Source organism: Somniosus microcephalus, chromosome 4, assembly GCF_052327205.1.
Source record: "Somniosus microcephalus isolate GS21.2 chromosome 4, FLI_Smic_1.0, whole genome shotgun sequence".
In the NCBI taxonomy this organism is placed as follows: domain Eukaryota; kingdom Metazoa; phylum Chordata; class Chondrichthyes; order Squaliformes; family Somniosidae; genus Somniosus; species Somniosus microcephalus.
This window is the reverse complement of record NC_140990.1, coordinates 318407175-318551353: the sequence shown is the minus strand read 5'-3', so window position 1 is coordinate 318551353 and position 144179 is coordinate 318407175. Positions and strand designations below refer to the sequence as shown.

The following is a 144179-nucleotide window of genomic DNA, read 5'->3' as shown; positions in this document are numbered from 1 at the left end:
CGGGAGTGTGTCAGTATTTACAGGGGGTCCCCGTGAGTGTGTCAGTATTTACAGGGGGTCCCCGGGAGTGTGTCAGTATTTACAGGGGGTCCCCGGGAGTGTGTCAGTATTTACAGGGGGTCCCCAGGAGTGTGACAGTATTACAGGGGGTCCCCGGGAGTGTGTCAGTATTTACAGAGGGTCCCGGGAGTGTGTCAGTATTTACAGGCGGTCCCCAGGAGTGTGTCAGTATTTACAGGGGTCCCCGGGAGTGTGTCAGTATTTACAGAGCGTCCCTGGTAGTGTGTCAGTATTTACAGGCAGTCCCCGTGAGTGTGTCAGTATTTACAGGCAGTCCCCGGGAGTGTGTCAGTATTTACAGGGGGTCCCCGGGAGTGTGTCAGTATTTACAGGGGGTCCCCGGGAGTGTGTCAGTATTTACAGGGGGTCGCCGGGAGTGTGTCAGTATTTACAGTGGGTCCCCGGCAGTGTGTCATTATTTACAGGGGGTCCCCGCGAGTGTGTCAGTATGTATAGGCAGTCCCCGGGAGTGTGTCCGTATTTACAGGCAGTCCCCGGCAGTGTGTCAGTATTTACAGGCGGTCCCCGGGATTGTGTCAGTATTTACAGGCGGTCCCCGGGATTGTGTCAGTATTTACAGAGGGCCCCTGGGAGTGTGTCAGTATTTACAGGGGGTCCCCGGGAGTGTGTCAGTATTTACATGGGGTCCCCGGGAGCATGTCAGTATTTACAGGGGGTCCCCAGAACTGTGTAAGTATTTACAGGGTGTCCTCAGGAGTGTGTCAGTATTTACAGGGATCCTCGGGCGGGTGTCAGTAATTACAGAGGGGCCCCGGGAGTGTGTCAGTATTTAAAGGGGGTCCCCGGGAGTGTGTCAGTATTTACAGGGGGTTCCCAGGAGTTTGCCAGTATTTACAGGGGGTCCCCGGGAGTGTGTCAGTATTTACAGGGGGTCCCCGGGAGTGTGTCAGTATTTACAGGGGGTCCCCGGGAGTGTTTCTGTTTTTACAGGGGGTCCCGGGGAGTGTGTCTGTATTTACAGGGGGTCCCCGGGAGTGTGTCAGTATTTATAGGGGGTCCCCGGTAGTTCATCAGTATTTACAGGGGGTCCCCGGGAGTGTGTCAGTAATTACAGGGGGTCCCCGGGATTGTGTCAGTATTTACAGGGGGTCCCTGGGAGTGTGTCAGTATTTTCAGGGTGTCCCCGGGAGTGTGACAGTATTTACAGGGGGTCCCCGGGAGTGTGTCAGTATTTTCAGGGGGTCCCCGGGAGTGTGACAGTATTTACAGGGGGTCCCCGGGAGTGTGTCAGTATTTACAGGGGGTCCCCGGGAGTGTGTCAGTATTTACAGCGGGTCCCCGGGAGTGTGTCAGTATTTACAGGGAGTCCCTGGTAGTGTGTCAGTAATTACAAGGGGTCCCTGGGAGTGTGTCAGTATTTACAGCGGGTCCCCGAGAGTGTGTCAGTATTTACAGGGGGTCCCCGGGAGTGTGTCAGTATTTACAGGGGGTCCCCGGTAGTTTGTCAGTATTTACAGGGGGTCCCCGGGAGTGTGTCAGTATTTACAGGGGTTCCCCGGGAGTGTGTCAGTATTTACAGGGGGTCCCCGGGAGTGTGTCAGTATTTACAGTGGGTCCCCGGTAGTTTGTCAGTATTTACAGGGGGACCGCGGGAGTGTGTCAGTATTTAGAAGGGGTCCCCGTGAGTGTGTCAGTATTTACAGGATATTCCCGGGAGTGTGTCAGTATTTACAGGGGGTCCCTGGGCATGTGTCAGTTTTTACAAGGGGTCCCCAGGAGTGTGTGAGTATTTACAGGGGGTCGCCGGGAGTGTGTCAGTATTTGCAGTGGGTCCCCGGGAGTGTGTCATTATTTACAGGGGGTCCCCGCGAGTGTGTCAGTATTTACAGGGGGCCCCTGGGAGTGTGTCAGTATTTACAGGGTGTCCGCGGGAGTGTGTCAGTATTTACAGGGGGTCCCCGGGGGTTTGTCAGTATTTACATGGGGTCCCCGGGAGTGTGTCAGTCTTTACAGGGGGTCCCCGTGAGTGTGTCAGTATTTACAGGGGGTCCCCAGCAGTGTGTCAGTATTTACAGTGTGTCCCCGGGAGTGTGTCAGTGTTTACAGGGGGTCCCCAGGAGTGTGTCAGTATTACAGGGGGTCCCCGGGAGTGTGTCAGTATTTACAGGGGGTCCCCAGGAGTGTGTCAGTATTTACAGAGGATCCCGGGAGTGTGTCAGTATTTACAGGCGGTCCCCAGGAGTGTGTCAGTATTTACAGGGGTCCCCGGGAGTGTGTCAGTATTTACAGAGCGTTCCTGGTAGTGTGTCAGTATTTACAGGCAGTCCCCGGGAGTGTGTCAGTATTTACAGGGGGTCCCCGGGAGTGTGTCAGTATTTACATGGGGTCCCCGGGAGTGTGTCAGTATTTACAGGGGGTCCCCGGGAGTGTGTCAGTATTTTCAGGGGGTCCCCGGGAGTGTGTCAGTATTTACAGGGGATCCCCGGGAGTGTGCCAGTATTTACAGGGGGTCTCCGGGAGTGTGTCAGTATTTACAGCGGGTCCCCGGGAGTGTGTCAGTATTTACAGGGTGTCCCTGGTAGTGTGTCAGTAATTACAAGGGGTCCCCGGGAGTGTGTCAGTATTTACAGGGGGTCCCCGGGAGTGTGTCAGTATTTACAGGGGGTCCCCGGTCGTTTGTCAGTATTTACAGGGGGTCCCCGGGAGTGTGTCAGTATTTACAGGGGGTCCCCGGGAGTGTGTCAGTATTTACAGGGGGTCCCCGGGAGTGTGTCAGTATTTACAGGGGGTCCCCGGTAGTTTGTCAGTATTTACAGGGGGACCCCGGGAGTGTGTCAGTATTTACAAGGGGTCCCGCTGAGTGTGTCAGTATTTACAGGATATCCCCGGGAGTGTGTCAGTATTTACAGGGGGTCCCTGGGAGTGTGTCGGTATTTACAGGGGGTCCCCGGGAGTGTGTCAGTATTTACAGGGGGTCGTCGGGAGTGTGTCAGTATTTACAGTGGGTCCCTGGGAGTGTGTCAGTATTTACAGGGTGTCTGCGGGAGTGTGTCAGTATTTACAGGGGGCCCCCGGCAGTTTGTCAGTATTACATGGGGACCCCGGGAGTGTGTCAGTATTTACAGGGGGTCCCCGTGAGTGTGTCAGTATTTACAGGGGGTCCCCGGGAGTGTGTCAGTATTTACAGTGGGTCCCCGGGAGTGTGTCATTATTTACAGGGGGTCCCCGCGAGTGTGTCAGTATTTACAGGGGGTCCCTGGGAGTGTGTCAGTATTTACAGGGTGTCCGCGGGAGTGTGTCAGTATTTACAGGGGGTCCCCGGGGGTTTGTCAGTATTTACATGGGGTCCCCGGGAGTGTGTCAGTCTTTACAGGGGGTCCCCGTGAGTGTGTCAGTATTTACAGGGGGTCCCCAGGAGTGTGTCAGTATTTACAGTGTGTCCCCGGGAGTGTGTCAGTATTTACAGGGGGTCCCCAGGAGTGTGTCAGTATTACAGGGGGTCCCCGGGAGTGTGTCAGTATTTACAGGGGGTCCCCAGGAGTGTGTCAGTATTTACAGAGGATCCCGGGAGTGTGTCAGTATTTACAGGCGGTCCCCAGGAGTGTGTCAGTATTTACAGGGGTCCCCGGGAGTGTGTCAGTATTTACAGAGCGTTCCTGGTAGTGTGTCAGTATTTACAGGCAGTCCCCGGGAGTGTGTCAGTATTTACAGGGGGTCCCCGGGAGTGTGTCAGTATTTACAGGGGGTCCCCGGGAGTGTGTCAGTATTTACAGGGGGTCCCCGGGAGTGTGTCAGTATTTACAGGGGGTCCCCGGGAGTGTGTCAGTATTTACAGGGGGTCCCCGGTAGTTTGTCAGTATTTACAGGGGGTCCCCGGGAGTGTGTCAGTATTTACAGGGGGTCCCCGGGAGTTTGTCAGTATTTACATGGGGTCCCCGGGAGTGTGTCAGTATTTACAGGGGGTCCCCGTGAGTGTGTCAGTATTTACAGGGGGTCCCCGGGAGTGTGTCAGTATTTACAGGGGGTCCCCGGGAGTGTGTCAGTATTTACAGGGGGTCCCCAGGAGTGTGACAGTATTACAGGGGGTCCCCGGGAGTGTGTCAGTATTTACAGAGGGTCCCGGGAGTGTGTCAGTATTTACAGGCGGTCCCCAGGAGTGTGTCAGTATTTACAGGGGTCCCCGGGAGTGTGTCAGTATTTACAGAGCGTCCCTGGTAGTGTGTCAGTATTTACAGGCAGTCCCCGTGAGTGTGTCAGTATTTACAGGCAGTCCCCGGGAGTGTGTCAGTATTTACAGGGGGTCCCCGGGAGTGTGTCAGTATTTACAGGGGGTCGCCGGGAGTGTGTCAGTATTTACAGTGGGTCCCCGGCAGTGTGTCATTATTTACAGGGGGTCCCCGCGAGTGTGTCAGTATGTATAGGCAGTCCCCGGGAGTGTGTCAGTATTTACAGGCGGTCCCCGGGATTGTGTCAGTATTTACAGGCGGTCCCCGGGATTGTGTCAGTATTTACAGAGGGCCCCTGGGAGTGTGTCAGTATTTACAGGGGGTCCCCGGGAGTGTGTCAGTATTTACATGGGGTCCCCGGGAGCATGTCAGTATTTACAGGGGGTCCCCAGAACTGTGTAAGTATTTACAGGGTGTCCTCAGGAGTGTGTCAGTATTTACAGGGATCCTCGGGCGGGTGTCAGTATTTACAGAGGGGCCCCGGGAGTGTGTCAGTATTTAAAGGGGGTCCCCGGGAGTGTGTCAGTATTTACAGGGGGTTCCCAGGAGTTTGCCAGTATTTACAGGGGGTCCCCGGGAGTGTGTCAGTATTTACAGGGGGTCCCCGGGAGTGTGTCAGTATTTACAGGGGGTCCCCGGGAGTGTTTCTGTTTTTACAGGGGGTCCCGGGGAGTGTGTCTGTATTTACAGGGGGTCCCCGGGAGTGTGTCAGTATTTATAGGGGGTCCCCGGTATTTCATCAGTATTTACAGGGGGTCCCCGGGAGTGTGTCAGTAATTACAGGGGGTCCCCGGGAGTGTGTCAGTATTTACAGGGGGTCCCCGGGAGTGTGTCAGTATTTACAGCGGGTCCCCGGGAGTGTGTCAGTATTTACAGGGAGTCCCTGGTAGTGTGTCAGTAATTACAAGGGGTCCCTGGGAGTGTGTCAGTATTTACAGCGGGTCCCCGAGAGTGTGTCAGTATTTACAGGGGGTCCCCGGGAGTGTGTCAGTATTTACAGGGGGTCCCCGGTAGTTTGTCAGTATTTACAGGGGGTCCCCGGGAGTGTGTCAGTATTTACAGGGGTTCCCCGGGAGTGTGTCAGTATTTACAGGGGGTCCCCGGGAGTGTGTCAGTATTTACAGTGGGTCCCCGGTAGTTTGTCAGTATTTACAGGGGGACCGCGGGAGTGTGTCAGTATTTAGAAGGGGTCCCCGTGAGTGTGTCAGTATTTACAGGATATTCCCGGGAGTGTGTCAGTATTTACAGGGGGTCCCTGGGCATGTGTCAGTTTTTACAAGGGGTCCCCAGGAGTGTGTGAGTATTTACAGGGGGTCGCCGGGAGTGTGTCAGTATTTGCAGTGGGTCCCCGGGAGTGTGTCATTATTTACAGGGGGTCCCCGCGAGTGTGTCAGTATTTACAGGGGGTCCCTGGGAGTGTGTCAGTATTTACAGGGTGTCCGCGGGAGTGTGTCAGTATTTACAGGGGGTCCCCGGGGGTTTGTCAGTATTTACATGGGGTCCCCGGGAGTGTGTCAGTCTTTACAGGGGGTCCCCGTGAGTGTGTCAGTATTTACAGGGGGTCCCCAGGAGTGTGTCAGTATTTACAGTGTGTCCCCGGGAGTGTGTCAGTATTTACAGGGGGTCCCCAGGAGTGTGTCAGTATTACAGGGGGTCCCCGGGAGTGTGTCAGTATTTACAGGGGGTCCCCAGGAGTGTGTCAGTATTTACAGAGGATCCCGGGAGTGTGTCAGTATTTACAGGCGGTCCCCAGGAGTGTGTCAGTATTTACAGGGGTCCCCGGGAGTGTGTCAGTATTTACAGAGCGTTCCTGGTAGTGTGTCAGTATTTACAGGCAGTCCCCGGGAGTGTGTCAGTATTTACAGGGGGTCCCCGGGAGTGTGTCAGTATTTACATGGGGTCCCCGGGAGTGTGTCAGTATTTACAGGGGGTCCCCGGGAGTGTGTCAGTATTTTCAGGGGGTCCCCGGGAGTGTGTCAGTATTTACAGGGGATCCCCGGGAGTGTGCCAGTATTTACAGGGGGTCTCCGGGAGTGTGTCAGTATTTACAGCGGGTCCCCGGGAGTGTGTCAGTATTTACAGGGTGTCCCTGGTAGTGTGTCAGTAATTACAAGGGGTCCCCGGGAGTGTGTCAGTATTTACAGGGGGTCGCCGGGAGTGTGTCAGTATTTGCAGTGGGTCCCCGGGAGTGTGTCATTATTTACAGGGGGTCCCCGCGAGTGTGTCAGTATTTACAGGGGGTCCCTGGGAGTGTGTCAGTATTTACAGGGTGTCCGCGGGAGTGTGTCAGTATTTACAGGGGGTCCCCGGGGGTTTGTCAGTATTTACATGGGGTCCCCGGGAGTGTGTCAGTCTTTACAGGGGGTCCCCGTGAGTGTGTCAGTATTTACAGGGGGTCCCCAGGAGTGTGTCAGTATTTACAGTGTGTCCCCGGGAGTGTGTCAGTATTTACAGGGGGTCCCCAGGAGTGTGTCAGTATTACAGGGGGTCCCCGGGAGTGTGTCAGTATTTACAGGGGGTCCCCAGGAGTGTGTCAGTATTTACAGAGGATCCCGGGAGTGTGTCAGTATTTACAGGCGGTCCCCAGGAGTGTGTCAGTATTTACAGGGGTCCCCGGGAGTGTGTCAGTATTTACAGAGCGTTCCTGGTAGTGTGTCAGTATTTACAGGCAGTCCCCGGGAGTGTGTCAGTATTTACAGGGGGTCCCCGGGAGTGTGTCAGTATTTACATGGGGTCCCCGGGAGTGTGTCAGTATTTACAGGGGGTCCCCGGGAGTGTGTCAGTATTTTCAGGGGGTCCCCGGGAGTGTGTCAGTATTTACAGGGGATCCCCGGGAGTGTGCCAGTATTTACAGGGGGTCTCCGGGAGTGTGTCAGTATTTACAGCGGGTCCCCGGGAGTGTGTCAGTATTTACAGGGTGTCCCTGGTAGTGTGTCAGTAATTACAAGGGGTCCCCGGGAGTGTGTCAGTATTTACAGGGGGTCCCCGGGAGTGTGTCAGTATTTACAGGGGGTCCCCGGTCGTTTGTCAGTATTTACAGGGGGTCCCCGGGAGTGTGTCAGTATTTACAGGGGGTCCCCGGGAGTGTGTCAGTATTTACAGGGGGTCCCCGGGAGTGTGTCAGTATTTACAGGGGGTCCCCGGTAGTTTGTCAGTATTTACAGGGGGACCCCGGGAGTGTGTCAGTATTTACAAGGGGTCCCGCTGAGTGTGTCAGTATTTACAGGATATCCCCGGGAGTGTGTCAGTATTTACAGGGGGTCCCTGGGAGTGTGTCAGTATTTACAGGGGGTCCCCGGGAGTGTGTCAGTATTTACAGGGGGTCGTCGGGAGTGTGTCAGTATTTACAGTGGGTCCCTGGGAGTGTGTCAGTATTTACAGGGTGTCTGCGGGAGTGTGTCAGTATTTACAGGGGGCCCCCGGCAGTTTGTCAGTATTACATGGGGACCCCGGGAGTGTGTCAGTATTTACAGGGGGTCCCCGTGAGTGTGTCAGTATTTACAGGGGGTCCCCGGGAGTGTGTCAGTATTTACAGGGGGTCCCCGGGAGTCATAGAGTCTTAGGGCTAGATTTTCAGTATAGACAGTTTTGGGGCGCTAACCTTAGCGCCCGCCCGAAGTTAGCGCCCGCCCCAAAGTAGCGCCCCGTTGCCGGAAATTCAGTGGCTTCGCCCTAAGAGAGTGGTGGAGCGCTAAAAGAGGCGTTGCACTCCTACCTTTAGGCGCTAAGCCGGCGGTCCAGAGGGATAGCGCCCAGGCGGGGCGCAGCACGGGTGCGGTCATTTTTGCACTGACAGCAGACCCCGTGGTGCCGACCAGCTCTTAAAGGGGGAAGGGACGAATTGGTCTGCTGCCACGCCCTGCACACTGCAGCCTTGCAAAGAGGCCTCAACACTGCTGCTCAGCCCCAGGGAGTCATGGCAACGCCAGAGAAGGCCCGTCAGCGTGCCCTGCGCTTCTCAGAGGGTGATCTGGACATAATGGTCACAGCTCTGGAGGTGAGGCGCAAGATCTTGTTTCCAGAGAGTGGGAGGAATCCAACCCACCATGACTACACCAAAGCCTGGAAGCAGATCGCCCAGAGGGTGACGTTCACCGGCGAGGCCCCCAGGACCCACAAACAATGCCGTAAGAAATACAATGATCTGACCAGGATTGTGAAGGTGAGTAGCCTTTCCAGTCTCCTCCTCATTCTTGCATGTACACCTGACATGATGGGCAAAGGGACCTGAAAGTCCTATTGGCCAGCCCTCAGCCAGCAGCATTGGGACAGTCATGAGCATCAAATGGCCATTCGGCAGTCGACACTTTGGCCAAGCTATTCCACCATGGGAGGCAGTGCACAGTACATCAGGGCTTCACTCTGTCCAAGCTATTCCACCATGGGAGGCAGTGCACACTACATCAGGGCTTCACTCTGTCCAAGCTATTCCACCATGGGAGGCAGTGCACACTACATCAGGGCTTCACTCTGTCCAAGCTATTCCACCATGGGAGGCAGTGCACACTACATCAGGGCTTCACTCTGTCCAAGCTATTCCACCATGGGAGACAGTGCACACTACATCAGGGCTTCACTCTGTCCAAGCTATTCCACCATGGGAAGCAGTGCACACTACATCAGGGCTTCACTCTGTCCAAGCTATTCCACCATGGGAGGCAGTGCACACTACATCAGGGCTTCACTGCGCACTTACAGCCCGTCCTTTCTCTTGCAGGCTAAAGTAGCGTTTAATCGCCAGGCCCATGCCAGGGGTGGCCGCGCCAAGCTGCAGAAGCTCACTCGGCTGGAGGAGCGCGTGTGTGTGCTCATGGGAGCCCGTGTGATTGTCCCCACAGCGTGCGGTGTATCCGACCCTCCACTGGCCGGCAATGGTAAGGACCTCGCCTTTTGGCCCTCTCGCGTCGCACTGGCCCATCCGAGCTACCTCCTTTGCCACTGTCCCACCAATGCGCTGAATCCCACCAGTCCTAACTCCCTCGCTGACGCCGTCTCCTCACTCTGAAGCTACTCTTGTGCATTCCTGCTTTCAGCTGGTGACGACCAGGACCCTGAGGCTGCCAGTGACAGCACCTCCGACCAGGAGGAGGAGGAGGAGCAAGCCGGACCTTCGGGGGAACAGTCACGTCCCGCAGGAGAGGAGGAAATGCTTGACACCTCCTCACTGGACGAGTGCCTGGAGGAACTGTCGCAGGGCAATGCAGCTTCTGGGACCAGTGGCGTCCAGCCACCCAGCAGCCGTGCGCGTGGCCCGCGGCCTTCCCCCCAAAGGGGGGAAGGATCAGAGGGGAGTGCTGCTGCTCGGCACACTCGCCGTCACCAACGCGGCAAGGGTCCCCTAGTTCGGCCCCCTCCTCCCCAGCGGGAGAGTCGCGACTCCAGTCCGGACACCTTCACTTCGGAGGAGGTGCGGAAGCTGGATAAGATGGCCGACGACTCGGACCGGCGCCACACGGAGCTCATGAGCGTGGTGGGGCTCATGCCTGAGGCCATCGAGTCGCTGGCGACCAGTGTGCGCGAGTTCGGGGCAGCAACTGCCGCGACTGGCCGCATGCTGACTGATGCCGTCAAGACCCTGGCGGATGTGATGCGCGCGCACACCAGGACCACAGGGCCACTCACTGCTGCCACACGCGCTGTCTCAGGCAGGCATCACCAGGGCAGGCGCCGCGCTGGACCATCCCAGCAAGCCGCCCGTCGGCTGATTGCTGCGGATCCTGCAGTGCGGGCCCGGCCGAGTGCCACCGCGCCACAGCACCAGCCAGCGCATCCCAGACGCCAGCTGGCCCACATTGCGCCATCCGTCGCCGCCATTCCCCCTCTGGGGCGTCAACGGCAAGCGGCTGCAGCTGATGGTGGCCAGGCTCAGGTGCGCCACTCAGCAGACGGCCCCTCGAGGCCCAAACGCCGTGTAGGCCGCCCCCCAGCGGCATCTGGCGGAAGGGCATCTGAGCCTCAGGCGCCTTCCCCCAGCCTCGCAGCAGCCACTGGGCAGAGCTTGCGAAGGAGCAGCAGGCAGGGCAGGGGAGGCAAAATGCTGGCCAAGGTCTCGCCCTCGCGGGCCACTCAGTAGAGGGTGTGGGCAGCTTTCCTTTAATATGGCGGTGGCCATCTTTATTTTACCCATGGTTGTGCTTTTGGAGGGCTTATTTTTTGCGTTAGGCCGACGTTGAGGCCCGGTTTCAATAAAGGTGGAGTGGCTCCTCCCCAGTTTGTGCGAGTGAGTCGTTTGTTGGGCTTTTTGTGGGGCCCGTTTATTGTTTTTGGGGATTCATGTGGGAAGGGCTTTTCATTTTTGTGCAATAAAAAATTATCTTTATTCATGCAGTCTCCATGGTTGTTCTTCTTAGTGTTTGTTGGCTTCGCCGGCTGAGGGCTTGCGGAGCGGCTGCATTCATCTTCCCTCATGGCCCCTGGCCATTCCCTGACAGGGGGCTTAGAAGTACCGTGTAATAAGGTGGCGTCGTGCGGCCCTTGGCCCTGGTCGCTCCCTCCTGGGAACGTACTCCTGCTCCTCCTCCTCCTCCTCATGCTCCTCCTGCTCCTCCTCCTGAGGTGCAGGTCCAACGTCAGGTGGCAGTGCCTGAGTCCTGCGGTTAGCCAGGTTGTGTAGCATGCAGCAAACCACCACAAATTGGGAGACCCGGTCCGGCGAATACTGGAGAGCTCCTCCGGAGCGATCAAGGCAGCAGAACCGCTGCTTGAGGACCCCAATAGTTAGCTCGATGATGTTGCGGGTGGTTTGATGGCTCTCGTTGTAGGCCTCTTCAGCAGCGGTCCTGGGCGCGCGGAGCGGGGTCATGAGCCAGGTGCACAAAGGATAGCCTTTGTCCCCGATGAGCCATCCTCTTGGGGGAGGCTGTGCCTGGAACATGTCATGCACAGTACTCTGCCGCAGGATAAAGGCATCGTGGCTGCTGCCTGGGAAGCTGGCATTGACTGCCATGATGCGCTGCTTGTGGTCACATACCAGCTGCACATTCAGAGAATGGTAGCCCTTCCTGTTGCGATACTGCTCGCCATGCTCCAGAGGGGCCCGCAAAGCCACATGCGTACAGTCAATTGCGCCCTGCACCAAGGGGAATTCCCCGAGTCTGGCAAATCCCAATGCGCGCTGATGCTGGCTCTCGAGGGCCATGGGGAAGGAGATGAATTGGCTTCTCCTTCTGAACAGTGCTTCGGTCACGTGGCGGATGCAGCGATGCGCGCCATACTGGGAGATGTTTGCTATGTCCCCAGCAGCGTATTGGAAGGAGCCGGTGGCATAGAAGTTCAATGCCACCGTCACCTTCACTTCCACCGACAGAGACGTCCTGCACCTGAGCTTTGGCCGCAGATCTCGGCGAAGCAGGTGGCAGATCTCTGCAATCACCTCCTTTCGGAATCGGAGCCTTCTAACACATCGCGCGGCACTCATGTTTAGGTAGGAGCGCTGCTGGCGGTATAGCCTGACTGGGTAAGGCCTACGTGGCCGACGCCTGTAGCCCCCTCTGCCTCCAGCCAGGGCTGCCCCTCTCACAATGCGTCTGCGAGCCCTACGGATATGGCGCTGCAGCTGCGCGTTGGCACCCCATGCAGCCCCCATCAAATCCTGGCAAACAGTCTAATTTCCAAATGGCCACTTGCAGCGCTATTGCCTGAGTCCAAAAATACCTGCCTCTTGCTGCTTGAAACCAGTTAGCTATCCTCCTTGTTGTGTCTCCAGAAATGCGTTGCACAAGACTGTTTTCTGAAAAAAGGATGGCCTTTATACTGGAGAGGACGTTCCCTTTAATTAGCGCCCCCCGGGGCCCGCGCTGGTTGTGTTGCGTTCCTTTTTCCAAACGCTCCGGCCGCCCGCCGCACAATGGGGCGGTCCGACTGAAGTTTGGAATCGGGGCGGCCAAAGGGCGTTGCACGAGGATGTGACGTCATTTTCTGCGCGCGCATCCGGGCGGGCGCTAAACTTTGCGCCGGCGCTAACGGGCAACTTAATTTGGGGCGGAGCGCAAACTGCGCTGCGCCCGGGCGCTACACGCATAGCGCCCGGAAATCACTTCTCTTAAGGCGCTAACTGCTGGCGCAAGCTACTGAAAATCTAGCCCTTAGAGTCATAGAGTAATACAGCACGGATAGAGGCCCTTCGGCCCATCGTGTCCGCGCCGGCCATCAAGCCCTGTCTAATCTAATCCCATATTCCAGCATTTGGCCCGTAGCCTTGTATGCTATGGCATTTCAAGTGCTCATCCAAATGCTTCTTAAATGTTGTGAGGGTTTCTGCCTCCACAACGCTTTCAGGCAGTGAGTTCCAGACTCCAACCACCCTCTGGGTGAATAAGTTCTTTCTCAAATCCCCTCTAAACCTCCCGCCCTTTACCTTGAATCTATGCCCCCTCGTTATTGACCCCTCTACTAAGGGAAAAAGCTCCTCAGCATCCATCCTATCTATGCCCCTCATCATTTTGTACACCTCAATCATGTCCCCCCTCAACCTCCTCTGCTCCAAGGAAAACAAACCCAATCTGCCCAGTCTCTCTTCATAGCTGAAGCGCTCCAGCCCTGGTAACATCCTGGTGAACCTCCTCTGCACCCTCTCTAACGCGATCACATCCTTCCTGTAGTGTGGCGACCAGAACTGCACACAGTATTCCAGCTGTGGCCTAACCAGTGTTTTATACAGCTCCATCATAACCTCCTTGCTCTTATATTCAATGCCTCGGCTAATGAAGGCAAGTATCCCATATGCCTTTTTTACCACCTTATCCACCTGTTCCGCCGCCTTCAGGGATCTGTGTACTTGCACACCCAGGTCCCTCTGACCCTCCGTCTTGCCTAGGGTCTTTCCATTCATTGTGTATTCCCTTGCCTTGTTAGTCCCCCCAAAGTGCATCACCTCGCACTTTTCCGGGTTAAATTCCATTTGCCACTGTTCCGCCCATCTGACCAACCCATCTATATCGTCCTGCAGACTGAGGCTACCCTCCTCGCTATTTACCACCCTACCAATTTTTGTATCATTCGCGAACTTACTGGTCATACCCTTTACATTCATATCCAAGTCATTAATGTAGACCACAAAGAGCAAGGGACCCAGCACCGATCCCTGTGGTACCCCACTGGCCACAGGCTTTACAGAGGGTCCCGGGAGTGTGTCTGTATTTACAGGCAGTCCCCGGCAGTGTGTCAGTATTTACAGGCGGTCCCCGGGATTGTGTCAGTATTTACAGGGGGTCCCCAGGAGTGTGTCAGTATTACAGGGGGTCCCCGGGAGTGTGTCAGTATTTACAAGGGGGCCCCATGAGTGTGTCAGTATTTACAGAGGGTCCCGGGAGCGTGTCAGTATTTACAGGGGGTCCCCGGTAGTTTGTCAGTATTTACAGGGGGACCCCGGGAGTGTGTCAGTATTTACAAGGGGTCCCCGTGAGTGTGTCAGTATTTACAGGATATTCCCGGGAGTGTGTCAGTATTTACAAGGGGTCCCTGGGCATGTGTCAGTATTTGCAGGGGGTCGCCGGGATTGTGTCAGTATTTACAGGGGGTCCCCAGGAGTGTGTCAGTATTACAGGGGGTCCCCGGGAGTGTGTCAGTATTTACAAGGGGGCCCCATGAGTGTGTCAGTATTTACAGAGGGTCCCGGGAGCGTGTCAGTATTTACAGGGGGTCCCCGGTAGTTTGTCAGTATTTACAGGGGGACCCCGGGAGTGTGTCAGTATTTACAAGGGGTCCCCGTGAGTGTGTCAGTATTTACAGGATATTCCCGGGAGTGTGTCAGTATTTACAAGGGGTCCCTGGGCATGTGTCAGTATTTGCAGGGGGTCGCCGGGAGTGTGTCAGTATTTACAGTGGGTCCCCGGGAGTGTGTCATTATTTACAGGGGGTCCCCGCGAGTGTGTCAGTATTTACAAGGGGTCCCTGGGAGTGTGTCAGTATTTACAGGGTGTCCGCGGGAGTGTGTCAGTATTTACAGGAGGTCCCCGGGAGTTTGTCAGTATTTACAGGGGGTCCCCGGGAGTGTGTCAGTATTTACAGGGGGTATCCGGGAGTGTGTCAATATTTACAGGGGGTCCCCGGGCGTGTGTCAGTATTTACAGGGGGTCTCTGGGAGTGTGTCAGTATTTACAGGGGGACCCCGGGAGTGTGTCAGTATTTACAGGGGGTTGCCGGGAGTGTGTCAGTATTTGCAGGGGGTCCCCAGGAGTGTGTCAGTATTTACAGGGGGTCCCCGGGTGTGTGTCAGTATTTACAGGGGGTCCCCGGGAGTGTGTCAGTATTTACAGGGGGTCTCCGGGAGTGTGTCAGTATTTACAGGGGGTCCCCAGGAGTGTGTCAGTATTTACAGGGGGTCCCTGGGAGTGTGTCAGTATTTACAGGGTGTCCCCAGGAGTGTGTCAGTATTTACAAGGGGTCCCCGGGAGTGTGTCAGTATTGACAGGGGTCCCCGGGAGTGTGTCAGTATTTACAAGGGGTCCCCGGGAGTGTGTCAGTATTTACAGGGGTCCCCTGGAGTATGTCAGCATTTACAGGGGGTCCCCGGGAGTGTGTCAGTATTTACAGGGGGTCTCCGGGAGTGAATCAGTATTCACAGGGGGAACCCGGGATTGTGTCAGTATTTACAGGGGGTATCCGGGAGAGTGCCAGTATTTACAGGGGGCCCCCGGGAGTGCGTCAGTATTTAAAGGGTGTCCCCGGGAGTGTTTCAGTATTTACAGGGGGTCCCCGGGAGTGTGTCAGTATTTACAAGGGGACCCCGGGAGTGTGTCAGTATTTACAGGGGGTCCCCGGGAGTGTGTCAGTATTTACAGGGGGTCCCCGGGAGTGTGTCAGTATTTGCAGGGGGTCCCCGGGATTGTGTCAGTATTTACAGGGGGTCCCCGGGTGTGTGTCAGTATTTACAGGGGGTCCCCGGGATTGTGTCAGTATTTACAGGGAGTCTCCGGTAGTGTGTCAGAATTTACAGGGGGTCCCTGGGAGAGTGTCAGAATTTACCAGGGGTCACCAGGAGTGTGTCAGTATTTACAGGGGGTCCCCGGGAGTGTGTCAGTATTTACAGGGGGTCCCCGGGAGTTTTTCAGTAATTACAGGGGGATCCCGGGAGTGTGTCACTTTATACAGGGGGACCCCGGGAGTGTGTCAGTATTTTCAGGGGGTCCCCGGGAGTGTGTCAGTATTTACAGGGGGTCCCCGGGAGTGTGTCAGTATTTACAGGGGTCCCCGGGAATGTGTCAGTATTTACAGCGGGTCCCCGGGAGTGTGTCAGTATTTACAGGGGGTCCCCGATAGTTTGTCAGTATTTACAGGGGGTGCCCGGGAGTGTGTCAGTATTTACAGGGGGTCCCCGGGAGTGTGCCAGTATCTACAGGGGGTCCCCGGGAGTGTGTCAGTATTTACAGGGGGTCCCCGATAGTTTGTCAGTATTTACAGGGGGTGCCCGGGAGTGTGTCAGTATTTACAAGGGGTCCCCGGGAGCGTGTCAGTATTTACAGGGGGTCCCCGGTAGATTGTCAGTATTTACAGGGGGACCCCGGGAGTGTGTCAGAATTTACAAGGGGTCCCCGTGAGTGTGTCAGTATTTACAGGGGGTCCCCGGGAGTGTGTCAGTATTTACAGGGGGTCCCTGGGAGTGTGTCAGTATTTACAGGGGGTCTCCGGGAGTGTGTCAATAATTACAAGGGGTCCCCGGGAGTGTGTCAGTATTTACAGTGGGTCCCCGGGAGTGTGTCATTATTTACAGGGGGTCCCCGGGTGTGTGTCAGTATTTACAGGGGGTCCCTGGGAGTGTGTCAGTATTTACAGGGTGTCCGCGGGAGTGTGTCAGTATTTACATGGGGTCCCCGGGAGTGTGTCAGTATTTACATGGGGTCCCCGGGAGTGTGTCAGTATTTACAGGGGGACCCCGGGAGTGTGTCAGTATTTACAAGGGGTCCCCGTGATTGTGTCAGTATTTACAGGATATTCCCGGGAGTGTGTCAGTATTTACAGGGGGTCCCTGGGCATGTGTCAGTATTTACAGGGGGTCCCCGGGAGTGTGTAAGTATTTGCAGGGGGTCACCGGGAGTGTGTCATTATTTACAGGGGGTCCCCGCGAGTGTGTCAGTATTTACAAGGGGTCCCTGGGAGTGTGTCAGTATTTACAGGGTGTCCGCGGGAGTGTGTCAGTATTTACAGGAGGTCCCCGGGAGTTTGTCAGTATTTACAGGGGGTCCCCGGGAGTGTGTCAGTATTTACAGGGGGTATCCGGGAGTGTGTCAATATTTACAGGGGGTCCCCGGGCGTGTGTCAGTATTTACAGGGGGTCTCCGGGAGTGTGTCAGTATTTACAGGGGGACCCCGGGAGTGTGTCAGCATTTACAGGGGGTTGCCGGGAGTGTGTCAGTATTTGCAGGGGGTCCCCAGGAGTGTGTCAGTATTTACAGTGGGGCCCCGGGTGTGTGTCAGTATTTACAGGGGGTCCCCGGGAGTGTGTCAGTATTTACAGGGGGTCGCCGGGAGTGTGTCAGTATTTACAGGGGGTCCCCAGGAGTGTGTCAGTATTTACAGGGGGTCCCTGGGAGTGTGTCAGTATTTACAGGGTGTCCCCAGGAGTGTGTCAGTATTTACAGGGGGTCCCCGGGAGTGTGTCAGTATTTACAGGGGGTCCCTGGGAGTGTGTCAGTATTTACAGGGGGTCTCCGGGAGTGTGTCAATAATTACAAGGGGTCCCCGGGAGTGTGTCAGTATTTACAGTGGGTCCCCGGGAGTGTGTCATTATTTACAGGGGGTCCCCGGGTGTGTGTCAGTATTTACAGGGGGTCCCTGGGAGTGTGTCAGTATTTACAGGGTGTCCGCGGGAGTGTGTCAGTATTTACATGGGGTCCCCGGGAGTGTGTCAGTATTTACATGGGGTCCCCGGGAGTGTGTCAGTATTTACAGGGGGACCCCGGGAGTGTGTCAGTATTTACAAGGGGTCCCCGTGATTGTGTCAGTATTTACAGGATATTCCCGGGAGTGTGTCAGTATTTACAGGGGGTCCCTGGGCATGTGTCAGTATTTACAGGGGGTCCCCGGGAGTGTGTCAGTATTTGCAGGGGGTCGCCGGGAGTGTGTCATTATTTACAGGGGGTCCCCGCGAGTGTGTCAGTATTTACAAGGGGTCCCTGGGAGTGTGTCAGTATTTACAGGGTGTCCGCGGGAGTGTGTCAGTATTTACAGGAGGTCCCCGGGAGTTTGTCAGTATTTACAGGGGGTCCCCGGGAGTGTGTCAGTATTTACAGGGGGTATCCGGGAGTGTGTCAATATTTACAGGGGGTCCCCGGGCGTGTGTCAGTATTTACAGGGGGTCTCCGGGAGTGTGTCAGTATTTACAGGGGGACCCCGGGAGTGTGTCAGCATTTACAGGGGGTTGCCGGGAGTGTGTCAGTATTTGCAGGGGGTCCCCAGGAGTGTGTCAGTATTTACAGGGGGTCCCCGGGTGTGTGTCAGTATTTACAGGGGGTCCCCGGGAGTGTGTCAGTATTTACAGGGGGTCGCCGGGAGTGTGTCAGTATTTACAGGGGGTCCCCAGGAGTGTGTCAGTATTTACAGGGGGTCCCTGGGAGTGTGTCAGTATTTACAGGGTGTCCCCAGGAGTGTGTCAGTATTTACAGGGGGTCCCCGGGAGTGTGTCAGTATTGACAGGGGTCCCCGGGAGTGTGTCAGTATTTACAAGGGGTCCCCGGGAGTGTGTCAGTATTTACAGGGGTCCCCGGGAGTATGTCAGCATTTACAGGGGGTCCCCGGGAGTGTGTCAGTATTTACAGGGGGTCTCCGGGAGTGAATCAGTATTCACAGGGGGAACCCGGGATTGTGTCAGTATTTACAGGGGGTATCCGGGAGAGTGCCAGTATTTACAGGGGGCCCCCGGGAGTGCGTCAGTATTTAAAGGGTGTCCCCGGGAGTGTTTCAGTATTTACAGGGGGTCCCCGGGAGTGTGTCAGTATTTACAAGGGGACCCCGGGAGTGTGTCAGTATTTACAGGGGGTCCCCGGGAGTGTGTCAGTATTTACAGGGGGTCCCCGGGAGAGTGTCTGTATTTACAGGGGGTCCCCGGGATTGTGTCAGTATTTACAGGGAGTCTCCGGTAGTGTGTCAGAATTTACAGGGGGTCCCTGGGAGAGTGTCAGAATTTACCAGGGGTCACCAGGAGTGTGTCAGTATTTACAGGGGGTCCCCGGGAGTGTGTCAGTATTTACAGGGGGTCCCCGGGAGTTTTTCAGTAATTACAGGGGGATCCCGGGAGTGTGTCACTTTATACAGGGGGACCCCGGGAGTGTGTCAGTATTTTCAGGGGGTCCCCGGGAGTGTGTCAGTATTTACAGGGGGTCCCCGGGAGTGTGTCAGTATTTACAGGGGTCCCCGGGAATGTGTCAGTATTTACAGCGGGTCCCCGGGAGTGTGTCAGTATTTACAGGGGGTCCCCGATAGTTTGTCAGTATTTACAGGGGGTGCCCGGGAGTGTGTCAGTATTTACAGGGGGTCCCCGGGAGTGTGCCAGTATCTACAGGGGGTCCCCGGGAGTGTGTCAGTATTTACAGGGGGTCCCCGATAGTTTGTCAGTATTTACAGGGGGTGCCCGGGAGTGTGTCAGTATTTACAAGGGGTCCCCGGGAGCGTGTCAGTATTTACAGGGGGTCCCCGGGAGTGTGTCATTATTTACAGGGGGTCCCCGGTAGATTGTCAGTATTTACAGGGGGACCCCGGGAGTGTGTCAGAATTTACAAGGGGTCCCCGTGAGTGTGTCAGTATTTACAGGGGGTCCCCGGGAGTGTGTCAGTATTTACAGGGGGTCCCTGGGAGTGTGTCAGTATTTACAGGGGGTCTCCGGGAGTGTGTCAATAATTACAAGGGGTCCCCGGGAGTGTGTCAGTATTTACAGTGGGTCCCCGGGAGTGTGTCATTATTTACAGGGGGTCCCCGGGTGTGTGTCAGTATTTACAGGGGGTCCCTGGGAGTGTGTCAGTATTTACAGGGTGTCCGCGGGAGTGTGTCAGTATTTACATGGGGTCCCCGGGAGTGTGTCAGTATTTACATGGGGTCCCCGGGAGTGTGTCAGTATTTACAGGGGGACCCCGGGAGTGTGTCAGTATTTACAAGGGGTCCCCGTGATTGTGTCAGTATTTACAGGATATTCCCGGGAGTGTGTCAGTATTTACAGGGGGTCCCTGGGCATGTGTCAGTATTTACAGGGGGTCCCCGGGACTGTGTCAGTATTTGCAGGGGGTCGCCGGGAGTGTGTCATTATTTACAGGGGGTCCCCGCGAGTGTGTCAGTATTTACAAGGGGTCCCTGGGAGTGTGTCAGTATTTACAGGGTGTCCGCGGGAGTGTGTCAGTATTTACAGGAGGTCCCCGGGAGTTTGTCAGTATTTACAGGGGGTCCCCGGGAGTGTGTCAGTATTTACAGGGGGTATCCGGGAGTGTGTCAATATTTACAGGGGGTCCCCGGGCGTGTGTCAGTATTTACAGGGGGTCTCCGGGAGTGTGTCAGTATTTACAGGGGGACCCCGGGAGTGTGTCAGCATTTACAGGGGGTTGCCGGGAGTGTGTCAGTATTTGCAGGGGGTCCCCAGGAGTGTGTCAGTATTTACAGTGGGTCCCCGGGTGTGTGTCAGTATTTACAGGGGGTCCCCGGGAGTGTGTCAGTATTTACAGGGGGTCGCCGGGAGTGTGTCAGTATTTACAGGGGGTCCCCAGGAGTGTGTCAGTATTTACAGGGGGTCCCTGGGAGTGTGTCAGTATTTACAGGGTGTCCCCAGGAGTGTGTCAGTATTTACAGGGGGTCCCCGGGAGTGTGTCAGTATTTACAGGGGGTCCCTGGGAGTGTGTCAGTATTTACAGGGGGTCTCCGGGAGTGTGTCAATAATTACAAGGGGTCCCCGGGAGTGTGTCAGTATTTACAGTGGGTCCCCGGGAGTGTGTCATTATTTACAGGGGGTCCCCGGGTGTGTGTCAGTATTTACAGGGGGTCCCTGGGAGTGTGTCAGTATTTACAGGGTGTCCGCGGGAGTGTGTCAGTATTTACATGGGGTCCCCGGGAGTGTGTCAGTATGTACATGGGGTCCCCGGGAGTGTGTCAGTATTTACAGGGGGACCCCGGGAGTGTGTCAGTATTTACAAGGGGTCCCCGTGATTGTGTCAGTATTTACAGGATATTCCCGGGAGTGTGTCAGTATTTACAGGGGGTCCCTGGGCATGTGTCAGTATTTACAGGGGGTCCCCGGGAGTGTGTCAGTATTTGCAGGGGGTCGCCGGGAGTGTGTCATTATATACAGGGGGTCCCCGCGAGTGTGTCAGTATTTACAAGGGGTCCCTGGGAGTGTGTCAGTATTTACAGGGTGTCCGCGGGAGTGTATCAGTATTTACAGGAGGTCCCCGGGAGTTTGTCAGTTTTTACAGGGGGTCCCCGGGAGTGTGTCAGTATTTACAGGGGGTATCCGGGAGTGTGTCAATATTTACAGGGGGTCCCCGGGCGTGTGTCAGTATTTACAGGGGGTCTCCGGGAGTGTGTCAGTATTTACAGGGGGACCCCGGGAGTGTGTCAGCATTTACAGGGGGTTGCCGGGAGTGTGTCAGTATTTGCAGGGGGTCCCCAGGAGTGTGTCAGTATTTACAGGGGGTCCCCGGGTGTGTGTCAGTATTTACAGGGGGTCCCCGGGAGTGTGTCAGTATTTACAGGGGGTCGCCGGGAGTGTGTCAGTATTTACAGGGGGTCCCCAGGAGTGTGTCAGTATTTACAGGGGGTCCCTGGGAGTGTGTCAGTATTTACAGGGTGTCCCCAGGAGTGTGTCAGTATTTACAGGGGGTCCCCGGGAGTGTGTCAGTATTGACAGGGGTCCCCGGGAGTGTGTCAGTATTTACAAGGGGTCCCCGGGAGTGTGTCAGTATTTATAGGGGTCCCCGGGAGTATGTCAGCATTTACAGGGGGTCCCCGGGAGTGTGTCAGTATTTACAGGGGGTCTCCGGGAGTGAATCAGTATTCACAGGGGGTCTCCGGGAGTGAATCAGTATTCACAGGGGGAACCCGGGATTGTGTCAGTATTTACAGGGGGTCTCCGGGAGTGTGTCAACAATTACAAGGGGTCCCCGGGAGTGTGTCAGTATTTACAGTGGGTCCCCGGGAGTGTGTCATTATTTACAGGGGGTCCCCGGGTGTGTGTCAGTATTTACAGGGGGTCCCTGGGAGTGTGTCAGTATTTACAGGGTGTCCGCGGGAGTGTGTCAGTATTTACAGGGGGTCCCCGGGAGTTTGTCAGTATTTACATGGGGTCCCCGGGAGTGTGTCAGTATTTACAGGGGGTCCCCAGGAATGTGGCAGTATTTACAGGGGGTCCCCGGGTGTGTGTCAGTATTTACAGAGGGTCCCCGGGAGTGTGTCAGTAATTACAAGGGGTCCCCTGAAGTTGTCAGTATTGACAGGGGGTCCACAGGAGTGTGTCAGTATTTACAGGGGGTCCCCGGGAGTGTGTCAGTATTTACATGTGGTCCCCGGGAGTGAGTCAGTATTTACAGGGTGTCTCCGGGAGTGTGTCAGTATTTACAGGGGGATCCCGGGAGTGTGTCATTATTTACAGGGTGTCCCCGGGAGTGTGTCAGTATTTACAGGGGGTCCCCGGGAGTGTGTCAGTATTTACATGGGGTCCCCAGGAGTGTGTCAGTATTTACAGTGGGTCTCCAGGAGTGTGTCAGTATTTACAGGGGGACCCCAGGAGTGTGTCAGTATTTACAGGGGGTCCCCGGGAGTGTGTCAGTATTTACAGGGGGTCCCCGGGAGTGTGTCATTATTTACAGGGGGTCCCCGGTAGATTGTCAGTATTTACAGGGGGACCCCGGGAGTGTGTCAGAATTTACAAGGGGTCCCCGTGAGTGTGTCAGTATTTACAGGGGGTCCCCGGGAGTGTGTCAGTATTTACAGGGGGTCCCTGGGAGTGTGTCAGTATTTACAGGGGGTCCCTGGGAGTGTGTCAGTATTTACAGGGTGTCCCCAGGAGTGTGTCAGTATTTACAGGGTGTCCGCGGGAGTGTGTCAGTATTTACAGGGGGTCCCCGGGAGTTTGTCAGTATTTACATGGGGTCCCCGGGAGTGTGTCAGTATTTACAGGGGGTCCCCAGGAATGTGGCAGTATTTACAGGGGGTCCCCGGGTGTGTGTCAGTATTTACAGAGGGTCCCCGGGAGTGTGTCAGTAATTACAAGGGGTCCCCTGAAGTTGTCAGTATTGACAGGGGGTCCACAGGAGTGTGTCAGTATTTACAGGGGGTCCCCGGGAGTGTGTCAGTATTTACATGTGGTCCCCGGGAGTGAGTCAGTATTTACAGGGTGTCTCCGGGAGTGTGTCAGTATTTACAGGGGGATCCCGGGAGTGTGTCATTATTTACAGGGTGTCCCCGGGAGTGTGTCAGTATTTACAGGGGGTCCCCGGGAGTGTGTCAGTATTTACATGGGGTCCCCAGGAGTGTGTCAGTATTTACAGTGGGTCTCCAGGAGTGTGTCAGTATTTACAGGGGGACCCCAGGAGTGTGTCAGTATTTACAGGGGGTCCCCGGGAGTGTGTCAGTATTTACAGGGGGTCCCCGGGAGTGTGTCATTATTTACAGGGGGTCCCCGGTAGATTGTCAGTATTTACAGGGGGACCCCGGGAGTGTGTCAGAATTTACAAGGGGTCCCCGTGAGTGTGTCAGTATTTACAGGGGGTCCCCGGGAGTGTGTCAGTATTTACAGGGGGTCCCTGGGAGTGTGTCAGTATTTACAGGGGGTCTCCGGGAGTGTGTCAACAATTACAAGGGGTCCCCGGGAGTGTGTCAGTATTTACAGTGGGTCCCCGGGAGTGTGTCATTATTTACAGGGGGTCCCCGGGTGTGTGTCAGTATTTACAGGGGGTCCCTGGGAGTGTGTCAGTATTTACAGGGTGTCCGCGGGAGTGTGTCAGTTTTTACAGGGGGTCCCCGGGAGTTTGTCAGTATTTACATGGGGTCCCCGGGAGTGTGTCAGTATTTACAGGGGGTCCCCAGGAATGTGTCAGCATTTACAGGGGGTCCCCGGGTGTGTGTCAGTATTTACAGAGGGTACCCGGGAGTGTGTCAGTAATTACAAGGGGTCCCCTGAAGTTGTCAGTATTGACAGGGGGTCCACAGGAGTGTGTCAGTATTTACAGGGGGTCCCCGGGAGTGTGTCAGTATTTACATGTGGTCCCCGGGAGTGAGTCAGTATTTACAGGGTGTCTCCGGGAGTGTGTCAGTATTTACAGGGGGATCCCGGGAGTGTGTCATTATTTACAGGGTGTCCCCGGGAGTGTGTCAGTATTTACAGGGGGTCCCCAGGAGTGTGTCAGTATTTACAGGGGGTCCCCGGGAGTGTGTCAGTATTTACAGGGGGTCCCCAGGAGTGTGTCAGTATTTACAGTGGGTCTCCAGGAGTGTGTCAGTATTTACAGGGGGACCCCAGGAGTGTGTCAGTATTTACAGGGGGTCCCCGGGAGTGTGTCAATATTTACAGGGGGTCCCCGGGAGTGTGTCAGTATTGACAGGGGGACCCCAGGAGTGTGTCAGTATTTACAGGGGGTCCCCGGGAGTGTGTCAATATTTACAGGGGGTCTCCGGGAGTGTGTCAGTATTTACAGGGGGACCCCAGGAGTGTGTCAGTATTTACAGGGGGTCCCCGGGAGTGTGTTAATATTTACAGGGGGTCCCCGGGAGTGTGTCAAATTTAAAGGGGGTCCCTGGGAGTGTGTCAGTATTTACATGGGGTCCCCAGGAGTGTGTCAGTATTTACAGGGGGTCCCCGGGAGTGTCTCAGTATTTACAGGGGGACCCCGGGAGTGTGTCAGTATTTACATGGGGTCCCCAGGAGTGTGACAGTATTTACAGTGGGTCCCCGGGAGTGTGTCAGTATTTCCAGGGGGAACCCGGGAGTGTGTCAGTATTTACAGGGGGTCCCCGGGATTGTGTCAGTTTTTACAGGGAGTCTCCGGTAGTGTGTCAGTATTTACAGGGGGACCCCGGGACTGTGTCAGTATTTACAGGGGGTCCCCGGGAGAGTGTCAGTATTTACAGGGGTTCCCCAGGAGTGTGTCAGTATTTACAAGGGATCCCCGGGAGTGTGTCAGTATTTACAGGGGGTCCCCGGGAGTGTGTCATTATTTACAAGGGTTCCCCGGGAGTGTGTCAGTATTTACAGGGGGTCCCCGGGAGTGTGTCAGTATTTACAGGGGGTCCCTCGGAGTGTGTCAGTATTTACAGGGGGTCCCCGGGAGTGTGTCAGTATTTACAAGGGGTCCCCGGGAGTGTGTCAGTATTTACAGTGGGTCCCCGGGCGTGTGTCAGTATTTACAGGGGGTCATCGGGAGTGTGTCTGTTTTTACAGTGGGTCCCGGGGAGTGTGTCTGTATTTACAGGGGGTCCCCGGGAGTGTGTCTCTATTCACAGGGGTTCCCCAGGAGTGTGTCAGTATTTACAAGGGGTCCCCGGGAGTGTGTCAGTATTTACAGGGGGTCCCCGGGAGAGTGCCAGTATTTACAGGGGGCCCCCGGGAGTGTGTCAGTATTTAAAGGGGGTCCCCGGGAGTGTGTCAGTGTTTACTGGGGGTCCCCGGGAGTGTGTCATTATTTACAGGGGGTCCCCGGGAGTGTGTCAGTATTTGCAGGGGGTCTCCGGGAGTGTGTCAGTATTTACAGGGAGACCCCGAGAGTGTGTCAATATTTACAGGGGGTCCCCGGGAGAGCGTCAGTATTTACAGGGGGTCCCCAGGAGTGTGTCAGTATTTACAGGGGTTCCCCAGGAGTGTGTCAGTATTTACAGGGGGTCCCCGGGAGTGTGTCAGTATTTACAGGGGGACCCCGGGAGTGTGTCAGTATTTACAGGGGGTCCCCGGGAGGGTGTCTGTATTCACAGAGGGTCCCCAGGAGTGTGTCAGTATTTACAGGGGGTCCCCGGGAGTGTGTCATTATTTACAGGCGTTCCCCGGGAGTGTGTCAGTATTAACATGGGGTCCCATGGAGCTTGTCAGTATTTACATGGGGTCCATGGGAGTGTGTCAGTATTTACAGGGGGTCCATGGGTGTGTATCAGTATTTACAGGGGGTCCATGGGAGTGTGTCAGTATTTACAGGGTGTCCCCAGGAGTGTGTCAGTATTTACAGGTGGTCCCCGGGAGTGTGTCAGTGTTTACTGGGGGTCCCCGGGAGTGTGTCAGTATTTACAGGGGGTCCCCGAGAGTGTGTCAGTATTTACAGGGGGTCCCCGGGACTGTGTCAGTATTTACAGGGGGTCTCCGGTAGTGTGTCAGTATTCACAGGGGGAGCCCGGGAGTGTGTCAGTATTTACAGGGGGTCCCCGGGAGAGTGCCAGTATTTACAGGGGGCCCCCGGGAGTGTGTCATTATTTAAAGGGGGTCCCCGGGAATGTTTCAGTATTTACAGGGGGTCCCCGGGAGTGTGTCAGTATTTACAGGGGGACCCCGGGAGTGTGTCAGTATTTACAGAGGGTCCCCGGGAGTGTGTCAGTATTTACAGGGGGTCCCCGGGAGTGTGTCAGTATTTACAGGGGGTCCCCGGGAGTGTGTCAGTATTTACAGGGCGTCCCTGGTTGTGTGTCAGTATTTACAGGGGGTCCCCGGGAGTGTGTCAGTATTTACAGCGGGTCCCCGGTAGTTTGTCAGTATTTACAGGGGGTCCCCGGGAATGTGTCGGTGTTTACAAGGGGTCCCCGTGAGTGTGTCAGCATTTACATGGGGTCCCCGGGAGTGTGTCAGTATTTACAGGGGGTCCCCGGGAGTGTGTCAGTATTTACAGGGGGTCCCCGGGAGTGTGTCAGTATTTACAGGGGGTCCCCGGGAGTGTGTCAGTATTTACAGGTGGTCCCCGGGAGTGTGTCAGTATTTACAGGGGGTCCCCGGGAGTGTGTCAGTATTTACAGGGGGTCCCCGGGAGTGTGTCAGTATTTCCCGGGGGTCCCGAGAGTGTGTCAGTATTTACAGGGGGTCCCTGGGAGTGTGTCAGTATTTACAGGGTGTCCCCGGGAGTGTGTTAGTATTTACAGGGGGTCCCCGGGAGTGTGTCAGTATTTACATGGGGTCCATGGGAGTGTGTCAGTATTTACAGGGGGTCCCCGGGAGTGTGTCAGCATTTACAGGGTGTCCCCGGGAGTGTGTCAGTATTTACAGGGGGTCCCCGGGAGTGTGTCAGTATTTACAGGGGGTCCCCGGGAGTTTGTCAGTATTTACAGGGGGTCCCCGGGAGTGTGTCAGTATTTACCGGGGGTCCCGGGAGTGTGTCAGTATTTACAGGGGGTCCCCGGGAGTGTGTCAGTATTTACAGGGTGTCCCCGGGAGTGTGTTAGTATTTACAGGGGGTCCCCGGGAGTGCGTTAGTATTTACAGGGGGTCCCGGGAGTGTGTCAGTATTTACAGGGGGTCTCCGGGAGTGTGTCAGTATTTACAGGGTGTCCCCGGGAGTGTGTCAGTATTTACAGGGGGTCCCCGGGAGTGTGTCAGTATTTACAGGGGGTCCCGGGAGTGTGTCAGTGTTTACAGGGGGTCCCCGGGAGTGTGTCAGTATTTACAGGGGATCCCGGGAGTGTGTCAGTATTTACAGGGGGTCCCCGGGAGTGTGTAATTATTTACAGGGGGTCCCCGGGAGTGTGTCAGTATTTACAGGGGGTCCTTGGGAGTGTATCAAAATTTCCAAATAATTCCGAACAGCTAAGTTTAAAAACCCTAGCCTTACACATTGTATGGTTTCTCCTTTAAAACATTTTGCAAAACTATGAAGAGCGAACTTGGAAATTATATATATACATACATACATACATACATAATGTCTGGTCTGAATTAGCAGAATGTTTAGCAAAGAATTCTTATTCCTTAAATAGAACCTCATGTATTTAATGACAAGTTTTCCATAGAACGTATTACAGAGAGGGACTACAGGCAAGGGAATTAAAAGGAATTGATCTGGGATTAAGATGCAGTTGGAGAATTGCCACAGATGTGATACAGATTTCTGTCTGTAACTGTGATTCCACTTGGTTAAAAAAATCGCCTCAGAAATTCGGTCTTTTCAATTGAAGATGCATTCCTGATATCCTTGTTTGCCAGCAAGATATCACAGGCAATTCCTTCCAGCGACCCCACCCTTCCCCCTCCCTCCGACCCCACCCCACACACACATGCACTCACGCGCATACACACGCACTCCCATGCACACGCATGCAAACTCACATGCACACAAACACACACACGACACACGACGCACACACATGCAGCACACAACACGCACACGTTCACAGTAACACACAGCACCCACAAACACATGACGCACAAACACACACGCATGCAAACACATGACACACAAACACACACGCACGCAAACACATGACACACAAACACACACACACAAGCACACACGCACGCAAACACATGACACACAAACACACACACACACAAGCACACATGCACAAACACATGACACACAAACACACACACACAAGCACACACGCACACAAACACATGACACGCAATCTCACATGCACGCAAACACATGACGCACAAACGCACACACAAGCACACACGCACGCAAACACATGACACACAAACACGCACACACAAACACACACGCACACAAACACATGACACACACAAACACACGTGTACACACACACACAGTCACACACATGCACACACGCATGAATCCTGACAGTCTCGCACGCTCTCACACGCGCGCACACAAGAAATAAAAGCAAAACGTCTGGGGTTTTCTGTTAAATGAATGCGTTTTGCGTACCATTTGCGCTTTCTGTTTTGAGTATTAAAGACTTCCCTGCTCTTTCTGCTATCGAGATCACGGGTTAATGTTTAAGCTGCTCGCTCAGCAAGGAGAAGAGGATCGCTGGAGGTCCAGTTTCCGGGAGTCTCTTGTGTATCACGCACAGTTGGCAAAGTCACCCCCGCCCCCAGGCTTTATTTAAAACCCACACCACCCACCGCCCCCCCCCCCCACCCCCTCTGCTCACATCAGCTCAAGCATCTAAAATTGTTTATCTATAGTCGCCGGAATGTAACTGCAACAGGCTTCTCGTTCTCAGATCGATACAGTCCTTTCCTCTGGTCATATTTTCTCTGCTGCTCCCCTTGTGGTTAAGTCATAACAAGGTATGTCGTATACGTCGTATGGGTGGTCTTTTCTTCAGTCTACTCTCCTCCCCTCAATCGTGCAGGGATCTCCGCGAAACAGTTGAGCAGGCTTGGGCTAGTGGCTATTCCCTTCTCAGCAGGGGATGCCAGCCAGCGCTCCGGGATTAGCCTGGAGACTCCGGGAATGGAAGGATTAATCTCCAGGAAACCGCCACCAGCAACACCCGGGAGAGACAAAAATAAAATCAATGGGGCGTTAAAAAAAAAAAATTGCGGTTTGATTTCATTTCCATTTGAAGACTTTTGCTCATTAATTATAAAATCTCGGCGATGGGTGAGGCGGGTGCAGGGGGGTGGGGTGCGGAGAAAGAAGGCGGTTTGACTGACAGTCACCCAATCGGGTATGGAAGAGTCCGTTCGCTTTCCGGTCGGCTGGGAGAAGGCGGTGCGCCGCAAGAGCGGACGTGTCGGACGACCAATGGCAGGAGTGCGTGCGGCGGCGGGGGATCTGTTTGGAAGCGGCGGCGGTCGGGTGACGGAAAACCTCCAGGAAAATACGTTGGGAGCAGAGTTGGCAAGCCTGCTCCTCAGGCCCTCTCTCTCTCTCTCTCTCTGTCTCGCTCCCCCCGCCCCCTCGTCACAAGCACAGGCTCAGCTGGTTGCGGACGGTGCATTTCTTGCACTGCACCACGCAGCACCAGTGGAAGCGGCACAGGCAGTTCTCCTCGAAGACCAGCGTCTGGTCCTTGAAGCCCCTCCCGCAGCACAACAGGTCGCAGCCACTCACGTCCAGCGCCGTGCTGTTGCAGGCGCGGCCCCTGGTGCCCGGCGAGCCCGTCTTGCGGTTGGGCAGGCAGAAGTCGGGCGAGTTGGCGGAGTAGACCAGGTCGTGCCTGTCGGGGGGCTTGATGTTCTGGCCCACCGGGATGAGGGTCTTCCCGTCGTTGCCCCCCATCACCTTGAAGGCGCCGTTAAAGCGGTCCAGGAGGCGGTCGCCCACCTCTCGGAGGTTGGGCATTTTTTTCCAGCATGTTCTGAGCGTGCAGGAACCAGACAGCCCGTGACATTTGCATTCGGTTCTCATGTAATTCTTCACAGCCTGTAGTTTGAGAGAGAGAGAGAGGAGAGAAAAAAAACAGCAGATAGATTGTCAAGATAAAACCAGACTCACTGAAGAATTCATTCTAATAGCTACAGGCAAAGGATTGTCAGGCAGTTTGAGCAGAAAGCTCACCTCGGTTACATACCTACTGTAATGAAGCCATGATTAATGCATCAAGCTGCTCTCCGCAAGGTTTTAATGTATTTTAATTAAGATGGCTTGCCGATTAAAAGCTAAGGAAGGGGCATCTTGGGATCCCGCACGACCAAAGGGCCTGGTTCCAACAGGAACGAGTGGACTTTTGATCCCTTCCCCTAGCTCTAAATATCTAAGACTCAAATGAGGTCTCGGAGATTAGAATCAATGGGAGGGCCGCGTGGGTCAGTGACTCCAGAGATACAGTTTCCCGCCGCCCCCCCCCCCGCCCCCCATCACCACCCCACCCCACAAGGATTGCCAACTGAATTCCAGTTCAGACCTGACGTTCAGAGATCCCTGTTTGCATCGGTTACACCAAGATGCACGCTCTTATCCGGAGGCCCCTTGTGACCGTGGACTATATGGTCCATTTAGATCGGGTTCGATTCCTAACTGGGCGGCGCTAGCTGATCTCAGCTATTTGGGGGCGGGGTGAGGGGGGGAAAACTTACTCAGCACTCTCTGGGGTAAGGGCAGAGAGAGATTTTAAAAAGAGAAGCCAGAGGATCACGTCGAATTACAAAGTATTTACAGCACAGAAACAGGCCATTCGGCCCAACTGGTCCGTGCCGGTGTTGATGCTCCACACGAGCCTCCTCCCACCCTCTTCATCTCACCCTATCAACATATCCTTCTATTCCTTTCTCCCTTGTGTATTTATCTAGCTTCCTCTTAAATGCATCTCTGCTATTCGCCTCAACCACTCCCTGTGGTAGCAAGTTCCACATTCTCACCACTCTCTGGGTAAAGAAGTTTCTCCTGAATTCCCTATTGGATTTATTAGTGACTGTCTTATATTGATAGCGATTGGCATCCAGTGATCCTTGCTGGGATGTGGGCGCAATGTGGACAACGGGTGAAGACCGGGGAGGGTGGGGGGTGGGGGTTGGGTCAGGCTCAGGAGCGAAGGACCTCACAGTTGAATATCCTGCCATCACTCGCCTGTTTCGGCTGATGGATTAAGAACGGGTGAAGTGCTGCTGTCTATAGGATAATACACCACACAGAGGAAACCTCTTCAGGAGAGGGTGGAAGATAATGGGGCAAAGCTAAACAAGAAGGGTGAGAAGGCCATTCATCCCACAGAAAGCTCACCATCCACCCCTGCCGCCAATCACTGACTCTATCCAATCCACCTAATCTCCTCAGAATTAAAGTTCCTCCCCGTCCCTCAACATAAATCAAGAAAAACTGCAGAATATTTGCCTAGTTTTATATGAGATAATCTACACGTTACATCGTTAATCTCCACAGCTCCCAAAGCACAGGGGCCGTGGCTCAGTGGGCAGCAGTGTCGCCTCTGAGTCAGAAGGTTGTGGGTTCAAAGTCGCATAAGAGATTAGCGTGTAAGGTTAAAGCACAGGAAGCAAAGAGTTGGAATAAACGGGTCTTTTTCCGAGTGGCAGGCAGTGACTAGTGGGGTACCGCAGGGATCGGTCCTAGGATCCCAGCTATTCACAATATATATTAATGATCTAGACGAGGGAACTAGATGTAATATCTCCAAGTTTGCAGACGACACAAAGCTGGGTGGGCGTGTGTGCTGTGAGGAGGATGCCAAGAAACTCCAGTATGATTTGGACAGGTTGGGTGATTGGGCAGATGCATGGCAGATGCAGTATAATGTGGATAAATGCGAGGTTATCCACTTTGGTGGCAAAAACAGGAAGGCAGATTATTATCTGAACGGCAATAGATTGGGAGAAGGGGAAGTGCAACGAGACCTGGGTGTCCTTGTGCACCAGTCGCTGAAGGTAAGCATGCAGGTGCAGCAGGCGGTTAAGAAGGTAAATGGTATGTTGGCCTTTGTAGCGAGAGGGTTCGAGTACAGGAACAAGGATGTCTTGCTGCAGTTGTACAGGGCCTTGGTGAGACCACACCTTGAGTATTGTGTGCAGTTTTGGTCGCCTTATCTGAGGAAGGATGTTCTTGCCATGGAGGGAGTGCAGCGAAGATTCACCAGGCTGATACCTGGGATGGCAGGAATGACGTATGAGGAGAGATTGGGTCGATTGGGCTTATACTCGCTGGAGTTTAGAAGAATGAGAGGGGATCTCATTGAAACTTATAAAATTCTAACAGGACTAGACAGACTAGATGCAAGAAGGATGTTCCTGATGGCCGGGGAGTCCAGAACCAGGGGTCACAGTCTAAGGATAAGGGGTAAGCCATTTAGGACAGAGATGAGGAGGAATTTCTTCACCCAGAGAGTGGTGAACCTGTGGAATTCTCTACCACAGAAGGCAGTGGAGGCCAATTCATTAAATATATTCAAGAAGGAGTTAGATATATTTCTTAAGGCTAAAGGGATCAAGGGATATGGGGGGAAGGCAGGGACAGGGTACTGAGTTTGGATGATCAGCCATGGTCGCATTGAATGGCGGAGCAGGCTCGAGGGGCTGAATGGCCTACTCCTGCTCCTATCTTCTATGTTTCTATGCCCCCTCCATGAGGCTTGAGCACAAAATCCAGGCTGACACTCCAGTGCAGTGCTGAGGGAGCGCTGCACTGTCGGAGGTGCCGTCTTTCGGATGAGACGTTAAACCGAGGCCTCCGGTCTGCTCTCTCAGATGGATTGAAAAGATCCCACGGCCACTATTTTATAAGGACAGGGGAGTTCTCCTCGATGTCCTAGCCAATATTCATCACTAAAAACAGATTATCTGGTCATTATCTCATTGCCGTTTGTGGGAGCTTGCTGTGCACAAATTGGCTGCCACGTTTCCTACACGACAAGTGACTACACTGCAAAAAAGTGCTTCATTGGCTGTAAAGCACTTTGGGACGTTCTTGAGGTTGTGAAATGCGGTATATCAGTGAAAGACTTTTCTTTAAGTCCTTCTTATACAAAGCAGAAAGCTGCAGGGCCGGCACGAATGGGTGAGTCAACACAGTGAAAGACGCTAAATAAAACCCGATCTGTACTTGTATTCCTTCTCAGTCCACATCTGTCGCGATGTTTAAGGACCTCCTTGCACGCTAGGTTCTGGCCGAGCGACGGACACTGTGACAGGACATGTTGCTCGTGATCTCCTACCCCCATGTAGTGAAAAGGGCTGGGATCACTGTCATTATGTCCGTTTATTTTCCCTTCTCTCCCACCACCCCGAGTAGCAAGAAGTTCTTGGCATCTCGTGTCAAACAACAATGTCAACTTGCATTCATATAGCGCCTTTAATGTAGCAAAACATCCCGAGGCGCTTCACAGGAGCGTATAAAGAGGAAAATCTGACACTGAACCACATAAGGAAATATTAGGGCAGATGTTGGTCAAAGAGGTAGGTTTTAAGGAGCATCTTAAAGGAGGAGAGAGAGCGGGAGAGGTTTAGGGAGGGAATTCCAGAGCTTAGGGCCCAGACAGCTGAAGGCACGGCCGCCAATGGTGGAGCGATTAAAATCGGGGATGCGCAAGAGGCCAGAATTGGAGGAGTGCAGAGATCTCGGAGGGTTGTAGGGCTGGAGGAGGTTACAGAGATAGGTTGGTGGGGGGGGGGGGGGGGGGGCGAGGTCATGGAGGGATTTGAACAAAAGGATGAGAATTTTAAAATTGAGACATTGCTAGACCGGGAGCCAATGTAGGTCAGCGAGTACAGTGGGTGATGGGTGAGCGGGACTCGGTGCAAATTAAGATACGGGCAGCAGGGTTTTGGATGCCCGTCTCTTCGGCAAAAGCTTGGCACAAAGGGCACAAAATCCCTGGGGTGTGGGAGGGTGCAACTCAAGTAGATTGCCCTCAGGAGGTGTGAAGTGACAGAAATTTTGGGTAGAGCTTGCACACACTGCATTTCTACCCCATTTGCCCTCCGGCAGAAATTCCAATGGGGGTGCTTGATAAGTCTTCCTTCCACCCCTCCCCCCCCCCACCACCACCCTCCCCCAACCCCACTGCCCACTTCACACCCATGTCCTCGCATCAGTCTGGGGGCATTGCTAGGCTGCCCCTTGATTGCATGTCAAGGCTGAAAGGTGCAGTGTGCATCACACATTTACCCTGCATTACTATCTAGCTTTAGCCTTTGGCAGTTCGTTCCAGACAGCGGCTCCTGTCCTCCTATGCATGTGTGTGGGGTTTGCAGAATACAGAAGACCACCTACCTTTGAAAGGTCTCCATTCATTCATCACATAACATGAATCCTCTACACACCATTCCATTCCCTCAGGCCCCTGCAGAGTTATTGTCTTAGGGGGTGGGTCAGTGTTAAAGTGATAGGCCTAGAAATTCACTATGGCCCCGCCAGCTGGCTAGCGCCCAAAAGTTAGCGCTGGGCGGGAAGCCTATAGCGATCGTCAGATATTCATTGTTAGCGCCCCAATTCGGAACCGGGCGCTATACCAGGGTGTGCCCGCCTCCGCTTGGGGCGCTGACACTGAATATCAGCGCTCTTGGCGCCGCTGCACCAGCCGCTGCGGAGCGGCAGGCTGCGGTACTGCAGGCCTCCTCCTTCTCTTAAGGGGGAGCTGCCTGCAACGGGGAGATCGCCGCTGGATAGTGCCGGCAAATGAGCCCGGCACCACGGAGAAGTGCCGGGCTCACGGAAAGCAGCCGGCAATGCCGCGGGGGGGGGCGTGGAGGAGGCCGGGGAAGGAGGTGCAGGCAGGCGGCCGCTGAAAAAGCGGCCGGCCGCACCTTCCGCTTTAAAGCGCCCCACTAAGGCAGCAGGACGGCCCCGTTTTCTGGTCGCTGTTTGCGGCCGCTTCGGAGGAGGCGGCCGCAACTAAATATGGGGATCGGGCCGGTTTCGGGGCGGAACCGGGGCACTGCGCACACCGATGACATCATCGGTGCCGGCGCAGCGCTAACGGCTACCGCCGCCAATACCGCTGCGCTGAACATCTGCGCAAACTCATTTCTGGCGCAAAATCACTCTTTAGGCGTTAACTGGGCGCAAAGCTGGCAGCGCCTTAATGAATTTCTAGGCCATAAACTTCACGTCAGAATGAACTGGCACAAAGGCACGGGTCCTGGGGTTTGATATGGCGTGGGGAGTATCCCACTACCTGTGGGACAACCTATCGTCAACGTCATGGGGACATCTTCATAGCTTGTTAGGTTCTGAGGAAACCAGGTTCTGAGGGCATCCAATTCTCCAGAACCTATCAGGGCAGGCTGCACCCCTACAATCTGCTGCCCGTATCTTAAATTGCAGCAAGACCCGTTCACCCATCAACCCTGTGCTCGCTGACCTACAATGGCTCCCAGTCCAGCAATGGCTTAATTTTAAAATTCTCATCCTTGTTTACAAATCCCTCAATGGCCTCACCCCTCCCTATCGCTTGTAACCTCCTCCAGCCCAATAAGCCTTCAAGACCTCTGCGCTCCTCCAATTCTGGCCTCTTGCACATCCCTGATTTTAATCGCACCACCATTGGTGCCCGTGCCTTCTGTTGCCTCGGCCCTAAGCACTGGAATTCCCTCCCTAAACCTCTCCGCCTCGCCATCTCTCTTTCCTCTTTTAAGACGCTCCTTAAAACCTACCTCTTTGACCAAGCTTTTGGCCATCTGTCCTAATATCTCCTTATGTGGCTCAGTGTCAAATTTTGTTTGATTATGCTCCTGTGAAGCGCCGTGGGACGTGTTGCTACGTTAAAGGCGCTATATAAATACAAGTTCTTGTTGTTGGATGATGAAGATAATTCAAAGAATGAAGACCCGACCGAATGTCATCCCATTTCAGGCCTTTACTAACGGGCTATTCAATGGGTGGAGCCTTTTCACATTGTAACCACTTGAGTGGGCGGGAAAGGAAATTCTTCCAAGCTTTCTTAATTTTATATTCACATCCTTTAACGATGTGCTCACAATCAGAGCTAAATACATCTGAATTGTTCGCATAAAAGTCTGAATAATTCACACACAGAAAGGACATTATTCTGGAGCATTCTGAGATTTGGTGGTAATTGGCCTTTTAACAAAGGGAAAAAGCGAGGGCAGGAGGTGGGGGAGTTCCCCTGATGACTCAATTAGTAGATTCATCACCCAATCCGGACTCGTGCCGTACATGATTATCCACCCCCCCCCCCCCCCCCCCATTGCGCTGCTATCCAGTTGAGGATGCAGATATTAGCCCAGAGTGCTTCAGCGATGCAATCAACTCATTGAAACTTATAAAATTCTAACAGGACTAGACAGACTAGATGCAGGAAGGCTGTTCCCGGTGGCGGGGGAGTCCAGAACCAGGGGTCACAGTCTAAGGATAAGGGGTAAGCCATTTAGGGCTGAGATGAGGAGGAATTTCTTCACCCAGAGAGTGGTGAACCTGTGGAATTCTCTACCATAGAAGACAGTTGAGGCCAATTCATTAAATATATTCAAGAAGGAGTTAGATATATTTCTTAAGGCTAAGGGGATCAAGGGATATGGGGAGAAAGCAGGTACTGAATTTGGATGATCAGCCATGATCGCATTGAATGGCGGAGCAGGCTCGAGGGGCCAAATGGCCTACTCCTGCTCCTATCTTCTATGTTTCTATGCTTCTATGTGTGTCTGTTCATTGAGCTCCCTCATGCTATCAGGGCCAGCATCTCCTCAAAGTGCTCTCCAACAATATCTTTCCATTAAGATGCCACTCTATAAGGGAGTCTCATCATCTTTTCCCCTTTTAGTAAGGGAGCCTCACCAATAAGACCCACACTATTGAGGAAGGTTGACTATCAGGACATCTTTTAAGGAGACGGTTTTACCATCTGAACCTCTATTAATGAAGGATCGGCTCTCATTTCAAAAACAAAGTCTTAGCAGCAGGACCCTATTATTGAGGGAGTCCCACCATCAATTGCCCTTAAGGACAAGGTGCCCATTTTTTCTATTCATTTATGGGATATGGACGTCACTGTCAAGCCCAGCATTTATTGCCCATCCCTAATTGCCCTTGAGAAGGTGGTGGTGAGCCGCCTTCTTGAACCGCTGTAGTCAGTATGGTGAAGGTAACCCCATAGTATTGTTAGGGAGGGAGTTCCAGGATTTTGACCCAGCGACGATGAAGGATTGGCGATATACTTCTAAGTCAGGATGGTGTGTGACTGGGAGGGGAACGTGGAGGTGGTGGTGTTCCCATGCGCCTGCTGCCCTTGTCCTTCTAGGTGGAAGAGGTCGTGGTTTTGGGAGGTGCTGCCGAAGAAGCCTTGGCGAGTTGCTGCAGTGCATCTTGTAGATGTACACACTGCAGCCACGGTGTGCCGGTGGTGGAGGGAGTGAATGTTTAAGGTGGTGGATGGGGTGCCAATCAAGCGGGCTGCTTTGTCCTGGATGGAGTCGAGCTTCTTGAGTGTTGTTGGAGCTGCACTCATCCAGGCAAGTGGAGAGTATTCCATCACACTCCTTACTTGTGCCTTGTAGATGGTGGAAAGGCTTTATTTAAAGATGGAGCCTTACTATCAGGAACATATTTAATGAGGGAGTCTTGCCATCAATGACCTTTTAAATGAAAGAGTTTTACCATAAGAACCCCTTCCATAATTCCATGAAAAGAATTTGGACTAAGTTTAACATCCTTTCTTCTGTCAACATCTTTTTTTCGATATGTTTGTGTAAACGGTGAATGGCTCTGATATTGTTGGAGAACATGAGGAGGCAGAACATCACTACGACTCTGTAACTGGTGCTGCCCTATGTGCCACCTAGTGGGCCAGATGAGAACTGACAGAATTCACCCTGTGCAAAAAAGGGTGGCCTTGAATATTAAGCATGTTGACAGTGGCTAACTTGTCGATGGAACCGTCTCCAGTCAACTAGTCGGGAACTTGCAATTTTTTTAAAATTCATTCACGGGATGTGGGCGTCACCAGCATTTATTGCTCATCCCTAATTGCCCTCAAGAAGGTGGTGGTGAGCCACCTTCTTGAATACAACAGAGTGGGTTGCCCGGCCATTTCAGAGCGCAGTTAAGAGTCAACCACATTGCTGTGGGTCTGGAGTCACATATAGGCCAGACCGGGTAAGGACGGCAGATTTCCTTCCCTGAAGGACATTAGTGAACCAGATGGGTTTTTACAACACTCCGATAGTTTCATGGTCACCATTACTGATACTAGCTTTTTATTCCAGATTTATTTAATGAACTGAATTTAAATTCCCTGGCTGCCATGGTGGGATTTGAACTTGCGTCTCCAGAATCATTAGTCTACATTACTAACCCAGTAACATAACCGCTCTGCTACCGCACCCTGTAATTCCTGTGCCTGCTTATGTGAATAAAATCATGTGCTTTAATTCTCCAAATCCAACGATAGACTTCAGGTTAGCAGTGCTTCTCCATGCTTCCACCAATCACCTGCCAAAGTTATGGGGGGAGAGAGGGAGCCCCCCAGCAGAGTTTCAGCACCAGAGCCTCCACCAACTCATTCTGAGCAACGCCACAGGAGATCTGCTAGTACATGATAAGAATAGCAGGCCCGGTCTCTATCAGAGATTAGCAGACGCTATCAATACGTTGGAGAATGGCACATTCTGTATATAGTATATAGCGTAGAAGATCCTATGGGGGGAAAAATTCCGTATCGCCCCGTTTGGGGCGCCGTTATCGGCCGTGCGCAAAGTTTAGCGCCTGGCGCTAATTATCGCCTCCGACAGCAAACTTGGCTTTTATCGCCCCTGGAGGTGATTGGAGCGCTAAATCAGGCGCTTCACACCTGTCTTAAGGCGCAAAGGCCGAGGAGCGAGGCGCTACCTCAGAGCGCTGGCGAAGCAAGGAAGGGCAAATTAAAATAAACCTGCAAAGTGCTGCTCAGTACCCAAAACTCCTTCACACAGCGTTGAATCTCTCCAGAAGTCTCTCTCTCTCTCTCTCTCTCTCAGAATACGTGGTGCAAAAATGTCACCGACAAAAAAAGGCAGGAAGCGGTTGCCTTTAAATAGCGCTCCCCCAGTCCCTTTCTGACAGCATAACGCTCCCCTCAACCTGTCGTTGCTAGCGGCAGGCGGTAAGACAGGGGGCGCCACTCAATATCCGGTCCGGGGCGCTAACGGGGCATTGCGCACTCAACTGACGTCACAATCTGCCGGCGCAGGAGATCGTGGCAGTAGTGTTTAGTGCCGTCGTAAAATGTCTAGTTAATTTCGCGAGCGGCACAAACATCGCCACGCCCGGGCGCTAGTTGCTTTGCACCCCAATTGGCGCCCTCTTAAGGCGCTAACTGGAGGTGTAAACAACTGAATTTTTCCCCCCTATACATATAGGTATTATATATATATGTGTGTGTGTATATATATAAATAAAGGAAAGAACAAATTTGCCTTTACATAGCACTGTTCACAACCTCAACACGTCCCAAAGTGCTTTACAGACAATAAAGTGCTTTTGAAGTGCAGTCACTGTTGGAATGTGGGAAATGCGGCAGCCAATTTGCACACAGCAAGCTCCCACAAACAGCAATGAGCAATACAGAGCAATAGTTAAAGTAAACAGGACTTCAACCCACAGCCTATTGGCTCAGAGGCACCTGTTCTACCCACTGAGCCAAGGCTGACACCATGTATAAATTAAAAAGAATACCAGAGCTGGGGCACATTATAGAGATTCGCAGATTCCTGGAATATACTACAGAAGAAAACATTGATCCTGTACTTTTCACAGGGAATTAGAGAGCCTGTATACACTACAGATTACATAGGATTACATACATCGAACTTACAGCACAGAAACAGGCCATTCGGCTCAACTAGTCTGTGCTGGTGTTTATACTCCTCCACACGAGTCTCCTCCCACTCCATCTGCCTCATCCCAGCCTCTCAGCATATCTTTCTATTCCCTTTTCTCTCGTGTACTCGTCTACTTTCCTTTTGAAAGCCTCGAAGCTATTTGCCTCAACTACTTCCTGTGGTAGAATTCCACATTCTAACCACTTTCTGAGTAAAGAAATTTCTCCTTATTTCCTGAGTGGATTTATTAGTAACTATCTTGTATTTATGGGCCCTAGTTATTGGATTCTCCCACAAGTGGAAACATGCTCTCCACATCTACCCTATCTAACCCATTCATAAGTTTAAAGACCTCTATCAGGTCACCCCTAAGTCTTCTCTTTTCGAAAGAAAAACGTCGCAACATGTTCAATCTTTCTCGATAGCTGTAATCTTTTCCGATAGCTGTAATCTCCCAGTTCTGGTACCATCCTTGTAAATCTGTTTTGCGCTTTCTCCAGTGCTTCTATGTCCTTTTTATAGTATGGAGACCAGCACTGCAGATTGCAGTATAGCCTACAGCTAACAGTGTTGCAGGTGATGGTATTCTTGGTATATATTTTATTTTATAACAAAATATCATCCGTATATACAGTAGGTGATAGTACAGCCTATGTAAGAACATAGGAACAGGAGTAGGCCATTTAGCCCCTCGAGCCTGTTCCACCATTCAATGAGATCATGGCTGATCTGTGACCTAACTCCATATACCCGCCTTTGCCCCATATCCTTTAATACCTTTGGTTAACAAAAATCTATCAATCTCAGATTCAAAATTAACAATTAACTCAGTATCAATTGCCGTTTGCTGGAGAGTTCCAAAGTTCTACCGCCCTTTGCGTATCAAAGTGTTTCCTAACTTCACTCCTGAAAGGTCTGGCTCTAATTTTTAGACTACGTCGCCCTAGTCCTAGAATCCCCAACCAGCGGAAAATACTGTATATTGCCACATTATATTGTCATATTGTAGATAACTGTACAACCTGTATATACTGTAACAGGTTAGCCTGCATATAGTGTAGCTAACTGTATTGCTAATATATACCTCAGGTGATAGTTTACTTGTGGTGTCCGCCAGGGATCTGTCCTAGGCTCGTTGCTGTGCACTGTCTTTATTAATGACCTGGACAGTGGTGTTGGGAGTATGGTCAGTAAGTTTGCAGATGACACCAAAATCTGTGCAAGGGTTAAGACGGTAGAAGAGTGCAATCAAACCCAGAAAGATTCAGATGTGCTAAGGGAGTGGGCCACACATTGACAAATGGTGTTGAATTTAGATAAATGCATGTTAATAGGGCCAACACAGAATGCGCGTATCATTTGCAGGGAACAATACTGAAAGAGGCCGAGAGAGAAAAAGACCTCAGTCTTATTGTGCACAGATCACTGAAGGTTCAAGACCAATGGAGAGAAACTGTAGCTCAAGCTAGCAGGGTATTGGATTGTATTAACAGAGCCATTCCGTATAAACCAAAGGACACCATTCTGTCACAGGTCGCGTCAGACTGCATCTGGATTACTGCCCCCAAACACGGTGGGTGATATAATGGCCTTGGAAAAGGTCCAGATGAGAGCCACAAGAACGATTCCTTGTTTAAAGAAACTCAGCCACTCAGATAGTCTCAAGGATCTTGGTCGATTTACTTTACAGCAGTGTTGACTTAGAGGCGCCCTGATAGAGGTCTATAAAATAATGAAAGGATTGGATAGCGTCCCTATTGATAGGTTATTCCAGTTTGACAGATTCGGGAGGACCGGGGGACATGAGTTTAAACTGTGTAAGAGTAGGAATAGACTGGAGGTTAGGCAAATCTTCTTTCCCAGAGAGCAGTGAGCCTCTGGAATACATTGCCGGCTGGTGTGGTGGGTGCTGACTCTCTGTAGCCTTCGAGAGGGAGCTGGGCCGGTTCCTGACTGGGGCACAGATCGGGTCATTCATAGAGAAGGTCAGTGTCTTTACAGAGAACACTGGGTCCGTGTGATCTCCCGGACTGGGTAACCATCGCCTGAGGGGGGCCGGGAGAGGAATTTTCCAGAGTATTTTATTCCCCTTATTGGCCCTGGGGTTTTTTCTCTGTATTTTGCCGTTCCCAGGTGGTTACAGGTCTGTGGAGGCAGCGGGGAGGGGCAGGAGAGGGAGGAAGTGTTCAGTCACGCTGCTCCGGCCATCATGGTACGGGGCAGGCTTGATGGACCAGCTGATCTTTTCCTGCCCGTCATTTTCGTATGTTCGTATGTTTAGCCTGAATGTATTTTAAGTAACAGTATAGTTTTCATATATATCTGCTGTGAACTGTAGCAGAGCCTATATATACTGTAAGTAACAATACAGACTATGGGGAAAAAATTCAGTTGTTTGCGCCTCCCGTTAGCGCCTTAAGAGGGCACTAATGGGGCACAAAGCGACTAGCGCCCGGGCGCGGCGATGTTTGCGCCGCTCGCGAAATTAACTAGACATTTTGCGGCGGCGCTAAACACTATCGCCACGATCTCCTGCGCCGGCAGATTGTGACGTCAGTCGAGTGCGCAACGCCCCGGTAGCGCCCCGGACCAGATATTGAGTGGCGCCCCCTGCCTTACCGCCTGCCGCTAGCAACGACAGGTTGAGGGGAGCGTTATGCAGTCGGGAAGGGACTAGGGGTGCGCTATTTAAAGGCGACCGCTTCCTGCCTTTTTTGTTGGTGACATTTTTGCACCACACATTCTGAGAGAGAGAGAGAAACTTCTGGAGAGATTCAATGCTGTGTGAAGGAGTTTTGAGTACTGAGCAGCACTTTGCAGGTTAATTTTGATTTGCCCTTCCTTGTATTGATTTAGAAGAGACAATGGGAGCTGCACTCTGAGCTCTTTCCCTGGGTCTCTCCATTGTTCTTTCCAGCAGATTTGATGTACAGGTCTCTCCAGGTCAAGATTCAAGGCTGCAATGAGCAGGATGTGGATGGAGAGCAAGAACAACCCTTCCCTTTAAGATAAAAACAGAAAATGCTGGAGAAACTCAGCAGGTCAAGCAGCATCTGTGAAGAGAGAAACAGAGTTAACGTTTCAGGTCGATGACCATTCGTCAGAACTCCCCTTTAAGAACTGGCCGGCGCCAATGTGTCTGTGTTCCATTGCTGACTGACATCACATGAGCTTCGCCAGCACTCTGAGGTAGCACCTCGCTCCTTGGCCTTTGCGCCTTAAGACAGATATGAAGCGCCTGATTTAGCGCTCCAATCACCTCCAGGGGCGATAAAAGCCAAGTTTGCTGTCGGAGGTGATAATTAGCGCTAGGCACTAAACTTTGCGCACGGCCGATAATGGCGCCCCAAACGGGGCGATACCGAATTTTTCCCCCTATATATACTGTAGGTAACAATACAGCCTATATATACCGTAGGTAACAATACAGCCTATATATACTGTAAGTAACAATACAGCCTAAATATACTGTAAGTAACAGTACAGCCTATATATACCATAGGTAACAATACAGCCTATATATACTGTAAGTAACAATACAGCCTATATATACCGTAAGTAACAATACAGCCTATATATACCATAGGTAACAATACAGCCTATATATACTGTAAGTAACAATACAGCCTATATATACTGTAAGTAACAGTACAGCCTATATATACCGTAGGTAACAGTACAGCCTATATATACTGTAGGTAACAAAACAGCCTATTTATACTGTAAGTAACAATACAGCCTATATATACTGTAAGTAACAGTACAGCCTATATATACTGTAAAGTAACAATACAGCCTATATATACCGTAAGTAACAGTACAGCCTATATATACTGTAAAGTAACAATACAGCCTATATATACTGTAAGTAACAATACAGCCTATATATACTGTAAGTAAAGATACAGCCCATATATACTGTAAGTAACAATACAGCCTATATATACTGTAAGTAAAGATACAGCCTATATATACTGTAAGTAACAATACAGCCTATTCATACTGTCAGTAACAATACAGCCTATTTATACTGTAAGTAACAATACAGCCTATATATACTGTAAGTAACAGTACAGCCTATATATACTGTAAAGTAACAATACAGCCTATATATACCGTAAGTAACAGTACAGCCTATATATACTGTAAAGTAACAATACAGCCTATATATACCGTAAGTAACAGTACAGCCTATATATACTGTAAAGTAACAATACAGTCTATATATACTGTAAGTAACAATACAGACTATATATACTGTAGGTAACAATACAGCCTATATATACTGTAAGTAACAATACAGCCTATATATACTGTAAGTAAAGATACAGCCTATATATACTGTAAGTAACAATACAGCCTATATATACTGCAAGTAAAGATACAGCCTATATATACTGTAAGTAATAATACAGCCTATATACACTGTAAGTAACAATACAGCCTATATATACTGTAGGTAACAATACAGCCTATATATACTGTAAGTAACAGTACAGCCTATATATACTGTAAGTAACGATACAGCCTATATATACTGTAAGTAACGATACAGCCTATATATACTGTAAGTAATGATACAGCCTATATATACTGTAAGTAACAGTATAGCCTATATATACTGTAAGTAAAAGTACAGCCTATATATACTGTAGGTAACAATACAGCCTATATATACTATAAGTAACAGTACAGCCTATATATGCTGTAGCTAACGATACAGCCTATATATATTGTAAGTAACAATACAGGCTATATAAGCTGTAAGTAACGATACAGCCTATATATACTGTAAGTAGCAATACAGGCTATATATGCTGTAAGTAACAATACAGCCTATATATACTGTAGGTAAGAATACAGCCTATATATGCTGTAAGTAACAGTACAGCCTATATATGCCGTAGGTAATGATAAAGCCTATATATGCTGTAGGTAACAGTGCAGCCTATATATGCTGTAGGTAACGATACACCCTATATATGCTGTAGGTAACAGTGCAGCCTATATATGCCGTAGGTAACTATACAGCCTATATATAATGTAAGTAACGATACCGCCTATAGATACTGTAGGCATCGATACATCCTATATATACTGTAAGTAACGATACAGCCTATAGATACTGTAGGTAACAATACAGCCTATATATACCATAGGTAACGATACAGCCTATAGATACTGTAGGTAACGATACAGCCTATATATGCCGTAAGTAATGATACAGCCGATAGATACTGTAGGGAACGATACAGCCTATATATACCGTAGGTAACGATACAGCCTATAGATACTGTAGGTAACGATACAGCCTATATATACCGTAAGTAACGATACAGCCGATAGGTACTGTAGGGTATGATACAGCCTATATATACCGTGGGTAACGATACAGCCTATAGATATAGTAGGTAACGATACCGCCTATATATACCGTAGGTAATGATACAGCCTATAGATGCTGTAGGTAATGATACAGCCTATATATACCGTAGGTAACGATACAGCCTATATATACTGTAGGTAACGATACAGCCTATATATACCATAGGTAATGTTACAGCCTATAGATACTGTAGATAACGATACAGCCTATATATACCGTAGGTAACGACACAGCCTATAGATAATGTAGGTAACGATACAGCCTGTATATGCCGTAGGTAACGATACAGCATACAGATACTGTAGGTAATGATACAGCCTATATATGCCGTAGGTAATGATACAGCCTATAGATACTGTAGGTAACGATACAGCCTATATATGCCATAGGTAATGATACAGCCTATATATGCCATAGGTAACGATACAGCCTATCGATACTGTAGGTAACGATACAGCCTATATATACCGTAGGTAACGATACAGCCTATAGATACTGTAGGTAACGATACAGCCTATATATACAGCAGGTAATGATGCAGCCTATAGATACTGTAGGTAACAATACAGCCTCTATCTACCGTAGGTAACGGTGCAGCCTATAGATACTGTAGGTACCGATACAGCCTATATATACCGTAGGTAACGATGCAGCCTATAGATACTGTAGGTAACGGTACAGCCTATATATGCCGTAGGTAACAATGCAGCCTATAGATACTGTAAGTAACGGTACAGCCTATATATGCCGTAGGTAACAGTACAGCCTATATATGCCGTAGGTAACAGTACAGCCTATATATGTCGTAGGTAACCGCACAGCCTATATATGCCGTAGGTAACAATACAGCCTATATATGCCGTAGGTAACTGCACAGCCTATATATGCCATAGGTAACAGTACAGCCTATATATGCCCTAGGTAACAGCACAGCCTATATATGCCATGGGTAACAGTACAGCCTATATATGCCCTAACAGCACAGCCTATATATGCCGTAGGTAACAGTACAGCCTATATATGCTGTAGGTAACAGCACAGCCTATATATGCCGTAGGTAACAGTACAGCCTATATATGCCGTAGGTAACAGTACAGCCTATATATGCCGTCGGTAAGAGCACAGCCTATATATGCCGTAGGTAACAGTACAGCCTATATATGCAGTAGGTAACAGCACAGCCTATATATGCCATAAGTAACAGCACAGCCTATATATGGGGTAGGTAAGAGCACAGCCTATATGTGCCGTAGGTAAGAGCACAGCCTATATATGCCGTAGGTAAGAGCACAGCCTATATGTGCCGTAGGTAGCAGCACAGCCTATATATGCCGTAGGTAACAGCACAGCCTATATATGCCGTAGGTAAGAGCACAGCCTATATGTGCCGTAGGTAAGAGCACAGCCTATATATGCCGTAGGTAACAGCACTGCCTATATATGCCGTAGGTAGCAGCACAGCCTATATATGCCGTAGGTAGCAGTACAGTCTATATATGCCGTAGGTAGCAGTACACCCTATATATGCCGTAGGTAGCAGTACACCCTATATATGCCGTAAGTAGCAGTACAACCTATATATGCCATAGGTAACAGCACAGCCTATATATGCCGTAGGTAATCGTATAGCCTGTATATGCCGTAGGTAACTGTACAACCTTTCTATGCCGTAGGTAACTGTACAGCCTGTATAAGCCATAGGTAACCGTACAGCCTATATATGCCGTAGGTAACCGTACAGCCTGTATATGCCGTAGGTAACTGTACAGCCTATATATGCCGGAGGTAACCGTACAGCCTGTATATGCCGTAGGTAATCGTTCAGCCTGTACATGCCGTAGGTAACCGTACAGCCTGTATATGCCGTAGGTAACCGTACAGCCTATATATGCGATAGGTAGCAGTACAGCCTGTATATGCGGTAGGTAACCGTACAGCCTATATATGCGGTAGGTGGCAGTACAGCCTGTATATGCGGTAGGTAACAGTACAGCCTGTATATGCGGTAGGTAACAGTACAGCCTGTATATGCCGTAGGTAACAGTACAGCCTGTATATGCCGTAGGTAACAGTACAGCCTAGATATGCCGTAGGTAACAGTACAGCCCGTATATTCCGTAGGTAACAGTACAGCCTGCATATGCCGTAGGTAACACTACAGCCTATATATGCCGTAGGTAACAGTACAGCCTATATATGCCATAGGTAACAGTACAGCCTATATATGCCGTAGGTAACATTACAGCCTGTATATGCCGTAGGTAACAGTACAGCCTATATATGCCGTAGGTAACAGTACAGCCTATATATGCCGTAGGTAACAATACAGCCTGCATATGCCGTAGGTAACAGTACAGCCTATATATGCCGTAGGTAACAGTACAGCCTATATATGCCGTAGGTAACATTACAGCCTGTATATGCCGTAGGTAACAGTACAGCCTATATATGCCGTAGGTAACAGTACAGCCTGTATATGCCGTAGGTAACAATACAGCCTATATATGCCGTAGGCAACAGTACAGCCTATATATGCCGTAGGTAACAGTACAGCCTATATATGCCGTAGGTAACAATACAGCCTGCATATGCCGTAGGTAACAGTACAGCCTATATATGCCGTAGGTAACAGTACAGCCTATATATGCCATAGATAACAGTACAGCCTATATATGCCGTAGGTAACAGTACAGCCTATATATGCCGTAGGTAACATTACAGCCTGTGTATGCCGTAGGTAACAATACAGCCTATATATGCCGTAGGCAACAGTACAGCCTATATATGCCGTAGGTAACAGTACAGCCTATATATGCCGTAGGTAACAGTACAGCCTGCGTATGCCGTAGGTAACAGTACAGCCTATATATGCCGTAGGTAACAGTACAACCTATATGTGCACCGTAGGTAACAGCACAGCCTATATATACTGTAAGTAAAACGATACCCTGTAGGTAACAGTATAGCCTGTATGAAAGGAAAACATTATTTAGCATCTTAGGAAAAGAAAGAAAGACTTCCATTCATATAGCACCTTTCACAACCACCGGACGTCTCAAAGCACTTTTTGTCAATGAAGTACTTTTTGAAGTGTAGTCTCTGTTGTAATGTGGGAAATGCAGCAGCCAATTTGCGCACAGCAAGCTCCCACAAAAAGCAATGTGATAATGAGCAGATAATCTGTTTTTGGTGATGTTGGGTGAGGGATAAATATTGGCCCAGGACAACTCCCCTGCTCTTCTTCGAAATAGTGCCATGGGATCTTTTACGTCCATGTGAGAGGGGCAGACGGGGCCTCAGTTTAACGTCTCATCCGAAAGACGGCACCTCCAACAGTGCAGCGCTCCCTCAGCACTGTACTGGAGTGTCAGCCTAGATGTTTGTGCTCAAGTCCCTGAAGTGGACTCAGAGGCGAGTGTGCTACCCACTGAGCCACGGCTGACACATCTTTCACAACCTCAGGACATCCCAACTGGTTTATTGTGTCATCTGAAGGAGAAGGGGTTGGGTGCGGGGTTGGGGGCAAAGAAAGGGGCTTTAAAATTAGGCGGCGCAAAAATTCAGATGGGTGCTTTAAGAAAATTCAGTCGAAATATTATAGAGAATCAAGAACTGGTAATCATTTTAATAAGAACATAAGAAGTAGGAGCAGGAGTAGGCCATACGGCCCCTCGGGCCTGCTCCGCCATTCAATAGGATCATGGCTGATCCGAATCTAGACTCACGTCCACTTCCCTGCCCTCTCCCCGTAACCCCTAATTCCCTTATCTGCTAGGAAACTCTATCTCCATTTTAAATTTATTTAATGTTGCAGCTTCCACAGCTCTCTGGGGTAGCAAATTCCATAGATTTACTACCCTCTGAGTGAAGTAGTTTCTCCTCATCTCAGTTTTGAAAGGGCAGCCCCTTATTCTTAGATTATGCCCCCTAGTTCTAGTCTCACCCATCAGTGGAAACATCCTCCCCGCATCCACCCGATCAAGCCCCCTCACAATCTTATATGTTTCGATAAGATCGCCTCTCATTCTTCTGAACTCCAATGAGTAGAGTCCCAACCTACTCAACCTTTCCTCATACGTCAACCCCCTCATCTCCGGAATCAACCGAGTGAACCTTCTCTGAACCGCCTCGAGAGCAAGTATATCTTTTCTTAAATATGGAAACCAAAACTGCACGCAGTATTCCAGGTGTGGCCTCACCAATACCCTATATAACTGCAGCAAGACTTCCCTGTTTTTATACTCCATCCCCCTTGCAATAAAAGCCAAGATTCCATTGGCCTTCCTGATCACCTGCTGCACCTGCATACTAACTTTTTGTGTTTCATGCACCAGGACCCCCAGATCCCTTTGTACTGTAGCACTTTGCAGTTTCTCTCCATTTAGATAATAACTTGCTCTTTGATTTTTTCTGCCAAAGTGCATAACCTCACACTTTTCAACATTATATTGCATCTGCCAAATCTCAGCCCACTCACTTAGCCTGTCTATGTCCTTTTAAATGAATCCTTCAAATCTCTCTTCATAAATTGAGATTGCGGACAATTTCTAAATTGAATTATCTGTGGAATCTACAACGAATGGAGTGTGAAGTAAAGTGTCTGTTATGACGAGAATTCAATGCCTACAGGCGCCTAGAACCAGACTAAATGCACCTTAGAATCCTGAAGGAAATGAGAGAGGAATTAAGTGACGCTCTGGTTAATATTCTTAAGAGCTCGATGGGACTTGGAAGGTAGTGAGTGCAGTCGGAGTCGCGTTTAGAATTATTGGGGCCCTGGGTACCCCCTCACTCAGGGCGTCAAACTCTCCCCACCCCCCCAATCCATTAAATCACCAACATGTAGCTCGTAAAATGTTTACACATTGCATTAATAATAAAAGGAACTTGCATTTGTGTAGCACCTTTCACAAACTCAAGATGTCCCAAAGCAGTTCAGAGGCAATGAAGTACTTTTGAAGTGTTGTCACTGTTGTAACGTAGAAAACATTACAAATCATGATCACAATATAACACGCTTATATATGTACGACCCAGTCTAGTGGTTGTATGCAGCTTATTTCTGCGTTATGGCCATATTTGGATGGAGCCCTGGGGCAGGCCCTATACGCCCGTGTGTCAATTTTCCTCTGAATCTGATCCCAATATTCAAACATGGAGCATGGCATCTGCCTTAGGCTTCTAGTCCAGTTTGTTTAACATCCATAACGGGAGGGAATATGCTTGACAGCATTTTACTGGAACCCAGGACCTGGACCCTATCACTGCGTATCTAACGAGCGAAGAGACCACGAGAAGGAGCCTGCATGAAACAATGGGTCACGCCTCACAAATCCGCTGGAATTCTCTCAGGCAGTTACACTAAAGCAGATAAGGTCTTTTCAGCGGTTATCATTTTCAGAAGTTGTTTGATTAAGCTCTGCATCTAAGTGAGATTAAAAGGCGCTCAGAATTAAAGGCAAGATAATTCATGGGACTGGAAAACTGGTCTAGGGACAGGATGGAGGCAGCGCTGATCGACTGGCCAAGATCAGTCAGGGGAACTGGAACCACGGGTAAAGGCTTCAGTGAGACACTGGGGCAACCCTGGGATTTGAAGCAGGAGGAGAGGGGACGTAACCATACCAACGAATGTGGGGGAGCACACAGGTTCCCCCTCAGTCCCCTTCCACACAGGCGAGAAGGCCGGCCAAAACTCCACGGGCGAGAAGTTTCTATTCTGGGATCTGTTCTATTTTTATGGATAATCAATTTGAAGGAAAATATTTATTTCTATCATCCATCCGACCATCCGTCTGTCTGTCTGTCTGTCTGCCTGTCTGTCTGTCTGTCTATCTATCTATCGCCATCTATTGATCTTTTGACATCTGTGGTTGATATATAAATACAGTGCTAGATAGATAGTTAGAGAGATAGAGAGATAGATAGAGAGATAGATAGAGAGATAGATAGATAGATATAGATAGTTAGAGAGATAGAGAGATAGATAGATAGATAGATAGATAGTAGATAGATAGATAGAGATAAATAGGAAAAGAAAGACTTGCATTTCTATAGCGCCTTTCACGACCACCGGACATCCCAAAGCGCTTTACAGCCAATGAAGTAGCTTTTTTTTTGAAGTGTGCTCACTGTTGTAATGTAGGAAACGCGGCAGCTAATTTGCACACAGCAAGCTCCCACAAACGACAATGAGATAATGACCAGATAATCTGCTTTTTAACAATGTTGGCCAGGGGAAGAAGTGCTCTTCTTCTAAATAGTGCCGTGGGATCTTTTACGTCAACCTGAGAGAGCAGACGGGGCCTCGGTTTAACGTCTCTTCTGAAAGACGGCCCCTCCGACAGTGCAGCGCTCCCTCAGCGCTGCACTGGCAGTGTCAGCCTGGACTTTGTGCTCAAGTCCCTGGAGCAGGACTTGAACCAACAGGCCTTCTAACTCCGAGGCGAGAGCTCTACCCAACTGAGCCAAGGCTGACACCGTTACTGAGAGGCTGCTGAGGGGCACAGACACTGTGGCTGCAGGCAATGTTATTGAACCTAAACTGTGATCAGAGAACCAGAGAATGCAACTGTAAAAATTAACAAAACTTAGAATGAGACTATATATCCTTCCCACATAAATGTGAAGCAGAAGGAAGGACAGATCGCTGATTAAGGACAGGATTGATGGGTATAAGAGTTGACAGAAATGATCAAACACGGTGTGGAACATGATGGAGCCGTGGTAATGTCATGTGTGGAATGTGGCTGGTCAGCATTGAATAATGTAGGTTGTTAATGTTAGATTAATATCTTGGGACTTTTGCTGGATTACCTTCAGGGCCCAGGGAGTACGTTCATATACCTGTAGCTTTATTCTCATTGGAAAGTTTCGCTGCAGCACAGTCACCTTCCCTTTAGGGTATTATATAATGAGCAGAGTCCACAACAGTGCAGGGTCTGTCGGAGCAATGGGATCAGTAGAACAAGCAGTCTTACCTCCTTTCGTACCTACTTCTTCATGTGTTGCTATTGTAGGCCGTAGTCTCCCCTGCATTTATTACAGTGCCCTATAGCACGCCTGGTAGGGTCATCTTCACCCTCACTGCCTGGGCAGTAATCCGGCGGAGTGGGTCTCCTGCCCGATCCGCTCCAACAGATTCCCATCCATTGATCTCAACACGGGTTCCACAATGAGCGAGCAATGAAAACGATGGATAGGGCAGATGTAGAGAAGATGTTTCCACTTGCGGGTGAGACCAGAACCAGGGGCCACAGATATAAGATAGTCACTAATAAATCCAATGGGGAATTCAGGAGAAACTTCTTTACCCAGAGAGTGGTGAGAACGTGGAACTCACTACCACAGGGAGTGGTTGAGGCGAATAGCAGAGATGCATATAAGGGGAAGCTGGATGAGTAAATGAGTGGGAAAGAAAAGAAAGACTTGCATTTATATAGCGCCATTCACGACCACCGGACGTCCCAAAGCGCTTTACAGCCAATGAAGTACTTTTTGCAGTGTAGTCACTGTTGTAATGTAGGAAACGTGGCAGCCAATTTGCACACAGCAAGCTCCCACAAACAGCAATGTGATAATGACCAGATAATCTGTTTTTGTTATGTTGATTGAGGGATAAATATTGTTCAGGACACCAGGGAGAGTTCCCCTGTTCCTCTTCGAAATAGGTTATGCTGATCGGGTGAGATGAAGAGGTTGGGGGAGGAGGCTCGTGTGGAGCATAAACACCGACATGCATTTACTGGGCTGAATGGCCTGTTTCTCTGCTGTAAATTTTTGTAATACTTTGCAATCTGTTCCACCAGATTACCATCCATTCAATGAAGGTGTAAGGTACACATGCCACACACCCCCACCAGCCCCCCCCCCCCGCTCCGCCCCCCCAAACCCCTGGCACATTTGATATAGGAAAGAAGACCTGGTGTATGATAGAATCATACTGCACAGAAGGAGGCCATTCAGCCCATCATATCTGTGCTGGATTGAGCCCAGCTCTCCCTATATATTATAGGAAAATACAGTCACTAATGAAAGAAAAGAAAGACTTGCATTTCTATAGCGCCTTTTACGACCACCGGACATCCCAAAGGGCTTTACAGCCAATGAAGTACTTTTTGAAGTGTAGTCACTGTTGTAATGTAGGAAACGCGGCAGCCAATTCGCACACAGCAAGCTCCCACAAACAGCAATGTGATAATAACCAGATCATCTGTTTTTGTTATGTTGATTGAGGGTTAACTATTGGCCAGGACACCGGGGATAACTCCCCTGCTCTTCTTCGAAATAGTGGCTGTGGGATCTTTTATGTCCACCTGAGAGAGCAGACGGGGCCTCAGTTTAACATCTCATCTGAAAGACGGCACCTCCGACAGTGCAGCGCTCCCTCAGTACTGCACTGGGAGTGTCAGCCTAGATTTTTGTGTTGAAGACTCTGAAGTGGGACTGTGAACCCACAACCTCTTGACTCAGAAGGTGAAGGTGCTGCCCACAGAGCCATATCTGTCCCAACCTCTATAAATGTAACAGAGAACACCGCAGCCTCTTTGTAAAGAAGAAATGTACTATTTTGTTACCACGTTACGCAGGAAATATTTTCCCCGTGTGTTTCCCTGGCCTATGCTGAGTCAACTGATCTCAGTCTGGTGGCAGTTAAGAATGCTATGATTGGCGGAGATGACTTGCCTAAACCCTGAACCATCAGCGGGTGACTGAGTGGGTGAGTGACCTGCTCCCAGTGCTGCTCTGAAACACTGATAGGAGGCATGTGGGAGGGCCACTCCGGGAACAGTTAGCTTTCTTCTTTCGTAGGAACGTGAGGAGGCCATTCAGCCCCTCGAGCCTGTTCCGCCATTCAGTGCAATCATGGCTGATCTGCAACCTAACTCCATCTACCCGCCTTTGCCCCATATCCCTTCATACCTTTGGTTGACAAAAATCTATCAATCCCAGATTTAAAATTAACAAATGTCCCAGCATCAACTGCCATTTCTGGAAGGGAGTTCCAAATTTTTACCACCCTCTGTGTGTAGAAGTGTTTCCTAATTACAGTCTGAAAGATCTGGCACTAATTTTTAGACTATGTCCCCTAGTCCTAGACTCCCCAACCAGCAGTAGTGGTTTCTCTCTCTCTACCCTATCAGTTCTCCTCAGTATCTTGAAAACTTTGATCAAATCACCCCTTAACCTTCTAAATTCTAGGGAATACAACCCTAGTTTGTATAATAGCAAAATACCGCAGATGCTGGAAATCCGAAATAACAAGGGAAAATGCTGGAAATACTCAGCAGGCCAGGCAAGATCCGTGGAGAGAAAATAGAGTCAGCGTTTCGAGTGAAAACCCTTTGCCAAGACTAAAGAAGCACAGGAAATGAAATAGATTAAGAGGCCAGGCTGGGAGAGAAGAGACATTAAGAGGTATTCAAAGCGAGACGAGATGGTGATAGGACTAGTGGAGACAAAAGGCGGCTCTAGATTAGGTGTGAAATGCGCTGGCAGAATGGGAGACAGCTGCCATGTGGGAGAGAGAGAAAAAAAGGAAAGAAAGGGGGGGAGAAAGGCCAAAACAAAGGTGTGGATAAAAAATATAAGTAAAAATGTAATAGGGGCCGAGATTATGATCTGAAATTGTTGAACTCGATATTGAGTCCGGAAGGCTGTAAAGTGCCTAATCGGAAGATGAGGTGCTGTTCCTCGTAATTTAACCGCTGGAGACCGGATATCATTCTGGTAAACCTACGCTGCACTCCCTCCAAGGCCAATATATCCCTCTTATGGCGTGGTGCCCAGAACTGCTCACAGTCCTCCAGGTGTGGTCTAACCAAGGCTTCGTCTATCTGTAGCAACAACAAGCCTGGAATCAGGGACTAGGCTTTGCACCCACATCTCACTACTCTGTGGCACTGTGCATTGGCACTGCGGCAGTGAGTCACTATGACGGCATCTCCTGTCCCTAGGCAACACAAAGTCGAGCGTCACCCAACGAGGAGCAAGCTTGGCCTGAAAACTCACCAGCCGTCCCGCCTCGTTGTTGTGCAGGTCTACCAGCGTCCGGATGTCGCTCTTGCCTTTCTTCCTCCTGGCGTCCATGAACTGCTTGGACTTCTCGTACCCGAAGTCCACGTCGTCGCCGCATCCGCCCCACTCCCAGGCCGTGCCCTCGGCCCCGGCTCCCGCGCCGGGCAGAGGCGGGGATCGGCTCCTGGACCTGTCGCAGCCGCACTGCAGCAGCTCGCCCATGCTGCACGCCTGGGTTACGGCATGCGTCACGCCGGCCGAGGTAATGGCGTACACGAAGGCCGTCTCCCGGATATCTGTGTGGGGGTTGGGGGGGGTGTAGGAACAAACAGAGCGTAAAGGGTTACTAAATCCAACAACAGCTTGCATTGATATAGCGCCCTTAACCTGGTAATAACATCCTAAGGCGTGTCACAGGAGCATAATCAGACAAAATTTGACAGCGAGCCACATGAGGAGATATTAGGAGAGGTGACCAAACACCTAAAACAGCTAATCTGGTTATTTACAAAAGCAAAATACCGCGGATGCTGGAAATCTGAAATAGAAACAGGAAATGCTGGAAAAACAGAGTCAACGTTTCAGTTCGATGTTCTGATGAAGGGTCACAGACCGGAAACGTTAACGCTGTCTCTCTCTCTCACTCTCTCTCCACAGATGCTGCCTGACCTGCTGAGTACTTCCAGCATTTTCTGTTTTTGTACCTGGTCATTTATCTCACTGCTGTTTGTGGGAGCTTGCTGTGCGCAAATTGGCAGCCGTGTTTCCGACACTACAACAGTGACACACTGTGCTTCAAAAAACGACTACATTGGCTGTAAAGCGATTTGGGACGTCCCGACTTCGTGAAAGGCGCTATAGAAATGCAAGTCTTTCCTTCGAGTCTTTCAACAACAAGAGCCTGTATTTATATAGCGCCTTTAACGTAGTAAAACGTTCCAAGGTGCTTCACAGGAGTATTAAGAGACAAAAAAAATTGACACCGAGCTACATAAGGGGAAATTAAGGCAGGTGACCAAAAGCTTGGTCAAAGAGGTAGGTTTTAAGGAGTGTCTTAAAGGAGGAAAGAGAGGTAGCAAGGCAGAGAGGTTTAGGCAGGGAATTCCAGAGCTTAGGGCCCAGGCAACAGAAGGCACGGGCACCAATGGTTGAGCGATTATAATCAGGGATGCTCAAGAGGGCAGAATTAGAGGAGCGCAGAGATCTCGGAGGATTGTAGGGCTGGAGGCTACAGAGATAGGGAGGGGCGAGGCCATGGAGGGATTTGAAAACAAGGATGAGAATGTTGAAATCGAGGCGCTGTTTAACCAGGAAGCCAGTGTAGGTCAGCGAGCACAGGGGTGATGGGTGAACGGGACTTGGTTCGAGTTAGGACACGGGCAGCCGAGTTTTGGATGACCTCAAGTTTACGTAGGGTGGAATGTGGGAGGCAACCAGGAGAGCATTGGAATAGCCAAGTCTCGAGGTAACAAAGGCATGGATGAGGGTTTCAGCAGCGGATGAGCTGAGGCAGGGGCGGAGATGGGCAAGGTTACGGAGGTGGAAATAGGTGTTCTTAATTATTATGCTTATATAAAGCAGAAAGCTGCGTCACCGGCATGAATGGGCGGGCTCAGCACAGTGCCCCACAAATGATTCAAGCAGCTCTTTGCCGAGCAGGATTTCTATTTCTATCTGCAGCCTCTGGGCTCCTCAGCGAAAACCACCTTGTTTGATGCGTATTTGCATCTACACTAATTATAACAACAACTTGTATTTATATAGCGCCTTTAACGTAGTAAAACGTCCCATGGTGCTTCACAGCAGCGTAATCGGGCAAAGTCTGACACCTAGCTACCTCAGGAGATATTAGGAGAGGTGACCAAAAGGTTTTAAGGCGCGTCTTAAAGGAGGAGAGAGAGCTAGAGAGGTGAAGTGGTTTAGGAAGGGAATTCCAGAGCTTGGGGTCCAGGCGGCTGAAGGCACGGCCGCCAATGTTGGAGCGAAGAAACTCGGGGATGCGCAAGAGGCCGGAATCGGAGGAATGCAGAGTTCTTGATGGGTTGTGGGGCTGGAGGAGGTTACAGAGATAGTGGTGGTGGGGGGGGGGAGGAGAGGCCATGGAGGGATTGGAAAACAAGGATGAGAATTTAGTTACTTTACAGTGCTGCTGTCGGAGCCATGACTGTAGATGGGAGCAGTGCTGTGAAAGTAAATGCATCAGAGGAGGGGTGCAGAGAGAGTGACTGTCTCCCAGGGTTACTCACACATAGTGGGGCCATAAACCATGCAGCTTACATCCCAAAGGCATAGCATATCGGAGACACCATTCCTCTCCATGGAAAGTGAACATACCCTACATAGAGTCTACGGCACAGAAACAGGCCATTCGACCCAACTAATCTCTGCCGGTGTTTATGCTCCACATGAGCTTCCTCCCACTCTAATTCCCTTTTCCCACCCAGCTCCCATATCCCTCTATTCACTTCCCCTTCGTGCATGCATCAAGCCTCCCCTTAAATACTTCAACGCTATGGGCTTCAACCACTGCATCAGGCAGCATAGTTCCACATTCTCACGACTCTCTGTGTAAAGATTATTGATTTGATTTGACTATCTTGTATTTATGGCCCCTTGTTCTGGTCTCAACACAAGGGTCTCGCCGTGTCCACCCATTATCAAACTCATTCATAAGTTTAAAGACCTCTATCAGGTCTCATAGAACATAAGAACATTGAAATAAGAGCAGGAGTGGGCCATTCCGCCCTTCGAGCCTGCTCCGCCATTCAATAAGATCATGGCTGATCTTCGACCTCAACTCCACCTTCCCGCCCAATCCCCATATCCCTTGATTCCCTTAGTATACAAAAATTTATCAATCTCTGTCTTGAACATACTCAACGACTGAGCATCCACAGCCTCTATGTCTTCTCTTCTCCAGAGAAAAGAGCCACAGCCTAGTCTTTCCTTGTACTTGCTTCCTCTCAATTCATGCATGTCATTAGGCACCAGTCCCTGTAATGCTTCTAGACTCCATTGTTATAATGCGAAGACCGACAATGGATTTCAAATACAGTGATGGAGTCCCCTCACTTACTTTGCAAGCACAGGCAATCTTGAGCCAATGACTTGTTTGGAGGTGCCCACCTTTGTAGGACCTTCAATGCCATCAGTTCTCTGATTGACCCCTCCCCCACTCCTAATTGCTCGCTCTCCTTTAGTGTGAAGGTACCTGGTTAGATTTCTTCCTTCTCAGCCACATTGTTCCCCAGGCTAACATCAGCCTCAGTGACCCGACCTTGACTTGAACCCTTGGTCTAGACAGTGTGTTTGCCCTGAGATTCTGTGCAGGGTCAGATCTCCAGGAAGCATCTCCAGCATGCTGCCTGCTCTTCACAGGTGGGAATACTGGCTCGCGCCACGAATCTTAAACATCGACATTTACTGCCCATCCTCAAAGGACACAGCGGAGTCTGTGCTATTCCCAGAATCCACCCCGTCCCGTGAACCACGTTGAGTTTAAGCGTCCAGTGCCTGTGTTTAAAATGTGTGCGGGAGGGGGCGTGGGGGAAGGGTGGGGGCGGTGGTGTTAGGGAGGGGAGGGGAAAGCAGCCCAAACAAACTGGCACTTCTGTTTCAACGCACTGTTTTCTGGTCCTTGGCCACACGTGGGCCCTGCGTGAAACATGTCTTATCCGGGGCCTGTAGGTGAAAGTCTACGCTACGAGTGAACAGATGCCGATAGCTATCCCCCTTTTGTAATCGGAGCCCAGCAACGTGCAGAGATGGGGGAGGAGCGGGTACAAACTTGTTTTCAGCCCTAAACACACATTTTTCAAGATGTGAGAAATGGATGGGTCAAGGGTCGGTGAGCAGGATATGCCAATTCCTCTTGAACGGGACACGTAAGGATAGCCCCTGGTGCATCCATGTCATTAACTCTGGTATATCGATAAGGCGACTTAAGTACAGTGGAACCCTTTTAAGTAGCACCTGGGAACTCGGAGTGAGTGAGTGATTAGTTGACTGGAGCCAGACAGTCTGGAGTTTGAACACTGCAGGGTTCCCCCACTCCCTCACCACACTGCAGTCCTCCACCCACCCCCTCCCCCCCTTCTTCCTTTACCTTCGCTGCCGGTCGGCAAAACAAACATGGCGGCAGCCGCGGCTCCGACCGCAGCTCGCCCCCGAGCGCTCGTTTATGCGTGGGTCAAGTGCAGTCGAAAGTGCCCCGTAATATAGGCTAGTTAGAATGGGAGAGGGCAGCCAGTGGAACTATATCCCAACGTGAAACAGAACCTCCAGGAGAGTAGATGGAGAGAGGGAGGTTTATACATGCCACTTACTTATAAGGAACCATGAAGAAATTAGACTGAATTTTCTATTTAGAACATTGTGACTTCTCTCAGCATCTCAAAGAACTTCAACTACAACCGATTAAAGAGTAGGAGATAGGATCATCGGAACAGGAGACCATTCAGCCCCTCAAGCCTTAAAATCAGAGCCAGGCTGTGGAGGGGGAATTTCTTCACCCAGAGAGTGGTGAACCTGTGGAATTCTCTACCACAGAAGGCAGTAGAGGCCAATTCATTAAATATATTCAAGACGGAGTTAGATATATTTCTTGAGGCTAAAGGGGTCAAGGGATATGGGGAGAAAGCAGGGACCGGGTACTGAATTTGGATGATCAGCCATGATCTCATTGAATGGCGGAGCAGGCTCGAGGGGCCGAATGGCCTACTCCTGCTCCTATCTTCTATGTATCTATGTAAGCCTGTTCCGCCATTCAATTAGATCATGGCTGATCTGTATCTTAACTCCATTTACCCGCCTTGGCTCCGTAACCCTTAATACCCTTACTCAACAAGTATCTATCAATCTCAGTTTTATAATTTTCAATTGACCCCCCAGGTCCGACAGCTTTTTGGGCGAGAGAGTTTCAGATTTCCACTCCCCTTTGTGTGAAGAAGTGCTTCCTGACATCACCCCTGAACAGCCTGGCTCTGATTTTAAGGTTATGCCCCCTTGTTCTGGACTCCCTCCCCCCCCCCCCACCCCAACCAGAGGAAATAGTTTCTCTCTATCCACCCTCTCGACTCCTTTAATCATCTTAAACCTCAATTAGGTCACCCCTTTATCATTTATACTCGAAAGAGCATGCATTTCTATAGCGTCATTCGCAACGTCAGGGCATCCCATAGCACATCACAGCCAATGAAGTGCTTTTGAAGTGTAGTTGCTGTTATAATGTAGGAAATAAGGCAGCCAATTTACACACAGCAAGCTCCCACAAACAGCAATGAGATAGGAGACCAGATAAATGTTTTAATTAATTATTAAATGTTAGGATGTGGGCATTGCTGACAAGACTGGCATTTATTGACTATTATTACTTGTTGCCCTAATACAACTAAGTGTCTTGTCAGGCCACTTCAGGGGGCAGTTAAGAGTCAACCACATTGGTGTGGGACTGGAGTCACGTGTAGGCCAGACCGGGTAAGGACGGCAGATTTCCTTCCCTGCAGGACCTCAGTGAACCAGATGCGTTTTTACGACAATCCGACAGCTTCATGGCCACTATTACTGATACCGGTTTTTTTATTTCAAGATTGTTTGGTTGAGGGATAAATATTGGCCAGGACACCGGGAGAAACACCCTACTCTGCTCCCAATAGTGCCACTGGATCTTTTACATTCACCTGAGAGGCCAGACAGGGGCTCCGTTAACGTCTCATCCAAAAGACGGCACCTCCGACAGCTCAGTGCCCCCTCAGTATGTTCACAAGACTGGGGCTTGAGCCTATGTTCTTCTGACTCAGAGGCAAGAGTGCTACCACTGAGCCAAGGCTGACACGATTAATTGAAAGGATAAAAGAATACATAATTAGGTAAAAGTGAGCCAGTAGGTTGTGGGTTCCAGCCCCACTCCTGAGACTTGAGCACGCAATCTAGGCTGACACTTCAGTGCAGTACTGGGGGAGTGCTGCACTGTCGGAGGTGCCATCGTTCAGATGAAGCACTGTCTAATCTCTCAAGTGGAATAAAGAGATCCCACGGTAATATTTGAAGGAAAGCAGCAGAGTTTCACTGGTGTCCTGGCCAATATTAATCCCTCAACCAACATCACTAAAAAAAAACAGATTATCTGAGCAATAATCTCAGTGGGAGCTTGCTGTGTCGTGTTTCCCTACAACATTACGACACTGACTACACGTGAAAAGTATTTCATTGGCTGTAAAGTGATGTGAAAGGTTATAAACGCCGCTCATAGAACCATATAGGACAGAAGGAGGCCATTCGGCCCATCGTGCCTGTGCCGGCTCTTTGAAAGAGCTCTCCAATTAGTCCCACTCCCCATAGCCCTGCAAATTTATCCTTTTCAAAAATATATATTTAATTTCTTTTTGAATGTTACTATTGAATCTGCTTCCACCAGCCTTTCAGACAGTGCATTCCAGATCACAACAACTCGTTGCATAAAAATAATTATTCTCATCTCCCCCTTCATTTTTTTTTGCCAATTACCTTAAATCTGTGTCCTCTGGTTACCAAACCTCCTGCCAGTGGAAACATTTTCTCCTTATTTATTCTATCAAAACCCCTGCATAATTTTGAACACCTCTATTAAATCTCCACTTAACCTTCTCTGCTCTAAGGAGAACAATCCCAGCTTCTCCAGTCTCTCCGCAGAACTGAAGTCCCTCATCCCTGAGATCATTCTGGTAAATCTCCCTCCACACCCTCTCCAAGGCCTTGACATCCTTCCTAAAGTGCGGTGCCCAGAAATGGGCACAATACTCCAGCTGAAGTCTAACCTCAGTTCCTTCTTTTCTTTAAAACGTTCAATCGCCTCTGCGTCAGAAGGTTGTGGGTTCAAGTCCCACTCCAGAGACTTGAGCACAAAAATCTAGACACTCCAGTGCAGTGCTGAGGGAGCGCCGCATTGTCGGAGGTGCCATCTTTCAGATGAGATGTTAAACCGAGGCCCCGTCTGCCCTCTCTCATGTGGGCGTAAGAGATCCCACGGCACTATTTTGAAGAAGAGCAAAGGAGTTATCCCCGGTATCCTGGCCAATATTTATCCCTCAATCAACATCACAAAAACAGATTATCTGGTCATTTATGCGAATGCTGTTTGTGGGAGTTTGCTGTGCACAAATTGGCTGCCTCATTTGCTACATTACAGCAGTGACTCCACTTCAAAAAGTACTTAATTGGCTGTGAAGCGCTTTGGGATGTCCGGAGGTCGTGAAGAGGCACCATGTAAAGTGCAAGTCTTTCTTTTTCTTTTTCTAAAAGATGTGCCCTGGAAGAAAACTGTGAAAATGTACGAGTCAAAAAACCCACTCAGCACACAGGGCTGTGTCTGTACATGCACAAGGCACCAAAGGACTGCTAAAATAATCCAGCCTACGCATCATAAAAGCAGGGCACGCAAGGGGTTAATCTGCTTAAGTAAACACGTAAGAATGCACTTTTTTTTAATACAAGAAAATGGCATGTTGCAGTGGCACAGCGATGCTGTCAATAAGGCATGCTTGTGTGAGAGGGGGTGGGAGGCTGTCTTCATTCTAAACTCTGATGAGTTCACCTCGCTCCTTCAGGACACGAATTCCGAACAAATTTTACCTGCGAGTCTCTGTCTCAACCTGCCAGACACTTGCAGCCGAGTGCCAGGAGAGGACATTGAAGTGATTTTTTGTTGTTGTTATTATTACTTCATATATTTATGTACAAAGCGCCGTTTAGAGGAGAAAAAAAACCTCACGTTGCACAATCGGTCAGGAGCCCGGAGAGAGATTCACCCGCGTGCTTTTCATTTCTCCCACCAGGTGACTGGCAACTCGGTCATTGCGTGTCTGCGTGTATATTGCACAGGGCGATGCACCTTGAAGAAAGGACAGCACAGAAGTTAAGTGTTGGCTTGTGTCTGGTTAGGTAATCTACACTTGACAGCGTGGTATTTAGCTGGAGGTTGAATAGAAGGAGAAGGCATTTGCCCACGACTCGCTCTCCAGCTGAATCCTGCCAGATTCCGAACTGGTTTCTCCTTCGGATTGTTATGTCTGGCTGAGGGTTTCCAGTTGCATTAGGATTTCAACAACAACATAAAAAAAAAGAATATTTTTATCATTTTATTTTTTTAGACAGCGATGGAGCGGAGGGCACCGGGAAGCCCTCTGCCCCACAGCCTGTCTGGTCCCCTTGATCTGTGAGCGATGGGGCACTCAGCCCTTCGCTCCCACATCATTTCTTTCCGTCTGACAAAACCGCAAAGGGATACCTCTCGGGTGGGTAGCGGGACCTTGCCGACTTCATTAGACAAGGATTTGAGAATTTTCATCAGCCGTGTATAAAGAGATCAGGGATGATTGGAGAAAAAGTGAAATGTGGGTCAAGTTTTACCAACATCTCTCTCCTACTCCCCATTTTCCATTCATGGCCTCACCCCCCTCCCTATCTCTGGAACCTCCTCCAGCCCTCTGCAGTCCTCCAATTCTGACCTCTTGTGCACCCCCACTCACTTTGCCCCACCATTGGCGGCCATGCCTTCAGCCACCTAGGCCCCAGGCTCTGGAATTCCCTCCCTAAACCTCTCCACCTCACTCGCCAACTTTAAGACGCTCCTTAAAACCGACCTCTTTAACCAAACTTTTAGTCACCTGTCCTAATATCTCCTGATGTGTCTCGGTGTCAACTCTGCAGTTATTTAGTGCCTTTAACGTAGTAAAATGTCCCAAGCTTTGGGATGTTTTACTACATTAAAGGCGCTGTATAAATGCAAGGTGTTGACGTTCTCGCCTGAAGGCAATAATTCATGTTCCCTTATAGTTCAAAATGTGCCTGCACCCCTCCAATCGCCATCCTTTGTGTGTCTGCCTGGGCATCGAGTGCTGGTGACCTATTGGATCATTGGGAGGAAAGCCTTACAACCAAGGGCGCTCCTACCCTCAATCAACATCCTAGATCCTTGCTGGCTTTTTTGTTGTTGTGTTCCCTGCCTAGCTCAGGAATGCTAAGAGAAACAGTAGCAACTCCCACTGCCGCTGGACTTTTTTTTTATTCATTGATGGGATGTGGGCGTCGCTGGCTGGCTAGGCCTGCATTTAGTGCCCATCCCTAATTGCCCTTGAGAAGATGGTGGTGAGCCGCCTTCTTGAACCGCTGCAGTCCATATGGTGTAGGTACACCCACAAAGCTGTTAGGAAGGGAGTTCCAGGATTTTGGCCCAGCGACAGTGAAGGAACGGCGATACAGGTCCAAGTCAGGATGGTGTGTGGCTTGGAGGGGAACTTGTAGGTGGTGATGTTCCCATGCGTCTGCTGCCCTTGTCCTTCTAAGTGGTAGAGGTCGCGGGTTTGGAAGGTGCTGTTGAAGGAGCTTTGGCGAGTTGCTGCAGTGCATCTTGTAGATGGTACACACTGCAGCCACAGTGCGCCGGTGGTGGAGGGAGCGAATGTTGAAGGTGGTGAATGTTGAAGGTGGTGGATGGAGTGCCAATCAAGCGGGCTGCTTTATCCTGAATGGTGTCAAGCTTCTTGAGTGTTGTTGGAGCTGCACTCATCCAGGCAAGTGGAGAGTATTCCATCACACTCCTGACTTGTGCCTTGTAGATGGTGGAAAGACTTTGGGGAGTCAGGAGGTGAGACACTCGCCGCAGAATTCCCAGCCTCTGGCCTGCTCTTGTAGCCACAGTATTTATATGGCTGGTCCAGTTCAGTTTCTGATCAATGGTAACCCCCAGGATGTTGATAGTGGGGGATTCAGTGATGGTAATGCCATTGAATGTCAAGGGGAGATGGTTAGAGTCTCGCTTGTTGGAGATGGTCATTGCCTGGCACTTGTGTGGTGCAAATGCTACTTGCCACTTGTCAGCCCAAGTCTGAATGTTGTCCAGGTCTTGCTGCATATGGACACGGACTGCGTCAGTATCTGACGAGTCTCAAATGGTGCTGAACAGTGTGCAATCATCAGCGAACATCCCCACTTCTGACCTTATGATGGAGGGAAGGTCATTGATGAAACAGCTGAAGATGGTTGGGCCTAGGACACTGCCCTGAGGAACTCCTGCAGTGATGTCATGTGATTGAGATGAATGACCTCCAACAACCACAGCCAACTTCCTTTGTGCTAGGTATGATTCCAACCAATGGAGAGTTTTCCCCTTGATTCCCATTGACTTCAGTTTTGCTAGGGCTCCTTGATGCCACACTCGAACAAATGCTGCCTTGATGTCAAGGGCAGTCACTCTCACCTCACCTCTTGAGTTCAGCTCTTTTGTCCATGTTGAGATTAACTCACTCGGTATGAATCAAAGCGTTGGAGGCCTATGTTACCTGTGTGGCCCAGTACTCCAGCATTCTGTGCACCTACCCACTAAGCCATTATTCTGGTCTCCATATTACGAAAAAGATATAGAGGCACTGGTGAAGATTATACTTATCAAGAAAGGCTGAACAAGTTGGGGCTCTTTTCTCTAGAAAAGAGAAGGCTGAGGGGTGACCTGATTGAAGTCTTTGGGATTATGAAGGGGTTTGATAGGATAGACGTAGAGAAGATGTTTCCAATTCTGTTCCCTGTAAGCTGCGTGGCCACACAGCGCTCCAGGGATCCCGCGCAGCCGATTGCCGGCTTCTCAATGTAAAAACCGCAGTACTTTGAATGGCTCGCGCAGCCTCTTAAAGGGGCTGGGCGGTGCCAAACAAAATTACAGGGAACATTTACAGAGGCTGGGTATTCTGCGGCGAGTGTCTCACCTACTGACTCCCCAAAGCTTTTCCACCATCTACAAGGCACAAGTCAGGAGTGTGATGGAATACTCTCCACTTGCCTGGATGAGTGCAGCTCCAACAACACTCAAGAAGCTCGACACCATCTCGGACAAAGCAGCCCACTTGATTGGCACCCCATCTACCACCTTAAACATTCACTCCCTCCACCACCGGCGCACCATGGCTGTAGTGTGTACCATCTACAAGATGCACTGCAGCAACTTTTCAAGGCTTCTTCGGCAGCACCTCCCAAACCCACGACCTCTTCCACCTAGAAGGACAAGGGCAGCAGGCGCATGGGAACACCACCACCTCCAAGTTCCCCTCCAAGTCACACACCATCCTGACTTGGAAGTATATTGCCGATCCTTCATCGTCGCTGGATCAAAATCCTGGAACTCCCTCCCTAACAGCACTGTGTGGGAGTACCTTCACCACACGGACTGCAGCGGTTCAAGAAGGCGGCTCACCACCACCTTCTCGAGGGCAATGAGGGATGGGCAATAAATGCCGGCCTTGCCAGCGACGCCCACATCCCAGGAACGAACAAAGGAAATATAAGGAATTCAGGAGAAACTTCTTTACCCAGAGAGTGGTGAGAATGTGGAACTCGCTACCACAGGGAGTGGTTGAGGCGAATAGCAGAGATGCATTTAAGGGGAGGCTGGATAAGCACATGAGGGGGAAAGGAATAGAAGGATATGCTGATAGGATGAGATGAAGTAGGGTGAGAGGAGGCTCGTGTGGAGCATAAACGCCGGCACAAACCAGTTGAGCCGAATGGCCTGTTTCTATGCTGTAAAATTCTATGGCTGCTAAATTTGATAAGGCCCGAAAGTGTGTGGGGGCACTGCGGGGCAAGGTTTACTCGCGTCCATTTAGAAATCGCAGGCAGCACGTTAATTTGGTGCTGCCGGCTAATTTAAATGATTTTAGCGCCCAGCCACTACCACGCTGTTGACAGGCTGTGCGCTCAGCAGGAGGCCCAAGATCGCATCCCTGGAACGACGCTGCATTTCCTTAAAGCAAGGCTGCTAGTTTTCAAGGCAGTCTCTCGCCCTCAAAGCTGAACTGTCTTCTGCAAAAAAAAAATTGAAAATCATTCCAAACTAGGCAGTCTGCAGCTCTTAAAGCTGAGCTGCCTCTGCACATAAAAAATGGTAAAACTGCTTCAGCGCTAACACAAATGGCTCAACAGGGCAGGGAAAGGGCACCCAGGGTCTCAGACGCAGCACTCCAGCTTTGTGCAGGGAGTCAGCACTGGAAGAGAGGTCCTCTATCCACAGGGGGCCAGGAGATCCTCCAGAAAGAAGGACCAGATTGCCAGCAGTGTCACCCCCAGGACCTGGCTCCAGTGCCCAAAGAAGTTTCGTGACCTCAGATGAGTGGTCAAGGTCAGTGAATGCATCTTCAAAAGCCGTCTCCTACCAACTGCACCATTAACCTCACACACTGCTCAATGAATGACTTTGCCCCCCCCCCACCCCATCACCCCTGTCACTCACCTACCAACAATCTCTATCAAAGACGAGGCACACCTCACATTCCTAACTACACCTCACCCCCTTAGAGCAGATGGTGCTGGCCATTCTTGGCAGGGGAATGGCTGAGCCCTTGGCCAGGGGCGGGGCTGAAAGAATACAAGATGCTGGTATCCTCCTTCTCACATCACAATTCCCCTTCATCCCACAATCTCTTCTGATGTACAAGCTGCACATGGTGTAAGCATGCACCTCTTGCTTTACCACCCTCCCCTCACCACAACCCTAACCTTGTGCCTTCCTTATTTCAGACACCCAAGAAATCCAGCCTGCCCAGCCAGCGGTTGACCAAGAAGAGGGCGAGGAGAGTAAAGAAGAAGAAACCCTGTCACTCGAATTCACACTCCCAGCCAGCAACTCTTCGAGGTCGTCCTGCAAGGCCATCTGCAGTCTCCCTCACTGAAAGTCAGCAGCCTTCCACCTGCCATGCTGCAGCCACTGGGGTGGCACTGCATGACATCAGTAGGATAGGCAAAGGCACACACAAGACGTATTGGATTGACAGATGTATAAAGTTGGATTGGAAAGTTTGCTTTGTGGTGGCTTTTATTTCAGCATTGTGGCCAAGAGGACGCTGTGATGGTCAGTAACAGCGGGAAGTTAAGGTGCGGGACAAATATTTAAAGGGGATTTGAGTACAAGAGTAAAGAAGTCTTACTCCAATTATATAGGTCCTTGGTGAGACCACACCTGGAGTACTGTGTACAATTTTGGTATCCTTACCTAAGGAAGGATATATTTGCCATAGAGGGAGTGCAATGAAGGTTCACGAGATTGATTCCTGGGATGGCAGGACTGTCGTATGAGAAGAGATTGAGTAAACTAGGTCTGTATTCTCTTGAATTCAGAAGAATGAGAGGGGATCTCATTGAAGCATACAAAATTATTACAGGGCTTGATAGGGTGGATGCTGGGAGAATGTTTCCCTTGGCTGGGGAGTCCAGAACCAGGGGCCACAGCCTCAAGATAAAGGGTAGGCCATTCAGGACTGAGATGAGAAGAAATTTCTTCACACACAGGGTGGTGAATCTTTGGAATTCTCTACCCAGAGGGTTGTGGAGGCTCAGTCATTGGGTTTATTCAAAACAGAAGTCGATAGATTTCTGACTAGTAAAGGCATCAAGGGATATGGCGATAGGGCCGGTGAATGGAGTTGAGGCAGAAGATCAGCCATGATCTCATTGAGAGCAGGCTCGAAGGGCCGAATGGCCGACTCCTGCTATTTCTTATGTTCTTATGAATTGGGGTCATGGTCACTGGTACCGCAGGCGATGATTCCATTCAGGATATCCCAGCCAGAAAGGGGCTGTCAGGGTTGTATTCTTCCTTCTGCTTCCTCCTCTTCCGCATCCTCCTCTTCCGCATCCTCCTCTTCTGCTTCTTCCTCTTCTGCGTCTTCCTCTTCTGCATCTTCCTCTTCTGCATCTTCCTCTTCTGCATCTTCCTCTTCTGCATCTTCCCTCTGCAAGCGGATGCTGTAAATCTGAAATAAAAGCAGAAAATGTTGGAAATACTCAGCAGGTCAGGCAGCATTTCGACCTGAGATGTGAACTCTGTTTCTCTCCACCTACTTGACCTGCTGAGTAGTTCCCACATTTTCTGTCTTCTCAGATGCCTTCCCTTACCATCCGAGGCCTTGCAAGCATCCAGCAGCACTCCCTGAACTCTTAAAAAAACTTTTAACATGTATTGCACCAAGCCACTACTTCAATAAAATGTTTTAAAAATCGTCCAAAAACTTAAATGCAAACTTACCTGAAAGATGTGTGTGTCCCTATAAGAAGTGCTGACAGCATCTCTGTCAGTCTGCTGAATGCTTGTTTTTTTTAGAGCAAACTTAGGATCCAGCGCTGAACTCAGCGCTAAGGTCGAAGTTCGCAGAGCGTGACGTGAAGTCAGCGTTGCAGACTGACTGACGTCACTCTCTACACATTTGCATCGCCAGAGCCAGCGCTGCTATCGGCAGCGCTAAGGCCCTCACCAAAATGGCAACCACCGGTTCTGCGCCAGAGGAGGGCGTTAGAGTGGCGGCCGCCATTTTTCACCAGGATAGCGGCGCAAACAGGTGGCATTAAGGTCGGGAATTCCTAGGCCTTTGTTTCTCAATGGAATGTATATTCGTGGAGATTTTGGAATATTTCTTTAAGTATTTGCCACAGCTTATCTACCTTCATACCTATTAATCTAATTTCCCAATCTACCTTAGCGAACTCAGCCCTCATACCAATGTAATCGGCTTCATTTCAGTTTTAGACTCTAGTTTCGGACCTAAGTATGTCGCTCTCAAACTCAATTCAAAATTCTATCATGTTATGATCACTCTGCCCCAAAGGATCCTTTACTATGAGATTGCTAATTAATCCTGTCTCATTACACAATACAAGATCTAAAATAGCCTGTCCCCTGGTTGGTTCCACAACATATTGTTCGAGGAAATACATTCCATGAACTCGTCCTCCAGACTACTCTTGCCAATTTGATTTGCCCAATCTATATGCAGATTAAAGTCTCCCATGATTATTACATCACCTTTGTTACAAGCTCCTATTATTTCTTGATTAATACTCTGTCCAATGGTATAGCTACTGTTAGGGGGCCTATAAACTACTCCAATCAATGTTTTCTGCCCCTTGCTATTTCTTATCTCCACCCAGACTGATTCTACTTCCTGATCTTCTGAGTCAAGATCCTTTCTCACTACTGTTCTTAAGTCATCCATTATTTTCAGGGCTAATGCCCCCCTCCTTTTCCATTCTGTCTGTATATTCAAAATGTTGAACATAGGAATAGGAACATAGGAAATTTTTGTTTACTCATTCATAGGATGTGGGTGTCGCTGGCAAGGCCAGCATTTATTGCCCATCCCTAATTGTCCTTGAGAAGGTGGTGGTGAGCCGCCTTCTTGAACCACTGCAGTCCGTGTGGAAAAGGGACTCCCACAGTGCTGTTAGGGGGGGAGTTTCAGGATTTTGACCCAGCGACAATGAAGGGACAGCAATATATGTCCAAGTCAGGATGGTGTGTGACTTGGAGGGGAACTTGGAGGTGGTGGTGTTCCCATGCGCTTGCTACCCTTGTCCTTCTAGGTGGTGGAGCTCTCAGGTTTGGGAGGTGCTGTCAAAGAAGCCTTGGCGAGTTGCTGCAGTGCATCTTGTAGATGGTGCACACTGCAGCCATGGTACACCGGTGGTGGAGGCAGTGAATGTTTAAGGTGGTGGATGGGGTACCAATCAAATGGGCTGCTTTTTCCTGGATGGTGTTGAGCTTCTTGAGTGTTGTTGGAGCTGCACTCATCCAGGCAATGGGAGAGTATTCCATTACACTCCTAATTTGTGCCTTGTAGGTGGTGGAAAGGCAAGAGGTGAGACATTCACCGCAGCCTCTGACCTGCGCTTGTAGCCACAGTATTTATGTGGCTGGTCCAGTTAAGTTCCTGATCAATGGTTACACCCCAGAATGTTGATGTTGGGGGATTCGGTGATGGTAGTGCCGTTGAATGTCAAGGAGCAGTGGTTAGACTCTCTTGTTGGAAATAGTCATAGCCTGGCACTTGTGTGGTGCAAATGTTACTTGCCACAAAACAGCCCAAGCCTGAACATAGGAATAGGAATGTAAGAACATAGGAAGAGGAACTTAGTAACATAGGAATAGGAACAGAGTGTTAAAGTTGGGAATTTGGAGGGAGTGGAAGACTCTGGTAAGTACTGGGTGAGTACTAGGTGACAAACTGAAATTTAGTTTTACATTTTGAATTTAACTTAGAACTTTAGAAAATGTAGTTAACAGAAACTCCCTGCCAGTGGCAGCTGTCAATCAGCTATAAGTGTTTGTCTTGAATAGGTGTTAATTACTGTGAACAGGGAGCTGAGTCAGCACTTGCAACTTGGGTGTGGTACAGGTGTATAAAAGGAAACAGAATCTGCTGACTCATAGGGCTGGATTTTCATTCAGAAGTCGGGAAGGAGGCGGGACTACAACTTTCAGGTTGTAGTCCCGCCTCCAACAGGCTCAGCAGGCCAATTAAGGGCCACCCGGCAACAGGTGACGTCACAGACTGAAATTTTATCTGTCAAGACGTGCTGACAGATGAAATATCAGTGTTTCACAGCTGTTTGAAGCTGTCAAACACTGACAGTCTTACTTCTAACCTGAGTCCTTCTACGCAGACTCAGTTAGAAATCTCGCCGGCACTGAAAGCTGCAGGCTGTCACTTTTGACAGATCGTAGCCATTCTGCTTTCTGTGCATGCTGAATGATGGACTTCCGAAACTTAGAGGAAGGAAGGTTGTAAAGGTAAGTACAGGTAATTTAAACTTCTTTACACACTTTAGACACACCAAACACACTTACCTTTGCACTCATGCACCCATCACTCACCTGAACACTGACATCTCGACCCCTCCAAGTCCTTCAACCCGACGGCCCGACTCCTCTAACTTGGCATGGTTTGGAGCCGTCGGGAATCCAACACGACAACCTTCAAAATAGGGATTAGGCTAAAAACTGCCTGTTAACTACCTGTTAACAGGCAGTTAATTGGCACTAATCCCTTCCCGCCTCGGGTCGGCGGGTCCCAGTGCGGGGCGGGTACCTTTGAAACTTACATGGAGGCGGGTTTTGGGTGGGATGGTGTCGGGACCCCCGAATTTGGGATTTTAGCCCCCCGCACGCCTAAAAGCCCGCCTCATGGCACACTGAAAATCGACCCCATAGAGTGGTCTTAAACGCAGTGCTTCTAAACAGAGTGTTAAATTTGGGAATTTGGAGAGAGTGAGAATTCGGAGCAGAGGGGGAAGGAGGTGCTGCTTTTTGCCTCCAATAGTTATAGTGCTTTGTGTTACAGGTAAACCTAGCTATAACTTAATTTAATCTACCTATAACTTAAACTAGATCTCGAAATGAGTTGAAAACCTAAACTATAAGCTGTTAATTAAATTCATTAACATTAATTAAATAAATGAATAAAACAAGGGGTGGCAGTGCAGGTGGTGTGTCGCAACTGCAGCATGTGGGAGTTTGTGGAGAGCATCGTGATCATGGATGATCATGTCGGCAGTAAGTGCTTGCATCTCGAGGAATTTCAGCTCAGAGTTGTTGAACTGGAGTCCGAGGTGCAGACATTGCGGGGCATCAGGGAGGAGGAAAGTTACCTGGACAGTTTGATCCAGGAGGCAGTCAGACCCCTTAGGTTAGATCGTGGTATAGGTCTGGTTAGTGGTCAGGGACAGGAGGGCATGACTGCGACTCAGGCAGGTAATGGGACCCCAGGTGCAGTGCTGGAGGAGCCGCGGCCTTTGTCCTTATCCAACAGGTATGAGGTTCTTGCTGTCTGTGTGGATGAGCAAATTGACCACGGCACTGTGGTACAGGAGGCCATTCAAGTGGGGGGAGTGAAAGGGAATGTTGCAGTGGTTGGGGACAGTATAGTCAGGGGATAGATACTGTTCCCTGCAGCTGCGACCGAGAGTTCCGAACGTTGTGTTGTCTGCCCGGTGCCAGGGTTAAAGACATCTCCTCGCGGCTGGAGAAAAATTTGGAGTGGGAGGGGGAGGATCAAGTTGTCAAGGCCCACATAGGAACCAACGACATAAGTAGAACTAGGAATGAGGTTCTGCTGAGGGCGTTTGAGGAGCTAGGGTCCAAAATAAAATGCATGACCTCAAAGGTAATAATCTCCTGATTGTTACTTGAGCCATGCGCAAACTGGCATAGGGACAAACAGGTCAAAGAGTTAAATGCGTGGCTCAAAGAGGCAGGGGTTTTGATTCATGGGGCACTGGCACCAGTACTGGGTGGTGGTAGAAGTTTGGAACTCTCTTCCGCAAATGGCAGTTGATGCTAGATCTATTGTTAATTTTAAATTGGAGATTGAGAGATTTTTGTTACCCAAAGGTGTTAAGGGATATGGGGTAAAGGCGGGTATATGGAGTTAGGTCATAGATCAGAACCGGGCTTGGACCAGTGTCCTGGTGAATCAAAAAACTAGGGCTGTAGAAAGGGCTTCAAACTAAAAAGGAGGGGAGGGGCCAGGTGAGGGGAAATTTAGAAATCTAAAGAGAAAAGTCAAGGCAATGGAGCAGTGTAATGAATTGGGTAAAGATAAGCAGAGTGTGACAGGAAGGGAGTTTAACAGTAATAGTGCATCAGCAAATAAGGTGAAAGCAGGGATTAATGGTAAAATGTTATAATTAAAGACTCTTTATCTGAATGCATGAGGCATTCATAATAAGATAGACAAATTAGTGGCACAGCTAGAGATAAATGGCTTTGATCTAATAGCCATTACAGAGAAGTGGTTGCAAGGTGACCAAGGTTGGGAACTAAATTTTCCAGGGTCCTTGACGTTTTGAAAAGGCAGGCAGAATGGAAAAGATGGGGGGAGTAGCCCTAATAATAAAGATGACATAAGTACAATAGTGAGAAAGGATCTTGGCTCAGAAGATCAGGAAGTAGAATCAGGATGGGTGGAGATAAAATATAACAAGGGGCTGAAAACACAGGTGGGAGTAGCTCATAGGCCCCTAACAGTAGCTATATGGTGGGACAGAGTAGTAATCAGGAAATAATAGGAGTTTGTAGCAAAGCTAATGCATTAATCAGGGGGGATTTTAATCTTCATATAGACTGGGAAAATCAAATTGGCAAAGGTAGTCTGGAGGATGAGTTCATGGAATGCATTTGAGATAGTTTCCTAAAACAATACATGATGGATCCAACCAGGAAACATGCTATTTTAGATCTTGTATTGTGTAATGAGACAGAGTTAATTAGTAATCTCATAGTAAAGGATCCTCTGGGGAAGAGTGATCATAATATGATAGAATTTCACATTGAGTTTGAAAGTGACATACTAAAGTCCGAAACTAGAGTCTTAAACTTAAATAAAGCCAATTGGTATGAGGGGCAAGTTGGCAAAGGTAGGGAAATTAGATTAAAAGGTATGATACTAGATAAACTGTGGCAAACATTTAAAGAAATATTCTAAAATTCTCAGTGAATATACATTGCACTGAGAAATAAAAACTCCATGGGAAAAGTGATCCATCCGTGGCTAACTAAAGAAGTTAAGGATAGTATTAGATTAGAAGAAGAGGCTTATAATGTTGCGAAGAATAGTAGCAAGCCTAAGGATTTGGAGAGCTTTAGAAACAGCAAAGGATGACTAAAAAAACTGATAAACAGGGAGAAAATAGAATATGAGAGTAAACTAGCAAGAAATATAAAAACAGATTGTAAGAGCTTTTACAAGTCTACAAGTAAAAATGAAGAGAGTAGCAAAAGTAAGTGTTGGTCCCTTAGAGGCTGAGACAAGAGAAATTATAATGGGGAACAAGGAAATGACAGAGACTTTAAACAAATACTTTGGGCTGGATTTTGATTGAGGAGGCATGTAGGAGGTGGCACTACAACTTTCAGGGTTGTAGTCCCGCCTCCATCGAGTTGTGGCCAACCCACGCGATTTTCACTTGATTGACCTTGTTGAGCCCACCCAGTGGGCTCAGCAGGACAATTAAGGGCCACCCGCAACAGGTGACGTCACAGATTGACATTTCATCTGTCAAAAGCATTTGACAGATGAAATATCAGCATTTGACAGCTGTTTGAAGCTGTCAAACATGGACAATCTGTACACTAAGTTAATTCCTTCCTCTCAGGCTGATTTAGAGATTGCTCCACAACAGAAAGCTGAATGCTGCAGATTTTGACAGCTCGCGGCCATTCTGCTTTCTGTGCCAGTGAGATGAGGGACTCCCGAGACCTGAAGGAAGGAAGGCTGTAAAGGTAAGTAAATGTAAGTAAAACTTCTTTAAACACATTACACACACCAAACACACTTACCTCTGCACTCATGCACCCATCACTCACCTGAACACCGGACATCTTGAACCCTCCAAGTCCTTCAGCCCAACGGTCTGCCTCGCTAGATTGGCGTGGTTTGGAGCTGTTGGGAAGCCCACACTTCAGCAATAAAAATAAGGATTAGGCTAAAAACTGCCTGTTAACTACCTGTTAACAGGCAGTTAATTGGCACTAATCCCCTTCCCGCCTCGGGGAGGTGGGTCCCAGCACAGGTCGGGTATCCGCCTCCTTTGAAACTGGTATGGAGGCGGGTTGGGGGCAGGATGGGTTCGTGCCCCCCGATTTCAAGATTTTAACACGCCACCAATCCCGCCTCCACGGCCCAATGAAAATCCTGCCCTTTGTATCTGCCTTCACGGTAGATGACACAAAAAGCATACCAAAAATGGTGGGGAACCAAGGGTCTAATGAGGGTGAGGAACTTAAAGTAATTAATATCAGTAGAAAAAAAAAGTATTTAAGCAACCAATGGGACTAAAAGCCGACAAATCCCCTGGACCTGATGGCCTACATCCTAGAGTTCTAAAAGAGGTGGCTGCAGAGATAGTGGATGCATTGGTTGTGATCTTCAAAAATGCCCGAGATTCTAGAAAGGTCCCAGCAGATTGGAAGGTAGCAAATGTAACCCTGCTATTCAAGAAAGGAGGGAGAGAGACAACAGGGAACTATAGGCCAATTAGCCTGACATCAGTTGTCAGGAAAATGCTGGAATCCAGTATTAATGATGTTGGAACAGGGCACTTAGAAAAGCAGGCAGAGTCAACACAGTTTCTGAAAGGGAAATCATGTTTGACAAATTTATTAGAGCTTTTTGAGTATGTAACTAGCAGGGTAGATAAAGGGGAACCAGTGGATGTAGTATATTTGGATTTCGAAAAGGCATTCAATAAGGTACCACATAAAAGGTTGTTATGCAAGATATGGGCTCCTGCAGTTGGGGGTAATATATTAGCATGGATTGTTGATTGGTTAACGGACAGAAAACAGAGAGTCGAGATATACGGGTCATTCTCAGGTTGGCAGGCTGTAACTAGTGAGGTGCCGCAAGGATCAGTGTTGGGGCCTCAACTATTTACAATCTATATTAATGACTTAGATGAAGGGACCGAGTGCAATGCATCCAAGTTTGCTGACGATACAAAGCTAGGTGGGACAGTAAGCTGTAAGGAGGACACAAAGAGGTTGCAAAGGGATATAGACAGGTTAAGTGAGTGTGCAGTAAGGTAGCAGATGGAGTATAAATGTGGAGAAATATGAGGTTATTCACTTTGGTCGGAAGAATAGAAAAACAGAGGGGGAAAAATTCATGTCACTGGCAACCACAGTTAACGGCCGCTGGAAATGGCCACGACACTAACCGAATGAAATTGGTCTGGGGGGGTATGGAGATAGGTGGCGCAGCACTCGCCTTCCATGCAACGCCATTCTGGTGGCGTTCCTGGAGGGATCGAGGACGAAGTTCCTGTCCAGGTACGGTGTTGCAGCTTCCCACAGCCAATGGGAGCGAAGCTGTGGAGCTCGCAAGGAATTGTGGGCAATGAAGAGGTCTGAGAATTAATGGGGCCACGCACACTGAAGCAATACAAAATAAAATGCAGTGAATCAATACATTTTCAGCCCTTTCTGCGTTTTAAAAGATATTCAACATTTAAAAGAAGTTCCAAATGTGAATATTCAGCTCTTAAAGCTGAATTACCTTCTGAACCTCAACAAATGGGAAAACTGCCTCGGCACTAACACAAATGGCTCAGCAAGCCAGGGAAGGGGCACTGAGGGTCTCGCATGCAGCGCTCCAGCTTTGTGCAGGGGGTCAACACTGCAAGAGCAGCCCTCTACCCACAAGGGTCAGGAGGCCCTCCAGAAAGAACAATGTGGGAGTACATCACTAAGACCATCACTGCCAGCAGTGTCGCCCCCACCACCTGGCTCCAGTGTCCAAAGAAGCTTCATGACCTCAGACCATTGGTCAAGGTCAGTGAATGCATCTTCAAAAGCCGTCTCCTACCAACTGCACCACTAGCCTCACACACTGCTCAATGCAGGACCCCCAATCACTCACCTACCAACAATCTGCACCAATGACGAGGCACATCTTCTATTCCTAGCCTCACCTCACCCCCTTGCAGGAGATGGTGTGGGCCATTCTTGGTTGAGCTCTTGGCCAGCGGTGGGGATGAAAGGATACAAGATGCTGGGAGCCTCATATGTTATCCCCCTTCTGGCTAGCACCTCTTGCTTTCCCACCCTCCTGTCAGCACAACTCCACCCTTGTGTCTTCCTCACATTTCACACACCCAAGAAATGCAGCCTGCCCAGCCAGTGGGTCAACAAGAAGAGGCAGCCTGTCCAGCCAGTGGGACAGCAGGCGGATGATTCCATCCCGGATATCCCAGCCACAAAGGGGCTGTCTGGGATGCATTCTTCCATCTGATTCCTTCTCTTCGGCTTCCTCCTCTTCTGCGTCTCCCTCTTCTGTGTCTTCCTCTTCCCTCCGCAAGCAGATGCTGTAAATGTGAAATGACAGCATAAAATGCTGGAAATACTCAGTGGGTCAGGCAGCATGCCGACCCGAGACGTGAACTCCGTTTTTCTCTCCACGGATGTTGCATGACCTGCTGAGTATTCGCAGCATGTTCTGTCTTCTCAAAGGCCTTCATTTACCATCTGAGCCCTTGCAAGCATCCAGCAGCACTCCCTACACACTTCAAAAACTTTTCACATCTATTGCAGCAAGGCACCACTTGAATAAAATTTAAAAAACAGTCTGTATCGATTTGTATGTGGGTTCAATGACGACACATTCATGAAAGTGATGTCTTTTTATCTAAAGTATGTTCAACTCAGTTAAACAGCATTACAGGAGACATCATGTTTGAGATCCATCTCAAATGAAAGTAAAACTAAACTGCTTGTCTCTCACAAGCCCTCTGCTGGTCAGGCATAAGTAATCAATCAGGCAAACATGCTGGTAAGGCATCATAATCAAACAGGCAAATACCATCACTATTTGCTGATATCATTACATCTCCCTTTCTTAAAACAAAAGTATTTTACTTTTATCTAACAACATGTTTTCTTTGTATTACTCTTCATTTTAACTGTAACACTTAATGAACTTACATTATCATTATCATTATCAAGGTTTTTTAACCTTGCTTTGTGTGTTCACATGAAATATGTAAATACACTAGAACTTGAAGAAATATTACTTCCTTCTATAACAAGAGTCCTTAAATTTGCTCAATGAGTCTCTCAGGAGGCTTCACGTGTCTTGAGGATTTTCTGATAGATTGTCCTTGAATCTGAGTTGTTGCCTCAGATGATGGTTTCTCAGCTGTGTGATCAGGTTGTTCAACAGTATCAGTCTTTTGACCTGCTGTGTGATCAGGTTGTTCAACAGTATCAGTCTTTTGACCTGCTGTGGCTGGTCCCCTGAGAAGATCTCGACGATTTCTTCGCAGAACAGCACCCTCATCTGTCTGAATGGTGTATGATCTTGGTTGAACTTCACTCAGGACAGTTCCCTTCTGAGTCCATATGTTTGTTTTGTCTTTGAACCTTACTTGGTCACCAGTGTGGAGTTCAGGTAGGTTTTGTGTTCCTCTGTCATAGTAGTACTTTTGCTTTTCTTTCTGTTGTTCTTTGAACTTCCTCACTTTCTCCCCCTCTTTTGTTTTCAGGAGGTTCTCCGGGATGGGTAGGTTTGACCTTAGCCGACGTCCCATAAGGAGTTGGGCTGGTGACACACCACACTCGAGCGGCGTTGTGCGGTATACAAGCATGCTCTGGTAGAAGTCAGTTCCACTGTCTTTTGCCTTGCACATCAGTCTTTTCACTGTCTGGACCGATTTTTCCACTAGTCCATTGGACTGTGGAAAGTGAGGACTTGACGTTGTGTGGACAAAGTCCCACTCTTTGGCAAAGTGTCAGAAACTTGCATTGTAAAACTGGGGTCCATTGTCTGTGGAGACCTCGCTTGCCACGCCATGTCTGGAGAATATGGCTTTCTACATGTTACCACAGCATCTGCAGTGGTGGTGTACAGTCTACAAACCTTTGGATACAGGGAGTAATAGTCTGTGACTACAAGATAGTCCTTCCCTTGACATACGAATAGGTCAGCGCCTACCTTCTGGTAAGGTCTGTCTGGCGCTGGGTGTGGCTTTAGTGGTTCTACCGGATTGCTTGCTCGATATTTCAGGCATATTGTGCAGTTTGACACCTCATTTGTCACATCTTGGTTGATTCGTGGCCAGTACATCACCTCTCGTGCTCTTTTCTTACACTTTTCGATTCCCAGATGTCCTCCATGGATCCTTTTTAGCATCTCTCTTCTCAGACTCTTTGGGATAACTATTTTACTTCCTTTGTAGATGATGTCTTCGACCACTGATAGTTCCGCCCTGCAGTTCCAGTACTCTGCCATGTCAGGTGAGCAGTCTTGCTTCATGTTGGGCCATCCATCCAAGATGCTTTTCCTCAGTCGTCTCATTGTTTCATCTTTGATTGTCTCAGTCTTTATGAGCTCCATTTTTGCATCTGCTATGGGCAGTGCACTTGTGATCATGTCCACGTAGGCGTTCACTTTTTCATCCATTTTGGTGTTTGCGGGCTCACTTGGGTCAACAGCTCTGGACAATGTGTCTGCTGTATACATCAGCTTACCCGGTGTGTACGCAACATTCAGTGTATAGCGTTGCAGCCTGATCATCATTCTTTATATTCTAAGCGGACAGCTATTTAGTGGCTTTTGGAACAATGCAATCAAGGGCTTATGGTCAGTCTCTACACTGATTGCTTGTCCTGCCACAAACTGGTGAAATCTTTCACAGGCGTATGTGATGCTGAGCTGCTCCTTTTCTATTTGAGCATATCACGTCTCCGCGTCTGTCATTGAGCGCGATGCATATGCAATAGGTTGCCAGTAGTCATATTTTTGCAGAAGAACGGCACCGAGCCCACTCTGTGATGCATCTGATGATATCTTGATGGGTCTCGCTGGGTCATAAAACCTCAGAACTGGTTCCTCTGTGAGCAGTTTCTTTAGATTGCTCCATGACTTCTCATGCTCATGATTCCATTCCCATTCTATGTTCTTTTCAGTTAGTCGTCTCAGTGGCGCCATCTTTTCTGAGAGGCTGGATATGAATTTACCCATGTAGTTGATCATTCCATTAAACCTCTGCACGTCCTTTTTGCATTGTGGCTTTGGCATATTCTCAATGGCGGACACTTTTCTGGGATCTGGTCTGATGCCCTCACTGCTAAGGATATCTCCCACGAATGTCAGTTCTGTCACCCCGAGCTGGCATTTCTCTCTATTCAGCTTCAGGTTTGTTTTCCTTGTTGCTTCCAGCACTTTTTTCAGTCTCTCGTCATGCTCAGTTCTCGTGGTTCCCCATACTATGATGTCATCCATTGATGTATCAACTCCCTCCAGGTGCTCATAGATCATATGGATAGTTTTGTGATACACTTCAGGAGCTGAGGCAATGCCAAATGGTAACCTTAGGAATCTGTATCTGCCAAATGGACTGTTGAACGTGCACAGTCTTGAACTTGCTTCGTCCAATTTCATCTGCCAAAATCCTGATGATGCATCTAACTTGCTGAAATACTTTGCATTTGCAAACTGTGACATGATTTCCTCACGTGTAGGAAGCTTGAAGTGCTCTCTCTTTATTGCTCTGTTTAGATCTCTTGGATCCAGGCAAATTCTGAGCTTTCCATTCTTTTTGTCCACAACGACGAGGGAACTCACCCACTCAGTTGGCTCATCTATCTTCTGAATCACGTTCAGGCTTTCCATCCTGTCCAACTCTGCCTTCAGTTGCTTTTGAAGAGCAAACGGAACTTTTCTGCATGGATGTATAACCGGTGTCATACTTTTATCTACTCTGATCGTGTGTTCTCCTGGAATGCAGCCTAGACCCTTAAATAGGTCGTTGTACTCTTTCATGAGTTCATCATAGATTGTCTCTCCTTCGCTTTCCACAACGAGGACTCTCTTTACCAGGTTCAGTCTCTCACAGGCTTTTAAACCTAATATGGCTTGCACCTCCTTTGGCACCACGATTAATGCTAGCGTGTGCTCTCTGTCCTTGTGTGTTACTTTGACAATGCATCTTCCTTTCACTGGTATATCAGTACCTGAGTATCCTGTCACTTTCACTTTTATTCCATGTATCTTTGGTCTGGGTCTAATTTTCTTAAAATCAGTCTCTGATATCACATTAACTTGTGCTCCAGTATCCAATTTAAATGGAATGTGTGTGTCATTCACTTTTAGTGTCAACATCCAGTCTCTTTTTTCTTTTTTGTTTTCAGACACAACATCTACATTGAACTCCTCTATCTCGCTTTCATCTACTGCATGGACCTTGCTTTGTTGCACTTGGTTCTTACAGCAACGGGCATAATGGTTGTTTTTGTTGCAACTATTGCATTTTTTACCATATGCTGGACACTTTTTTCATGGATGCTGTGTATCGCATCGACTACATGACTTTCGATTGTCCCTTTCATTTTTGTTCGCTGGCCACGCCTCTTTTTTCACATTGGCGCTCTTTTTGTTAAACGGTTTGTGTCCGTTCTTTCTCACTGCATCCACGTTGCAGCTACTGTCACTGAACAGCTCCTTTGCCTGCAACTTCACAGTCTCTGTAGCCCTACACAGTGCTATGGCTTTTCCCAGGTCTAGATCTTGCTCTCTTAGCAGTCTTTCCCTTAGACCATTATCTGGAATACCACACACCAGTCTGTCTTTTATCAGCGAGTCTGTCAGTCCCCCAAATTCACATGTTTTGCTTCGGTTTCTCAGTTCAGTCACATACTGATCAATAGTCTCTCCCGTTTTCTGTACACATGTGAAAAATCTGTGACTCTCAAACATCACGTTACGTTTAGGTATGCAGTAGGCCTCAAACTGTTCCATTATTTTATCTAACTTCATTTTGTCTCCATCAGCAGCGAATGTGAAGTTATTATACACCTCCAGCACTTCATCACCCACGACATGTAAGAACACTGACGCTTTCATTTTATCACTTTTCTCGTCAGCTCCGATTGCTGATAAATACAACTCCAAACATTGTTTGAACCTTCTCCAATTTTCAGCCACATTACCTGTCAACTGAAGCTTCGCCGGTGGGTGTAAGCCTTCCATTTTTTCACTTTGTTAGTTATTCTCCAATGGTAAGTAATGATGTTCTCTTTTGGCTTGCTAATATGTGGAGAGCTGATTTAACTTCAGTTTTTTCCTCTTCATCTCTTTCAATCACTTCTGACACCATGTATCGATTTGTATGTGGGTTCAATGACGACACATTCATGAAAGAGATGTATTTTTATCTAAAGTATGTTCAACTCAGTTAAACAGCATTACAGGAGACATCATGTTTGAGATCCATCTCAAACGAAAGTAAAACTAAACTGCTTGTCTCTCACATGCCCTCTGCTGGTCAGGCATAAGTAATCAATCAGGCAAACATGCTGGTAAGGCATCATAATCAAACAGGCAAATACCAGGCAAATACCATCACTATTTGCTGATATCATTACACAGTCCAAACCCTTAAATTCAAACTTAGCTGAGTGATGTGTGTGTCCCTTTAAGAGCTGCAGACAGCATCACTGTCAGCCTGCTTGCATGCCAGGTTAACCTGGCATGCTTAGGCCCCAGTGCTAGGGCCGAAGTTCGCGTTGGTGACATTAAGCCGGCATTGCATAACCAATTGACGTCACCACACCAGCATTTTTTTTTCCAGGGCGCTGCCAGTTACCGGCAGTGCAAAGGGGGAGAGCAATATGGCGGCCACCACGGGACCCGCCACCAGCTGGTGAAAGAGCGGCGTTCACCATTTTACAGGAAACTCTCGATTTACCAGCACCTAAATTAACTGGAAATCTCTGTTAACAGGCAAAACTCAGGAGTAGGTTCAGGTAAGTTTTACTTCATATTAGTGGCCGTTCCTGGATCTGTGGCTGTGTAACTGAGGTTCCTGCACCTGTTGCTAACCAACAGGGACGCCTGGATCTTGTGGCCGGGGTTCCTGCACCTGTTGCTAAGCAACAGGGAAGCCTGGATTTGTTGCTGTGTACGGGGCTCTCGTACCTTTTACTATACCTCTCTGTAATCCGGACTTTTTGATAAACCGGCACCACGCTGGATAAAAAAGAGTTTCCTGTATCGCCGTCTCATGGCGCTACGGAGTGTCGGTAAGGGGATGACTTTCTAGCCCAGAATGTTTTTCAAATGGTGAGAAACTATTAAATGTTGGTGTTCAGATAGATTTAGGTGTCCTTGTACAGGAAACGCATGTAAGTACAGCAAGCAATTGGGAAGGCAAATGGCGTGCTGGCTTTTATTGCAAGGGGGTTGGAGTATAAGAGTAAAGAAGTCTTGTTGCAACTGTACAGGGTTTTGGTGAGGCCACACCTGGAGAACCGTGCACAGTTTTGGTCTCCTTATCTGAGGAAGGATATACTTGCCTTAGAGGCAGTGCAACGAAGGTTCTCTAGATTGATTCCTGGGATGAGAGAATTGTCCTATGAGGAGAGATTGAGTAGATTGGGCCTAAACTCTCTGGAGTTTAGAAGAATGAGAGGCGATCTCATTGAAACATATAAGATTCTGAGGGGGATTGACAGGGTAGATGCTGAGAGGTTGTCTCCCCTGGCTGGAGAGTCTAGAACTAGGGGGCATAGTCTCAGGATAAGGGGTCGGCCATTTAGAACTGAGATGAGGAGGAATTTCTTCACTCAGAACATTGTGAATCTTTGGAATTCTCTACTCCGAATGGCTGTGGATGCTGAATTGTTAATTATATTCAAAGCTGAGATTGATAGATATCTGGACTCCAGGGGAGTCAAGGGCTATGGGGATCAGACGGGAAAGTGGAGTTGAGGTTGATGATCAGCCATGAACTTATTGAATGGCGGAGCAGGCTCGAAGGGCCGTATGGCCGACTCCTGCTCCTAATTCTTATGTTCTTATGTTCATATGAACACAGGAATAGGAACATAGGAATAGGATCATAGGAAAGACAAAAAAATTTGACACCAAGCCACATAAGGAGAAATTAGGGCAGGTGACCAAAAGCTTGGTCAAAGAGGTAGGTTTTAAGGAGCGTCTTAAAGGAGGAGAGCAAGGTGGAGAGGTTTAGGCAGGGAATTCCAGAGCTGAGGACCGAGGCAACAGCCACCAGTGGTTGAGTGATTATAATCAGGGATGCTCAAGAGGGCAGAATTAGAGGAGCGCAGAAATCTCGGGGGGGGGGGGTGGTTGTGGTGCTGAAGGAGATTACAGAGATAGGGAGGGGCGAGGCCATGGAGGGATTTGAAAACAAGGATGAGAATTTTGAAATCGAGGCATTGCTTAACTGGGAGCCAATGTAGGCCAGTGAGCACAGGGGTGATGGGTGAACGGAATTTGGTGCGAGTTAGGACACGGGCAGCCGAGTTTTGGATCACCTCAAGTTTAGGTAGGGTAGAATGTGGGAGGCCAGCCAGGAGTGCATTGGAATAGTCAAGTCTCGAGGTAACAAAGGCGAAGGAAAAGGCAAAGGCAAGACTGTCCCGCCGTTCAATCAGATCATGGCTTACTTCAACTCCATTTATTCACCTTTGCTCCATATCCCTTGATACCCTTACCCAACAAAATCTATCGATCTCAGTCTTGGAATTTTCAATTGACTCGCAGCCTCAACAGATTTTTGGGGGGAAAGAAAGTTCCAGATTTCCACTCCTCTTTGTGTCAAGAAGTGTAAGTTTTAAATGATCTTTGTGGGGTCAGTTGGAGCGTGAGTGCTCCTCCAGGCCAAGCCCTGGGCTCACCCCTTCTACGTCCGTAGCCTCACTCCCCCCATCCGATCCTCCTTCCCCAGGACCTACCTTGCTTCATAAGAAACATGGGAACAGGAGGCGGCCATTCAGCCCCTCGAGCCTGCTCCACCATTCAATGAGAGCATGGCTGATCTGCGACCTAACTCCATGTACCCGCCTTTGTCCCATATCTCTTACGACCTTTGGTTAACAAAAATCTATCAATCTCAGATTACAAATTAACAATTCACCCAACATCAACTGCCGTTTGCGGAAGAGAGTTCCAAATTTCTACCACCCTTTGCGTGTAGAAGTGTTGCCTAACTTCACTCGTGAAAGGACTGGCTCTAGTTTTTAGCCTGTGTCCCCCGAGTCTTAGACTCCCCAACCAGCAGAGTCAGGTCTCCCAAAGACACCAGCCCACATCTGGCGAGCTGCATTGGGATGCCTGTAGGGGGCAGGCAGCTCAATCCGTTCGATTTAAAGGAGGCCCAGGCCTCCAAATGGCTCCGGCCTCTTTTCTGCCAGAATGGTAGTCGGCCTCTAAAAGTTAAAATCTACCCCATTATAAAGAAAGAAAGAACTTGTACTTATACCGCATCTTTAGCGACCTCAGGACATTCCGAAGCGCTTTACAGACAATGAATTACTTTCTTTGAAGTGTAGTCACTGTTGTAATGTAGGAAATGCGGCAGCCAATTTGCGCACGGCAGGCTCCCACAAACAGCAATGAGATAAATGACCAGACAATCTGTTTTTTTATTAGTGATGTTGGTCGAAGGATAAATATTGGTCAGGACACTGGGGGAGAACTCCCCCTGCTCTTCTTCGAAATAGGGCCATGGAATCTTTTACGTCTGCCTGAGAGAGCAGACGGGGCCTCAGTTTAACGTCTCATTATCGCCTCCTGGGATTTGTGCCATATTCATCGTTGATGGCGCCTTTTTAAAAAATAAATTTGGTGATATTGAAACCACACTATCATGCGCACCTCTAATCAGAAACCTCAAGCGGCATAAGGTAAAAGACTTTATCAGGCAGGAGTGCCCCTTTAAGAACTACGCCTCACTCACCAACATGGGAGGTGGTCCAATACTATAGAATTCCGCTTTGGGATGTGGTACAGTATAGATATCTATACATACCTGCAGCCAACTGTATAATTTTTCCAAATTCTGCCAACCCACAAATCTGGATGTCAATGCATCCTGGCGTGATTCAAATGTTTCTTCAGCTGTTTCCACTGGATTGTCCGCTTCCTCTGAATTATTCAACACTGGTGTAAATTTACTGAACTCCCATGCTTTCTAATAAAGTACAGATGGAAGTACTGTAACATCAGCCTTTACACCAACTGTTCGAAACATGTCTCCCAAAGATACACATTTTTTTGAGCAATTTTACCACAGCGACAATCAAGAAGAAATTTTCTTTCTGTTATTTTGTTTTACTATTTATGTTCAGATCTCCTCCTGGAGATAATAATTGCCTGGCACTTGTGTGGCACCACCGCACCCCCCCCCCAACACCAACTCCTCCCCGGTCCTCTACATGAAACACCACATTCCACCTTGTGGAGAAATTGGGCAGATCAAAACGCCTTAGTCTATCTGCCTGTCTGATTGTTTAACCCGCTCTCGGGGTAGGTGACACTGGGCAAGCGCGCAACTTACACAGAGAATGGTGGAACCAATTGATGTCAGGATGCCACACGGACTAGGCAGTCACTCTCAGCTCACCTCTGGAATTCAGCTCCTTTGTCCACGTTTGGACCAAGGCTGTAATGAGGTCGCGAGTTGAGTGGTCTTGGCGGAACCCAAACTGGGCATCAGTGAGCAGGTTATTGGTGAGTAAGTGCCGCTTGATAGCACTGTCGATGACACCGTCCATCCTTTTGCTGATAATTGAGGTGAGAGTGACTGCCTTAGACATCAAGGCAGCATTTGACCGAGTGTGGCATCAAGGAGCCCTAGTAAAACTGAAGTCAATGGGAATCAGGGGGGAAACTCTCCACTGACTGGAGTCATACCTAGCACAAAGGAAGATGGTTGTGGTGGTTGAAGGTCAATCATCACAGCCTCAGGACATCACTGCAGGAGTTCCTCAGTGTAGTATCCTAGGCCCAACCATCTTCAGCTGCTTCATCAATGACCTTCCCTCCAACATAAGGTCAGAAATGGGGATGTTCACTGATGACTGCACAGTGTTCAGTGCCATTCACAACTCCTCAGATAATGAAGTAGTCCATGCCCGCATGCAACAAGACCTGGACCTGGACAACGTTCAGGCTTGGGCTGATAAGTGGCAGGTAAGATTCACGCCACACAAGTGCCAGGCAATGACTATCTCCAACAAGCGAGAGTCTAACCACCACCTGGCAATCAATAACCAGTGGTGTTCCGCAGGGGTCAGTGCTGGGTCCCCAACTCTTTACAATCTATATTAACGATTTGGAGGAGGGGACCAAGTGTAACACATCAAAGTTTGCAGATGATACTAAGATGGGAGGGAAAGTAGTGAGTGAGGAGGACATAAAAAACCTGCAAGGGGACATAGACAGGCTAAGTAAGTGGGCAGAGATTTGGCAGATGGAATACAATACTGGAAAGTGTGAGGTTATGCACTTTGGCAGGAAAAATCGTAGAGCAAGTTATTATCTTAATGGCAAGAAACTTGAAAGTACTGAAGTACAAAGGGATCTGGGGGCCCTGGTGCACGAAACTCAAAAGGTTAGTATGCAGGTGCAGCAAGTGATTAAGAAGGCCAATGGAATGTTGGCTTTCATTGCTAGGGGGATAGAATATAAAAATAGGGAGGTATTGCTTCAGTTGTACAAGGTATTGGTGAGACCGCACCTGGAATACTGCATACAGTTTTGGTGTCCATACTTAAGAAAGGACATACTTGCTCTCGAGTCAGTACAAAGAAGGTTCACTCGATTAATCCCGGGGATGAGGGGATGGACATATGAGGAGAGGTTGAGTAGATTGGGACTCTACTCATTGGAGTTCAGAAGAATGAGAGGCGATCTTATTGAAACATATAAGATTATGAAGGGGTTGGATCGGGTGGATGCAGGGAGGATGTTCCAGATGATGGGTGAAACTAGAACTAGGGGGCATAGTCTTAGAATAAGGGGCTGCTCTTTCAAAACTGAGATGAGGAGGAACTACTTCACTCAGAGGGTGGTAGGTCCATGGAATATGCTGCCCCAAAAAGCTGTCGAAGCTACATCATTACATAAATTTAAAACAGAAATAGACAGTTTCCTAGTAGAAAAGGGAATTAAGGGTTACGGGGAGCGGGCAGGAATTTGAACATGAGTCTAGGTTCGGATAGGTCATGGCCCTGTGGGTAGCGGAGCGGGCCCAGGGGCCGTGTAGCCTGATCCTGCTCCTGTTTTCGTGTGTCTAATGCTGTTAGATTCAGGAAATAGTCCTGTCATAGTGGATTGGCGGTTAGGATCAGATCAGCCATGATCTTATTGAATGGCGGAGCAGGCTCGAGGGGCCGATTGGCCTACTCCTGCTCCTATTTCTTATGTTCTTATGTTCTTATGTTCACTCCTTAAAACATAGAAACATAGAAAAATAGGAGCAGGAGTAGGCCATTCAGCCCTTCAAGCCTGCTCCGCCATTCAATATGATTATGGCTGATCCTCTATCTCAACACCATATTCCCAATCTCTCCCCATACCCCTTGATGCCTTTTGTGTCTAGAAATGTATCTATCTCCTTCTTAAATATATTCAGTGACTAGGCCTCCACAGCCTTCTGTGGTAGAGAATTCCACAGGTTCACCACCCTCTGAGTGAAGAAATTTCTCCTCATCTCAGTCCTAAATGTCCTACCCTGTATCCTGAGACTCTGGCCCATCATTCTAGACCCCCTCAGCAAGGGGAAATATCCTTCCTGCATCCAGTCTGTCTAGCCCTGTCAGAATTTGATACGTTTCAATGAGATCCCCTCTCATTCTTCTAATCTCTAGTGAATACAGGCCTAGTCGACCAATCTCTCCTCATACGACAGTCCTGCCATCCCAGGAATCAGTCTGTGAACCTTCGCTGCACTCCCTCTATGGCAAGTATATCCTCTCTTAGGTAAGGAGACCAAAACTGCACACAGTACTCCAGGTGTGGTCTCACCAAGGCCCTTTATAACTGTAGTAAGACATCCTTGCTCCTGTACTCAAATCCTCTTGCAATAAAGACCAACATATCATTTGCCTTCCTAACTGCTTGCTGCACCTGCATGTTTGCTTTCAGTGAATGGTGTACAAGGACACCCAGGTCCCTTTGTACATCAACATTTTCCAATCTATCACCATTTAAATAATACTCTGCCTTTCTGTTTTTCTTAGCGAAGTGGATAACTTCACATTTATCCACGTTATACTACATCTTCACATTTATCCACGTTATACATTCAATGGCATTACCATCGCCGAATCCCCCACCATCAACATCCTGGGGGTCACCATTGACCAGAAACTTAACTGGACCAGCCACATAAATACTGTGGCGTCAGAGGCTGGGTATTCTGTGGAGAATGTCCCACCTCCTGACTCCCCAAAGCCTTTCCACCATCTACAAGGCACAAGTAAGGAGTGTGATGGAATACTTTCCACTTGCCTGGATGAGTGCAGCTCCAACAACACTCAAGAAGCTCGACCCATCCAGGACAAAGCAGCCCGCTTGATTGGCACCCCATGTACCACCTTAAACATTCACTCCCTCCACCACCGGCGTACCGTGGATGCAGTGTGTACCATCTACAAGATGCTCTGCAGCAACTCACCAAGGCTTCTTCGGCAGCACCTCCCAAACCCGCGACCTCCTCCACCTAGAAGGACAAGGGCAGCAGGCGTATTGGAACACCACCACCTCCAAGTTCCCCTCCAAGTTACACACCATCCCGACTTAGAAGTATATCGCCGATCCTTCATCATCGCTGGGTCAAAATCCTGGAACTCCCTCCCTAACAGCATTGTGGGAGTACCTTCACCTCGCGGACTGCAGCAGTTCAAGAAGGCGGCTCACCACCACCTTCTCAAGGGCAAATAGGGATGGGCAATAAATGCTGGCCTTGCCAGCGACGTCCGCATCCCATAAACGAATAAAAAAAATCACTGGACTTATATAAAGAAAAGTTGGATGCTGTATTGGAAAGACAGTCGGGTTGTATGCTGGTATTCAGGAAGTATAATAACTTGCATTTATATAGCACCTTTAACATAAGAAAATGTCCCAGGACGCTGCACAGGAGCGTTATCAACAAAAATTGGCACTGAGCCAAAGAAGGCAATATTAGGATGGGTGACCAAAAACTGGGTCAAACTGATAGGTTTTAAGGAGCGTCTTAAACAAGGAGAGACATAGAGAGGCGGAGAGGTTTGGGAGGGAATTCCAGGGCCTAGGCAGCTGAAGGCACGGCCACCAATCGTAGAGCGAAGGGAGTGGGGGATGCACAAGAGGCCAGATGTGAAGGAACGCAGAGATCTCAGAGGGCTGAAGGAAGTTACAGGGCGAGGCCATTACGACTAGATTTAGGAACAGCTTCTTTCCCAGGGCTGCCATCCTACTGAACTCCAGAAATAAACTCTAAAGCCTGCACATCTGCCAATGCACTTTATTATAGTTATGTTTATGTTAATATACTACAAGCCAAATGTATGTTGAATGTTTAAATGTCTTAATCCAAATGTACACTCTCGGGAGCCGCAAGCCTACATTTCGTTGTACTGCACTTGTGCACTAACAATGACAATAAAAGTGATTTGATTGATTTGATTTGATGGAGGGATTGGAACATGAGGATGAGAATTTTAAAATCGAGGCTTAGGTCAGCCAAGAGCACAGGGGTGGTGGGTGAGTGGGTCTAGGCACGGGATAGAAGATGGGCAGCAGAGTTTTGGATGAGCTGAAGTTCATGGAGGGGGGAATGATAGGAAGACAGCCAGGAACGCTTTGGGATAGCCGAGTCTGGAGGTAACAAAGGCACGGATGTGACAGTAGATGGGCTGAGTCAGGGACGGAGGGAGGCGCTCCGGTGGAAGTAGGCGGGCTTTGTGATGGAGAGGACATGGGATTGCAAAATCAGTTCGAGGTTGAATAGGACGCCGAGGTTCAACCTGAGAGAGTGGCCAGGAAGGGGGATGGAATCGGTGACGAAGGAACGGAATTTGTGGCGGGGGCTAAAGACGATAGCTTCAGTCTTCCCAATGTTTAACTGGAGGAATTTGCAGCTCATCCAAGCTGGGATGTCAAACAGATCATCTGACAACACAGCTAGTGGAGATATCAAGCGAGGTGGTGGAGAAGTAAAGCTGGGTGTCGTCAGCGTACACGCGGAAGCCGGCTCTTTGTCTTCGGATGATGTCGCCGAGGGGCAGCACGTAGATAAGGAAGAGGAGGGGGCCAGTGGTTGATCCTTGGGGGACTCCTGAAGTAATGGTGCGGGAATGGGAAACATAGAAACATAGAAGATAGGAGCAGGAGTAGGCCATTCTGCCCCTCAAACCTGCTCCGCCATTCAATGAGATCATGGCTGATCATCCAAACTAAGTACCCTGTCCCTGCTTTCTCTCCATATCCCTTGATCCCTTTAGCCTTAAGAAATATATCTAACTCCTTCTTGAATATATTTAATGAATTGGCCTCAACTGCCTTCTTTGGTAGAGAATTCCACAGGTTCACCACTCTCTGGATGAAGAAATTCCTCCTCATCTCTGTCCTAAATGACTTACCTCTTATGCTTAGACTGTGACCCCTGGTTCTGGACTCCCCCGCCATCGGGAACATCCTTCCTGCATCTAGTCTGTCCAGTCCTGTTAGAATTTTATAAGTTTCAATGAGATCCCCTCTCATTCTTCTAAACTCCAGCGAGTATAAGCCCAATCGACCCAATCTCTCCTCATATGTCATTCCTGCCATTCCAGCTATCAGTCTGGTGAATCTTCGCTGCACTCCCTCCATGGCAAGAACAGCCTTCCTCAGATAAGGCGACCAACACTGCACACAATACTCAAGGTGTGGTCTCACCAAGGCCCTGTACACTGCAGCAAGACATCCTTGTTCCTGTACTCGAACCCTCTCGCTACAAAGGCCAACATACCATTTGTCTTCTTAACCGCCTGCTGCACCTGCATGCTTACCTTCAGCGACTGGTGCACAAGGACACCCAGGTCTCGTTGCACTTCCCCTTCTCCCAATCTATTGCCGTTCAGATAATAATCTGCCTTCCTGTTTTTGCCACCAAAGTGGATAACCTCGCATTTATCCACATTATACTGCATCTGCCATGCATCTGCCCAATCGCCCAACCTGTCCAAATCGTACTAGAGTTCCTCGGGAAGAGAAGCCATTGCGGGAGATGCTCCGGCTATGATCAGCTTGGTAAGTGTGGAACCAAAGGAGGGACAGTCTCACTGAGCTGGACCACAGAGGAGAGGCGTTGGAGGAAGATGGTGTAGTAACTGAGTCAAAGGCTGCACAGAGATGGAGGAGGATGTGGGAGGATAGTTCACCACGGTCACAGTCACAGAGAATATCATTTGTGACAATGATTAGGGCCGTTTCAGAGCTGGGGCAGGGGTGGAAACCCAATTCTAGAAATTCAAACATAGAGTTGCGGGAAAGATGGGCCCGAATTTGGAAGGCAACAACACATTCAAAAACTTTGGACAAGAAAGGGAGGTTGGAGATGGGGTGGCAGTTTGCAAGGACAGAGGGGGTGAGGGTCAGTTTTTTGAGGAGGGGGGTTCCGAAAGGGAGAGGAACAGGATCTGAGGAGCGGGAACTATTTACAATATCAGCCAGTATGGGGGCCAGGGATGAAACATTAAAGCTGAGGCCCCCGTCTGCCCTCTCGGGTAGACGTAAAAGATCCCACGGCACTATTTCGAAGAAGAGCAGGGGAGCTCTCCCCGGTGTCCTGGGCCAATATTTATCCCTCAACGAACCACTGGAAAACAGATTATCTGGTTGCTATCTCATTGCTGTTTGTGGGACCTTGCTGAGTGCAAATTGGCTGCTCCATTTTCCCTGTCATATTACAACAGTGACTGCACTTCAAAAGTATTTCATTGGCTGTAAAGCGCTTTGGGAAATCCTGAGGTCCCGAAAAGCTTTACGTAAATGCAAGTTCTTTCTTTTCTTTTTAATTCTTTCCCCCCATAACTGGTTAATTCTTGTCTACTGTTTCTATATTTCTAGACACAATAGGCATCAAGGGGTATGGGGAGAGAGTGGGAATATGGTATTGAGATAGAGGATCAGCCATGATCATATTGAATGGCGGAGCAGGCTCGAAGGGCCGAATGGCCGACACCAGCTCCTATGTTTCTATGTTTCTATGTTTTTTGACCACTACAGCAGCAGCGGTGGTGATGATGACGACGACAGGAGGAGAGTTAGGGCAGGTGACCGAAGCTAAGGCTGGGTTTTAAGTAGGCGTTACGGATGTGGGGAGCAAGGCCGAGCAGATTGGGAGGAGAATTCCTAACATAGGTCGTGAAGGCTGAAGGTTTTACCGCTGCTGGTAAGGCAGAGGAAAGGAGAGGGAGGGCGGGGGGAGACGCAGAGTGGGTCCGCGTCAGCAGAGAGCAGGGCGCGATCCGGATCGGAGGGCTGAAGGAGAGTGGGGTGGGGGTGTGTGTGGGGGGGTGGGGGCGATGCAGAGTGGGTCTGTGTCAGCAGAGAGCAGGGCGCGATCCGCATCGGAGGGCTGAAGGAGAGTGGGGTGGGGGTGTTGCGGGGGGGGGGGAGGGTGATGCAGAGTGGGTCTGTGTCAGCAGAGAGCAGGGCGCGATCCGCATCGTAGGGCTGAAGGAGAGTGGGGTGGGGGTGTTGCGGGGGGGGGGAGGGTGATGCCACGGAGAGATTTGTAAAAAAGGGCAAGAATTTTGGCGCCAATGTGTTGGGAGCTGGCGAGCCAGTGGGCAGAGGTGACAGGCGAGTGTTGGATGGGTTGCAAGCTGCATAGATGAAAGAAAAAAAAAGAACCTGCTTTTATATCGTGCCTTTTCACGACCTCAGGACGTCCCAGGCAATGAAGTATTTTTGAAACGTAGCCACTGTTGTAATGTAGGAAATGCAGCAGCCAATTTTGCACCCAGCAAGCTCCCACAAGCAGCAATGAGCTAATGACCATATAATCTGTTTTAGTGATGTTGGTTGAGGGATAAATATTGGCCCCAGGACACCGCAGAGAACTCCCCCTACTCTTCTGCTTCAAGGACTGGGATGAGAAGAAATTTCTTCACTCAGAGGGTGGTGAATCTTTGGAATTCTCTACCCCAGAGGGCTGTGGAGGCTCAGTCATTGGGTATATTCCAAACAGAAGTCAATAGATTTCTGACTAGTAAGGGCATCAAGGGATATGGCGATAGGGCCGGTGAATGGAGTTGAGGCAGAAGATCAGCCATAATCTCATTGAATGGGGGAGCAGGCTTGAAGGGCCGAATGGCCGACTCCTGCTCCTATTTCTTATGTTCTTATGTAGAGGCCATGGGATCTTTTACATCTGCCTGAGAGGGCCTCAGATTAACGTCTCATCCGAAAGACGGCACCACCGACAGTGCAGCACTCAGCTCAGTACTGCGCTGGGCGTGTCAGCCCGGATTTTTGTGCTCAAGTCTCTGGGAGTGGGGACTTGAACCCACAACCTCCTGACTCAGAGGCGAGGGCACTGCCCACTGAGCCATGGCTGACAACTGTCAGGCGGTGCGCGGAAGGCCGGCTGTGGATGTGCCCGGAAAGGTTTAGAGTTCGAATCCCAGTTCCAAGACTGATATTCCAATTGCTCAGCCCTTTCTGGTTGAGAAGCCAGAACTCGACGTACAGAACAACTGCGAGCTTGACAGGTCTTTCTAAGTAAAGTGGATCCTGTTTCTTTAATGCTGGGCTATGCCCCAGGAGAATACAGTTAAAGAAACAATATCCCTTTTTGTGGCTTTAATTTCTTGTATGTTTACATGTCTAACTCCAAACCACACAGGCAGGATCCAGAAAGCACTCATCGACACCTCCAATTTGTAAAAAGAGATGTCATTTTAAACAGAGTATCCGAAACAGCACTCTGAAAGGAGCTATTGCCAATGTTGAAAGGTATAAGGAGCGTGTGCAGAGCTGACAAAACATCTCTCTATTATGTACAGGTCTCAACTGATCTGCTGGAAAGGTCCACCACCATTTGGCGTGAAAAATCTCTGGTAACCACAAAGTTGGCCTGTTCTCTTTGGGAAGGGGAAGATTTCAAGGTGACACAGTTGCAGTTTTCAGGACTGTGAAGGATATTTTGACAAACCCCAGGCAAGCTTCACATCACGGTGAAGGGGCTCAGCGACTCAAATTCGCATAGCGCCCTTGACCTGCAAAGACGGTAACCGCCCCCCTCCCCCCCCCAAAGAAACTTTGCCGAGAGATCAGAGGGTCGGAATTAAAGGGGGCTGGTGCCGAGACACTGGGCGTGAGTTAGGGGGGGGGGGGTTTGAACGCAAGCTTGGTTGAATAGATGGGTTTTGAGGTGGCCCTGAAAGGCGGAGCGAGACATGGAGAGGAAAAAGGGGGTTTCGGCGGAGAGGTGCAGAGAGCGGGGATGAGCGGGCGTAGGCTTTGCCACCAGTTGCGAGACGAAGGTAGGAAGGGACGCGTAAAAGGTCACAGGTAGAGGGTCGAAGGGTCTGGGAGGGGATATAAGTGTGGAGGAGGTTGCAGAGATAGGTTAAGGAGAGGCTCTGAGGGGTATTTGAAGAATCTAGTTGGCACAACATTTAAAAAGGAGGACAAGAGGAACATGTAAGGTACTTTTTAACATTTAAGGCATTTACCATAAAAGTTGTTCGAACCTTGGAAGATAGGCCTCTGTATGTGGTACTCTTTGTTTTGCACTCTAGCTCTCCTTCAAAATACAGAAATATGTGCGGGAGGGGCGGTTCCCTGTGCTAACTTTGCGACAACAGCAGGCCTTAATCAGACAGTAGGTTCGTCGGCATACATTTGTGTGGTGTCCTACATCTCCCATTGAAATACTGCCGAGAGAGGGAGACAGGAGCTGCACTCCTCCAATGCAGGAGCCTCTCTTTGCACTAAGGGTATTGCGTTGCAGAATGTGAGGGGGAGGGGGTTAGGGTGGCAGTGAAGGGAAGGTAAATTAAAACCCAGATCTTTCTGCGAGTGGGCGTGGGACAAGGATATTGCACCCCCCCCCCCCCAGCACCCCTCTCTCCGTGCCAAAGTGAAGTTTACATATGTCCCTTTTTGAAACGTTCCTTTCAGCCTGGTGGAGCGTTTAATCAGTAACTCATGACTTGTGTTCTAAACAATCTTCATCAAAATCCAACTTGTATTCGTCAAAACAAATTCAACCACAAACCACTTTCTCCTGAGCATGTGCGGCAGGAATCTGAAATTTTGGGGCCAGTTGTTTTGGAGGAGGCAGCACAGAAAGGATGAAGGAAAGACACTTGGACTGGATTTTGTCAATGGGGACGTGATGGAGGCGGGACTCCCACATTTTGGGTTGTAGTCCTGCCGCCATCAATTTGTGGCCAACCCATGCGCTTTTCCCTTGATTGACCTTGTTGTGGGCTCAACAGGCCAATTAAGACACACCCGGCTACAGGTGACGTCAGGGATTGACATTTCATCTGTCAAGATCTTTTGACAGATGAATAATCAGCGTTTGACAGCTCTGTGAAGCTGTCAAACACTGACAATCTGACTTCTAACTTGAGTGCTTCTCCACAGTCTCAGTTAGAAATCTCTCCAGAACAGAAAGCAGAAGGCTGCAACTTTTGACAGCTCGCGGCCATTCTGCTTTCTGTGCCGATGAGATGAGGGACCCCCGAGACCTGAAGGAAGGAAGCCTGCATTAGTAAGTAAAGGTAAGTAAAACTTCTTTAAACACTTTACACACACCAAACAAACTTACCTCTGCACTCATGTACCCATCACTCACCTGAACACCGGACATCTCGGACCCTCCAACCCCTTCAGACTGACGCTCCGCCTCGCTAACTTGGCGTGGTTTGGAGCCGTTGGGCAGCCCACACTTCAGGGCTAAAAATAGGGATTAGGCCAAAAACTGCCTGTTAACTACCTGTTAACAGGCAGTTAATTGGCACTAATCCCCTTCCCGCCTTGGGGAGGCGGCTCCCAGCACAGGTCGGGTATCCGCCTCCTGGGAAACGGGCATGGAGGCGGATTGCGGGAAGGGTTCGTGCCCCCCGATTCTGCAATTTTCTCCCCACTCCCGCCTCCAAACCCGCCTCCACGGGGCTTGGAAATTCGAGCCAATTGTATTTGTTTAGCGCCTTAACGTGTCGCTCAGAAACGTCTCAAAGTGCTTCGCAACCAATGAACCACTTTGAAGGCCAGTCACTGTTATTCTGTAGTGAAACGCAGCGGCCAATATTTACACAGCAACGTCCCACCAACAGCCAGGCACCGAATGACCAATTCATCTGCTTTTGTTGGTATTGGTCAAAAGAGAAATGCTGGCCAAGACATCAGGGGAAACTCCCTCCTCTTCTTCAAATAGTGCCATGGCATCACCAATGTCCATCTGAACAAGGGCAGCTACCTTGTGAACACATGAAGAAACATAAAGCCCAGAACTACTGGAGTCATAAGTAAGATTTCAGGCAGGTCAGGACTTTGTCATCTTATCAGGTCTCACAAAGTCTAACCTAGTTTAGGTGCCATGAGGGATCATAGGTGTGAGGAGGCCAAGGATGCTAGAGGGATTGTTCATTGATGAGGAGGCTGAGGCTCTGAGGGATGGTCACTCTACGAGGGGGCCAAGGGTCCAAGAGGAATAGATGCTCTATGAGGAGACCCAGGATATGAGAAGGATGGTCGCTGTATAAGGAGACCAAGCGTCCATGAGGAATGGTCATTAAGGAAACCAAGATTCCTAGAGGGATTGTCATTCAATGAGAAGACCACGGGTCCTAGAGGATGGTCAATCAATGGGGACGGCAAGGGTCCAAGGGAAGGGTCAATGAGAAGACTAGGGGTCTGAGGAATGGTCACTCAATGAGGAAACCAAGGGTCCTAGAGGGATGGTCACTCAATGAGGAAACCAGGATTCCTAGAGGGATGGTCACTCAATAAGACCAAGAGTCCAAGAGGGTTAGATGCTCTATGAGGAGGCCTAAAGATAGAAACACTCTGAGTGACCTAAGTTGTTCTTCAGTGGCGGCCACCTTTTGTCAGCACTGCTAAGTCCCACAAGGACTCCAGCATCCTAAGGTGGCTGCATCCTTCTTCAAAATTCGAAAGAGGGCAAGAAAGGGACCAAATGAACAGGAAATCCTAGCATGTTCTGCCAGTGGCCAGTCTTGCTGCCAATCATAAAAAATCTTGATGGTTTATTACCCACCCTCCTGTCCCACATCTCCCAACTCCTGAAGTACATTGTATAACTCAACAACAGAAACAATGACACATTCATAAATTGAGTAAAATATTCTTTACATGCTTAAAGTGAGGAAACTGTAGGATTATAAAACACACCTCTATCCTCACGTGACTGTGTCTGAAGGGCTCGATTGCCATATTTGTGAGAAGAAAAGTAGGAGCCAAGCAATGTTCCCGTTAAGTTGTGCGGCAGCACAGTGCTCTGGAGGACCCACGCAGTCGACTCATATGGAAAAGCCACACTAGGGAGAGCTGTAAACTGGGAGAAAACCAGGCCACACACACAAAAAAACAGACTTTTTGTTGTCTGGTTTATGTATTTATTTAATGATCTTGCGTCTGCACGTGCTTCCTGTCCAAAGACTTTACTTCCTGTTGTCATTTTATTTTCCCATTATAAACGCCTTTGTCCAGATTTATAATGGGAACTGACTATGTAAACCTGTCACACTGTAATTACATCCTCCCAACAATGGCGGCACTGCAGTGCCTGAGTTTGGCATCTCCCAGCTCCTCCGCCTGTACCTCAGGGAAACTGATGGTCCAACCAACTCTACGTATCTCCCAAATTACCATAAGTTTTGCTGCCTAACTATAAGTAGGTATATAAAATCAAATGAATGTAGAAGAATAAGATCAGAATGTATGACTTAAAAAGAATGATGTCTGCACACCCTGGTCGAATTATCCCCTGCACTCTAACTCCGCTACAGCTGAGGACTACACTTGTTCTTGACTCCCTTTGTGCATAGCCACAGGAGATTAACAAAATCAGACAGTGCGGAAAAAACACTGGGGGTGAAATTGATCTCGGGGAGGGGGGTGGGGAGATAGAGCAAAACCGGGGATAGTGAATCGCCAGCCTGTTTTACACCCCGCCCAATTTCCTTTTCCATTGTGGGGGTGAAACAAACTGGCTGCCAATTCGCTAACATCTGTTTTGCGCTACCGCCCCAGACCAATTTCAGCCACCCTCCTCACTAGTGTCCAGCCAAAACATGGATGGGTGTCAACGCTCCCTTCTCTCCAACTATCTGCCCCATTTGCCTCGTGCTTAGAACCACTCTCCCCTGCTTTTACTTCACCATCTCCCCTGCTCTTACCTCACCATCTCCCCTGCTCTTACCTCACCATCTCCCCTGCTCTTACCTCACCATCTCCCCTGCTCTTACCTCACCATCTCCCCTGCTCTTACCTCACCATCTCCCCTGCTCTTACCTCACCATCTCCCCTGCTCTTACCTCACCATCTCCCCTGCTCTTACCTCACCATCTCCCCTGCTCTTAGCTCACCATCTCCCCTGCTCTTAGCTCACCATCTCCCCTGCTCTTACCTCACCATCTCCCCTGCTTTTACCTCACCATCTCCCCTGCTCTTACCTTACCATCTCCCCTGCTCTTACCTCACCATCTCCCCTGCTCTTACCTCACCATCTCCCCTGCTCTTTTCAACCGAGTTGGCGTCCTGAAGTTTGGACCCTAGGCCACTTCGGCTGGGCGTCCTAATAAATCATTTTTTTTTAAAACTGTGCCAAGGTCCAGAGGCGACATGAGGAAAAACTTCTTTACGCAGCGAGTGGTTGGGATCTGGAATGCACTGCCTGAGAGGGTGGTGGAGGCAGACTCAATCGTGGCTTTCAAAAGGGAGTTGGATAAGTACCTGAGAGAAAAAAAATTGCAGGGCTACGGGGAAAGGGTGGGGGAGTGGGACTAGCTGAAATGCTCTTGCAGAGAGCCGGCACGGGCTCGATGGACCGAATGGCCTCCTTCTGTGCTGCAACCATTCTATGATTCTAAGATGCTAGCTTTTGACGTCTGGCCAAGCAAGAAAAAATAAATCACAAGTCAGAAAGTTGAAAGCAGAAGGGTTTTGAATATGTTAAGGTGTCCACGAAGGAGAGGCAACAGTGAATTGCCTTGGATATTCACTGTGGATGACTCACTTTTGATAATTAATGTCCTCCCTTAAGCTGTCTTCGTGAACAAGCCTCAGCGAGAAAGTAGTCAGTCGATTCCCTCCCACCCTCAGGTTTTCTCCAAGTTGAGTCCTGTTGGAGTCCAGTTCCGCCTGGCTGTTGACTGGCATGTCAACCAAAGTGCCCCACTCTTCATCTGTGACCCAGCCAAGAGTGAGTGTCAGAAGGCTACTGAGCTGTAAGGGTGTCGATCCCGATCACCTCCTCATGGTTATCCAGAGCCCCCCTGCTCCGGAGAGAGCGCGTTCGGAGGTTTGAAAGAGGAGGTCTTTGGGCTTGCAAGTGATGCTCACCCATGGTGGAATAGCCCGCCGATATTCACGGTCTAGCTTTACATCTGAGGAAAGGCTGCTTGGGTGAAGCAGTACGGGGTCAAATAGCCTAGTGGCGCGCACACGCGCCCACGTCACTGGATAGCAATCCAGGGGAATGAACCCTGCCTGATTTCTTTTTCCCCCACCCCTGTTGTGTATGTACCTTTAAGAGAGAGCTGCTTTTGCAGCTCCTGCGTACTGTAGTACCGGCAGTGACCACACCGGTATATAAGCTTTTGCGCATGCCTCTGTACCCCAGTCTTGAGACTACCCTCCTCCAGTAAACACCTGTTATTTGTTAAGTTACAGTCTCCGTGTAGTTATTGGGAAAACCCTCATACCTGAAAGATCAAGGATCTTACAGTGGCGACGAGATCGATTCGAATCCACCTGCAGCTCTGTTTCGACGGCAAGGATTCAAAGATTCAATCCCTTCAAGGATTCGTTCCGGGAGGGCGGTGGAAGCAAGTTGAGGCCAGAAGCACAGGCGTCGACCACGAGCAGCCGCCCAGTTGTCCAGCAGAGAGTGAACATCGCAGGGGAGGCTGTTGAGAGCCGGGCTTGGTTCCCCAGCCACGACGATCCAGCAACAGGCTGGCAACAGGTACAGCGCACACCCTTCCCGGACAGCGGCGGCTGGAGCCGACCGATGGCAGAGGAAAAGCCGAGCAGCATCGACGGGGTAAGAGAGGGGGTGAAGAGTGCAGGGCGCAGCCGGGGGGGTTGGAAACCGAGTGGCGTCGAAGAAAAACAATCGGAGAGAGAGAGGGTAAAACAGCAGCCAGGTTCAGGACCGAGAGGCAGAAACGGGAAGGCATACAGGAAAGCGCGCAGAGCACAGCCAGGGCTCAAAGGCTGAACATTGTCCGCGGGGAGAAGAAGGGAGAGTGCAGGAGACGCCATTGAGCTGCGGAGAAGAAGGGAGTGCGCGGGAGACACCATTTGTAGAAGCCGCAGCGGAGAAAAAGGGCGAGCGCGGGAAGGAAGGAAAGCACGGGAGACGCCATTTTGTGCCAGCGGAGAAGAAGGGCGAGCGCAGGAAGGAAGGAAAGCACGGGAGACGCCATTTTGTGCCAGCGGAGAAGAAGGGAGAGTGCGGGAGACGCCATTTTTGATAGTTGAATCACGCCCAGGGATGCCGAAGAGTGGCAGTATCTCTACGTTTGACAATGAAGTCGAAGATTGGGCGACATACGTGGAACATATTGAGGTGTACTGCCAGGCGAATGAAGTGCCAGATGTTAGGAAAGCACTGGTTTTGTTAAATTCCATGGGTGCAAAAACATATGGCTTACTGCGAAACTTAATAACCCCAGAGAAGCCCACGGATAAGAACTTCGGAAGCATAGTAGAAATTCTACAGGACCACGTAAACCCCACACCGCTGCTGATAGCAGAAAGATTTAAATTCCACAAAAGGAACCAGCATAAAGACGAAAGTAATGCTGAGTACTTAATGGAACTGCGCAAGCTATCGACACACTGCCAGTTTGGAACGGGACTAGCAGATGCGTTAAGGGACAACTTTGTGTGTGGGCTTCAAAGCGAAGGAACCCAGAAACGGCTTTTATCAGAAAAGGATCTTACGCTGGACAAGGCTTTCAGCATGGCAGTACCACACGAAGCAGCCGCAAGGGGTGCTGCAGAGATACAACGGAGACCGCAAGAATATGGCACCAATGAAATGTCATATGGAGCAGGGAAGTGTTATCGCTGCGGCAGAACAACACACGACCAGAAGGATTGTTGGTTCAAGGACCAAGTGTGCAGACAGTGTGGAAAAGCAGGACACATCGCAAGAGTCTGCAGGTCAGGGAAGAAAACCAACAGCAAGAAATCTCCACAGGAGACGGACAAAAAGGTACATCAGGTGATGGACAGTAGTTCAGACAAACAGGAAAGTGATACAGACTCCGGAAGCAAGGAGCTGGGTTGTCTGAAACTACATAAGGTAAATGAAATGCAGGATCACCAGACTGTCTGGGTCACACTCAAAATAGACGGAGTCCAAGTGAAGATGGAACTGGATACAGGATCAGCCCTAACAGTCATAAGCCAAAGGGAGTACAAGCGGCTATTTTCACATATACCCTTGAAAGCTACAGAGATTGTCTTGAAGACATACACGGGGCAAAAAGTCTACCCCAAAGGAAAAATAAGGGTGAAAGTGATACACAAAGGCCAGGAAATACCTAAAATGGACCTATACGTATTGCCAGATGGAGGACCACCACTACTAGGACGTGAATGGATCCGGAAGATACAATTAGACTGGCATTCCATACAGGCACTGCAGGTTGAGGCCAAAAAGGATGACGACGTCACACCTGGACGACTGTGAAAAATGCTAACTGACGCAAAAGAAGTGTTCCAGGAGGGACTCGGAACACAAAAAGGCACGAGCAGCATGGAAACGCTGATGGGCTATCACGCTTGCCACTGCCTACTGTGGAGGAAGCACCAGCAGTGGACCCTATCGAGATATTTTATTCGTCAATAATTGAACGATTGCCAGTAACTAACGCGGATATAGAGAAGGAGACCCGCAATGATCCGACACTGTCTCGGGTATATGATTTGATGGTGAGGGGATGGCCAACACATGGCGACTCACTGTTGCCGGCATTCTCATCCAGCAGAGAGCAGCTGTCAGTATGCCTGGGGACAGTGCTGTGTGGATCCCGAGTGGTAATTCCACCCAAGTTAAGGGAGAGAGTGCTAAATGAGCTTCACGACAGTCATCTGGGAGGGGTGAAAATGAAAAGCCTTGCCAGGGCTTATGTGTGGTGGCCGGGGATCGATCAACAAATCGAGGACCTAACCAAGAGCTGCTCAGGATGCCAGAAGGTCCAAAATGCACCACCACATGCCCCTCTACACCCATGGGAGTGGCCCTCCTCTCCATGGCAACGGGTGCATATTGATTTTGCTGGTCCATTCATGGACTCAATGTTCTTAATAGCAGTGGATGCTCATTCGAAATGGCCTGAGGTGATAAAAATGTCCTCAACCACTACAGAGAAAATGATTGCAGTCCTACGGACCATATTTGCCAGGAACGGCTTGCCAGAGCAGATTTGCTCTGATAATGGACCACAGTTTGTGTCCGAGGAGTTTCGAAAATTTATGAAAAGGAATGGGGTAAGGCATTACACATCCGCCCCGTATCATCCAGCTACAAATGGATTGGCTGAGAGGTTCGTACAAACCTTTAAAAAGACGATAAAGGCCATGTGTGATGAAAAAATTCCACTACAGCATAAGGTGGACAATTTCCTGTCAGCCTACAGAAATGCGACACATGCAGTTACCAACCAGACCCCGGCCATGATGTTCTTTAACCGAAGGTTGAGATCTCGTCTGGATTTGCTCAGGCCAAATGTGCGAAGAAATGTTGAGGATAAGCACTTCCAGCACATCAATGAGAAGCCGACAAGGAGCTTCAATGTAGGCCAACCAGTCTTGGCCTGTGACTACCGAACTGAGAAATGGCAACCCGGAACGATATGCACACGGCAGGGGCCCTTAATGTACACCGTGGATGTTGGGGAGAACATTGTGAGACGCCACGTCGACCAGATCTTAGCGTCACAGGAACGAGTCAACCCCATGTCTCGCATACCTGGGGATGAACCCGACATACCGGTAGCATATACCTCCAAAACAGTAGCCGTGGAAACGGATGAACTAACCGACGAAAGGGAGCCAGAATCGCCGCCGCACCAAGAACAAGAACCTCAGGAAAGGCGTTATCCAGAAAGGGTCAGGAAGCCGCCCCAAAGACTGAATCTATAAATGGACTATTTCTGTTTAATGTGCATGTTAAAGTGTTAATTGTTATTTGAATATTATGGGTACTGCTAATCTAAAAGGGGAGGAATTGTTGTGTATGTACCTTTAAGAGAGAGCTGCTTTTGCAGCTCCTGTGTACTGTAGTACCGGCAGTGACCACACCGGTATATAAGCTTTTGCGCATGCCTCTGTACCCCAGTCTTGAGACTACCCTCCTCCAGTAAACACCTGTTATTTGTTAAGTTACAGCCTCCGTGTAGTTATTGGGAAAACCCTCATACCTGAAAGATCAAGGATCTTACAACCCCCAGGGGGGTTACGGAGACCAGTGACAGTGCTCCTACCAGCTGAGATCTCATTCAGCTTAGACCAGGGATGTAACCTGGGTTTCTGGCTCAGTTCCTTACCAGGTAGTGGCTTTACCCACTACGCTGCCTAGAGAGCTGACGCTCTCCAGCTCAACCCTACAGCACCCATGATTACCCAATCTGTACCCAAGCGCAATCTTCAATGCCCCGTAACTGTTCCTAGCGGCAACTCGTGGCCCTCTTTTGGATCCTTGGGAATTTCGAGCTCTGGAACTCTTCCAACAGAACATGCGGAGAATTATCCACGCTGGGAGCGTTCCCCATTTGAGAAGCTTTCATTCACGGTGGGGTGAAACGGCGGGGTCGATAGGACAATAGCAAAATACTGCAGATGCTGGAAATCCGAAATAACAATAGATAATGCTGGAAAAACTCAGCAGGCCAGGCAACATCCATGGAGAGAGAATAGAGTCAACGTTTCAGGTCGAAACCCTTCGTCAGGACTGAAAAAGCACAGGAAGTGAAACAGATTAAAGGCCGGTTTGGGGGCAGGGAGAGAACAAAAGAGAAGTGAAGAGACATTAAGAGGTGAACAAGGTTGAAGAGCCAAACGGAGATCCCGTCGAAGAGAAGAGCAGAACTTCTTCAAGGTGGATAGGAGGTTGCGTTTAAAGGGTTAAACTGCACACACTTGCCTTCACAACAGTGTGGAATTAAGCAGCTCAGCGTGCTGCACTGACACGCAGCGCTGAATCAATAGCCCTTTAGGAGAATAGTTAATGGGATTAGATGAATATTCAAGGCTTAATGTGAATTGAAGGATGAACACGCCCTCTGACCCCCGGCCCGAGAGTTCTGATACATGATCTCATTCAACTCATACCTTGCTGCAGGATTTTTCCGAAGTATTTGCTGTGGATGGTGCAGTTCCACCTGCGGCTCCTGAACTGGAACTGACATTCCCGCACCCCCAGCCTGGCTCCTTTCGCCACCTCGCTCACGATCTCTGGCTCGGTTTGGCACAGCTCAGCCTGCTTCCCGGCCAAGCGCTTGGTTTTCCGGCAGATGCTGTTTGGGTCCATCACCAAGGGGCTTCCCACCGCCCTGAGGCCGAAAATACAAACAAAAAAATCAATTGAAACATGAAAAGTCGAGGCCCAATAACATCACCGTCGCCGCGACTCAATTTTAACTTAAAATATTCGGCCCTCTAGTGATATGGAGGCACTGGAGAAGGTGCAAAAAAAAGATTCACAAGCATGACAGCAGCACTGAGAGATTATAAGTATCAGGAAAGATTGAACAGGCTGGGGCTCTTTCCTCTAGAAAAGAGAAGGCCGAGGGGTGACCTGATAGAGGTCTTCAAGATTACGAAAGGGTTCGATAAGGTAGACGTGGAGAAGATGTTTCCACTTGTGGGGGAGGCCAGAACTAGGGACCATAAATATCAGATAGTCACGAATAAATCCAACGGGGAATTCAGGAGAAACTTCTTTACCCAGAGGGTGGTCAGAATGTGGAACTGGCTCCCACAAGGAGTGGATAGAAACATAGAAACATAGAAGATAGGAGCAGGAGTAGGCCATTCGGCCCCTCGAGCCTGCTCCGCCATTCAATGAGATCATGGCTGATCATCCAAATTCAGTACCCTGTCCCTGCTTTCTCCCCATATCCCTTGATCCCCTTTAGCCTTAAGAAATATATCTAACTCCTTTTTGAATATATTTAATGAATTGGCCTCAACTGCCTTCTGTGCTAGAGAATTCCACAGGTTCACCACTCTCTGGGTGAAGAAATTCCTCCTCATCTCAGTCCTAAATGGCTTACCCCTTATCCTTGACTGTGACCCCTGGTTCTGGACTCCCCCGCCATCGGGAACAGCCTTCCTGCATCTAATCTGTCTAGCCCTGTCAGAATTTTATAAGTTTCAATGAGATCCCCTCTCATTCTTCTAAACTCTAGCGAATATAAGCCTAATCGACCCAATCTCTCCTCATACGTCATTCCTGCCATCCCAGGTATCAGTCTGGTGAATCTTCGCTGCACGCCCTCCATGGCAAGAACACGATAAGGCGAATAGCATAGATTCATTTAAGGGGAGGCTAGATAAGTGCATGAGGGAGAAAGGAATAGAAGGATGCGCTGAGGGGGTGAGATGAAGAGGGGTGGAAGGAGACTCATGTGGAACATAAACGGCGGCACGGGCCAATCGGGCTGAATGGCCTGTTTCTGTGTCATTGACTCGAAGTAATAAATGTTTGAACACAGCTCCCGCCATCCTGAGGTGCTGAAGACTATGACCTGGAAAAATACCAGCTTGATGAGAAATGTTTTAACGTGATGCTTACTGTATGGGTATCCATCTCACTTCATTTACAACGCGTGCACACACACAAAAACATCAAACATGTAGCCACACGATCAGCAGCTCTGTCTTAAATCAAAGTTTAATCCCTTCTGTGCCGCCATGGAGTCTTTAACCGCTCTGCAAAAAGACGGAGGCTCAAGCAAACTGTGCCAGATCCTCTGACCTGTAATTAAGCTCCCCGTATAATGTGCAGGGAATGTCTTTGTGTGGGAGTAAACTGGAGTGGGAGGCGTATCGGAATCCGGTGCAAGAGGTGCTGTTCATTTCTTCTTGTGAATAAAAAGGGCACCCCTGTTGCCATGGTGCATTTGCACAATACCCAGGGAGTAGTCAGGCATATGTCTGCACTTCAAGATGGTGAGTTCCCTATCTTGCCCAAGTCCTCGTCGGGAGCTTCAGAACGAAGGGACAAAGGGAAGGTATTTGTGTCTACGTGTATGTGTGTGTGTATAAATACAGGTGTGTGCATACATATATACATGAGTAACAATATGTGTGCGTGCGTGTATATGTACATGAGTGCATAAATACGCGTGTGTGTGCGCGCATGCGAGCATATGGCCCTGGAAGTCCTTGGGGCCGTTGTACCATCCGAGGCGCTCAAGCATGGGACTTCCATCAATCAGCCTGGCCCAGTGTTGGCTTCATCCCAAATGCCCAGGGACAAGGTCATTCACAGAAAGGGAGCAGATACCCAAGACACTCACAGCACGTTACTCCCCCATCAGAGATGGGCGGGGTGGGGGGGGCGGTGGCGAAGGTGAAGGTTGTACATTCTGTCCAGAGTGTAAAAAATCTCCAAAAATGGAACGATGGATTTGGCAGTCATCAACTTTGACAGTTTCAAACCAGTTTTTGATGCACGTTGACCTTCATAAGAACCCCAAGGTTCTGCGTATATTGGGGAAACAGCCATCGTGGGTGCACAAGAATTATATCCTGGCAGGGAGCGTGCGTGTGCATTATGCATGGAATGTATTGTATTGGGGGCAAAGGAGACGGGGTTTCCAGCAAGTGACACCAACCACCCGCACCCCCCCCACCCCCGAACCCCAGTTCCGCCTCTTCTCGGTCATCACTGCACCCCGACTTCCCGCGATATTCCAGGGTCCTGGGAGCAATAGGTGGCACCTGTCAAAACAGGCCACTTCAGAGGGCATTGAGTCCATCATATGTTGCGGGACTGAAGTCACAGGCCAGGTAGAGGAGGTAGGATCCCCTTCTTGACAGGCATTAGTAACTCAGTTTAGGTTTTTACAACAATCCGACAGTTTTCATGGTCATTTCTCTCTCTCTCTCTCTCTCTCTCAGCGGCGTGTCCACAAATGACCAGATTATAGAATTCAATTACATCACTATGTCATAGTGGAATTGGAACTCAAGCCGCTGGGTCACTAGTCCAGTGCAATAACCATTACTCTACCGTACACTAGGTTCACTAAAATACGCAGAGCCTTGGGGTTTTTATGAAGGTCAACGTGCATCAAAAACTGGTTTGAAACTGTCAAAGTTGATGACTGTCAAATCCATCGTTATATTTTTGGTGATTTTTTACACTTTGGACAGAATGTACAACCTTCACCTTCGCTCCAACCCCCACCCCGCCCCCCCCCCCCCAACCCATCTCTGATGGGGGAGTAACGTGCTGTGAGTGTCTTGGGTATCTGCTCCCTTTCTGTGAATGACCTTGTCCCTGGGCATTTGGGATGGAGCCAACACTGGGCCAGGGTGATTGGTGGAAGTCCCATGCTTGAGCGCCTCCGATGGTACAACGGCCCCAAGGACTTCCAGGGCCATATGCTTGCATGCGCACACACACACACACACACACACGCATATTGATTCCTGGGATGAAAGGGTTGTCCTTTACGAAGAGATTGAGTAGATTGGTGGGTGGATGTTTTTCAGACTACTGTAGTAGGTGGTTTGCAGTGGTGTTCTCCAAGAGTCAGTTTTGGGTCCATCACTCCTTTAAATTTTTAGAAACGAACTAGACTTGGGTCGTATATCCTGGCAGTGAGCGTGTGTGTGCATTATGCATGGAATATATTGTATTGGGGGCAAAGGAGGCAGGGCTTCCAGCAAGTGACGCCAATCCTCCCCCTCCCCCCTACCCCAGTTCTGGTCATAGGGAGCAGCATTATAAAGTTTGCAGATGATACAAAACTTGGTAACGCAGTAGTGATGAGAATAGTTGTAGACTTCAGGATGACACAGACAGGATGGTGAAATGGGCAGAAGCAGGGCAGATGGAGTTTGTTAAGTCCGTGAATGATTGAGACACGGACTAGCAGGAGAGAAAACAAAACGATCTTTACTGGTGAAAGGCATAAACGAATCTAAAACAACAGAGGCTCTCTAGCGCCTTTTATACAGGGGTGGTCACTGCCGGTACTGCAGTCTGAGACCAGTTATTCCCTTAAAGGTACATACACAACAATTCCTCCCCTTTTAGATAAACAGTACAAACATTCATTTAACAACTAATGATAACGAATTACAATCACAATTACTGTTGCTAGATACATTGGTTAAGTTTAAGCAATTATAAGTTCAGTCTTTGAGGAGGCTTCCTGATTCTGTCTGGATAACGCCTCTTTGGGGTATCAGGTTCTTCTGGCAATGTTGAGTCGGAATCAATGTCGTTGTTTGGTTCATCTGCTTCCAATATTACCAGGTCTGCGGTAGCTGCAATTGGAACGTCGATTTCATTACCAGGTGTATCAGATTGTGGTGTGGAGTTGACGTTTTCCAGTGACTCTAGAATCTGGTCAGCATGTCGTCTTACAATGCTCTCCCCAACGTCCACGGTATACATGAGAGGTCCTTGTCGTGTACAGATCGTTCCTGGCTGCCATTTCTCAGTGCGGTAGTCCCGGGCCAAAACTGGTTGACCTATCTTAAAACTCCTGGTCGGCCTTTCATTCATATTCTGAAACTGCCTGTTCTCCACATCTCTTCGGACGTTTGGCTTAACCAAATCCAAGCGGCATCGCAGTCTTCGATTGAAGAACATCATGGCTGGAGTTTGGTTGGTAACCGCATGTGTCGCATTCCGGTAGGCAAACAAGAAGTTGTCCACCTTGTGTTGTAGGGGTATATCTTCATTACACATTGCCTTGATAGCCTTCTTGAATGTTTGGACAAACATAGAAACATAGAAACATAGAGATAGGAACAGGAGTAGGCCATTCGGCCCTTCGAGCCTGCTCCGCCATTCAATGAGATCATGGCTGATCTTCGTCTGAGATCATAGCTGATCTTACCAGTTCAGTACCCCGTCCCCGCCTTTTCTCCGTAACCCTTAATCCCCTTAGCCTTCAGAAATATATCCAATTCTCTCTTGAAAATATTTATTGAATTAGCCTTCGCAGCCCTCTGTGGCAGGGAATTCCACAGGCTCACCACTCTTTGAGTGAAGAAATTCTTCCTCATCTCTGTTTTAAATGATTTGCCCGCTATTTTTAGACTGTGGCCCCTGGTTCTGTGCTCCCCGGCCATTGGAAACATTCTCTCTGAATTCAGCCTGTCCAGGCCTGCCATAATTTTATATGTTTCGATGAGATCACCTCTCAATCTTCTAAACTCCAGTGAGTACAAGCCCAAACTATTTAATCTCTCTTCGTAGGTCATTCCCGCCATTCCAGGTATCAGCCTGGTGAATCGCCGTTGCACTCTTTCCATGGCAAGAACATCCTTCCGCAGATGGGGCGACCAAAACTGTACACAATACTCCAGATGCGGTCTCACCAGCACCTTGTACAGCTGTAGTAAGGTATCCCTATTCCTATACTCGAACCCCCTTGATATGAAGGCCAACATACCATTTGCCTTCTTAATCGCCTGTTGCACCTGCATGCTCTCCTTCAGTGACTGGTGCACAAGAACACCCAGGTCCCTCTGCACTTCCCCATCTCCCAATCTATTGCCGTTTAGATAATAATCTACCCTCCTGTTTTTACCCCCAAAGTGGATAACCTCGCATTTATCCACATTATAGTGCATCTGCCACGTATCCGCCCATTCCCCCAACCTGTCCAAATCGCACTGTAGCCTCCTGACATCCTCATCAGAGCCCACCCCTCCTCCTAGTTTAGTGTCGTCAGCGAATTTGGAAATATTGCATCCAATTCCCTGATCCAGATCATTTATATATATTGTGAACAGCTGGGGTCCCAGGACAGATCCTTGCGGCACCCCGCTGGTCACTGCCTGCCACTCCGAAAACGAGCCGTTTATTCCAACTCTCTGTTTTCTATCCGCCAGCCAGTTCTCTATCCACGTTAATACTTTGCCCCCAATCCCATGAGCCTTAATTTTGCATGATAATCTTTTGTGTGGAACCTTATCGAAGGCTTTCTGGAAGTCAAGATACACCACATCCACTGGCTCTCCCCCATCTATTTTACCAGTTACTTCCTCAAAAAATTCCAGCAGATTAGTCAAACACGATTTACCCTTTGTAAATCCATGTTGACTCTGTCCGATCCTTTCCCCATTTGTCAAGTGCTCCGCTATTTTATCCTTAATAATGGACTCTAGCATTCTGCCCACAACCGATGTAAGGCTTACTGGTCTATAATTCCCTGCTTTCTCTCTACCCCCCTTTTTAAATATTGGGGTAACATTAGCTACCCTCCAATCCACGGGTACTGTTCCCGAGTCAATGGAGTTCCGGAAGATGATCCTTAGAGCATCTGCTATCTCCAGGGCCACCTCCTTAAGTACCCTAGGATGTAGTTTATCAGGCCCCGGGGATTTGTCGGCCTTCAGTCCCCTCAACTTACCCAGCACCATATCCCTAGAGATACTAATTTCTGTCAGCTCCTCCCTCTCATTAGTCCCTATGTTTGCTGATATTCCTGGGAGGTTATTTGTGTCCTCCTTTGTGAATACAGAACCAAAGTATGAGTTTAATTGGTCTGCCATTTCCTTATTCTCCATTATATATTCTCCCGAATCGGACTGCAAGGGACCGACTTGGGATTTTACCAGTCTTTTCCTCCTGATATACCGATAAAAGCTTTTGCAGTCTGTCTTTATGTTTGCTGCAAGTTTACTTTCGTATTCTATTTTCCCCTTCCTGATTAATCCCTTTGTCCTCTTTTGCTGTATCTTGTACTGCCCCCAATCTTCCGGTCTGGTGCTTTTTTTTGCCAGTTGATATGCCCTTTTTTTTGATTTTATGCTGTCCCTAATTTCCCTCGTTATCCACGGTTGAGTCACCTTTTTAGGTTTATTTTTGTGCCAAACTGGTATAAACATGTTCTGGAATTCTTCCATTCTATCTTTGAATGCTTGCCATTGTCTATCCACTGTCAATCCCCCCAGAAACACCACCCAATCAATCTTACCCAATTCCCGTCTCATACCCTCGTAATTCCCTTTATTTAAGTTCTGGACCTTAGTCTCTGATTCAATTTCCTCACTCTCCATCTCGACTGAGAGCTCGATCATATTATGATCGCTCTGACCCAAGGGGCCTCGTACAAGAAGATTGCTGATAAGTCCCTTCTCATTGCACAATACCCAGTCTAAAATGGCCTGATCTCGAGTCGGCTCCTCGACATATTGGTCCAGATAACCGTCCCGAAAACATTCCAGGAATTCCTCCTCCTCAGAATTTTTACTAGTTTGGGTAGTCCAATCAATATGTAAATTAAAGTCACCCATGATGACAGCTGTGCTCTTATCGCACGCTTCTCTAATTTCCCTTTTTATGCCTTCCCTCACCTCCATATTACTATTTGGAGGCCTATATATCACACCCACTAACGTTTTCCTCCCCTTGCTATTTCTCATTTCTACCCATACATTAGTGGCTGGATGATATGGGGTAGATGTGTAATGCTTAACACCATTGTTCTTTAAGAACCTCCGGAACTCTTCAGACACAAACTGTGGTCCATTGTCAGAGCAAATCTGTTCAGGCAGCCCATTCCTGGCGAATATGGTTCGTAAAACTGTGATAGTTTTTTCCATGGTGGTTGAGGACATTTTTATTACCTCTGGCCACTTTGAATGTGCATCCACCGCAATTAAAAACATCGAGTCCATGAAGGGACCAGCAAAATCAATGTGCACCCTTTGCCGTGGAGATGAGGGCCACTCCCATGGATGCAGAGGAGCTTGTGGTGGGGCGTTTTGGACCTTCTGGCATCCTGCACAGCTCTTAGTCATCTCTTCGATTTCTCTATCGATTCCTGGCCACCACACAAACGCTCTGGCTAAGCTCTTCATTTTTACCCCACCCAGATGACCCTCATGAAGCTCATTGAGCACTCTATCCGTCAACTTAGGTGGAATTACTACTCTGGATCCACACATCAAGGTTCCTCTGCACACTGACAGCTGTTCTCTTCTCGGCGAGAGTGCTGGCAGCAGTGGTTCGCCATGTGCTGGCCATCCCTTCACCGTTAAATCATAGACCCGTGATAGTGTCGGGTCATTCCGTGTTTCCTTTTCTATGTTTGCATTCGTCACAGGGAGACATTCGACTATGGTCGAGTGGAATAACTCCATTGGATCCACTGCAAGGTCTTCTTCTTCCACCGTCGGCAACGGTAGACGTGACAATCCATCAGCATTTCCATGCTGTTTAGTTCCTTTGTACTCGATGTCATATTGGTGTGCCCCTAGAAAAAGGGACCATCTCTGCAGCCGTTGTGCTGTCATTATCGGTACGCCCTTCTGAGGGTTGAAAATGGAGACAAGAGGTTGATGATCGGTTAGTAGAGTAAATATTTGACCGTGCAGATAGTGATTGAACTTCTTCACCCCCCACACTAGGCTGAGGGCCTCTCTGTCAATCTGGGCGTAGTTACGCTCGGCAGAAGTTAACGAGCGTGATGCAAAAGCTATCGGCCTCTCCGAACCATCAAGGAATTTATGTGACAGTACCGCCCCAATGCCGTAGGGAGACGCATCACACGCCAGCCTGATTGGCAGTGCTGGGTTGTAGTGAGCCAATACTTCCTTTGAAGTGATTAAGTCCTTACTCTTCTGAAAAGCACGCTTACAATCATCGCTCCATTTCCATGCTACCCCCGTTCGTAGCAGGGCATTCAGTGGGTGCAGAATTGTCGACAAATTCGGCAAAAACTTATGATAGTAATTCACCAACCCGAGGAATGACCTCAGCTGCGACACATTTTCAGGCGCTGGGGTCTTAACAACCGCTTCAATTTTGTCAGGGGACTTATGTCTTCATCAATCACGTGGCCACAATACGATATCTGTTTCTTAAAAAACTCGCACTTGGGGCGGTTGGCTCGCAGCCCATGTTCCCGTAGTCTAGTGAGCACCTGTTCTAGGTTGTTAAGGTGTTCACTGTCATCTTCACCTGTTATAAGGATGTCGTCCAAGTAACACTGAGTCCCCGGAATCCCTTGCAGGACTTGTTCCATCGCTCTTTGCCATATCGTCGGAGCCGATGCTACTCCGAATACCAATCGATGATACTGGTAAAGACCTTTGTGAGTGTTTATCGTGAGATACTTCCTAGAGGACTCTTCAACCTCCATCTGCAAATATGCTTGTGCTAGGTCAATTTTTGTAAAACGCTTCCCTCCAGACAGCGAGGCAAAGATGTCTTCTATCCTTGGAAGAGGATATTGTACTGTGCGAAGGACAGGGTTCACCGTCAACTTGAAATCCCCACAGATGCGAATCTTCCTTGGCTCTCCGGACTTATTGGTTAACGTTTTCTTCATGACAGGAACGATGGGTGTCGCCCACTCGCTCCAGTCGACCTTAGACAACACGCCCGCCTTCTCCAGATTCTCCAGCTCTGCCTCGACGGCTGGGCGAATTGCATATGGTACCGGTCTCGCTTTGAAAAACTTGGGAACTGCATTCTCTTCTATTTTTATCGAGGCGGTTACGCCTTTAAGCGTGCCCAGTTCTTGTTGAAATACCTCTTTGGCGTTAGCTAAGATTGTTGACAATCGTCCAGGAGTGACGTCTTCATCTTTTTTACCGTCCACCGTCATTGCATGAATGGAATGCCAATCTAAGTTTATCTTCCTGATCCATTCCCGTCCCAATAACGGTGGTCCACCATTTGGCAGTATGTAGAGATACAATTTCTGTATTTTCTTGCCATTGTATTCGACAGGCACCCTTACTTTTCCTCTGGGGTATACTTTTTGCCCCGTATACGTCGTCAAGACGATGGATGTCTCTCTCAAGGGTATGTGTGAAAATAGCCGCTCGTAGTCTCGTCGATTCATGACGGTTAGCGCTGATCCTGTATCCAATTCCATTTTAACTTGGGACCCTGCTATCGTGAGAGTGACCCAAATGGTTCGGTGATCCTCTTTTGTGATTACATTGTGAAGTTTGAGACAGCTTAGTCTTCTGTTTCCGGCTTCACTATCGCTCATCTGGTCTTCGGAACTACTGTCCGTCATCTTTTGTACTTTCTTGTACGGTTCCTTAGTAGCCTTTTTGTTGTCGCTGGTCTTCTTCCCAGACCTACAAACTCGTGCAATGTGTCCAATCTTCCCGCATTGTCTGCATATTTTGTCTTTGGACCAGCAGTCCTTCTGGTCATGGTTAGTTCTGCCGCAGCGATAACATTTTGCAAATCCCCGTGTCATTTCGTGGGTGCCGTATTCCTGTGGTTTTTGTTGAATTTCTGCAGCTCCCCTGGCTGCTGCTTCATACGATACTGCCACGCTGAAAGCCTTATCTAGCGTCAGCTCTTTTTCTGCGAGTAACTTCTTCTGTGTTCCTTCACTCAGGAGTCCACAGACAAATTTGTCCCGTAGGGTATCTGCCAGTCCTGCTCCGAACTGGCAGTGCTTTGATAGCTTGCGTAGTTCCGTAAGATATTCTGCATTGCTCTCATCTTTGTGCTGAGTTCTCCTGTGGAATTTAAATCTTTCTGCTATCAACAGCGGTGCAGGGTTTAAGTGCTCCTGTAGAACAGCAACAATTTCGTTAAAACTCTTCGCCTTCGGTTTGGCTGGAGTAATCAGGTCCCGCAATAGGCCGTACGTTCTAGCGCCCATTACGTTTAGCAATACCGATGCCTTTTTCTCATCAGCTATTTCGTTTGCCTCGAAATATACCTCGACTCTTTCCACATACGTGGTCCAGTCCTCTAATGTATTATCAAAAGCAGTGATACAGCCAGTCTTCGGCATCTTGCAAATCTAAAATGGCGCCTCCCGCGCTTTGCCTTCTTCTCCGATTTAACAAAATGGCGCCTCCCGCGCTTTTCCTTCTTCCCCGCTGTTAGCGCTGCTTTCCACGGTTTCCTGCGCGTTAAATATTTGTTTTCTTTTATTATCTTCCCGTCGTGGAGCGGACCCTCTGGGACACTTCCCTCCCTCTTCTGAGGTCCGAACGCTGCCCAGCTTCGAAACACCGGCCGCGCCCTGTATGCTCCACCCTCTCTCTCTCTCTTTGCTTCCCGACTCGCTGCCCGGCCCCGTTGCAGCCCAGGAAGGATCAGAGCACTACCTGCCACCAGCCCGATTAGCTGGGAAACCACGGACCGAGGAACCCAGCCTGGCTCTGGACAGTCTCTCCTGCAAGTTTTGAAATCAATGATTGACGGTCGACGCCCGTTTCTCGAGTTTCAATGGCCTATTTTTTTTTTTTTTTTCTTCTTTCTTCTGGCTCCGACCTTCAACACGTCATCGGAGCTGCTGCTGAGTTGCAGGTAAGTTCGTTTCTAACTCGTCGCCAGTGTTAAGTCCGTGAATGATTGAGACACGGACTAGCAGGAGAGAAAACAAAACAATCTTTACTGGTGAAAGGCATAAACGAATCTACAACAACAGAGGCTCTCTAGCGCCTTTTATACAGGGGTGGTCACTGCCGGTACTGCAGTCTGAGACCAGTTATTCCCTTAAAGGTACATACACAACAGAGTTCAGTGCGGAGAAGGGTGCAGTGAGGCACTTTGGGAGGACTCAATACTACGGGTATGAGTTTGTTTCTTGTAAATTATGCTATCTCTTTCTTATGTTGCAAACCTTGCTTACAGCACCTGTTTCTCCACTTAGTGTGAATCTAACATGGTGGCCAGGTCAATTTTCAAAATATATTTGCAGACAATTTCATTTTTATTGTCAGCTTTTTGCTGATTGCTCATTGTTGGCTGGTTGTTATCAGACATCCTTCTTCTTCTTCTATATGGTAGTAACAAAGCAAATTAAATGTCAATATCTAAGTCAGATATCCAGGCCAAAGCTTCCGGTGTAACAGCGTGGATATCTTGTAGGCTGCCTGTGAATTTCCTCTGAGGGCAGTGCGCAATGATGTGCTCCAGGATCTGATTAGAAGCTCCACAGTCGCATGATGGGGATGCTTTAATCTTCCATCTATGGAGAAGGTGGCAGCCTCTACCATGACCCGTTCTGAGGCGGTTGATGGTTGTCCACTGTTTGCGAGGAAGGTTTGATCGTTCAGGCTGTACTGTGGGCTCCTCTATAAGGAATCCATTGCGTATGCCGTAGTTCTTCCAAGCATTACGCCATCGGCATCCTTACTGGAAGTTTATGTAGACACTTCCCCCTTTTCAATTGGTACATTCCTTAGCTGTTCTGTCATGATTTGGTGCAGTTTTAATGATATGAAATTTTGCGCCAATCAGGTGAAAATGTGACAAAGTCATTTGCGTATAGAGTGCGACGCTCTAAGTGTGTGACACTCAAGTGTGACGGATAAAACCTGCAGTAGGCGCAAGACTTTTATAAAACACAATAGGGGTCATTTTAATTTCAATCACCGGGCATAAAAACAGATGATAGCAAAAGGGCTGCCCGTTTTACATCTCGTTCGAATTTCCTTTGTCTCCTTCAACTCCAAAGGGCGCACACTTGCACGTACCTGGCACACTATTCCAGGGTCATTCTGGAGAGCAAAGATAATCCCTGGCTTCGTAACTGCATTACCAGCCATCTCCTTAAACCGCCCCTAACCTGCCCCCTCGGCCCTCACCTCCAACAACAAGTGTGAGGAGCTCATGGACTTCTTCATCACTAAGATTGAGACCACCATTCAGCCGCATCTGCTGCTTCCTCACTTTCCCTTGCCCACCAAACTAAACTTCTCGGCAGCCCCTCCCCTCCCTCGCCCTGAGCCTGCGTCTCTCTCTCTCTCGCTCGTTGCTCTCCCATCTTCCGTCATGCCCCCTCTGACCCCATCCCGTCCATGAGACTCACCTCCTGCTCCCTTGACTGCATCCCGAACAAAACTGATGACCCCAGCACCACCGCCCCTCCTCCCCCCCACCACCAGTTTGCGTTCCTAGCTCCGATGCTAACAGACATTCTAAGTGATTCCCTCTCCTTGCATACTGGCGCCCTCCCTTTCAAAAATGCCATCATGATTTGGAATTAGGAAGATTTGGGGTCAGGAAAATTTGGGATTAGGAATGTTTGGGGTTATGTACGTTTGGGGGTTTGGTAGATTTGGGATTAGGAAGGTTCGGGGTTTGTTAGGTTTGGGATTAGGTCAGTTTGGGGTTTGGAAGATTTGGGATTAAGTAGGATTTGGAATTAGGAAGGTTTGCAGTTCGGTAGATTTGAGGTCAAGAAGGTCTGGGATTTGGTAGGTTTGACATTTGGATTCAATTTATCACAACAAAGAAAGATAGAATTTTGAAAATACTTAACTATGACAAATTGGAATGGCAATTTGAATCAATCGTGGTGTGTGCAAGGTGCCAAAAGAGTACTTGTGTTATTGTCTGATAGCACGCCTCCTGTGTGTCTAAATCTTCCCTAGTTTGGTGCAATTAAGAACAGAAACCATAACATAATTAGAATGAATTTAACCAACACTCCATCTTGATTATCGCCATTCATGGGAGCTACATACAGTCGGTGCGTGTCCTAACTCACACAACATCCCCTTCACCCGTCACCCCTGTGCTCGCTGACCTACATTGGCTCCCAGTTAAGCAACGCTTCGATTTTAAAATTCTCATCCTTGTGTTAAAATCCCTCCATGGCCTTGCCTCTCCCTATCTCTGTAATCTCCTCCAGCCCCACAACCACCCCCCCCGACCTCCCCTGCCCCGAGATATCGCTGCTCCTCCAATTCTGCCCTCTTGAGCATCCCCAATTATAATCACTCCACCATTGGTGGCCGTGCCTTCAGCTGCCTGGGCCCTAAGCTCTGGAATTCCCTCCCTAAACCTCGCCGCCTCTCTCTCCTCCTTTAAGACGCTCCTTAAAACCTACCTCTTTGACCAAGCTTTTGGTCACCTGCACTAATTTCTCTTTATGTGACTCGGTGTCAAATTTTGTTTGACACTCGCTCCTGTGAAGCGCCCTGGGACGTTTTACTACATTAAAGGTGCCGTATAAACACAAGTTGTTGCTGTTGACCACCAACACTGGCGCCTCGCTACCCTCGCTGGAACTCAAGTTCCAGCTCGCGCGAGCCGGCAAAGTGAACCCGCGGAGATCAAAGTACCTGGATAAATACCTGAAGGAAAAGAATTTGCAGGGCTACGGGGAAAGGGCTAGGGAGTGCAACGAGCTGAAGTGCTCTTGCAGAGAGCCGGCACGGGCTCGACAGGCCGAATGGCCTCCTACTGTGCTGTAACCATTCTATGATTCTATGATTCTCTGTTTCTCTGATTCGATGATTCTCTGATTATATGATTCTATGTTTCTATGATTCTATCCGCATCAATATAGAAACCGCTTTAAGAAGCTATTCCCATCTTTTTCCCCGTTATATCTAGAGTGGGTCAGGGGACGTGTATCCCTTGGCTGCTGGTGAGATGTGATCTTTACACAACTCCTCTTCACGTGTTCATGGGTTACGGTACCTCATCCGCCCTATGGGCTTCCATCAAGCAGTGAAACTGGTGGGAAATGTCAGTATTTTCATTGTATAAAAAAAGATTTTTTTTGTCACAATAGGCGAGACTTTTCATTCAAGGGTAGGAATTTAGAATCCCTGTACAATGACTGTAGTCACTGTTCTACAGCAAACACACACTGGGAAGGAAATACAGTATTGAGCAACCTAAATGGAAGGACAATGCCCACAGTGCAGGACATCAAAGGTGAATAGAGTTGAAGAAAGAAAGAAAGGCTTGCATTTCCACAGCAACTTTCACAACCTTAAGACTTTACAATCACTGAAGTACTTTTTGAAGCGCAGTTAATGTTGTGATTTAGGTAAAGGTGGTGAATTCGCGTTTTAGCAGCCTGCAGAATATAGGAAGGAAGACTGAGGGAGGTAAGGAGTTTGATGGGAGGGGGTTAGAGTAAGGGATGGTGTCAGAAGTCTTGATTTTAACACAGTGAGGAGAAAAGCATGGAGGATGGCATATTGTAAGCTTAGGAGGAACACGAGAGGGAAGTTCAGAGCAGCAATGACCAAAGCAATACCAATGAAATAGAGGCAAGAAAGGTTGCAACAGAAAGAGAACGACTGGAGGCCAGAAGGATCAGATGATGGGCTTTCTCTGCTCAAGAGTGTGAGAGAGGAACTAAAGGGGCCTTTGTGGCTAAGGGTGCAGTATTCACGTCTTCTCCATTGGACGTACCACATCCTATACTCGGGTCTGTAAACTTGAGCTCATCCAAAACTCTGCTGCCCGTGTCCTAACTCGCACCAAGTCCCGTTCACCCATCACCCCTGTGCTCACTGCCCCGTGTCCTAACTCGCACCAAGTCCCGTTCGCCCATCACCCCTGTGCTCACTGCCCCGTGTCCTAACTCGCACCAAGTCCCATTCACCCATCACCCCCTGTGCTCACTGCCCCGTGTCCTAACTCGCACCAAGTCCCGTTCACCCATCACCCCTGTGCTCACTGCCCCGTGTCCTAACTCGCACCAAGTCCCGTTCACCCATCACCCCTGTGCTCACTGCCCCGTGTCCTAACTCGCACCGAGTCCCGTTCACCCATCACCCCCTGTGCTCACTGCCCCGTGTCCTAACTCGCACCGAGTCCCGTTCACCCATCACCCCCTGTGCTCACTGCCCCGTGTCCTAACTCGCACCAAGTCCCGTTCACCCATCACCCCTGTGCTCACTGCCCCGTGTCCTAACTCGCACCAAGTCCCGTTCACCCATCACCCCCTGTGCTCACTGCCCCGTGTCCTAACTCGCACCAAGTCCCGTTCACCCATCACCCCCTGTACTCACTGCCCCGTGTCCTAACTCGCACCAAGTCCCGTTCACCCATCACCCCTGTGCTCACTGGGGAATTTTAGCTATGAGGAAAGAATGGATAGGCTGGGATTGTTTACTTTGGAACAGAGGAGGATGAGGGGAGACCTAATTGAGGTGTATAAAATTCTGAGGGGCCTAGATAGAGTGGATAGGAAGGACCTATTTCCCTTAGCAGAGGGGTCAATAACCAGGGGGCAGAGATTTAAAGTAATTGATCGGAGGTTTGGAGGGGATTTGAGGAGAAACTTTTTCACCCAGAGGGTGGTGGGGGTCTGAAACTCACTGCCTGAAAGGGTGGTAGAGGCAGAAACCCTCATCATATTTAAAAAGTACTTGGATATGCACTTGAAGTGCCGTAACCTACAGGGCTACGGACCAATGCTGGAAAGTGGGATTAGGCTGGAGAGCTCTTTGTCGGCCGGCACGGACAAGATGGGCCAAATGGCCTCCTTCTGTGCTGTAAATTTCTATGATTCTATGATTCTATGACCTACACTGACTCCCGGTTAAGCAACGCCTCGATTTTAAAATTCTCATCCTTGTGTTCAAATCCCTCCATGGCCTCACCCCTCCCTATCTCTGTAATCTACTCCAACCTTATAACCCTCCGAGCTCTCTGCGCTCCTCCAATTCTGGCCTCTTGCGCATCCCCGATTTCCACCGCCCTGCCACTGGTGGCCGTGCCTTCAGCTGCCTGGACCCTAAGCTTTGGAATTCCCTCCCTAAACCTCTTCGCCTCTCTACCTCTCTCTCCTCCTTTGAGTCGCTCCTTAAAACCTACCTCTATGACCACCTGTCCTATGTGGCTCAGTGTCAAATTGTGTTTGATAACGCTCCTGTGAAGCACCGTGGGACATTTCACTACGTTAAAGGCGCTCTATAAATGCAAGTTGTTGTTGTTATCCGCTCTTCACTCATAAAACAAGTCACTTTCTGTCGTTGGCTCCTCGGGCCCTTAATCCAAAAAGCACTCATCTATAAAAAATGTTCACTTGGATGGAGACAAGGTGACATTGGGTTCCAATCCAGCAATGCCACTTAGACACATGCCGTTGCTCTGGGACCTCCTAGCTACATCAACACTCGCCATACCAGCCACCCTGTGGAATCCCACTTTAGTGTTGGAGGCACTTTTGTGTTCTGGGTCCAGACCCGATAGGAAATGGATGGAGACCGGTCCAAGCTCACTCTGGAGACCCTGGACCCAGCAGTGTTCCCCGGCACTGTGCCACCCTGAACCTTCAAGTAAAAAAAACTGCTGTAATGAGCAATTCTGTGTCTTTTGCACTAAAATAATGAATGGAGACCCATGCCTTGAGCTTTAATCATCTCTCCACCCCCTAATCCCAGTATAATGCAAACTAAAAGATTAATTATAACCATTAGTACACAGATACTGATCCAAACATTAGACTGTGGCAGCTGAACGCATACCAGGAATGCTAGCTTTTATCATGCATTCATGCCCTCTCTCTCTCTCTATCTCACTCTTACAATAATGGGGCTGCCATGATTCAACCCATCTTTAGTACAAGTCAGGATGGATTATTAACAACACTGTTCAAAATATTGCCGATAGAGGCCCCAACTATACACTAAATTATTTTTAATATTTACTGCACCAATTCTGAACACCTCAAAATCACTGAGTTCTAAAGAATGACTTGCATTTATATAGCACCTATCATGACCTTAGGATGTCCCAAAGTGCTTTACAGCCAATGAAGTACGTTTCTTTTCTGAAGTGTAGTCTCTGTTGTAATGCAGGAAATGCGGCAGCCAATTTGCACACAGCAAGCTCCCACAAACAGCAATGTGATAATGACCCGATCATCTGTTACAGTGACGTTGGTTGAGGGATAAATATTGACCCAGGATGCTTAAAATTTGGGGGGTCTAGCAAATGAAGCGACAGCCAGCAGTGAGAAGCAGCAACACAGGAGGTCTGCGAGTAACATTGAAAAAACTTGAGACCGCATTACGCAATAGTTTGTGCTTTATAACTCCTACTCAGTCAGCCCACATTTGGATCACAAACTGATAACAAAGAAAGTGATCATGTATTATTTCACTGGGTCCTTGTGTTAGGCAGCTACTGTCTGATTTACCCGCAAAACATTTTATATTATATGCTGCCCTGTGTTATTTCATGACTCAATAAACCTCCCCCACCATCAACATCCTGGGGGTCACCATTGACCAGAAACTTAACTGGACCAGCCACATAAATACTGTGGCAATGAGAGCAGGTCAGAGGCTGGGTATTCTGCGGCGAGTGTCTCACCTCCTGACTCCCCAAAGCCTGTCCATCAGGCACAAGCCAGGAGTGTGATGGAATACTTTCCACTTGCCTGGATGAGTGCAGCTCCAACAGCACTCAAGCAGCTCGGCACCATCGAAGACAAAGCAGCCCGCTTGATTGGCACCCCATCCACCACCTTAAACATTCGCTCCCTCCACCACTGTTATAGTGTGTACCATTCTGTAACTCACTCCCAGGTATCTAGCATTCTATATATAAACCATCTCAACCTCTTGATTAGATTCCAGCCTGAAACTCACACCCGGATGTCCATTATTCTATATATAAACCCCCCGAACCCCTCGATTAGATTCCAGCCTGTAACTCACTCCCGGGTATCCATTATTCTATATATAAACCCCCCGAACCCCTCGATTAGATTCCAATCTGTACCTCACTCCTGGGTATCTGTTATTCTATATATAAACCACCTGTACCCCTGATTAGATTCCAGCCTGTACCTCACTCCTGGGTATCCATTATTCTATATATTTACCACCTGAACCCCTCGATTAGATTCCAGCCTGTAACTCACTCCCGGGTATCTATTATTCTATATATAAACCACCTGAACCCCTCGATTAGATTCCAGCCTGTAACTCACTCCTGGGTATCCATTATTCTATAGATAAACCACCTGAACCCCTCGATTAGATTCCAGCCTGTAACTCACTCCCAGGTATGTATTACATTACCACTCATGTAATGTGTAAACCCTTGGTTTGTCAGTTTTATTATCCTTTCACAGATATCGCAGCTCTGTCTCTGCCACACACTCACGGAGCCAAATACTTCGCCATGAAAAAATGAAAACAAACTGTTTTGTAATTAACCCACCCAGCATATACCTGTATATGTTGTGCACAAATATCAAATATCACTGAGCAAAAAGCTGTAATTCAATCTTTCTGCTAATATTCGCGAACCACTCAAGTATTGCATCAGGACTTCTTTTTTCTTATACACTCACGGCATGTGGGCGTCGCTGGCAAGGCCAGCATTTATTGCCCATCCCTAGTTGCCCCTGAGAAAGTGGTGGAGCCGCCTTGTACAACTGAATGGCTTGCTAGGCCACTTCAGAGGGCAGTTACGAGTCAACCACATTACATTGCTGTGGGTCTGGAGTCACATATAGGCCAGACTGGCTGAGGACAGCAGATTTCCTTCCCTAAGGGACATTACTAGCCCAGGTGGGTTTTTCCGACAATCTAGTAGTTCCATGGTCACCATTACTGATACTAGTTTTTTATTCCGGATTTATTTACTTAACCGAATTTAAATTCCCCAGTTGCTGTGGTGGGATTATGAACTCATGTCTCTGGATCATTAGTCCAGGGCTCGGGATTAGTTGTCCTTTAACAGAAGCACTATGCACGGTGGCATAGTGGTTAGCACTGTTGCCTCACAGCGCCAGGGACCCGGGTTCAAATCCGGCCTCGGGTGACTGTCTATGTGGAGTTTGCACATTCTCCCTGTGTTTGCATGGGTTTTCTCCGGGTGCTCCGGTTTCCTCCCACAGTCCAAAGATGTGTGGGTTAGGTTGATTGGCCATGATAAAAATTGGCCCTTAGTGTTAGGGGGGATTAAATACGTGGGGTTACGGGGTTATGGGGAATAGGGCTTGGGTGGGATGGCTGTCGGTGTAGGGACTGGGTGCTAGGGTTTGGATGATCAGCCATGATCTCGTTGAATGGCGGAGCAGGCTCGAAGGGCCGAATGGCCTACTCCTGCTCCTATCTTCTATGTTTCTATGTTTCTGTACCCATAATAAACATACCTTTTTAGATTACAGCCTTGTAACTAGCTACCAGCTACCTTCTATATATATTCCTGTCTTGTGTATACTGCATGTCACATCTTAACTAGCACAAGAACTCTGTCACACTTTTCTGATTGAAATCTAAGCTGATTAAAAAACATCACTGTCTACTTATCCTGAAATTTGAGCCAATCACTTGCTTCATTATTCCGCAATACATCTCTCACTAATGTCTATCATATCCTTTAATTCCTAGTATATGTATGTGGTGTATTATAAACCATGTCCACCATACTTCAAGCAGCACATTTCAAAGTGTCAAGTGTATTAAAAATGAGAGAAAGATCGTCATTTCAGGCTGTTTCCCCCACCACCCCTTATTCCTAGAGCCAGAAAGTACAAGCAATTTCCAATCTGCAAACGGCCCTCGCCATGCAGCAATTGAACTCTGACTGACCTCAGGTTGCTGATTTACATGAATTAGGCTTTGTGGCCTTAGAGGGAAATGCCACTGAAACACAACTCCAACCTAGCAGGAAAATAATACATCCACCACCTTAACCATTCACTCCCTCCACCACCGACGTACCATGGCTGCAGTGTGTACCATCTACAAGATGCATTGCAGCAACTTGCCAAGGCTTCTTTGGCAGCACCTCCCAAACCCGCGACCTCTTCCACCTAGAAGGACAAGGGCAGCAGGCGCATGGGAACACCACCACCTCCAAGTTCCCCTCCAAGTCACGCACCATCCTGACTTAGAAGTATATCGCCGATCCTTCATCGTCGCTGGGTCAAAATCCTGGAACTCCCTCCCTAACAGCACTGTGGGAGTACCTTCACCACACGGACTGCAGCAGTTCAAGAAGGTGGTTCACCACCACCTTCTCAAGGGCAACTAGGGATAGGCAATAAAGCCAGCGATGCCCAGATCCCATGAACGAATAAAAAATAATGTTTGTGGAATGGATGGTGAATCAGCGATCTCATAACAGAAAGTAAAAAGTGCCCCTTCCCACCCCTTTATCCTGCATCCCTGTCCTGTGCAGGTGCACTCTGCTCCATAACCAATCACTTCCGTCCCCCGCCAAGCTGGAAAAATCAACCCGGCAAACAACAAGCAGCCAGCAGCCCTTTATTGGCTGCTGGTTGACATTCCGATCCTGGCATGTTATGAGCAATGCGCCGGGAGCACCAGAAACTGATGCGGAAGAGCAGGTGAGATTAGCTCAATTGGGAACTGGTGCATGCGTGGTCCAAATATTCCAGCACTGCTGCACATGGGCTGCATTGTGCATTATGTGCTAGCATGCTATTGTCAAATAAAAGAACATATTGTCCCGCTTACCATGAGCAATGCCACTTGAATCATAGAATAGTTACAGCACAGAAGGAGGCCATTCGGACCGTCGAGCCCGTGCCGGCTCTCTGCAAGAGCCCTTCAGCTAGTCCCACTCCCCCTGCCCTTTCACCATAGCCCTGCAATTTTTTTTTTCCTTCAGGTACTTATCCAACTCCCTTTTGAAAGCCACGAATGAGTCTGCCTCCACCACCCTTTCAGGCAGTGAATTCCAGATCCTAGCCACTCGTTGCGTAGAAATGTTTTTCCTCATGTCGCATATCCAGTGCCAACACTAAAGCTTAGACATGAAGAGTGGACACGGGGCTAGGTACTGGAGGATAGCCAGCGCCCATGGAAGCGTACCGCAAGATGAGTCAATGCCTTCAGGAGTAGAGGGCAGAAAACTGCAGTGACAAAACAATCTAATTACAGAATAGAACTAGTGGCACTCAACACTCTATCTTAAAGGGGCATGAACGAAGAAAAGGCGGCTAATAGCAGCAAGTGGACCAAGAGGGCCACAAGAAATTTGCCTGACTGCTTTAGGCTCTCTTTCTCACACACACAGGCACGGTCACATGCCACACACACACAACAATGCAATCATTTTTCCTCTTAAAATTTGTCACTAAGCTCTTTGAATGAAAGCTATTCTACAATTTGTTTTACAACCTTTGAGATACAAGAAAGTGACTGGTCATGTGCCTGCATAAGGAATGTAAGTTATCAATCATGAAACCTGTGACTTCTTTCTTTCTGTCTATCTATCCATCCATCCCTTCCCTCTCCATGACAAAAGTACATTATAATTACATATAAGATGGATGGTAAGAATCACAATTAAATGGATAAGGGGTAAGCCATTTAGGACAGAGATGAGGAGGAATTTCTTCACCCAGAGAGTGGTGAACCTGTGGAATTCTCTGCCAAAGAAGGCAGTAGAGGCCAATTCATTAAATATATTCAAGGAGTTGGATATATTTCTTAAGGCTAAAGGGATCAAGGGATATGGAGAGAAGGCAGGGACAGGGTACTGAACTTGGTTGATCAGCCATGATCTTATTGAATGGCGGAGCAGGCTCGAGGGGCCGAATGGCCTACTCCTGCTCCTATCTTCTATGTTTCTATGTTTCTATGGAGTAGTCCTAAGCAACTCATAAACTATAAGATCACAACTGAAGAGCTTATGAACATGAGCAGGGCCCATTATGATTGAATTCCAATCTTAAAACCACAGGCATTTATCCTGCCAGAAATGCGTACCATATCCCTGAATCTATCCCCGTACGTGGATGTTCGATCAGTTTCAACCTGCATCCTTGATGTCTTATTCAACATCGAGCTGAGCTTCCAACCCCCACATCTACTTCATCGTTCAGCCCAACCTCTGAAATATTGCCCGCCTCCATCCCTACCTCACCCTCACTGCCACCGAGAACCTCGTCCACACATTCGTCACCTCCAGACTTGACCTCTCCGATTTGTTCTTCCTGAGTTTCATGAACTCCAACTCAGCCAGAATGCGGCCCACCTCCACCCTGACCTGCACTAAGTCCCACTTCACCAATCACCCTTCTCTGTCCCTCAGTGCATCGAGTTCAAACTCGGTGCCCTCATCTACAAATCCCTCCACAACCTCACTCACACTAAGAACATAAGAACATAAGAAATAGGAGCAGGAGTAGGCCATTCGGCCCTTCGAGCCTGCTCCGCCATTCAATGAGATTATGGCTGATCTTCTGCCTCAACTCCATTCACCAGCCCTATTGCCATATCCCTTGATGCCCTTACTAGTCAGAAATTTCATTCGGCCTCATGTTCCTCCAATCTTCCAAACGTCCTCTCTTTTGCATTCCCCCCTCCCTCCACTTTACCATCAGTCACACAAAGAAAGAAAAGAACTTGCATTTACATAGCACCTTTCACGACCTCAGGGCATCCCAAAGCGCTTGACAGTCAACATTTGAAGTAATGCTGTTGTAAATTAGGAAATGCGGCAGCCAATTTACGCACAGCAAGCTCCCACAAACAGCAATTGCAAAATTGACCAGAAAATCTGTTTTAGTGATGTTGGTTGAGGGATAAACATTGGCCCAGGACACCGGGGAGAGCTTCCCCCTGCTCTTCTTTGAAGAGTGGCCGTGGGATCTTTAACGTACACCCGAGAGGGCAGACGGGGCCTCGGTTTAACGTCTCATCCAAAAGACGGCACCTCCGACAGTGCAGCACTCCCTCAGCACTACACTGGGACTGTCAGCCTAGATTCTGTGCTGAAGTCTCTGGAGCTGGACTTGTATCCATGAACCTTTGACCCTCAGAGGCGAGAGTACCACCCACTGACACCTAAGTCATCTGTCATCTTGTCACCCCCCCCCTCCCCCCCACCACCCCAACACTCTGGAATTCTGCCCATGAAACCCCTTGGTTCTGCTACATCTCACCCCCACCTTCAAAATGCCTTCTCAACATTTTTGGCCACACGTTGAAGTCAACTTGAAGCTCATTAATGTCACTCTCGGAAGCTTCTCTGGATTGGCACCTGCTTAGCTCCTCCCTCTTGGGGGGGGAGGGGTTGTGGGTGGGGGGTGGGGGGGAGTCCAAACTCAAGGTCAGAAAAAAACAGCAGAAAATGACTGGCTCTCTTGCTCTTTCCAAATACTTGTTTAATATTGTTCAGTTGTGACATCTGCAATATGCAGACGCATCTGATAACTTTTATAAATAAACTGCATTGTCCATAACTTTTTGAGAGACTTATCTTGCCACCAGCAGATGGTAATGTGAGGCAACGTGCAACGTTTCTATAGTCAACAGTCAGGAATGCCCAAGGTCAGTTATTGTGACAATATGAGAAGCATTCGCACAGTCCCTGAAAGGTGCTGTTCTCTCCTCACATCCTCATTTTACACACGTCAGGTGGATAAAAATCTGAATGAACCCTGCCAGGAAACAAGCACCTGCTGTCTCCCAGTCCAGCCGTGCTACCTTGCTGCTCACAGTTATTTTAAACAACTTTTTAAAATCCAAACTAATGTCAACTGCGCTACAGTTACCTTTATTTAATGCAGGATGCGAGTGAAAGGATACTAAAAACGACAGCGACATAGGACCCCGGGATACATAAAATTACATTGAATTTACAGCACAGAAACAGGCCATTCGGCCCAACTGGTCCATGCTCCACATGAGCCTCCTCCCACCCTACTTCAGGTTACCCTATCAGCTTAGCATCAAAGGACACCATACACTTACAGCCACTACACAGCCCTTGTGTTTAGCAATGACAGCAGAGAATAAGCATTGTACAACGCATGTAGTAATCTGTTCCTAAAATTCCCTAGAAAGCATCAAGGAATAGGCCATCTGGACCGACAAGCCTTCCCCCTTTTCAAAGATCAAGCTCACCTGCTGCCCACTTTCTCACCTTATCCTCGGCCCCTTCGCTCTCCAGAAACACATCTGGTTGACTTTTAAACCAGTTTATACGATTCGATTCAATGACCGTCCCTGGTGACTTATTCCAGAGCCCGAAAGACCTGTGCGTAAAACTGTTCTGCCTGAACCTGCGCAGACTCGATGGGCCGAATGGCCTCCTTCTGTGCGGCACTCTTCCGTGATTCTACGATTCTACGAACTCCTTACTGACTCCCAACCTCCTCATCGTTAAATGATGGCCGCCAATATTTGATTCCTTTCGTCGGCGCGACCTGTGGAGCGGAGTTCCCCGAGCGTGGCGTTGCCAGCAAGGCGTGGCACCCACGGGGGGCAGCGTACAGGAAACGCCGGGCTCGTGGCCCCTGATTTTGCTTACGTTCAGATGAATGGACGTAAAAGCAAGGGCGGCCCGCGCGCAATCTCCCAACCAGTGCCCCCTGCGAGTGTGGCTCTCCGCTGGAAGCTCCACGATCAGGGAGTCAGCCCTTGTATATCTGGACCCATTTTATCAATCAAAATTTTTGTTACGTCGCCTTGAAGCTCCCACAGTTCCAAGTAGAAAGATTCTTAACGTAATATCAGAAGGAACTTGCACCTTTCACGACCTCAGGACGCCCCAAAGCGCTTTGCAGCCAATGAAGTACTTTTCAAAACGTGGTCGCTGGTTTAATATAGAAAACATGACAGCCAATGTGCAACAAACAGAACTGAGAAAGGTAACCAGTGCATCTGCTTTAAATGTTGGCTGACAGATAAATATCGGTCAGAATACAAGGAGCACTCCCTGCTCCTCTTTGAATAGTGCCATGGGATCTTTTACGTCCACCTGAGAGGGCAGACCACCTGAATTGGTTTAATGTCTCATCTGAAAGGCGCCACCTCCGACAGTGCAGTGCTCTCTCAGTACTGCAATAAAGTGCCAGCCGAGATTATGTGCTTAAGTCTCTGGCATGGGACCTGAACCCACAACCTTCTGAGTCGGAGGTGGGGGTGTTACACATAGAAAAATAGAAGCAGGAGTAGGCCATTCGGCCCTTCGAGCCTCAACCACAGCAGAGCCCCAGCACCTTGGAGAACTATGTAACAGAATTTACCAGCGGCAATGTTAAGTCCAAGGCTTGTAACGGATTAATAACCTTGACTTTGCAACTTGCCCTGTTGGCCCACTAACTAAAGGCACTGGCTGATGTAGTACTGGGCCATCTGGACCAAAAAGCCCCAAGCTCACTCCCTAGTCTAAGCTGAATTAGTTGTTTGCTCCAAAGCAGCAGTAGAGCCATTGCACTTGGACTCATCTGCACCCCCCGCCCGCCCCTGGCCCACCCCTTCCTTCAAGTTGAGGTGAAGAAGAATCAGCCGGGGTCCCTGGTCCAATTGCTATCCAATGACCCCTTGCAGGAATGCCTCCGAGTGTGGTTGTTGGGTGAGAAGAGAATCGACCTTGGCTATGGTGCCCACCACCATTGACCAGCTTGCCAATGCTCACCTACATAGAATGGCCAAATGTCGGAGATACCCAGAAAAGAAAAAAGAAAGATATTGGTATAGTGCCTTTCACAACCTCAGGATGTCCCGAAGTGCTTTACATAAGAAACAAAAGAAATAGGAGCAGGAGTAGGCCATTCGGCCCCTCGAGCCTGCTCCACCATTCAACAAGATCAAGGCTGATCTTCGACCTCAACTCCACTTTCCTGCCCGATCCCCATATCCCTTGATTCCCCTAGAGTCCAAAAATCTATCGATCTCTGTCTTGAATATACTCAATTACTGAGCCTCCACAGCCCTCTGGGGCAGAGAATTCCAAAGGTTCACCACCCTCTGAGTGAAGAAATTCCTCCTCATCTCAGTCTTAAATGGCCGGCCCCTTATCCTGAGACTGCCCCCTAGTTCTAGACACTCCAGCCAGGGGAAACAGCCTCTCACCATCTACCCTGTCAATCCCCTTCAAAATCTTGTATGTTTTAATGAGATCACCTCTCATTCTTCTAAACTCCCAGCCAATGAAGTGTAGTCACTGTTGTAATGTAGGAAACAAGGCAGCCAATTTGCGCACAGCAAGCTCCCACAAACAGCAATGTGATAATGACCAGATAATCTGTTTTTAGTGAAGTTAGTTGAGGGATAAATATTGGCCCCAGGACACCGGGGAGAACTCCCTGCTGTTCTTCAAAATAATGCCACGGGATCTTTTACGCCCACCTGAGTGAGCAGACGGGGCCTCGGCTTAATGTCTCATCCGAAAGACGGCACCTCCGACAGTGCAGCATTCCCTCAGTACTGCACTGGATTTTTGTGCTTAAGTCTCTGGAGAGGGCTGCTGATGTAATGAAACCAAACCCCCTCAGGAGTCAGTGCCTTCAGGAGAGGAGGAGCAAAGATTGGTCGGGAGGTGGGGGGGGGGATTAAATAACTTTGAATAAAGTGTCACATCAAGAATATTTAGTTACAGCACACTACGCTCCTGCTAAAATAACACTGACCTCTTATAATATGCACTAAAGGTGAAGAAATGAGCAACCAGTACTTTTTTGTGATTGGTAGGAAGGGAGCTGAGATTAGTACTTTGGACAATGTAGTCACACAGTCCATTAGACACTGGCACACTTGTGAACAACTTACACATTCACCAGAATTATACCGAGGCTTAAAGAGTCAAATTATGAGGACAGGCTGCACAAACTTGGCTTGTATTCCCTTGAGTTTAGAAGGTTGAGATGTGACCTAATCGAGGTGTTTAAAATGATAAAGGGATTCGCTACGGTGGATAGAGACAAACTATTTCCTTTGGTGGGGGGGGGGGGGAGTCCCGAACAAGGGGGAATAAAGCAACAACAACAATAACTTGTATTTATATAGCGCCTTTAACATAGTAAAACGTCCCAAGGCGCTGCACAGGAGTATTATAAGACAACAAATTTGACACCGAGCCACATAGGAGAAATTAGGGCAGGTGACCAAAAGCTTGGTCAAAGAGGTAGGTTTTAAGGAGCATCTTAAAGGAGGAGAGAGAGGCGGAGAGGTTTGGGCAGGGAATTCCAGAGCTTAGGGCCCAGGCAGCTGAAGGCACGGCCACCAATGGTGGAGCGATTATAATCAGGGATGCTCAAGTGGGCAGAATTAGAGGAGTGCAGATATCTCGGGATGATTGTGGGGCTGAAGAAGATTACAGAGATAGGGAGGGGCAAGGCCATGGAGGGATTTGAAATCAAGGATGAGAATTTTGAAATCAAGGCGCTGCTTAACCGGGAGCCAATGTAGATCAGCGAGCACAGGGGTGATGGGCGAACGGGACTTGGTGCGAGTTTTGGATGACCTCAAGTTTATGCAGGGTGGAATGTGGGAGGCCAGCCAGGAGTGCGTGGGAATAGTCAAGTCTCAAGGTAACAAAGGCATGGATGAGGGTTTCAGCAGCGGATGAGCTGAGGCAAGGGTGGAGACGGGCGATGTCGCGGAGGTGGAATTAGGTGTCCTTTGCTATGCCGCGGATATGTGGTCGGAAACTCATTTCAGGGTCAAATATGACACCAAGGTTGCGAACAGTGTGGTTCAGCCTCAGACAGATGTTAGGGAGACTTAAAATTAGGCGTTTTAAAAATGAAATCAGGAAGCACTTCTTCACACTAGTGGAAATCTGGAACTCTCTCTCCCCAAAAGGCCGTGGATGTTGGGGGTCAATTGAAATTTTCAAGACTGAGATGGATCGATTTTTGTTGGCTAAGGGTATCGAGGGATGTGGAGCCAAGGGGGGGGGGAATGGAATTGATTTCCAGATCAACCATGATCTCATTGAATGGCGGAACAGGCTCGAGGGGCTGAATGGCCTCCTCCTGTTCCTAGATTTATAATGGTAAAAATCAATGGGATAGAGCTGACCCTACTCCCCTCCACCATCCAGCTTAAGGACCTGGGCTGTCCGGAAAATTCTAAAACGTAACGCACACACCATTAAGTCTGTCTTAGAAAATAAAAGTCCGTTTTTCTGCGATGTACGGTGTGGTTGCATAATGGTTATGTTACTGGACTAGTACCCCAAAGGACTGGACTAATGATCAAGAGACATGAGTTCAAGTAACACCATGGCAACTGGAGAATTTAAGTTCAATTAAATAAAAATCTAGAATAAAAAGCGAGTTAGTATCAGTAATAGTGACCATGAAACTAGCGGATTGTTGTAAAAACCCATCTGATTCACTTAATGTCCTTTAGGGAAGGAAATCTGCCGTCCTTACCCGGTCTGGCCTGTATGTGACTCCAGACCCACAGCAATGTGGTTGACTCTTAACTGCCCCACTGAAATGGCCCAGCAGGCCACTCAGTTGTATTCGAGAGGTGGCTTCTCAGGGGCAATTAGGGATGGGCAATAAATGCTGGCCTTACCAGTGACGCCCACATCCCGTGAATGAATTTAAAAAAAGGAAACATTGGTTAAGGTTTTCAATGAATTTCTGACAGCAGCAAAGAAAGGATCAGGAGTCAAGCCACGATCCTGTGCCCAGTCCAGTTTCACACTTGGCGAGAGGGGGCAGCACTGGTGTCTGCACACACACACACGCCTCTTGGAGTCTGTCCCATGTTCTTTGCTGAACAGATTGCTGTAAGAATGAATGGGGAAATGTTTGGCTGTAACACATTATACAATTAACACTTAAGTGCACTGAGGAGATTTATTAAAGGCTTATTGGGGGTGGGGGGGAAGAGTGAAAAGCCGCGAGTTATTCCTGTCACTATAATGGCACGTGCAAGTTGTGCAGAGATGTGATTTATGTCGCTGTGTATCTACAGAAAAGAAAACTCTTTTCTTATGAAGACTGTGCCCTTTAATATGTGAATAATCTTGTCTAGCTTCACTTTCTGTCTGTTCAGATGTCAGGGGAAAGAGCTTAAGTAAAAAGGACTGGAAGAGAGAACCGAAACAGAGGGAGAGATAGAGAGAAAGTGACAGAGAGACGAGGGGAAGAGAATGAGGGAGAGACAAAGAGAGAGAAACAGAGACAGAGAGAGAAAGAGGGAGCGACAGAGACAGAGAGAGTAAGAGACAGAGACAGAGAGAGAAAGAGGGAGCGACAGAGACAGCGAGTAAGAGACAGAGACAGAGAGAGAAAGAGGGAGCGACAGAGACAGAGAGAGTAAGAGACAGAGACAGAGAGGGAAAGAGGGAGCGACAGAGACAGAGAGGGAAAGAGGGAGCGACAGAGACAGAGAGGGAAAGAGGGAGTGACAGAGACAGCGAGTAAGAGACAGAGAGTAAGAGACAGAGAGAGAGAGAGAAAGAGGGAGTGACAGAGACAGAGAGAGTAAGAGACAGAGACAGAGACAGAGAGAGAGAGAAAGAGGGAGTGACAGAGACAACGAGTAAGAGACAGAGAGTAAGAGACAGAGAGAGAGAGAAAGAGGGAGTGACAGAGACAACGAGTAAGAGACAGAGAGTAAGAGACAGAGAGAGAGAGAGAAAGAGGGAGTGACAGAGACAGAGAGAGTAAGAGACAGAGACAGAGAGAGAAAGAGGGAGCGACAGAGACAGCGAGTAAGAGACAGAGACAGAGAGAGAAAGAGGGAGCGACAGAGACAGCGAGTAAGAGACAGAGACAGAGAGAGAAAGAGGGAGCGACAGAGACAGAGAGAGTAAGAGACAGAGACAGAGAGGGAAAGAGGGAGTGACAGAGACAGAGAGGGAAAGAGGGAGTGACAGAGACAGAGAGAGTAAGAGACAGAGACAGAGAGAGAAAGAGGGAGCGACAGAGACAGAGAGAGTAAGAGACAGAGACAGAGAGGGAAAGAGGGAGTGACAGAGACAGAGAGTAAGAGACAGAGACAGAGTAAGAGACAGAGAGAGAGAGAGAAAGAGGGAGTGACAGAGACAGAGAGTAAGAGACAGAGAGTAAGAGACAGAGAGAGAGAGAGAAAGAGGGAGTGACAGAGACAGAGAGAGTAAGAGACAGAGAGAGAGAGAGAAAGACTTGCATTGATATAAAGTGACAGAAAGAGGGAGAGAGATGAGGGAAAGAGGGAGAGGGAGAGACAGAGAGAGAGAAAAGACTTGCATTTATATAAAGAGAGAAAGAGAGAGGGAGAGAAGAGACAGGGCAACAGAGAGAAAGAGAAAGATAGAGACAGAGAAGAAAGAAAGAGACAGAGAGGAGAGAAAGACAGAGAGAGAGAATAAAAAGACAGACAAGAAAGAGAAAGAAAGAGACAGGAATAAAAAGAGACAGATAGAAAGAGGAACAGGGAGAGAGAGAGGGGAGACAGAGAGAGACAAGAGAGATAACAGAGAGACAAGAGGGAAAGACAAAGAGACAGAGAAAGGATCATTCTCTTTTAGTTACTCACCACCAAAGACTGATGATGTTGGCAGGACACAGGAGGAAGAAGAATAGGGCGAGCTGAACCCGAGACACCGGCTCCATCCTCTGGTCAGCGGGGCTGCTGGACACGGCGCTTCTCTCGGGGCTAAAAGTGACCTCCACTCAGCCGGTCAAACGGAGCCCTGCTGCGGGATTGATGGTGGGGCAGAGGGGAGCTGGGGTCGTCTCACTGCCCCGGGCTGGTTAGATCGAGAACTTGGCGATGGGATGCTGCTGCTCCCGGGAGCTGGACACTGAAGAAGGTTGTTCTGGGCGCCAGGAGTCTCCTGAGCTGCGAGGAGTCAAGGTCTTCTCAGGGCGGTGAGCTGAGGTCCGAGCGCTGGCGGGTTGCGGAGCAGTTGGGAGGATTTTCTCATTGGAGGGAAGGGAGATCTGGACAACATGGAACCGATGTGGAGGAACTTTGAGACGGTCCCCAAGAAGGGGTTGTCGAGGTCCAGGCGCCGGGCGGAGAGACGGTGGCAGTGTTGGAAACCCGATTAATGGAGATCTTTACATGGAAGACTTTGGAAAGGGAGGGTCCCGGGGATCTTGTCGAGGGGAGGGGTAGAAGGTGAGCAGACCCCCGCTCTCTCTCTCTCTCACCTTGGAGACCTCACCTGGATCTCGATCTTTGGTAGTCCCAACTGATTGAGAAGTTGGAGGGGAGGGGAGGGGAGGGCAAGAACTAAAGCTCGACTGGGAGTTAAAGACAGGTCGTAGCAACTTCGGAGAGAAACACAGCTCACATCGAGTTGGAAAATTAAAGAGAGAGATATATCTGGAAATCAGCTGGAAGTTCGCTCATTCTGACCCTTGGAGGGCCATTTCCAATTGAAGTCAAATGTCTTCTTCTCCCAATACAGTGGTTGGAGGACTCTGCACCCCTTTGAATCACAATAATATTATAACCTGCGAAACAGATCAGACCAGAGGACGGGTCTCCCTCTCCCCCGGCTGGCTTCCTTGCTCCTTTTCCAAGTGTCCCAGATCGGATTGGAAGTTGAAGCAAGTTCCTCGGCAACTGCCAGAAAGAAAGATTTTTTTTTTTAAAGCAGATTAGAATCAACCAGTGGGTTAACTGGAGGGGCGGGGAGGAGAGAGAATCAACGCAGATTGTGTTAGAACCACACACACACAGAGCAGAGGTGGCTCTTTAAGGCAGGTCCATGAAGTTGGCGGTAGTTGAGAGCAGCTCCGAGAGACCCTTCGCTCCCAGGCGGAGCTCAGCTCTGGCAGGGCTCCGGCGCTCAGCTCTGTCCTGGGTGTTTGCGATGTTGGGTATGTTGCCAGCGAAGGGAACAATCACTCTCTTCTCCCACACATTCGCTCATCTTACGCTCCTCGCTGACGTCGCTCCCGGCCCCCCCAAAAAATGTTGGTGTGTCAGTCAAAGCAGTGAGAAGGGCAGAGGAGGAGGAGGAGGTGATGGCGGGTTAGGGTCGCTGCAGGATCTGTTTACAGTAAGCACTGGAGGAATGGAGAAGGAATCAGCCGGCAGGGAGGGAGAGAGAGAGAGAGGTAAAGGACTCCGGTTATTCACCTGAGAGCCAAGACAGGTATGTAGAGAGAGAGAGAGCAACTGTAAGATAAAGAGAGACTGTAAAGGAGAAGAGACTGAGAGAGATTGTAAGATAGAGACTGTGTGAGAGAGAGATAGTAAGAGACACTGTGAGGGAGACTGTAAGAAAGAGATTGTAGGAGAGAGAGTAAGAGAAATAGACTGTGAGAAAGACTGTGAGAGACTAAGTAATAAACTGTAAGAGAGACAGACTGTAACAGAGAGAGAGACTGTAAGAGAGAGAGAAAGTAGGAGAGAGAGAATGTAAGAGAGAGAGAATGTAAGAGAGAGAAACTAAGAGAGAGAGAGACTAGGAAAGAGAGAGATTGTAGGAGCGAGACTGTAATAGCGAGAGAGACAGAGACTGTAAGAGATAGAGAGACTGTAATAGAGAGAGAGACTGTAAAAGAGAGAGAGAGTGAGACTGTAAGAGAGAGAGACTGTGAGAGAGAGAGAAAACTGTACCTTTTTGCTATGTAAGCTTTGGCAATATGGTTCTCTGTAAACTTTCATGCCAATAAAGCATTTTAATTGGAATTGGAATTGGAATTGGAATTGGACTGTAAGAGAGAGAGAGAGACTGAGAGAGAGAGTATGGCTAAAATTAGATAAAAATATAGGAATAGTAAAAAACGATGTTTACTTATGTGCGATCTACATACCTCCAATAGAATCGCCATATTTTGAAGAGGAGATATTTGACACTCTCCACATGGAAATCAGCCATTTCCAGGCCCAAGGAAAGGTGCTACTATGTGGGGACCTAAATGCAAGGACAGGATGTGAACCTGACTTCATAGACCCACAGGGCAACAACCATGTGTTTGGCCAGACCCCTCTATATGTCACACCAGCCATCGCAAACCGAAACAACCTCGATTGTGAAATAAATAAAAGCGGTAGGGAGGTAGTGCAACTCTGCCGAGCCTTAGGCCTGTACATAGTTAACGGTAGGTTCAGAGGGGACTCCTTAGGGAGACTCACATATTCCTCAACTCTTGGGTCTAGTGTGGTGGATTATACAATCACTGACCTGGACCCCTGCGATATCAACGCATTCACTGTCAGGCAGCAATCCCCCCTCTCAGACCATAACCAAATAAATGTGTACCTTAAACTTTCTGCCCAAACTACAGACACAAAAAAGGAACCCAGTAAGCTACATAAAATAAACCAGACATACAGATGGGCCCCAGACAGTGGAGATAAATTCATCACAGCACTAAATTCACCTGATCTCACAAGTAAAATTTCAAAATTTAAAGAAAATCTATATGAGATCACCAGAGATGGGGTAAACATGGCCATAGAGGATATAAATATGATCTTTCATGAGGCAGCTGTAAAAGCCGACCTCGTGAAACAGAAGAGGAAGAGTCACAAAAGACAAAATAAAAATAAGAAATGGTTTGACCACGAATGCAAAAATGCCAGAAAAGACCTGAGAAAAATATCAAACCAAAAGCATCGCCAACCAAACAATCCGGACCTACGTACTAGATACAATGAAACCCTCAAAAGATATAAACACACCATTAGGAACAAAACACAAAACTATACCCACAAAATACTAGAAGAAATTGAAAACTCCACCAACCCAAAACAATTCTGGGAAATGTGGAATAACCTGAGTACAACACAATTGCAAGCATTACCAATCCAAGATGGCGACATCTGGAGAACACATTTTGAAAACCTCTACAAAGACATCCCAATAAACGAAACAAACCCAAGTCAACATCAGGTCACAGAAAAACTCCACACATTAGAAGCAACAATCAAAGACAACCAAAACCCTCTAGACTCCCCAATCACATGGAAAGAAATGGCCACAAAAACAAAATCTCTCCACCTAAAGAAAGCCTGTGGCCCAGACAACATCAAAAATGAAATGCTCAAGTTCAGCAATATGGAGATGCAGGGTGCGGTACTCAAATTATTCAACATCATATTACGTTCAGGCTGTTTTCCCGATATCTGGTGCCAAGGACTAATCTCCCCCATATATAAAAGCGGAAACAAATCAGACCCAAATAACTACCGCGGCATCTGTGTCAACAGTTGTCTAGGGAAGTTATTCTGCAGTATTCTAAATAGTAGATTACTTGATTTTCTTAACAAACATAATATCCTCAGAAAAAACCAAATAGGCTTTCTTCCAAAACACCGCACCGCCGACCATATCTATACCCTTCACACCCTCATTGAAAAACATATACACCAAACAAAAAATGGGAAAATATTCGCCTGTTTCATCGACTTCAAGAAAGCCTTTGACTCTATATGGCACGAAGGGCTCTATTATAAACTTCTTCAATGTGGAATAGGGGGCAAAGTCTATGACCTTATTAAATCAATGTATCTGAAAAACAAATGCGGGGTCAAAATTGGAGACAAACGCACCGATTTCTTCACCCAGAGAAGAGGCGTCCGGCAGGGCTGCAATTTGAGCCCGACCCTGTTCAACATATACATAAATGAATTAGCAGACATGCTGGAGCAAAGCGAGTCACCAGGTCTCCGTCTCCTAGATGGAGAAGTGAAATCCCTGTTCTATGCGGACGACCTGGTTCTGCTGTCTCCCACAGAACAGGGATTACAGCAACAACTAGACCTACTCGACAAATACTGCCAAAATTGGGCTCTAACAGTAAATCTAAAGAAAACCAACATCATGATTTTTCAAAAAAGGCCCAGATGTCAGGAAAACAAATACCAGTTTACCCTCAGTGATATCACTATAGGACACACTATGAGCTACACCTACCTTGGTCTAACTATTACAGCATCAGGGAGCTTCAGCATAGCAGTGAATGCACTAAAAGAAAAAGCCCGAAGAGCCCTATATGCAATAAAAAGAAAATTCTACAACATCCAAATCCCAATCAAAATCTGGCTCAAAATATTTGACAGCATAATCCTGCCCATTGCACTGTACGGTAGTGAAGTATGGGGCCCGCTAAATCACCAAAGCTACACTAAATGGGAAAAACATACAATAGAAGCCCTACATGCAGAATTCTGCCGAAGCATCCTTCGCACCCAAAGGAAAACGCCAACAAATGCATGCAGAGCCAAACTAGGCAGATACCCACTGATAATAAACATCCAAAAACGAGCACTAAACTTCCTAAATCACCTCAAATCTAGCTCCCCAGACACCCTTCATTTCAAAGCCTTTCAGACCCAAGAGCTAAACCCAGAAAAGAGTCCCCTGAGTCAGCTGCTATGGAAACTAAGTACTCAGCCGGACCCTGACCAGCCCCAGACCAACACAGCCGCCCAAACACCAATCCGAGTGAACCAAATCATTAAAAAATGCAAAGAAACCTACCTGGAACATTGGAACAAAATAACCGAAAGCCAAAGCAGATTAGAATGTTACCGGGCCCTAAAAAGAGAATATAAACTGGCAGACTACCTCACGACCATCAGAGACACAAAACAGAGACAGACCCTCACCAGGTACAGACTAAGCGACCACCAACTGGAAATTGAAAAAGGCAGATACAAGAAATCCTGGCAGCCTAGAGAGAATAGAATATGCGATCAATGTCTGGCCGGCGAGGTTGAAACAGAAATGCATTTCCTCCTAAAATGCGAAAAATTCAACACATCAAGAAACATATTATTCAACAAGCTAAGCCAAACAACCCCAGATTTCAAGGAATTGGATGATCTGTCAAAATTGAGATTAGTCCTAGGAGAAGGAGACAGACCATACCTTGGGGCCAAATATGTAACAACATGTCACAACCTGAGGACTGTTTAAAATTAAGACTGTTTAAAATTAATATTGAACGTACCAAATGAAGTACAAAGACTGTTTAAAATTAATATTGTTTAAAAGTAATATTGTATGTACCCAACAAATGTCAAATCGATTGACACCTACAGAATGTTGGAAAACGGTACCTTTTTGCTATGTAAGCTTTGGCAATATGGTTCTCTGTAAACTTTCATGCCAATAAAGCATTTTAATTGGAATTGGAATTGGAATTGGACTGAGAGAGAGAGACTGTAGGAGAGAGAGGGACTGAGAGAGGGAGAGAGACTGTAGGAGAGAGAGAGAGACTGTAAGAGAGAGAGAGAGACTGTAAGAGAGAGAGAGAGACTGTAGGAGAGAGAGAGACTGTAGGAGAGAGAGACTGAGAGAGAGAGAGAGAGAGACTGTAGGAGAGAGAGAGAGACTGTAAGGGAGAGAGAGAGACTGAGAGAGAGAGAGAGAGACTGAGAGAGAGAGAGAGAGAGACTGAGAGACTGTAGGAGAGAGAGAGAGACTGTAGGAGAGAGAGAGAGAGAGACTGAGAGAGAGAGAGACTGTAGGAGAGAGAGAGACTGTAGGAGAGAGAGGGACTGAGAGAGAGACTGTAGGAGAGAGAGAGAGACTGTAGGAGAGAGAGACTGTAGGAGAGAGAGAGACTGAGAGAGAGAGAGACTGTAGGAGAGAGAGAGAGAGAGACAGAGAGAGAGAGACTGTAGGAGAGAGAGAGACCCACATATTCCTCAACTCTTGGGTCTAGTGTGGTGGACTATACAATCACTGACCTGGACCCCTGCGATATCAACTCATTCACTGTCAGGCAGCAATCCCCCCTCTCAGACCATAACCAAATAAATATGTACCTTAAACTTTCTGCCCAAACTACAGACACAAAAAAGGAACCCAGTAAGCTCCATAAAATAAACCAGACATACAGATGGGCCCCAGACAGTGGAGAAAAATTCATCACAGCACTAAATTCACCTGATCTCAGAAGTAAACTTTCAAAATTTAAAGAAAACCCATACGAGGTCACCAGAGATGGTGTAAACAAGGCCATAGGGGATATAAATATGATCTTCCATGAGGCAGCTGTAAAAGCCGACCTTGTGAAACAGAAGAGGAAGCGTCACAAAAGACAAAATAAAAATGAGAAATGGTTTGACCACGAATGCAAAAATGCCAGAAAAGACCTGAGAAAAATATCAAACCAAAAGCATCGCCAACCAAACAATCCGGACCTACGTACTAGATACAATGAAACCCTCAAAAGATATAAACACACAATTAAGAAAAAAACACAAAACTATACCCACAAAATACTAGAAGAAATTGAAAACTCCACCAATCCAAAACAATTCTGGGAAATGTGGAATAACCTGAGTACAACACAATTGCAAGCATTACCAATCCAAGATGGCGACATCTGGAGAACACATTTTGAAAACCTCTACAAAGACATCCCAATAAACGAAACAAACCCAAGTCAACATCAGGTCACAGAAAAACTCCACACATTAGAAGCAACAATTAAAGACAACCAAAACCCTCTAGACTCCCCAATCACATGGAAAGAACTGGCCACAAAAACAAAATCTCTCCACCTAAAGAAAGCCTGTGGCCCAGACAACATCAAAAATGAAATGCTCAAGTTCAGCAATATGGAGATGCAGGATGCGGTACTCAAGTTATTCAACATCATATTACGTTCAGGCTGTTTTCCCGACATCTGGTGCCAAGGACTAATCTCTCCCATATATAAAAGTGGAAACAAATCAGACCCAAATAACTACCGCGGCATCTGTGTCAACAGTTGTTTAGGGAAATTATTCTGCAGTATTCTAAATAGTAGAATACTTGATTTTCTTAACAAACATAATATCCTCAGAAAAAACCAAATAGGCTTTCTTCCAAAACACCGCACCACCGACCATATCTATACCCTTCACACTCTCATTGAAAAACATATACACCAAACAAAAAATGGGAAAATTTTCGCTTGTTTCATCGACTTCAAGAAAGCCTTTGACTCTATATGGCACGAAGGGCTCTATTATAAACTTCTTCAGTGTGGAATAGGGGGCAAAGTCTATGACTTTATTAAATCAATGTATCTGAAAAATAAATGCGGGGTCAAAATTGGAGACAAATGCACCGATTTCTTCACCCAGAGAAGAGGCGCGGTCCGGCAGGGCTGCAATTTGAGCCCGACCCTGTTCAGCATATACATAAATGAATTAGCAGACATGCTGGAGCAAAGCGAGTCACCAGGTCTCTGTCTCCTAGATGGAGAAGTGAAATCCCTGTTCTATGCAGACGACCTGGTTCTGCTGTCTCCCACAGAACAGGGATTACAGCAACAACTAGACCTACTCGACAAATACTGCCAAAACTGGGCTCTAACAGTAAATCTAAAGAAAACCAACATCATGATTTTTCAAAAAAGGCCCAGATGTCAGGAAAACAAATACCAGTTTACTCTCAGTGATACCACTATAGGACACACTATGAGCTACACCTACCTTGGTCTAACTATTACAGCATCAGGGAGCTTCAGCATAGCAGTGAATGCATTAAAAGAAAAGGCCCGAAGAGCCCTATATGCAATAAAAAGAAAATTCTACAACATCCAAATCCCAATCAAAATCTGGCTCAAAATATTTGACAG

At 48.6% G+C, this 144179-nt stretch overlaps 1 protein-coding gene across 1 annotated transcript; it reads right to left on the bottom strand.

The window, feature by feature from the left end:
• Positions 1 to 28234: 28234 nt before the first annotated feature.
• LOC147120647 (protein Wnt-6-like) lies at positions 28235 to 137461 on the bottom strand. The gene is made up of 4 exons (XM_085986810.1): positions 136174 to 137461; positions 105370 to 105590; positions 54698 to 54999; positions 28235 to 29461 (listed from the first exon to the last, which is right to left on the bottom strand). The coding sequence occupies exons 1-4, from the start codon at positions 136248 to 136250 to the stop codon at positions 29000 to 29002; spliced, it is 1062 nt and encodes a 353-aa protein (XP_085842936.1). The 5' UTR covers positions 136251 to 137461; the 3' UTR covers positions 28235 to 28999.
• Positions 137462 to 144179: the final 6718 nt, after the last annotated feature.

Bases quoted from the DNA above. Each gene is read 5' to 3' on its own strand.
- LOC147120647 (XM_085986810.1), bottom strand. From the start codon at position 136,250: ATGGAGCCGGTGTCTCGGGTTCAGCTCGCCCTATTCTTCTTCCTCCTG. The intron at 105,591-136,173 runs GTGAGTAACTAA...TTTCGGCCTCAG, and splicing joins AACATCATCAGTCTTTGGTG to GGCGGTGGGAAGCCCCTTGG. The intron at 55,000-105,369 runs GTATGAGTTGAA...ACCCCCACACAG, and splicing joins CGGAAAAATCCTGCAGCAAG to ATATCCGGGAGACGGCCTTC.